At 55.4% G+C, this 137,318-nt stretch overlaps 2 protein-coding genes and 2 long non-coding RNA genes across 4 annotated transcripts in view; all 4 read left to right on the top strand.

Annotated features, from left to right (window-relative positions):
* The window catches only part of LOC135317071 (germ cell-less protein-like 1), a 5,456-nt gene extending 2,632 nt beyond the window's left edge, over positions 1–2,824 (top strand). Inside the window, exons 2-4 of the mRNA XM_064472645.1 lie at positions 1,125–1,221; positions 2,048–2,145; positions 2,638–2,824. Coding sequence (XP_064328715.1) covers positions 1,143–1,221; positions 2,048–2,145; positions 2,638–2,754 — 294 coding nt within the window. The 5' untranslated portion in view covers positions 1,125–1,142 and the 3' untranslated portion in view covers positions 2,755–2,824. The remainder of the gene's footprint in view (positions 1–1,124; positions 1,222–2,047; positions 2,146–2,637) is intronic.
* Positions 2,825–3,700: 876 nt separating this feature from the next.
* LOC135317073 (uncharacterized) lies at positions 3,701–9,471 on the top strand. The gene is made up of 4 exons (XR_010376192.1): positions 3,701–3,819; positions 4,052–4,142; positions 4,624–4,764; positions 9,367–9,471. It is a non-coding gene; the product is annotated as an uncharacterized LOC135317073 (long non-coding RNA).
* Positions 9,472–15,051: 5,580 nt separating this feature from the next.
* Positions 15,052–16,567, top strand: LOC135317072 (uncharacterized). The gene is made up of 2 exons (XR_010376191.1): positions 15,052–15,366; positions 16,077–16,567. It is a non-coding gene; the product is annotated as an uncharacterized LOC135317072 (long non-coding RNA).
* Positions 16,568–17,724: 1,157 nt separating this feature from the next.
* LOC135317009 (germ cell-less protein-like 1) lies at positions 17,725–106,523 on the top strand. The gene is made up of 15 exons (XM_064472522.1): positions 17,725–18,098; positions 18,226–18,468; positions 87,296–87,449; positions 91,080–91,176; positions 92,003–92,100; positions 92,593–92,705; positions 93,456–93,521; positions 93,690–93,774; positions 94,007–94,097; positions 94,579–94,719; positions 99,322–99,391; positions 103,878–103,953; positions 104,849–104,994; positions 105,235–105,322; positions 106,033–106,523. The coding sequence occupies exons 1-15, from the start codon at positions 17,725–17,727 to the stop codon at positions 106,159–106,161; spliced, it is 1,971 nt and encodes a 656-aa protein (XP_064328592.1). The 3' UTR covers positions 106,162–106,523.
* Positions 106,524–137,318: the final 30,795 nt, after the last annotated feature.

The following is a 137,318-nucleotide window of genomic DNA, read 5'->3' on the forward strand; positions in this document are numbered from 1 at the left end:
GCTCGCTGTCAATGAAATCACGACTCCTCTGCCTTGTTGAGCATCCTCTCTCAGGATGTATGTTTCTGTTTCCCTAGTCTCTCAAGCTACTGCATTTAGTTTGATAAATGACAGCAAGGTGCTGCTCTACCTGTGAGTGGCAGGTCTGAGAAATGGAGGGTTTCATTTTCTCTGATACTGGTTACTAAAATGATAAATTCTCCTGAAACTGAGGAGTTGGCCTACATGGCAAAGCTAAGGTAGCCTCCTGAGGATCGGCAAGATGACTGAGGTCCTGGTTTTAGAGTAGCGTATCGTATGTCATCGTAGTTAGGGGATATGCCAAAGGTATGGAAATATTTATGTAATGAAATAAAATCAGAATTGGATTTCATGTTATGTGCTGCCCTGAGTTGAAATGCTGAGTTAAGAGGTCAGGGCATACGGTGCTGTACAAATAGACTTTATTTTTTTGATCTCTCAGGTAAACTTCAGTGAGTGATAGCACCTCATAATGGGCACATCTGCTGCTGAGAAGGAAAATCATGAATCCTAGTAGAGCAGTATATTTCACTTCATTTGGACGGAAACCTATCAAATTCTAGTTTTATATGCCTTACACTTTATAAGAAAAGGTATATTTCCATAAGTGGTGTATGTGCATGTGGCCTTGGTATGAGACTTACAACCTTGTACATTAATTTGTATGTCTTGCATGCTTTTCTTCCCTCCAGCCCCCCAGTAGCTGAACAGGCATTCCGCGATGCCTGGAGGATTTGTTGTCCACCGGTAACATTAAGGACTTAATTCTTGGACTGGTTATATCCCCATTGGTGGTGTGGTTTGTAGGAAAAGAGTTTGTGTGGCTTTTGTGGCCCTTGAAAGCTCTTTCTTCACTCTGATTGCAGACACGTAGTCCAAACGTCCTAGACGCATTTTCCCTTTCAGAAATAGAGCAACTACAGTTAGTCCTTTCTTGAGTAGGTCAGAGTGGTTTGCATTGTGAAAAGTTCCCTTCATAAATTTTGTTCTGCATGAAGGTAAATATTAATGATTTTTTTTTGTTCCGTGTGCTGCTTTTGAGAGCTTTAATTTGCATTAAGTGTCTTACTTGAGTTCTTTTTCTCTCCTCTTCCCTCATGTAGTCAGGCTACTTTTCCAGTATGTTCAGTGGAGCTTGGAAAGAATCTAGCATGAACATCATAGAGTTGGAGATTCCTGACCCAAACATTGATACAGAAGGTAAGTGGGAACCTTTTATTTTAACATAACTTCTACCTTCAGCGTTCAAGCTGAACCTGACAGAAAATTAACTGGAAAAAAAAATTTTTTTAAGGATAATTTTCAAACGAGTAAATAAGAAACTTGAAAGAATGAGTTCTGTGCTCATTCAGTTCTGAGCTTAACTCGGGTCACCAGTAGAGTTGAATTAACTTTTGTACCTCTGAGCTGGGAAGCACAGCTGGAAAGCAACTGCTTGTACTGTTGTTTTGGCATTGGGGCTCTTGGGATCAATATGTGCAACTGTTGTGGAGATCCGAATGTTGGAGTGTGGATCACATCTTCATCTGTCTGGTCTTGAAAAGCTGCCGAGGGGGGGGCTCGCGGGGGACCGATGTGAGTTGGCAGAAAGCTTTGCTATGGTTCCAAGCACCGTGGAGTGAACTGTGAGTTTTGTTTTTCAGAAGAATTACAGAGAAATTTGTAGCATCGCAGCAGTATCTCAATGTTACACTAGTGATGAGTTGCAGAGGAGGAGCATGAGATTTCTCTTCTTTTTACCTAGTTTTACTGTCCTGCACGTGGCCCCGTGGCGTGCCTTGGTGGCTGTTTTAAGATGAATATCTTGTTTAAATGGTGCAAGGGGCTGTAGTTCATCGGTGACTGCCATGTTTTGTGTATTCTGTTTATGTGCGTGTGCTTGAGGTGGTAAATACCAGTTTTTTATCCTGAGCAAGCAGGAGTGAAGAGAATGTGTGAGTTGCAGTGGTTTGGTTATATTTAAGGATTCTTTTAGTTATCCGAGCTCGTATGTCCTGTCTTAGTTTGACACTTGTACTCTTTTCAGCTCTACAGGTGGCTTTTGGCTCGCTGTACAGAGATGATGTATTAATAAAACCCAGTCGAGTAGTTGCCCTTTTAGCAGCAGCCTGCATGCTGCAGCTTGTAAGTAATAAATGTGCAATATTTTTATGCTTTCTTTTCAGCTAAAGGTAACTGTTCGTAACATAGTCACGCACACGTATTGTTTCACCTGGAGAAATAAATAATCTTTTCGTACAAAGTGGGAAAAAGCCCCAAACGTAACACAGTGGTTCTATTTCAAAATAGCATGGCTTAGATTCAGTTGTAATGTTAAGCGCCATTTTGAGCATTATATCTAGAAGTAGGCTAAAATAAGTTTTAACAGCTCCTTTGTTCTACCCTGACAGTATTCATTAAGCTTTTCTTTCACGTGATATATCCTTAAGAAAAAGCTGTTTTTCTGAGGAACATTGATTGGTTTAAGTGTTCTGGATAGAGTAGCAGAGGTCACTGTAGCACGTGTGACTCTGGTAATTGTTCAGGCGTGAAAACTTGTATGAACTGCACAATCTTTGAAACCTCAGTTAGGAAATAAAAACTTTGAATATTTGTGGGTTTTTTTCTTCCCCGCAGGATGACTTAATCCAGCAATGTGGTGAAACAATGAAGGAAACCATTAATGCAGAAACTGTGTGTGGTTATTACAATTCAGCGGCAACATATGGGTTAGACTCTGTGAAGAAAAAGTAAGAATTACTTTCTCTGAGCTGCTTTGTACATTGCTAATTAGAAGTGTGAATTTATGAATGGTGAGATAATGTCCAGTTAGGTTGGTGGTTTTTTTGTTGTTTGGTTTTTAATTTTTTTTTTAAAGGTATCTGGCTTGGGCTCTGCTTGTTCTGTTTAGTTTTCAGGTTTCTACTATAACCAGTTACCTTAAATTTGGTGTAGATTCTGGTCGATTGATCGGCCTGTGCTGTGAATGAATTAATTACTAACGTACACTAGTAAAGACAATATATTTGGTCTTCAGCGTGACAGTGAAACAATACTTGCCATCATTGACTCTTTTATCTCAAAGCTGCTTTAATATTCAGTACTTGAGCTTGAGTTTATCTTAATTAGGAGGGGTAATTAGACATTTTGGAGCAGAATGCTGAGGTTAGTGCTAGCTGCTTCCTTCTGCTGAGAATTAGTGTGTTCTCAGGGCTTTTTGTGGCATTAACAGCACTAGGAATATAGCTTTCACTCTTCCCTGAGAGACACTAAATGCAACTTTAAGAGTTACAGAAAATTTTGGAAAGTGTTATGGTAAAGTTCATGTTTTTGAAAGAACTCCCCTTCATACTTCTATGCATTCATGTCTTGGGCACGTTAAAGCAGTATTTCAGAATCACGCGGTACATAACCAGGCTTTGTGAGCCTGAGCAACTGTGCTTGAATGTCGAGATATGTAAGAAAAAAAGGAAGGTACTAATTCCTTGCTTTTAATCTAGGTGCCTGGAATGGCTCTTGAATAACCTGATGCCTCACCAGAGTGTGGCGCTCTTCAAAGACCTCAGGTATTCAGGCGTCAGTTAACTGTCAGTGGTGAAGTACAGTTTCTTCCAAAGCGTGCAGCTCGCTCAACACGACTTTCTAGGCTATCGACGGTTGCTTGTTACCTAGCTTGCTTTCTTGGTTTTGTCTGTATGTCTCGCAGAATTCTTTGATGACTTGTCTTTTTTCAGCATAAACCTCATGAAACAGCTGATTAGTTCTTCTGACCTACTTGTAGTGCAAGTGGAAATGGATGTGTACACCGCTCTCAAAAAGGTACTTGGCGAAGGGTTGGGCTGGGGCTTTATGAAGTTGAACTCCAGAGTAGTAGCTGATTTGTAGCACAATGAGAATTTTAACCTCTTTGGTATTTCCTGGAAGCATCTAAGAGAGTATCAGAATCTTTGTAGGAATTAATGCATTATGAAAAAGCGCTGTTAATAACGCATGTATTACTGTTTTGAAGACTTCTTCAATTAACTCCCTAGAGTTTGTTTATTTTCCCTAGTGGATGTTCCTCCAGCTAGTGCCTACTTGGAATGGGTCTTTGAAACAACTCTTAACCGAAGCTGATGCGTGGTTTGCCAGGCGCAGGAGAGGTAGGATTAATTGGCATGGCCTTGGGTTGTGGAAGAGGCTGGTCAGAAGTAAAATACGATAGTCTTCCTCCACTTCCCAACTTTCTCCTCTTCTCTCTGGGAAGGCTGGCCTCTGCCAGCAGTCCCCGGGATCAGGGTCTCAGCACCGATAGCCTTTTCACTGTTTTGTCCACATGTTTCAAGTGAGCAGACATGGTCGCTAGTTTTGCTTCGTTGCTTCTGCTGCTGTTCAGTTAGGATAAGATTTTGTTGCCTTCTCGCTAGAAGGCACGTGTGTGTTTCCAAAGAGGAAAAGTTTGGTCTAACAGTTCTGCCAAAAGGGTTTGAGTGTAAGTAATTTCTTGGGTTTAGCTCCAAAAGATGGTTTGCTTTTCCATAAAAACTTTCTGTGCTTAATAAAGTAAACCTCAATGTCAAATACAAATACGCTCTGGAAAATATTTAGAAAACCAACTTGTAATACCAGTGCTCCGTCTTGCAGATTTTGAGGATGACGTTGCCTTCCTGGAATCGGAACAGGGGAATGCGTTCCTGTCGGTGTTCACACACTTGAGATTACAGTATATCATCAGTGACTTGGCGTCAGCCAGAATTATTGAGAGAGATTCCCTAATGCCCTCAGGTGAGCGAGTACTCAGCTGATCGAGTTCTGTGTGCCTTTCCTAGCCTGGCCTGTGATAGAGTCATTGGGAAGATCGAGGTGTATTTGCTGGTCTTATCACTTGCGTGTTTATCTCCAATGTCTGAATTGCGGCTGAAGATTCAGCAGAAGTTGAACATTAAATTTACATGCATGAAAGTCTTAAAAGACAGACACGTAGGTGTGTTAAGCGTTTGTTGATCAGTCAGTTTATCAAAATACTTTATAATCAGTACATGGTAGGTTATCTGTGTTTAAATGACCCCTGAGTCCCAGGCATGCAAAAAAACTGCTGAGAGAGCAAAATTTGCTGCGACTCAACTGTTTTGTAGCCATTATCTTTGTACAAAGAGCTGGGTAGTTTTTGCTGGGATTTGGAGTAATACCTGAAAATGAAAACCAAAAGCACAAGGTGCTGTGAACTCGTCTCCCCTCCTCAAAGACAAGCATTATTTACTGACAGGTATTTTGGGTATTTTTGGAGGAGATGGGATAATGACGTATTCTGCTCTTGTCCTTTTATTTGCATTTTGCATACATCCTCCTTCTAGGTCCTGGTGCTTTTTTGAAGCCCATAGAGTGAAATGCCATTTAATGTGTTATAGATCACTGCTATTAATGTTACAGTATCACTGAAAGATAAGAAGCCGCATTCTCATCTTTGCTTTGTTCTTTGCTTGGAAGCTGTGTAAACTTGGCTGCTGAGAGATGAGTGAAACTGGAGATGAGTAACCCCGTTGGGCTCTCACTGGAAAGTGTTTTTCCACCATCGTTCATATCTTTTATCATGTGAAACACCTGCCCCTCCTCCTTTTTCCTTTTTGTTTTTATTTAATATATTATTATTTATTTTTCCCCTCCCCAGAGTGAGTTGTGCTCATTGTAACAGTGTTTGGACTTCCCCTGCTCTGCCTCTGGATCTGCCTCCTGGTGTCCTACCTCCATATTTCACTCTGTTCGGTCTTTCCTTATTGTAGTTGAATCTTAGCATTGAATTTTGCATCTTGACTCTCTGACAGTTTTTTTCCCTAGCTCTCACGTACACAGCATTGATTCTTTTTTCTATATCTGTCCCCAGCACAACTATCCATCCGTCCGTGTCCCTGCGATGTCCGTTTAGCAATGTAATTGCCAAATGTGAATTAAGACTGCTTTTGTTGATCTGTTCATCACTCTTATTTGCAACTTCTTGACAACTGTGTTCTTGCCATCTGTCTGTACTTGTAGCCTTCGGGGTCGCTTTGGGCTCTTGCCATACATAACTCTTTAACCTGTCCTTGAGTTACACCGCTGCCTTCCTCTAAAATTAAAATTTTTTTTTCCATCTCACATTGGCTTTTCCTTCATGCTGCCATAGATGTCAACACAATAATGGTCCAATATCAGAGGAGACTTGTTGGGATATTTTTCTTGAAGCCTGCTAGCCTGGTCAAACTGTTAGATGCTTTTAAAACACTTGCCTTGCCATTAAGGTGATGTAGTGAGCGTTACTTTAGTTTGCCTTCCTTGTGCTGCCGTATCCTGTCTCTCCTAGAAATAATGCGTTTTTTTGTAGCTGAATTCAGCTTTTTGTAGCTGAATGTCTCAATAACGCTGAGCACCTCTTTCTCACACTTTGAAATGTTCAAAGAATGCCGCTATCAGAAGCTGAATTAGGACTTTCTGATAGGGGGTAGCTGTGGGGAGGGAGTAGGGTCCTTCCCTCCCTAGAAATCTGTCCCTCTCTTGAGTGAAAGTGAACTGTTACCACTGCTGAAATGCACTGGCTTTCCCTGCTCTCGCTTCTGGCTTTGATTAATACCTTCATAGACGGAGAAGAGACTGTCTTCCTCACTAGATCTGGCAAAGTCAAATACGAAGGAACTCGGTTATCCTGTGCTCACAACGTCTATTTGAAAGTGTCCTTCGAACAGCAGGTGGAGGCAGTGTGTCGTAGACCGCTGCGTCGAGCTGAGGTGGAGCTTGGGTGAATGGTCGGTTATGACCAGTAGATGGGGCAGGGTTTGACCTCGAGCAAGTGATAACAGTTTATACTATGCATAAATCCTAGAAGAACAGATCCGATCGTGGATAGGTGGTATTTTAGATGCTTAAGTGATGTATAAAGTCAGTATAATCCATCTGGCGATTAACATTGGTGCGGATGGTAATCATAGTGCAAAGGCATCTTCATTCTGTATTAAAAAATAAGGTAACTGTGGGTGAGTGACCCTTTAGATCCTTAATTGAAAGATGACAGAGGAGAACTATGGATTATTTTCATGTCAAGTGGCTGTGTCAGCATGTGAATAAGATGTTGCAAACCAGACATTTGCCAGTACTGTGCTTGGTTTCCTTCTCTTAACGTTGCTGTTTGTTATCGCTTACCAGAACTGCGACGGGCAGCCTTTTCTTAGTGTTCTTCAGCGGACAGATTTTGTGTCTGTGCTCAAACCCAGCAGCCTTCTGCCTACATACGTCAGAGGAAGAATGTTCTTACATTGTTACGAGATTAATTGCAACTTTGAGGCTGGTTTGCCTGTACTTATTGAAAAAGAATGTGCTCTACCACTGATAATGAATTTAAAAAAAAGGAAAAAAACCCCAAACTTGAATTCCAAGGGAACTGGGAGAGCAGGGAGGGAAGAGCAGCGTGATGTGGAGACCTCTACAGGTGTAATGAAGTGTAAGTGAAGAGGTTAATACTGGATGGCCCTTGTAATCTGTTGGTGGTGGTGTGTAGCCAAAAGCTGTGTTAAGATCAGGAACTTTTGCTCGTCCTTTAAAAGGAGGCTTGGATAAATATTGGTGGTGCCCTTTTGAACTGATGCTGCCAGCATCCAGTGTCTGAGGTGATTGCATCGTACCCAAGAGAGCCTTGAAACATGGAAATTGTTGGGCAGTTTGTATTGTGGTGTAAGCCTTTTAGATTATTCTAGATGAAATAGTTCTCAGGGAGGTATAAAGAAGGTGACCATGTTGAAGAGTTGAAAGAAATGGTGTAACACTTCCTGAGCAGTATTTTTCCTCTTAACCTTTACAGATTAACAGGTGAACTACAGTTGAAATATGGTGTATGACATAGGTTCATATACAAAAATAGCGAAGATGCTCTGTCTCCTGATTGTTTTTTTGTTTCTTTTTCCTCCTAGCACATCCATTCTCTGTTCCTCACCTGTGCACTTTTCCTTAAATCATTGTAATGCTTTCTGTTGCGCTCTGGTGAATTCCCATTGTGGTCCTATCGCAGCCTGAATCTTAACTCGGGAGTCAGTAGGGCAAGGGCTGGTTTTATGTTTTGAATCTGGGACTCTGAAGGCGATCTCAGCACTGTGATCTCACCCTTCTGTCACCCCCAGCAGCAACCAACCTGTTTTGTTTTCCTGCTAACGGTGGTTCTCGCCGCTCCTGCCATCCCAGTCCATTCCTCCCTAGAGTTTGTTCTCATCTGAGACCTTGCGGACTTGCCGCTGTTCATTAGCTTGACTGAAAAGAACTTATGTGCTGGGCTTTTGGCTGCTTCTGATCCCTTCTGTGTAACTGCCTTAGCAGCTGTTAGGTTTTGTTCTGCTGTATCTCTTGGTTGCAGCTGTTAAATTAATACAGCTGACAGAATCTTCGCAGAATCACAGAGTGGTGGGGGTTGGAAGAGCCCTCTGGAGCTCACCCCGTCCCACCCCTGCTTGAGCAGGCACACCCAGAGCAGGGGCACAGGACCGTGTCCAGGCGGGGGGTGAATGTCTCCAGGGAAGGGACCCCACAGCCTCCCTGGGCAGCCTGTGCCCCTGCTCTGGCACCCGCACAGGGAAGGGGTTTGTCCTCATGTTCAGGTGGAACCTCCCATGTTCCATCTTGTGCCTGTTGCCCCTTGGCCTGGCGTTGGGCACTATTGAAAAGAGCCTAGTCCCATCATCCTGACACCCGCCCTTTAAATACTTATAGGTATTTATGAAATCCCCCCTCAGTCTTCTCTTCTCCAGGCTGAACCAGCACAAGTGTGTCAGCCTTTCCTCACAAGGGAGATGCTCCAGCCCCCTGATCACCTCGGTAGCTCTCCGTACCATCTTCCTGGTGTTCTCAGAGGAAGACATGGCTTATGTTTATTGCTAGTAGGGGACAGCTTCTGTTCTGTTTGTTTTTACCATACCTGTGATAAGGCACTGTTTCCTTTATCTTTTGATTCTGTTTTCCTCTTGTTTAACTTGTGTAGAATTCTGTTGGGGATTCAGAGAGTGGCATCTTCTCCCAAGAGCTTGTTACCCAGCTCCTTGGCTGAACAGAACTTAGCGCACTGAGAAAACATGTTGAGTTGCATCACTTCTGGCAACCGTGGATGCTTGATAAGATGAAAATAGTCCTGAGTTACTCAGTGTTAGCAGTTGATTTTTATCTGAACTGCCTCTTCTGTACCTGCGGCCTGGAGCTGAATCACACACGCGCGTTATCAGGTGGTGGGTTTGCACAGGCCGTCCAGTTAATAAGTGTAACCTTATTATTGCAATGTGATTTTATTTCTATATTTCAAGTGCCTATGAACACCCCCATTCCCGGCTCCAAAGACGACACCAAGCTTATTTTTTTGTTCTTGTTGTTTTTCAATTTTAGAATGGCTGTCCTCTGTTTACAAACAGCAGTGGCTTGCCGTGCTCAGAGCAGAACAAGGCAATGATATTGGGTAGGTATATTACAGGCTTTCCTTTCTCTCTTTCTTAAACTAGAAAATTTCCTCTCATATAAATTCTGACAAGATTAACTTTTGGAGTTCCAGGTTGTATGGTTCTTAACAGCATCAGCCAATTGAAAACAGCAATGTGGTGGAATTTTTTGAATTCAATATAGTGACTTAGTTAAACATTCGAGAATGGGAAGGGTCACTCCATTACTTGCCTAGAAGAAGTGCACAAAGGAAAATTCAGTTATGCTCAAGTTAGAATGGTTCACAGAGGGATCGTGGATGCAGGGGATAAGCAGGACCCTCCCATTGAGTCACAAGGTTCAGAAGAGATGCCCTTGCTTTCTAAACTCCTTTCAGTGAGGAGCCTAGGTGCGGCTAGGTCCAATCTTAGTCTCAGACTTGGTCAATGGTTTATGTGAATAGGGATAATATATATATTCACACTGCACACAAACATACCCCCCGAGGTTAACCTGTGAGTAAAAATTATCTTTTTGTGAGTTTCATGAATTACTCACATTTATGTGCTGATATTCATCAGCGCACGGCCGGTGAACCTCGCAAAATCAGGCCTTTGAGTCCTCGCAAAAACATCAACAGAAGATCCCTCCATCCTTGCAAAACCTACCCTGAGAGGCGTCCCAGCCCACAGGAGATACAGGGTCACGTGGCCGGCTGCGGTGCAGGAGAGCTCAAAAGGTCTCCGTCTTGGATCACTATTTATAGGATTGAGATGATTGGCTTTGGTCAATATTTTACATTCTGGCCACAATTCTGGTACGCAGGTCAGGGGGCAGATGGCCCAGGTGTGGTCAGAGATTGCCTGAGGCCCAGGTCGTTGTGACCAAGATAACAACACAATAGGGCTCACCCTGGGATCTCAGAGGGGTGGGGGGGCTGCACCACCACAGCACTGCACCGCCCTTGAGGAAATGCCATGACGACTGCTATGTTTCTGTGCCCTTTCAGAGATGTACAGGTAGCTGTGCTTAGTGGAACACCCTGACTGGCGTCTGTGCGCATAACGTGTAGTTGGGTTTCTTCAGCCTGTGCCTCACAAGGATCGTCAGTGGTGGCTTGGGCAGCGAGGCATGGTGATTTAACAGATGTGACGTGTATGCGCGTGACCACAAACTGTTCCCTTCTGCTTGGTTTTGCCACATTGCATTGAGCCTGACTTGAACCAAAGGCCGTGCAGTCTGTGGCAGCGTTCAGCGGTAGAGTTACAGATCTCCCACCTGCCTTTTGAAGTGAAGAGTGAGTGTTCTCTTGATGTACTTCTGTGGCAGCGAGTGGTTCAGGATTTTCCACCCGGAGGTTTTGACTGGATCGTTAGTGAACGACCAACCACCAATAGACCTATTCTTAAGTACTCATAGCTCTGTCTTGAAACAGCTTACGCTTTAGCCCCAACACCCCGTGGCAGTGGCTTCCGTGGCTTAATTGTGTATTATATAGGAAATATTTCCTTAATCGCTTCCTTTTGGTGTTATGTAAGAGTGTTAAAAATGCCCAAAACTCTGACTTTGGCCTTAAGAGGATCTTTAAGAAGCGGTTCTCTCTGTCAATAGCAGTGCTCCAGAAAACGGAAGAGGTAAAGTACGTCATTATGAATGTCGTCATTTCAGCTCCTAAAGATTAATGTCGGGTGGTCATAGCTTGTTTCTGGGACTGTTGTTTGCTTGGGAAGACTTTTCTTGTAATGCAGTCATGGATGTATCTAACAGTAGGCGAATGTACAGTGCGCATTACCATCTAGCTCATATGGGACCCACAATTAGCATGAAAGCAAGTATTAACATAGTCATCCGAGTTCTTATTCAAGATAAGCCTTGGTATTTGCTTATTTTTGATGTCTTTTGGTAACTCACTGTAATGCAGGGAGAGTGTTTTAACTGTCAGCCGTTAGATACACCTGCTTCTGAAAAAGCAAGCTCTCATACAAAACTGAAGTGCAGATGATGGGGGTCATACCAGCTTTTAAAATGAGCAACTTGCATGTTCAACTCCAGGGCTGATGCTTTCAGTGACTCTTGGAAGGAGCAGAGTATTTTTCCATGTTTTTCTTGCTTGTCTAGTTTTCTTTAGTATGGGATTATTTTTTTTTTAAACACAGCTAGAAGTGAAAAATCTGAGGCAGAGAAAGTTTACTGAACAGTAGACATCCGCCCGAATCTCTTATTATGGCATTTATTGCCAAGGTCTTTCGCTGATGGAAATGGCCCACTTATTAGTGGGTGAGATGTAGTGTTTCTTCTCAATATGTTTTTGCTTCTAACTTTGGTAGTTTACAAGCTTAATGGTTCAAGGTGGCATCCAGGTTGCTGTTTGTTTTGTAGTCAATAATGGCCTGATTGTCCCTGAACAGGGTGTTCTCTGGAGTCATGTGGGAGGGAGATGGGGGGTGCACGCACATGCGTGCACGGAGGGCTTCCCTGGAGTCGTGTGCAGTTCAATTGTTCTGTCGCTAGTCCACAGCACGCAATCTCTGAGATGATGTTTGAAATCCTGAGACCACTTCTCTGTCTTCTACTGGCAAGCTGTACTGCCACCCTGCAGTGAGATGCCTGTGGTCCGTAACTCATGTCTTAGAAGGGAAGACATGAAACTGTTCCTTTGTATTAAAGCAAATATTTTGGATGTTGGACCAACCGGTAGCTGAAAGAAAAGAATTAGGGTTTTATAAGACCATGCTTTGATCCAGATCTGCTGCCCTTCCTCTCGCACTTACTGCCTGTATCAGTATCTTAACACGTTTTTTCCTTAGAGATAAGGATGCAAACTCAGTCAAGCCGAGTGAAATGTGAGGTCTGACTCCCAGTGAGCTGAAGTAAGGCTCTATTTTCATATCCCACCTGGAGCAGAGCGTAATTGCACCCGCTTATTCTAGGGCTGCCAGCATGGAAATTACATTGCTTTGAAACATGTGATGTGGTTTGCTCTTTTGATAACTTCAGAGAGGAGGAGAAAATGTTTCTCTCCTTGTTTATGTAGTTTGCATTTAAAAGGACTAAACATTTTCCTCACTCCAGAATTTGGGAATTTTTGAGTGTAATACTGGAGTTTGTGACTTTGAACTGTAGCTGCTCAAGGTTTACTTGTTGTGCTAAAGTGGATCGCTGCTTTTTTTAATTAAACATGTGTTCTGTGGCAGATGCGAGAGAGATCTTTCAAGTCCATGACTGGAGTCGTTTCTATTCTAATGGTCTCTTTGGTGGTGTTTAAGAAGGAAATAGGATAACTTGACTGTTCGCTAAGCACGTGGTAGGCCAGCGTAAGCGGTTACAGCTGGAAGTTTTGCATCTTCTGAGGCTGCTCGAGGAATTGCGAGGGGGGAATGTTACCGTCTCTCTGACATTATGTACTAATGTTTGTGAAAGTTGTCACTAATTAAACAGAAATGAACCTTTTATCACCATTACTGAATTTGGGTCAGCTACGTAAGCAGTTCAGCTAGAAGGTGTGTAGAAAGCATGTGGGAGGTTCTTGGATGAGTTTGGTTAGCATGATTAGCGTGTTTGCTTAACTTAATCATAAAATACTTAAGCGTCCAGGACTGGTTTTTACAGAAACGGGGCAAAAAGACCACAGACAGAGCTTGTTCGTAAAAGGCATAGCCACAAGCTCTTGCGGTGTTTGTACAGTAGGAAGAGAAGAGGTGCAGCGTTTCTTCTTGCTTGTGGAGCTTGAAGTGTGTTGTTTGGTAGTGCGGGTTCATAATTTAACGTGGGGGTGGTGGTGGGGGTTGCCTTTCATTGCGATTTATGCTACTCACTTCAAGCGTTTGTCCTCAGTGTAACTTGAAGACTTTCTGGCAATGGTTGCTTATTTGGTTAACGATGTCATCGTGTCTAAAGTTAAGTGAGTAACATACCTCTGGAAAACTGGGCCTGATTTTACTCATGCCGGCTCTGCAAGGTTTCTCTATGTGCCGAAGCGGCAGTGGAAACTGTTGGGTGAAACAAGTTCATATTGGTGTAGGATGCCAGAACCAAGAGCTCGTGGCACTTGGTGGTCGCTGGGGGTAAACTTTTTTCCAGCCGCTTGAGAAATCTTTGAGTGTCGCTCTGGGTGCCGCTTCATAGCGCTGCTATTTTGCAGAGTCCTGCAGCTGTTCCTCAGCAGCAGCACTCGTTGATGTTTGTGCCTAGTAAGTCGGGACTACCGTGTTTAAAATGGACTTGGTTCTTTTAGGAGGATTGGGGAATGCATGTCATTGCAACGGCTATTATATCCATACCTGGAAAGGTTCTCTGGTAAAAGTCCTACCTACCGAGGCTTATATTGCAGTTTTGTAGAGTAGTTGGATGTTCACGGGATGATTCGGGTTGGAAGGGGGACTGGCAGGTCATCTAGTCTAACCTGGGCACAGAGAAGGGTCAGCTGTGTGCTCAGACCGGTTTACTGGGGTCTGTTCAGCTCTTCCACGTTAAAGTACCGTACAAAGCTGTTTAAGTATCCTTAAAGATGCCCTTTTTTTTGTAGGCCTCAGGAAGTAAATAAAGAGGAACTGGAAGGAAACAGCATGAGGTGTGGTCGAAAACTTGCAGAGGGTGGCCATGTAAGTACGGCACGTGGCTACGTCTGTGCGCAGCTGACACGTCTTAGACGTGCTAGGTATTTTCAAAACACGTTGGTCTTAATTGTCAAACTGCATCAAAAAGAGGTAACGGAGATGCTACGTTAAAGAAATTATTTTATTCTCCCTAGAAGGATGAAAAGGCTTGCTGTCTTTGAGATGAATAAGGAGTTAGTGACTTAATTGTGCTCTGGCGCTGCAAGCAAGCCCGTGTTTGGAAAAACCTCTGTTGCATGAAAGGAGGGAATGTAGCCATGACTTATCATCGGAGACGTGTAAAATACATTCAGTTAAAATAAAGCTCTGATCACTGATGTCCCTTTCTTTTTAACTGGAAAAGGAAGCTTTCCAGATAAACTGTGTAACAGCCACAGCCAGAACCCCGCTGTGTTCCGTGTACGTCTGTGTGTCTTTAGGTAGCAGGTCCTGTGAGAGCACAGGAGACATGAATATTTTCTTCCCCACTGAAGTCACTTAACATGAGGCTGTTGTACTCCGAGGAGCACTTTAAGCACGAATGGGGTGTGTAGTTAAGTGCTGCTCAGACATACAGCAGCAGGTACCAGGATGCAGAACTATTTTAGATCCGCTTGTGTGAAATGTATTTCCGTATGTTTGGAAGGCAGCTGACTCGAAGCTTGTCTCGTGTACTCGTCTGCCTGCAAAGGCTGGCCGCTACAGTGAGTGGTTGCCTACCGGGGCGTCTTATGTCTCAAAGAGGTGTTGGCAAGGATCCTTGAATCCACCAGACATCTCTGTAGCCGAGAATCCCGGTCCCAAGTTTGAGCTGTTGGAGAAGCAGCACTTCTCATTTGTGTTGTGGCCAGTGCTCAGAGGGGCTGGTTTGTTTCTGTGTTTTTTAACTTGTGCTCTTCAGTACTGCTGGCGGTGGACTGGGTTCAACTTTGGCTTTGACCTTCTTGTCACTTATACAAATGGTTACATCATTTTCAAGCGGAATACGCTGGATCAGCCGTGCAGTGGATCAGTCAGTCTGCAGCCTCGGAGAAACATAGCTTTCAGGTAAATAATCACCAAGGAGGCAGAGCCTGTGGCGTGTGCTAAGATCTCCTACTGTAACTAAGTCTTTCCATCTGATGGATCCATTCTTTTGGATCCAAGTTTAACTCATCCCTTGCATTAAATTTTGTTGCCACCAGGTTAGTTATGTTTGAAAATGCCATTCTGTCTCCTTGGGACAAACTCTTTGTGCCGGAAAAACTACGTTATGGGAAACTAATTTAACTGTTGTTGTGTCCCTAGGTTACGTGTAACCTCTTTTGATAGCAGCGGGAAAGTTACTTTCAGTAGAACAACAGGATATCAGATTCTAACCTTTCAGAAGGACCAGGTATGTTTGGAGACTGCTTGCCTTCCCAGACTTCCAGCACTGGTGAGATTACCCATCTGAATAGTATGTCCATCAGGCTCCTGCTCATTTAGAGGCAAACTTGGAGCTTGTTTGAAGACTCTGTTGCGTTGTAAGCTGAAGAGTTAAAAGAATCCCTGCCTGTTGTTCAAGGGTGGTATTCATTGCTCTGTTAAACAAAGACCCAAAAGCCTCAGAGAGGAGTGGAGTTTATTAAGAGAATGTGCCCATTTCCACCCTCTGTGACAGCAGAATTCAGTAAGGAATGTGAAAGACTTGATCATCAAGTGTCTTAAGTGCTAATCAGCAGTGATATGTATGTGGTGGGTACATAGAGACTTTCTCCCTGCAAATGCAGAAAATCCCTCTTTATCTCCAATGTGCTTGAAGGTAAAGTTTGCTCAGCCGTTTCTCACGGTTCTGTTTCCTCTGATGCAGAAGGGTCGGCAGCCCTGGGGCAAGGGCTGTAAGCAATTTCAGAATAGCTTGTCAGTGTTAATATTACAAAACACCTGCTGAAGGTGAAGGTGAATTACTGTCTTGAGGTTTTTTATCTCTGCTTTTTGAATACATGTTAATTAAAATGTATAGAAGGACTGTTAGTACCAGTTTCGGTGCTTTTTGATGTCCTTCCCTGTAATGGCCTCACTTGCTACGCAAATGCTCAAATGTCCACTGTGTTTGCTTTACAGGAGCAGATAGTGATGAATTTGGACAGAAGCCTCCTGACCTTCCCGCTCTACATCTTCTGTAACTTTTTGTACACATCGCCAGAGAAGACGACCGACAGCGAGGCACTGCCAGATAACTCAGAAACCTGAGACCTCTTTATATATTATATATCTATATATTTTATATATATATATATGGCCTTAGTATACTCCTATGCATATCTGAAAAGATCATCAGAAATTGTGTAGGCCAAAACTAGTTATCCCATATGTTTTTTTAATTTCTGTTCTGCACCTGCAGACAGTAGCCATTCCGTGGTTAAGAAATGTTAGACTTTTTATTTTCCTGGGTGAAAACTGAGCCAAATGGGACAGGGGGAGTTTGTGTGAATGACATCTTACGAACTTTCCTGTCAGATTCTGAGCACGCATTGTAGGACGCGTGGTTTTTGTAGTGTCTTATTTGTTTGTGGGTTGGTTTTTTTTTTTAAATGACTGATCTGTAAATACCAGGTCCGCATTCTGTTTCTTTTGTGGTCAAGTGTAAGAGGTACACTGTATTCATTCTTTCTATATGTTTTAAAATACCCAGCTTTTCGGTAATGCCAGCTTTGGTGCTGGGTTGAGCCACCCCAGGGCTCCTGCGTTGTTCTGAGGGCTCAGCGCCTCCTGTTCAGGACCAGGTCCTGCTCTGCCCTTGCACCCCGCTGGCTCCCGGGGCCACCCACCGCCCCTGCTCACCTGGACAAGCCGTTGCTGCGTGCAGACGCAGCCCTGGCCCGCACACCCCCGCGCACGTGTGCCCTGGCTGCTGGGGAACCGCCACCCTGCAGTGCGACGGGCACGTGGGATACGGAGCAAGAGCTTGCACAAAACTCATCTTGAGAATCATTTTTTGCAGACATTAACGACTCGTTCCCGTGATCTGTGGGTGTCCTGGTCCTACGTTGCCCTCCCTCGCCCTCCCGGCTGTGGAGGGACTGTCAGTGCAAAGAAACAAATCCCTTCCCAGCTTTGGTCCTTGTTCCCAGGACAGGATCAGGGATTTGGAATGGGGCCGGTGGCGCAGGGGCCCTTGCTAAGGGATCGTGAAGGAGTGGCTCAGTGCAGGAGTGAGGGGAGCACAGAAACCCAAACACAGCATAGCTTCCCCCAGAATTTTCTGGGGTGGTTGGTTTTTCTCCCCCACCCCCCCCATTTTATTTGTCACTGACTGGGAGCAGCAATTGTGGCAAAGGGGAGTGGAGCACTACACTGTATGGAAAGTACAAAAATAAGGAAGCCTATATATAATTGCAGTCAGTTACTAAAAATTGCTTCCGGGGCAGAGATCGGTGCACCTCTGGTGCTCCTCATACATCTTGGGTGACGGAACATGGTCCTTCTCTCTACAAGGCCTTTGACTTCAAAAAGGGAAGAGGCAAATTCCTCTTGCAAGGATCAATAATTTGCTGCTTGTAGAGAGATAGGTACATCTATCCTAAAAAAAAAAAAAAAAAAGGTAACAATAAAGTCCTGTCTACAGACCAACGAGGAGCGAATTGCTAGGGAGGAAGATCAGTGTCCCCAGTGTAGCAGCTGACTCACTGGAAGGCTCTGCTCTCCTGCTCCCTGAGTGGCCAGAGAACGTGCCAGTACAAGACCAGGAGTTCAAAGAAAATGCGTCCTAATGGGAACAACCAAGCAAAACAAAAGCCATCCTAAATCCACAAAGCAGTACTTCTTACTGGAGGAAAGAGACAGGCTGAAGAACTCGGCTGGTGGGGTCCAAGGTGGCAGTGCTAATGCCATTGCATCCAACAGAGGAATAAGCCAGGCCAGCCAGAGCAGTGACAAAGGTGCCTTTTCTGCCTCACAAGATGACAAGCAGGAGACCAGCCACCTCAAGGGTGTGCATGGCCACAGTGGGTCCTCACACAGCACGGGGAATAAACAGGAGGGACTGGAGCTCTGCGTGCAGTCACAGGGCCATGATCTCATTGCAGTCACAGGCTTTTCAGGAAAGACAGGCCAGCAAGACGAGGTGGGGGAGCTGCTCTTTATGTGAAGGAGCAACTGGAATTTATCAAGCTGTGCCCAGAGGGTGGAGGAAGAATGAGTTGAGAGCTTATGGGGAAAAAATCCAAGGGCAGGGAAATATGGGTGACGCTGTTATGGGTGTTCGCTGTAGGCCACCTGATGAGAAAGAAGTCAATGAGTCCTTCTACAGCCAGCTAGAAGTACCCTCACAATTGCAGGCCCTGGTTCTCGTGGGTGACTTCAACCCCCGTGATATTTGCCTGAAAAGCAAGATGGCGAGGCACACACCATCCAGGAGGCTCCTGCAGAGCATTGAGGATAACTTTTTGACACAGGTGCTGGAGGAGCCAACAAGGCAAGATGTGCTGCTGGACCTTATACTAACAAACAGAAGGTCTAGTCAAGGCTGTGAGGGTTGAGGGTAGCCTTGGCTGCAGTGACCGTGAGATGGTGGAGTTCAGAATCCTGTGTGGTAGAAGCAGGGCAACAAGCAGGATTGCAACCTTGGACTTCAGGAGTGCTAACTTTTGGCCTCTTCAAAGACCTGTTTGGAGGAATCCCATGGGTTAGGGCTCTAGAAGGCAGGGGGGTCCAAAAGAGCTGGACAGTATTCAAGGACCACTTCCTCTAAGCTCAAGGTTGGTGCATCTGTGTGAGGAAAAAGTCAAACTGATACCTTAAAAGCTAAAAGATAGAAGGTTCCAGGTCTGGCAGATTGATTATATCACACTCCTACGGACCTGCCCAGGCAAGCGCCATGTGCTCACCATGGTGGAAGCACCCGCTGGCTGGAAGCATACCCCGTGCCCCACGCCACTGCCCGACACACTATCCTGGGCCTGGAAAAACAAGTCCTATGGCGACATGGCACCCCAGAGAGAATGGAGTCAGACAACAGGACTAATTTCTGAAACAACCCTATAGACACCTGGGCCAAAGAGCGCGGCATTGAGTGGGTATATCACACCCCCTGTCACGCACCAGCCTCTGGGAAAATCGAACGATTCACTGGGCTGTTAAAGACTACAGAGAGCAATGGGGGGGTGGGACGTTCAAACACTGGGATACACATTTAGCAAAAGCCACCTGGTTAGTCAGCACTGGGGGATCTGCCAATAGAGCTGTCCTTGCCCAGGCAGAACCCTTACGTACTGTGGAAGGGGACAGAGTCCCTGTAGTGCATGTGAAAAGTATCCTGGGGAAAACAGTCTGGGTTATTCCTGTCTTGGGTAAAGGCAAACCCATTCATGGGATTGCTTTTGCTCGAGGACCTGGGTGCACTTGGTGGGTGATGCGCAAGGATGGAGAAATCCGATATGTGCCTCAAGGGGATTTGATTTTGGGTGAAAACAGCCAATGAACTGAATGGTAGGGTGGTAATTGCTATATAATGTTGTATGTCATCTCTTCTGTGGTTGCTATATGCCATATCAATGGTATCATGGTAGGAATCTTCCAGTTCGTGGAGAATGAACTTTGATTGAACCAAGCCAAGTGCAGCAGTGATGGAACAAGAACTGACTTCGGCATGCAACAATCCAACACCACACACACCATCTCTCCTGCCCTGAAAGACTGATACGATAGATGGAGCCTGAAGTCACGGACTAAATGAACTGAATAGGCATTTTGTGGACACTTGTGGATATTTTACAGACATTTTACAGGGGTAGTCCATAGACTAGGGGAATGTTATCTGTGAATTATATCAAAGGATGGGAAGGAGTAGGGGGTGGTGAATGAGGCTGTACTGGATAGTGTGGGACCTGAGCATGATGTAAATGGTATGGAATCAGGCGTGGATATTGTCATGGTTTTGGCTGGGATGGAGTTTGTTTTCCTCACTGTAGCTGGCGTGCTGTGGTTTGGATTTAGTATAAGACTGATGTTGATGGCACACTGATGTTTTGGTTGTTGCTAAGTAATTGTGAATTTGGTGCTAAGTGTTGCCAGGTGGTGCTTGTACAGGTCAAGGATGTTTCCAGCTTCTCATGTTCTGCAGGGGGCGTGGGATGCTGGGGGGGGGCATTGCTGGGGGAGCTGACCTGAGTTACCCTGTGGATATTCTGTATCATATGATGAAATGCCAGGATATCAAGTTGGGGGGCCGGGCTAGGAGGGAGGCAATGGTGCCTTGGGGGCAGGGGGTGTTTGCTGGATGGTTACTTTACTTGATGTTGGTTTGGCTTATTTTTAACATTTCCCCTTCTGCTTTATTTCCTTTTTCTATATATAATTATTATTATGATTATTACTGATTGATTTTACTTATAAAATTCTTCGTATCTCAACACTTGGACTCTCTGCTGCACACCATGCAGGAGGGCAGCGAGGAGGAGGAGCGTGGAGCGAGCCCTTCTTCCCAGAGGAAGGGTGGCAGGGAGAGGCCCCGGAGCAGATCGCCGCAGTGGGGCAGGGATCTCCGCAGCTGGGTCGTGGACCCCACGGACTACGAGCACTCAGCAGGGAGGAGGAAGAGAACTAGCCCTGCGAGTGTTGACTGCGCTCCCAGGCACGGCGCAGCTCCAGGGCCCTTCAAGAGCAGCTGCCAGTCAGCTCGCGCAGCCAGCGCTGCTCAGGAGCAGAGCCTGCCAAAGCAGAGGGAGCAGAGAAGATGCTGTCAGCGGGGCAATGATATCCACAGCCCCCCTGTGGAGCACACGGGGCGCCGCCGCTCAGCACGCAAGAGGAAGAGGGAGAGAACAAGTCCTCCGCGTTGTGCCCGAGCCCCAAGAGGCGATGCAGCTCCCGAGGCCCTCCAACGCCGGCTCCAAGGGGGCTCCCGCAGCCAGGGCTGCTTGGGAGCAAACTCAGCGGAGCGCGGAGTGGGGAGCAGATCCCCACGGCACGGCTATGATCCCCACAGCCTGTTTGTGGTCACCATGGACTAGGAGCCCTTAGCAGGGGCAGGGAGAGGGAGAGGGGCAGGAGGAGGAGGGTCTCAGCAGTCCAGAGATGCAGGTGGGACAGGCACTCGGGGCGCTGCAGCGGTGGCGGGGGCAGATTGTGACCCTGGATGCGGGAGGAGCGCAGCATCTGACTCCCGCAATGCCGAAGAGGAGGAAGAATAATCCAGGAAGCAGCCAGACCGCCCCCAGCAGGGACCAAGCTGCACAAAGGGTGCCGGCAGCCCACCCTGTCTCTCCTCCCAGATCTGCCTCTGGCCAGGAAGGACTCAAAGAGAGCTTCCAGAGAGCTGGACGGCTCTGCCAGCTGGCACGCCTGCCCACAGGTCCCTCGAGGAAGAGCTCTAGCCTGCGTTCAGCTTTTGGGATCGCCTTGCAAAAAACAGCGCTCGCTGGGAGGCAACGGGCAGCAAAGCCAAATCCGGAATTAAAAACAGTCGTTGGCCTTGCAGGCGTGAGCTTACGGGGTGTTTTCTTGTCTGGAGGCTTTGGGGCAATTGGCGGAAATAGCCAGCGTGGGAGGTTTGTGGCGTGGGATTTTGAAAGCTGTGTGCTTGCGTGCGCCCGTCTTGCAGTCTCTTCTTTCTAAACACGGCGTTGGAGCCACTCGAATGGAAGTGGGCTGGATGAGCCGACAGCGAGCGGGACTGAAAGGGGCTGAACGGCCGGGCCCAGAGGGTGCCGCTCGGTGGCAGCAAGCCTAGCGCAAGGCCAGGACGTAGCGGTGTCTCCCGGGGGTCAGTAGTGGCTCTGGTCCTGCTTCACCCCTTCCTCCCCTAACGTTAGCTCTGGGTGATGGGGCAGAGCGCCTCCTCAGCAAGTTGGCAGGTGTCACCAGCCCGAGAGGAGCTGGCGATTCGGCCAGGGGGTCCTGCTGCCATCCCGAGGCCGAGCTCCGGCACCTGCTTCTGCTCCGCTTCCTTGGAGCCTTTAGTCCTGACAGCAAGGAATGGTGTTTCTTCCTTTCTTCTGCCCCGCCCGCCCCCACCCCGGCACCTTCAGAGGAAGAATGCTATAGAAAGTCAAAGAAGAAAGAACTCTGGCCCGGCCATCTTATGCCCAAGATGCCTTCGGCAAAAGGCGCCCCTCGGGGCACAGGCGCTCTTCAGCCACGTTCAGCCAAGCCAGCCCGCCTGCCGTGGCTCTTTGTGAAGGGTAGCGAATGCCGTGCTGCCCCAGCACACGAGCTGTGGCTGAAGCGTGTGAGTGAGGAGCGGGCACACCCTGCTCAGCCTCCAGCTGCCAGGGTGCCCTGCTTTCCTGGGTGGCACTGGGCGCTGCCAGCTCCGGAGCCCTGACCCTGCCCTGAGCTCAGCAGTGAGGTCCCTCTGCACCTAGGAGTGTGGGATGGCTGCCAGCTGGAGGAGCGGTGCTAGAGGAGGCTTGGAAGCAAAGCTGCCTTTGTCCTGCTCGGTGAGCTTGTGGCGTGAGCATTGAATGCGGCGCTTGGCTGCTGGCTGGTGCCAGGGAAAGGGCTCTGGAGCCTGCTAGTGCTGCTGTGGCAGGGCCCCAGCGTGCGCTGGAAGCAATGCTCCCCGGGCTCCGAGCAGGTCAAGGGGTGAATCCAGGTGCTAAGGCGCTGCCCACCAATGTTTTGGGGAGCTGGAGGGTGAGAGAGGCAGCCAAGGTCAATGCAGCGCAGTTGCTGAGGGCGTTTCTTTGGTAGCTCTCGTTCAGAGTCAGGCTGTGGCTGTAGCTGGTGGGGGGCAGCTCACACTCCTTGGAAAAGAAGCTGCGAGAGCCCGGGTGCTTTGCTACACCAGTGTCACGGACACAGTCCTGTAGCTGGGCAGAGCAGAAAGGAAAGCCTCAGCGAGCGCAGGTGGCAGGCAAAGGTGCGAGCAGGAGCGCTTCCAGGCCTGGCCAGCGCTTCGTCCGTCTGGCTGTGTGGCTCGGCGAAGAGGTGGGAGCTCTGCCGGCGGACAGACGGCGCTTGGGCAGCAGCGCGTGGGGAAGCCCGGGGGCTGCCAGCTGCTGGCTACAGGAGGTGCCCGGGCTGTGGCGGCTGCTGGCCGCAGCGCGTCCCCGTGCGTCCCCGTGTCACAAAGGGGCGGTGATGCGGCACCCGCCCGGCGCTTGTGAGCTCACCCGGCCAGGGCCTGTGATCCTGAGGAGCGGGCCAGCGAAGGCCAGTTGGGCTGAGCTGGCCTTCGGGACAACTCGGCTCCTGCCTTTGCTGCTCGCGCGGCTCCTTTTTTCCAAGCATTCCTCGTTTCCTGCCCACTTCTGCCCAGCTTCCCTCCTCTCTCAAAGGTAACCGTGACGTGACTTGCAGGGCAGATGGCAGAGTAGGTCGCTGTGGGATGAAAGGAGAGGCTGGTCTGTACCTTGCCAGCCCTAGGCTGAGCCATCGCACCTTTGTAGGCTGGCCACACGTGGGCTATGGGTAGCGCTGCTGTTTGGTCGTTGTTCTTTCTTTGCCGTATCCTAGGAGGGGCAAGTAGGGGGTGGGGGGGTGGCAGTGCAGCGTGAGGCGTTGGGCTCAGCCTAGAAGGACGAGAAGCCCACCCTGAGTGCTGCGGTAGGAAGGCTGGCAGAGGAGGAGCACGGCAGTGGGAGCTGCTCAAGCAGCAGCCCAAAGCCGGTCGCTCCTGCACGCAAGGTGGGAAAGCGTGGGCTAGAGAGGCGGCGGGCTGTGTTGCTAACGCTGGCCACAGGCCAGCAGCAGGTCCTCTTCAGAGAAGGTGCCGTGCATTGGAGCCTTTCCCAAGGGCCTTTGAAGGTGCTGTGGACTGGGGCCCTGGGACAGCGCTGGGAAAGGCGTCAGCCTGCAGCTCTGCCGCAGTTCCGAGCACCACCGAAAGAGATTTGAGGGCAGATACCGTTCTGTGGGTTTCGTGTGGCGCTTTTTTAAACCCTTTTGGTGATCTGCGGTTATTTCTTTGCAATCAGGCGGCAGGCTTGGCGCTGCTCTCTCTCTGGAGCGCCTCCCTACGTCCTTTGCCATCCGGAGCCTTCCCCTCTGTTCCCGAGAGGAGCGATGGCCGCAACGGGGAACGACTCCTGTGAGTAGCGGCTTCGCCAGCAGGCTCGGCCTTTGCCAATGCCAAAGGCAACGGGCGCGGCTGGGGCTCCATCCCTGCCTGCTGGTGCGCTGAGAGCCTAGGGCGAATCCTGGGGCGCTTTCCTGCTAGCAGCCAGGCTTACCCAGGTGTTCTCCATCAGAGACAGGAAAGCACCTTGTGTCACTCCTCTGCCGCTAGGCACAAGACACTGAAAGGTGTCCTTGCTGGCAGAAAGGTCTGACAGCAGCAGGGCTGCCTTCTCACCTCTTCCCCAATGTCGTTTCCCTGCAGTCCTTGTCGAGGGAATGGCTCCTCCACAAAGGGTCCTCTTTCCCCCGGAGAAGATTTGCCTGGCCTGGCAGCGCCGACAGGGAGCTGGAGCGGGACTCCACAACCTGGGCAATACGTGCTTCCTCAACTCCATCCTGCAGTGCCTGACCTACACACCCCCTCTGGCCAACTACCTGCTCTCTCGGGAGCACAGCCAGTCGTGTGAGTACTTTGATGAACAGCTCCTCGTTCGTTGGGCACTTGCCAAGGGTTCCCAGCACCTGGAATTCAGCTTAGGAGCAAAGCCGCCCTCCTTTCTCAACCTGCCGAGTTGGTCGTCTTTGAACACTCAAGCCCAGAAGCCGCTTGTCCTGTCCAGGTGTCTCTTTCCCCTTCAGAAAGGCGCCTCTTTGTAGCCCCGCGTCTTGGTCCCAGCTCCTGCAAGTTAAACCCTCTTTGCCTGTGGCACAGACAGGCTCTGTCAGCGAAGCAGCGTCCTTCTGAAGAGTGTCTTCTGCGCACTCGAATGTCCTGGGCTTGTTGGGACGTGGGGGCCTTGGGAGGGGTGGAGGCCGCTCCTGGGACTCCAAGGTCTGCGTGAGGTTTCCCGTTGCTATGGCTATTTTGCTAAGCGGAGAAGCTTGCTTCCCTCCCACCTCCCTCTTCAGGTCGTCAGCAAGGCGTCTGCGTGATGTGCAGGATGGAAGCGCACGTGAACAGCGTCTTGCGTTCCTCAGGCAGTGCCATCGAGCCCTGGGGTGTCGTCAGCGTTCTGACATGTAAGTCGTTTCAGGTGCTTTGCCATGTCTCCGTCTGTTCGCGGAGGAGAGAAGGACTAACTTCCTCTTTCTTAGGCATAGGAGAACATTTCCAGCTGGGCGTGCAGGAAGACGCCCACGAGTTCCTCCGCCTTGCTGTCGATGCCATGCAGAGCGCTTGCCTGAGCGGAAGCAGCGAGTAAGCACAAGCAAATTGCCTTTCCAATGCTCCCGAGCCCTTTGGACTCCTTGAGGTGCTCCCATCAAGGAGAACCTGCGCCCAGGGTTTTCAGGCCAAGTAAAACTCCTGGAGGAGGTGACTCTCTGCCCCTTACCGTTCCTTTCCAGCTTGGACACCTCTTCCCAATCGACTACCGTCGTCCATCAAATCTTTGGGGGCTCTCTGAGATCCAGAGGTACTGCTCCCCACCTGTTGTTCCCCTTGGGACTGGCTGTGCCCTTCTGCCTGCTGCCTGTGATAAACAGCTGTACGTCTGACTGGCGCAGTAGGTAGGAGGAGCATGAACGGGCACGGTCGACCTCCCCTATCGCTGAGCGTTGCGGTTTGCCTTCCAGTCACGTGCTTGAGCTGCAAGGCAGTTTCCAGTTCCTACGAGGCCTTCCTGGACGTTCCTTTGGACGTGAAAGTAAGAGGGCTTGTGGCTTGTGCTTCGGGGCATCCCAAGGCCCCTGTAGCTTTCCAGAATCAACGCGGTTGGCTTAAAAACGCCTCCTGTGACCCGAAGAGAGCTTGGTGGTGGGCGGGAAGCGGAATGGCCCGAGTCCCTCTGCGGAGGCCGTGGCAGCGGTCTGCCTGTGGGTGCTGGCTTGAAGGCGGGCGAGTGGGAATTGTCCTCTCTGCACCCTGGACGTCCTCTCAGCCTTCTTCCCTTTGCCCTCCCTCAGCAGCCGTCTGGCTCCTGGCCTGGCGGGTGGTATTGTTTTCCTTGGTGGTGACCCTGCACACCCTCGGTAGCTGAACTGTGCAGCGCCACAGAGAGGTGGCTCTCGGTAGCCTTGGGAATCCCTTGGGAAGGAGGGCGATGTTCAGCCCCAAAGGCTCGTCCCGTCTCCTTCCGGACGCTGCTTGCAGGCTGAGGGCGGGTCTCCTCAGCGTCGTCTAGCTAGGTTTTTGCGTAAACTCCTAGGAGGTGTTTGGGTGAGGGTGTTTCCCGCAGCTCAGTGCTCTCCTTTCTCACTCCTCCAGGCAGCCTCTTCTGTCACCGGTGCTCTGGAGGGCTTTGTCCGACCTGAGCGGCTGGAGGGCGAAAACTGCTATCGGTGTAGCCAGTAAGATGAACGCTAACGTCCTAATCGTACTAGATCCTGCGTGAAGGTGCTGCGTGTCGCCGAGCATAAGCCGTCGTTTCGTGTAGGCTGAACGCACAAGGAGACGACGCGGCTGGCTTTAGCGTGGCCTTACAGTGCTGAATAGTTTTAAAATAGCGCAAGGATGTGTGAGCCGGGAAGGGTTGTCTGGCCTTCCGGGGGGAAGAAAGGCTGCGTCGCAGGGTGCGTTTCAGCCCTCGCCTCTGTGCTTGCTTCCAAGGTGTGAGAGGATGGTCGCCGCCTCCAAGAGGTTTACAATCCATCGCGCGCCCATGGTTCTCACGGTGTGCCTGAAAAGGTTTGACGATTTCACCGGCGGGAAGATCAGCAAGGTGTGTACGCAGCTGGAGCGCAACTTCCTCTTCCTGGCGCAGGGGGTTTCCCAAAGCAGCGGGGCCTTTCGCCGGCTGTTGGCGTTGAGGTCTTTGCGGTCCCTTGCCAGGAGAGGAGAGTTCCCGCGGGAGGAGAAGCGCGTGCCCTGCTCCGGCAGAGCTGCTTTGGCCGAGAACAGTTTCCTGCCACCCAAACCACGCCACGTAGCTTTAGGGAGTGCCGAGTTGCCGTCAGCCCCAGAGATGTCTTTCTACGCCTCTAGCCCTTAGTCTTGGAAGGCTAGTTCACGTAGTATTTCAGGATGGCTTCTGAGCCCTCTTGCTCTCTCCGTAGGTTGTGGAGTACCCCGAGTACTTGGACCTTCGCCCGTACACGTCTCACGCAGCTGGGGAGCCCCTCCTCTACTCCTTATATGCTGTCGTGGTGCACCGCGGTCCCAGCTGTTATCACGGACACTATTTCTGCTACACAAAGGTAAAGAGGGACGTCCTGCCTAGCAAGGCAGGGCAAAATCTACCCTGCCGAAGACACGCTTTCACGGCAGTGTTACTGGCAGCCGAGGGTCTTGGCGAGAAGGTCTCCTTAGGGGCCGGGCTGGGTTGGTTTTGGCTTTCTCTTGGTTCTGCAGTTCTCTGCCTGGGTTGGTGGAGGCACCGTGCCGTTCATCTCCAGATACCGACGCCTTTCTTTGCAGGCCAGCAGCGGAGCATGGTATAAGATGGACGATGAGTCTGTGGATCGTTGTGGCATCGACACCGTGCTCAGGCAGCAAGCGTATCTGCTGTTTTACATCAGGTAATAAATAACAAGCGGTACTAAAACCTGTTTAGAATCGGTTTCCTCTCCTGGTTTGTGCTGATTTTCTTCTCATCCCCCCGAGCGTTTCTCTCACAGGAGAGCGAGTACAGGCCGCCCCATTCAGCGCTGTCAGAGCTGAGCTACCCCACGTCAGTGGTTATCTTTCCCTAGCGGGCTTTAGGCTGCTGCCCTGGTGCAAAGTGCTGCTTGCCTGCTCTGTGAAGCTGGCTGACGTAGGGAAGAGTACTTAAAGGGGGCCTACAGGCGAGGTGGGGAGGGACTCTTTATCAGGGAGTGTGGTGGTAGGAAGAGGGGCACCGGTTTGGAAGCGAGGGAGGGTAGGTTTTGGTTAGCTCTCTGTTAGGAAGAAATCCTTGAGGGTGAGGGTGGCGAGGCCCTGGCACAGGTTGCCCAGGGAAGCTGTAGGTGCCCTCTCCCGGGAGGTGTTGGAGGCCAGGCTGGACGGGGCTTTGAGCAACGTGGTCTGGTGGAAGGTGTCTGTGGCCAGGGCAGGGGAGGTGGAACGAGGTGATCTTTCAGGTCCCTTCCAGTCCAAACTGCCTGATGATTCTACGATCCTATGAAATGGAGGCCATAGGGGTTATAAAGACGAGGCCTTGCTCCGACAGGGGGATTGGGGAAGACCCCAGCTGAACTTGCCAGAATGCCATTTGTGGCCCTGGTTGCATCTTCCCTCTGTCGTAGAAACCGCTCCCACAAAAGGACTGAAGCCGAGAGGAGGCTGCAAGAAGAGCCCTAAACAGAGATGCCTCTCTTTGTTTTTATTCTCCAGGTGCTCTGATCGGAAACCTGGCGAAATGGCTGCTTCCTCACCGGCACCATCGTATGCCCCTTCCTTCCTCAGCCTGTGGGGGTCCAGCAGGAAGCAAGTGGGTTCTGTGGGAGCAGAGGGTGAGCCTCGACAGACCAAGGTAACCCCGGGGAGGTGGCTGAGGGCAGCACGTGGGCAGTGGGCTTCTTTCTGGCATCTTGGCATCGCTCTCTTTTCCCTGGCACGTGGCACCGCTGTTGACAGTTGCGACGCTGCTCCCTCTCAAAGCACCCCCCCTAGATCCGTCCCATTGGTGCGCCTTTGGCCCTTCCGCCTCTGCAGCCCTCCAGGAGAGGCTCTGGAAGGCCCTTAGCTGTCCCCTCAGGCACCTTCTGGGGCTTCCCGCGGCTCTGCTCCCTTGAGGAGGGAAGGGCAGGACCCTATCCCAGCTCTCCTTGCAGGACGTGGCAGCGGGCATGGAGGACTCTCCAGGGGACAGCGGCTCCTCCGCAAGAGCCAGCACCAGCCAGCCCACCTGGGCAGGTGCACGGGAGGCATCTGCAGGCTGGCTGGGCCCCATCTGGCCAGGCAGGCTCAGCATTGCCTCCTGCGTGGGCTTCTGCTGGCATCGCTTCTTCTGCAGCTTGACAAGGCTGGTGTCCAGAAGGAAAGCTGACTGCCTGGTCTGCTCTCCGCCCTCGGGCCGTCTGCTGCACACCATGCAGGAGGGCAGCAAGGAGGAGGAGCGTGGAGCGAGCCCTTCTTCCCAGAGGAAGGGTGGCAGGGAGAGGCCCCGGAGCAGATCGCCACAGTGGGGCAGGGATCTCCGCAGCTGGGTCGTGGACCCCACGGACTACGAGCACTCAGCAGGGAGGAGGAAGAGAACTAGCCCTGCGAGTGTTGACTGCGCTCCCAGGCACGGCGCAGCTCCAGGGCCCTCCAAGAGCAGCTGCCAGTCAGCTCGCGCAGCCAGTGCTGCTCAGGAGCAGAGCCTGCCAAAGCAGAGGGAGCAGAGAAGATGCTGTCAGCGGGGCAATGATATCCACAGCCCCCCTGTGGAGCACACGGGGCGCCGCCGCTCAGCACGCAAGAGGAAGAGGTAGAGAACAAGTCCTCTGCGTTGTGCCCGAGCCCCAAGAGGCGATGCAGCTCCCGAGGCCCTCCAACGCCAGCTCCAAGGGGGCTCCCGCAGCCAGGGCTGCTTGGGAGCAAACTCAGCGGAGCGCGGAGTGGGGAGCAGATCCCCACGGCACGGCTATGATCCCCACAGCCTGTTTGTGGTCACCATGGACTAGGAGCCCTTAGCAGGGGCAGGGAGAGGGAGAGGGGCAGGAGGAGGAGGGTCTCAGCAGTCGAGAGATGCAGGTGGGACAGGCACTCGGGGCGCTGCAGCGGTGGCGGGGGCAGATTGTGACCCTGGATGCGGGAGGAGCGCAGCATCTGACTCCCGCAATGCCGAAGAGGAGGAAGAATAATCCAGGAAGCAGCCAGACCGCCCCCAGCAGGGACCAAGCTGCACAAAGGGTGCCGGCAGCCCACCCTGTCTCTCCTCCCAGATCTGCCTCTGGCCAGGAAGGACTCAAAGAGAGCTTCCAGAGAGCTGGACGGCTCTGCCGGCTGGCACGCCTGCCCACAGGTCCCTCGAGGAAGAGCTCTAGCCTGCGTTCAGCTTTTGGGATCGCCTTGCAGAAAACAGCGCTCGCTGGGAGGCAACGGGCAGCAAAGCCAAATCCGGAATTAAAAACAGTCGTTGGCCTTGCAGGCGTGAGCTTACGGGGTGTTTTCTTCTCTGGAGGCTTTGGGGCAATTGGCGGAAATAGCCAGCGTGGGAGGTTTGTGGCGTGGGATTTTGAAAGCTGTGTGCTTGCGTGCGCCCATCTTGCAGTCTCTTCTTTCTAAACACGGCGTTGGAGCCACTCGAATGGAAGTGGGCTGGATGAGCCGACAGCGAGCGGGACTGAAAGGGGCTGAACGGCCGGGCCCAGAGGGTGCCGCTCGGTGGCAGCAAGCCCAGCGCAAGGCCAGGACGTAGCGGTGTCTCCCGGGGGTCAGTAGTGGCTCTGGTCCTGCTTCGCCCCTTCCTCCCCTAACGTTAGCTCTGGGTGATGGGGCAGAGCGCCTCGTCAGCAAGTTGGCAGGTGTCACCAGCCCGAGAGGAGCTGGCGATTCGGCCAGGGGGTCCTGCTGCCATCCCGAGGCCGAGCTCCGGCACCTGCTTCTGCTCCGCTTCCTTGGAGCCTTTAGTCCTGACAGCAAGGAATGGTGTTTCTTCCTTTCTTCTGCCCCGCCCGCCCCCACCCCGGCACCTTCAGAGGAAGAATGCTATAGAAAGTCAAAGCAGAAAGAACTCTGGCCCGGCCACCTTATGCCCAAGATGCCTTCGGCAAAAGGCGCCCCTCGGGGCACAGGCGCTCTTCAGCCACGTTCAGCCAAGCCAGCCCGCCTGCCGTGGCTCTTTGTGAAGGGTAACGAATGCCGTGCTGCCCCAGCACACGAGCTGTGGCTGAAGCGTGTGAGTGAGGAGCGGGCACACCCTGCTCAACCTCCAGCTGCCAGGGTGCCCTGCTTTCCTGGGTGGCACTGGGAGCTGCCAGCTCCGGAGCCCTGACCCTGCCCTGAGCTCAGCAGTGAGGTCACTCTGCACCTAGGAGTGTGGGATGGCTGCCAGCTGGAGGAGCGGTGCTAGAGGAGGCTTGGAAGCAAAGCTGCCTTTGTCCTGCTCGGTGAGCTTGTGGCGTGAGCATTGAATGCGGCGCTTGGCTGCTGGCTGGTGCCAGGGAAAGGGCTCTGGAGCCTGCTAGTGCTGCTGTGGCAGGGCCCCAGCGTGCGCTGGAAGCAATGCTCCCCGGGCTCCGAGCAGGTCAAGGGGTGAATCCAGGTGCTAAGGCGCTGCCCACCAATGTTTTGGGGAGCTGGAGGGTGAGAGAGGCAGCCAAGGTCAATGCAGCGCAGTTGCTGAGGGCGTTTCTTTGGTAGCTCTCGTTCAGAGTCAGGCTGTGGCTGTAGCTGGTGGGGGGCAGATCAAACTCCTTGGAAAAGAAGCTGCGAGAGACCGGGTGCTTTGCTACACCAGTGTCACGGACACAGTCCTGTAGCTGGGCAGAGCAGAAAGGAAAGCCTCAGCGAGCGCAGGTGGCAGGCAAAGGTGCGAGCAGGAGCGCTTCCAGGCCTGGCCAGCGCTTCGTCCGTCTGGCTGTGTGGCTCGGCGAAGAGGTGGGAGCTCTGCCGGCGGACAGACGGCGCTTGGGCAGCAGCGCGTGGGGAAGCCCGGGGGCTGCCAGCTGCTGGCTACAGGAGGTGCCCGGGCTGTGGCGGCTGCTGGCCGCAGCGCGTCCCCGTGCGTCCCCGTGTCACAAAGGGGCGGTGATGCGGCACCCGCCCGGCGCTTGTGAGCTCACCCGGCCAGGGCCTGTGATCCTGAGGAGCGGGCCAGCGAAGGCCAGTTGGGCTGAGCTGGCCTTCAGGACAACTCGGCTCCTGCCTTTGCTGCTCGCGCGGCTCCTTTTTTCCAAGCATTCCTCGTTTCCTGCCCACTTCTGCCCAGCTTCCCTCCTCTCTCAAAGGTAACCGTGACGTGACTTGCAGGGCAGATGGCAGAGTAGGTCGCTGTGGGATGAAAGGAGAGGCTGGTCTGTACCTTGCCAGCCCTGGGCTGAGCCATCGCACCTTTGTAGGCTGGCCACACGTGGGCTATGGGTAGCGCTGCTGTTTGGCAGTTGTTCTTTCTTTGCCGTATCCTAGGAGGGGCAAGTAGGGGGTGGGGGGGTGGCAGTGCAGCGTGAGGCGTTGGGCTCAGCCTAGAAGGACGAGAAGCCCACCCTGAGTGCTGCGGTAGGAAGGCTGGCAGAGGAGGAGCACGGCAGTGGGAGCTGCTCAAGCAGCAGCCCAAAGCCGGTCGCTCCTGCACGCAAGGTGGGAAGGCGTGGGCTAGAGAGGCGGCGGGCTGTGTTGCTAACGCTGGCCACAGGCCAGCAGCAGGTCCTCTTCAGAGAAGGTGCCGTGCATTGGAGCCTTTCCCAAGGGCCTTTGAAGGTGCTGTGGACTGGGGCCCTGGGACAGCGCTGGGAAAGGCGTCAGCCTGCAGCTCTGCCGCAGTTCCGAGCACCACCGAAAGAGATTTGAGGGCAGATACCGTTCTGTGGGTTTCGTGTGGCGCTTTTTTAAATCCTTTTGGTGAGCTGCGGTTATTTCTTTGCAATCAGGCGGCAGGCTCGGCGCTGCTCTCTCTCTGGAGCGCCTCCCGACGTCCTTTGCCATCCGGAGCCTTCCCCTCTGTTCCCGAGAGGAGCGATGGCCGCAACGGGGAACGACTCCTGTGAGTAGCGGCTTCGCCAGCAGGCTCGGCCTTTGCCAACGCCAAAGGCAACGGGCGCGGCTGGGGCTCCATCCCTGCCTGCTGGTGCGCTGAGAGCCTAGGGCGAATCCTGGGGCGCTTTCCTGCTAGCAGCCAGGCTTACCCAGGTGTTCTCCATCAGAGACAGGAAAGCACCTTGTGTCACTCCTCTGCCGCTAGGCACAAGACACTGAAGGGTGTCCTTGCTGGCAGAAAGGTCTGACAGCAGCAGGGCTGCCTTCTCACCTCTTCCCCAATGTCGTTTCCCTGCAGTCCTTGTCGAGGGAATGGCTCCTCCACAAAGGGTCCTCTTTCCCCCGGAGAAGATTTGCCTGGCCTGGCAGCGCCGACAGGGAGCTGGAGCGGGACTCCACAACCTGGGCAATACGTGCTTCCTCAACTCCATCCTGCAGTGCCTGACCTACACACCCCCTCTGGCCAACTACCTGCTCTCTCGGGAGCACAGCCAGTCGTGTGAGTACTTTGATGAACAGCTCCTCGTTCGCTGGGCACTTGCCAAGGGTTCCCAGCACCTGGAATTCAGCTTAGGAGCAAAGCCGCCCTCCTTTCTCAACCCGCCGAGTTGGTCGTCTTTGACCACTCAAGCCCAGAAGCCGCTTGTCCTGTCCAGGTGTCTCTTTCCCCTTCAGAAAGGCGCCTCTTTGTAGCCCCGCGTCTTGGTCCCAGCTCCTGCAAGTTAAACCCTCTTTGCCTGTGGCACAGACAGGCTCTGTCAGCGAAGCAGCGTCCTTCTGAAGAGTGTCTTCTGCGCACTCGAATGTCCTGGGCTTGTTGGGACGTGGGGGCCTTGGGAGGGGTGGAGGCCGCTCCTGGGACTCCAAGGTCTGCGTGAGGTTTCCCGTTGCTATGGCTATTTTGCTAAGCGGAGAAGCTTGCTTCCCTCCCGCCTCCCTCTTCAGGTCGTCAGCAAGGCGTCTGCGTGATGTGCAGGATGGAAGCGCACGTGAACAGCGTCTTGTGTTCCTCAGGCAGTGCCATCGAGCCCTGGGGTGTCGTCAGCGTTCTGACATGTAAGTCGTTTCAGGTGCTTTGCCATGTCTCCGTCTGTTCGCGGAGGAGAGGAGGACTAACTTCCTCTTTCTTAGGCATAGGAGAACATTTCCAGCTGGGCGTGCAGGAAGACGCCCACGAGTTCCTCCGCCTTGCTGTCGATGCCATGCAGAGCGCTTGCCTGAGCGGAAGCAGCGAGTAAGCACAAGCAAATTGCCTTTCCAATGCTCCCGAGCCCTTTGGACTCCTTGAGGTGCTCCCATCAAGGAGAACCTGCGCCCAGGGTTTTCAGGCCAAGTAAAACTCCTGGAGGAGGTGACTCTCTGCCCCTTACCGTTTCTTTCCAGCTTGGACATCTCTTCCCAATCGACTACCGTCGTCCATCAAATCTTTGGGGGCTCTCTGAGATCCAGAGGTACTGCTCCCCACCTGTTGTTCCCCTTGGGACTGGCTGTGCCCTTCTGCCTGCTGCCTGTGATAAACAGCTGTACGTCTGACTGGCGCAGTAGGTAGGAGGAGCATGAACGGGCACGGTCGACCTCCCCTATCGCTGAGCGTTTCGGTTTGCCTTCCAGTCACGTGCTTGAGCTGCAAGGCAGTTTCCAGTTCCTACGAGGCCTTCCTGGACGTTCCTTTGGACGTGAAAGTAAGAGGGCTTGTGGCTTGTGCTTCGGGGCATCCCAAGGCCCCTGTAGCTTTCCAGAATCAACGCGGTTGGCTTAACAACGCCTCCTGTGACCCGAAGAGAGCTTGGTGGTGGGCGGGAAGCGGAATGGCCCGAGTCCCTCTGGGGAGGCCGTGGCAGCGGTCTGCCTGTGGGTGCTGGCTTGAAGGCGGGCGAGTGGGAATTGTCCTCTCTGCACCCTGGACGTCCTCTCAGCCTTCTTCCCTTTGCCCTCCCTCAGCAGCCGTCTGGCTCCTGGCCTGGCGGGTGGTATTGTTTTCCTTGGTGGTGACCCTGCACACCCTCGGTAGCTGAACTGTGCAGCGCCACAGAGAGGTGGCTCTCGGTAGCCTTGGGAATCCCTTGGGAAGGAGGGCGATGTTCAGCCCCAAAGGCTCGTCCCGTCTCCTTCCGGACGCTGCTTGCAGGCTGAGGGCGGGTCTCCTCAGCGTCGTCTAGCTAGGTTTTTGCGTAAACTCCTAGGAGGTGTTTGGGTGAGGGTGTTTCCCGCAGCTCAGTGCTCTCCTTTCTCACTCCTCCAGGCAGCCTCTTCTGTCACCGGTGCTCTGGAGGGCTTTGTCCGACCTGAGCGGCTGGAGGGCGAAAACTGCTATCGGTGTAGCCAGTAAGATGAACGCTAACGTCCTAATCGTACTAGATCCTGCGTGAAGGTGCTGCGTGTCGCCGAGCATAAGCCGTCGTTTCGTGTAGGCTGAACGCACAAGGAGACGACGCGGCTGGCTTTAGCGTGGCCTTACAGTGCTGAATAGTTTTAAAATAGCGCAAGGATGTGTGAGACGGGAAGGGTTGTCTGGCCTTCCGGGGGGAAGAAAGGCTGCGTCGCAGGGTGCGTTTCAGCCCTCGCCTCTGTGCTTGCTTCCAAGGTGTGAGAGGATGGTCGCCGCCTCCAAGAGGTTTACAATCCATCGCGCGCCCATGGTTCTCACGGTGTGCCTGAAAAGGTTTGACGATTTCACCGGCGGGAAGATCAGCAAGGTGTGTACGCAGCTGGAGCGCAACCTCCTCTTCCTGGCGCAGGGGGTTTCCCAAAGCAGCGGGGCCTTTCGCCGGCTGTTGGCGTTGAGGTCTTTGCGTTCCCTTGCCAGGAGAGGAGAGTTCCCGCGGGAGGAGAAGCGCGTGCCCTGCTCCGGCAGAGCTGCTTTGGCCGAGAACAGTTTCCTGCCACCCAAACCACGCCCCGTAGCTTTAGGGAGCGCCGAGTTGCCGTCAGCCCCAGAGATGTCTTTCTACGCCTCTAGCCCTTAGTCTTGGAAGGCTAGTTCACGTAGTATTTCAGGATGGCTTCTGAGCCCTCTTGCTCTCTCCGTAGGTTGTGGAGTACCCCGAGTACTTGGACCTTCGCCCGTACACGTCTCACGCAGCTGGGGAGCCGCTCCTCTACTCCTTATATGCTGTCGTGGTGCACCGCGGTCCCAGCTGTTATCACGGACACTATTTCTGCTACACAAAGGTAAAGAGGGACGTCCTGCCTAGCAAGGCAGGGCAAAATCTACCCTGCCGAAGACACGCTTTCACGGCAGTGTTACTGGCAGCCGAGGGTCTTGGCGAGAAGGTCTCCTTAGGGGCTGGGCTGGGTTGGTTTTGGCTTTCTCTTGGTTCTGCAGTTCTCTGCCTGGGTTGGTGGAGGCACCGTGCCGTTCATCTCCAGATACCGACGCCTTTCTTTGCAGGCCAGCAGCGGAGCGTGGTATAAGATGGACGATGAGTCTGTGGATCGTTGTGGCATCGACACCGTGCTCAGGCAGCAAGCGTATCTGCTGTTTTACATCAGGTAATAAATAACAAGCGGTACTAAAACCTGTTTAGAATCGGTTTCCTCTCCTGGTTTGTGCTGATTTTCTTCTCATCCCCCCGAGCGTTTCTCTCACAGGAGAGCGAGTACAGGCCGCCCCATTCATCGCTGTCAGAGCTGAGCTACCCCACGTCAGTGGTTATCTTTCCCTAGCGGGCTTTAGGCTGCTGCCCTGGTGCAAAGTGCTGCTTGCCTGCTCTGTGAAGCTGGCTGACGTAGGGAAGAGTACTTAAAGGGGGCCTACAGGCGAGGTGGGGAGGGACTCTTTATCAGGGAGTGTGGTGGTAGGAAGAGGGGCACCGGTTTGAAAGCGAGGGAGGGTAGGTTTTGGTTAGCTCTCTGTTAGGAAGAAATCCTTGAGGGTGAGGGTGGCGAGGCCCTGGCACAGGTTGCCCAGGGAAGCTGTAGGTGCCCTCTCCCGGGAGGTGTTGGAGGCCAGGCTGGACGGGGCTTTGAGCAACGTGGTCTGGTGGAAGGTGTCTGTGGCCAGGGCAGGGGAGGTGGAACGAGGTGATCTGTCAGGTCCCTTCCAGTCCAAACTGCCTGATGATTCTACGATTCTATGACATGGAGGCCATAGGGGTTATAAAGACGAGGCCTTGCTCCGACAGGGGGATTGGGGAAGACCCCAGCTGAACTTGCCAGAATGCCATTTGTGGCCCTGGTTGCATCTTCCCTCTGTCGTAGAAACCGCTCCCACAAAAGGACTGAAGCCGAGAGGAGGCTGCAAGAAGAGCCCTAAACAGAGATGCCTCTCTTTGTTTTTATTCTCCAGGTGCTCTGATCGGAAACCTGGCGAAATGGCTGCTTCCTCACCGGCACCATCGTATGCCCCTTCCTTCCTCAGCCTGTGGGGGTCCAGCAGGAAGCAAGTGGGTTCTGTGGGAGCAGAGGGTGAGCCCCGACAGACCAAGGTAACCCCGGGGAGGTGGCTGAGGGCAGCACGTGGGCAGTGGGCTTCTTTCTGGCATCTTGGCATCGCTCTCTTTTCCCTGGCACGCGGCACCGCTGTTGACAGTTGCGACGCTGCTCCCTCTCAAAGCACCCCCCCTAGATCCGTCCCATTGGTGCGCCTTTGGCCCTTCCGCCTCTGCAGCCCTCCAGGAGAGGCTCTGGAAGGCCCTTCGCTGTCCCCTCAGGCACCTTCTGGGGCTTCCCGCGGCTCTGCTCCCTTGAGGAGGGAAGGGCAGGACCCTATCCCAGCTCTCCTTGCAGGACGTGGCAGCGGGCGTGGAGGACTCTCCAGGGGACAGCGGCTCCTCCGCAAGAGCCAGCAGCAGCCAGCCCACCTGGGCAGGTGCACGGGAGGCATCTGCAGGCTGGCTGGGCCCCGTCTGGCCAGGCAGGCTCAGCATTGCCTCCTGCGTGGGCTTCTGCTGGCATCGCTTCTTCTGCAGCTTGACAAGGCTGGTGTCCAGAAGGAAAGCTGACTGCCTGGTCTGCTCTCCGCCCTCGGGCCGTCTGCTGCACACCATGCAGGAGGGCAGCGAGGAGGAGGAGCGTGGAGCGAGCCCTTCTTCCCAGAGGAAGGGTGGCAGGGAGAGGCCCCGGAGCAGATCGCCGCAGTGGGGCAGGGATCTCCGCAGCTGGGTCGTGGACCCCACGGACTACGAGCACTCAGCAGGGAGGAGGAAGAGAACTAGCCCTGCGAGTGTTGACTGCGCTCCCAGGCACGGCGCAGCTCCAGGGCCCTCCAAGAGCAGCTGCCAGTCAGCTCGCGCAGCCAGTGCTGCTCAGGAGCAGAGCCTGCCAAAGCAGAGGGAGCAGAGAAGATGCTGTCAGCGGGGCAATGATATCCACAGCCCCCCTGTGGAGCACACGGGGCGCCGCCGCTCAGCACGCAAGAGGAAGAGGGAGAGAACAAGTCCTCCGCGTTGTGCCCGAGCCCCAAGAGGCGATGCAGCTCCCGAGGCCCTCCAACGCCGGCTCCAAGGGGGCTCCCGCAGCCAGGGCTGCTTGGGAGCAAACTCAGCGGAGCGCGGAGTGGGGAGCAGATCCCCACGGCACGCCTATGATCCCCACAGCCTGTTTGTGGTCACCATGGACTAGGAGCCCTTAGCAGGGGCAGGGAGAGGGAGAGGGGCAGGAGGAGGAGGGTCTCAGCAGTCGAGAGATGCAGGTGGGACAGGCACTCGGGGCGCTGCAGCGGTGGCGGGGGCAGATTGTGACCCTGGATGCGGGAGGAGCGCAGCATCTGACTCCCGCAATGCCGAAGAGGAGGAAGAATAATCCAGGAAGCAGCCAGACCGCCCCCAGCAGGGACCAAGCTGCACAAAGGGTGCCGGCAGCCCACCCTGTCTCTCCTCCCAGATCTGCCTCTGGCCAGGAAGGACTCAAAGAGAGCTTCCAGAGAGCTGGACGGCTCTGCCGGCTGGCACGCCTGCCCACAGGTCCCTCGAGGAAGAGCTCTAGCCTGCGTTCAGCTTTTGGGATCGCCTTGCAAAAAACAGCGCTCGCTGGGAGGCAACGGGCAGCAAAGCCAAATCCGGCATTAAAAACAGTCGTTGGCCTTGCAGGCGTGAGCTTACGGGGTGTTTTCTTCTCTGGAGGCTTTGGGGCAATTGGCGGAAATAGCCAGCGTGGGAGGTTTGTGGCGTGGGATTTTGAAAGCTGTGTGCTTGCGTGCGCCCATCTTGCAGTCTCTTCTTTCTAAACACGGCGTTGGAGCCACTCGAATGGAAGTGGGCTGGATGAGCCGACAGCGGGCGGGACTGAAAGGGGCTGAACGGCCGGGCCCAGAGGGTGCCGCTCGGTGGCAGCAAGCCCAGCGCAAGGCCAGGACGTAGCGGTGTCTCCCGGGGGTCAGTAGTGGCTCTGGTCCTGCTTCGCCCCTTCCTCCCCTAACGTTAGCTCTGGGTGATGGGGCAGAGCGCCTCGTCAGCAAGTTGGCAGGTGTCACCAGCCCGAGAGGAGCTGGCGATTCGGCCAGGGGGTCCTGCTGCCATCCCGAGGCCGAGCTCCGGCACCTGCTTCTGCTCAGCTTCCTTGGAGCCTTTAGTCCTGACAGCAAGGAATGGTGTTTCTTCCTTTCTTCTGCCCCGCCCGCCCCCACCCCGGCACCTTCAGAGGAAGAATGCTATAGAAAGTCAAAGAAGAAAGAACTCTGGCCCGGCCATCTTATGCCCAAGATGCCTTCGGCAAAAGGCGCCCCTCGGGGCACAGGCGCTCTTCAGCCACGTTCAGCCAAGCCAGCCCGCCTGCCGTGGCTCTTTGTGAAGGGTAGCGAATGCCGTGCTGCCCCAGCACACGAGCTGTGGCTGAAGCGTGTGAGTGAGGAGCGGGCACACCCTGCTCAGCCTCCAGCTGCCAGGGTGCCCTGCTTTCCTGGGTGGCACTGGGAGCTGCCAGCTCCGGAGCCCTGACCCTGCCCTGAGCTCAGCAGTGAGGTCACTCTGCACCTAGGAGTGTGGGATGGCTGCCAGCTGGAGGAGCGGTGCTAGAGGAGGCTTGGAAGCAAAGCTGCCTTTGTCCTGCTCGGTGAGCTTGTGGCGTGAGCATTGAATGCGGTGCTTGGCTGCTGGCTGGTGCCAGGGAAAGGGCTCTGGAGCCTGCTAGTGCTGCTGTGGCAGGGCCCCAGCGTGCGCTGGAAGCAATGCTCCCCGGGCTCCGAGCAGGTCAAGGGGTGAATCCAGGTGCTAAGGCGCTGCCCACCAATGTTTTGGGGAGCTGGAGGGTGAGAGAGGCAGCCAAGGTCAATGCAGCGCAGTTGCTGAGGGCGTTTCTTTGGTAGCTCTCGTTCAGAGTCAGGCTGTGGCTGTAGCTGGTGGGGGGCAGATCAAACTCCTTGGAAAAGAAGCTGCGAGAGCCCGGGTGCTTTGCTACACCAGTGTCACGGACACAGTCCTGTAGCTGGGCAGAGCAGAAAGGAAAGCCTCAGCGAGCGCAGGTGGCAGGCAAAGGTGCGAGCAGGAGCGCTTCCAGGCCTGGCCAGCGCTTCGTCCGTCTGGCTGTGTGGCTCGGCGAAGAGGTGGGAGCTCTGCCGGCGGACAGACGGCGCTTGGGCAGCAGCGCGTGGGGAAGCCCGGGGGCTGCCAGCTGCTGGCTACAGGAGGTGGCCGGGCTGTGGCGGCTGCTGGCCGCAGCGCGTCCCCGTGCGTCCCCGTGTCACAAAGGGGCGGTGATGCGGCACCCGCCCGGCGCTTGTGAGCTCACCCAGCCAGGGCCTGTGATCCTGAGGAGCGGGCCAGCGAAGGCCAGTTGGGCTGAGCTGGCCTTCGGGACAACTCGGCTCCTGCCTTTGCTGCTCGCGCGGCTCCTTTTTTCCAAGCATTCCTCGTTTCCTGCCCACTTCTGCCCAGCTTCCCTCCTCTCTCAAAGGTAACCGTGACGTGACTTGCAGGGCAGATGGCAGAGTAGGTCGCTGTGGGATGAAAGGAGAGGCTGGTCTGTACCTTGCCAGCCCTGGGCTGAGCCATCGCACCTTTGTAGGCTGGCCACACGTGGGCTATGGGTAGCGCTGCTGTTTGGCAGTTGTTCTTTCTTTGCCGTATCCTAGGAGGGGCAAGTAGGGGGTGGGGGGGTGGCAGTGCAGCGTGAGGCGTTGGGCTCAGCCTAGAAGGATGAGAAGCCCACCCTGAGTGCTGCGGTAGGAAGGCTGGCAGAGGAGGAGCACGGCAGTGGGAGCTGCTCAAGCAGCAGCCCAAAGCCGGTCGCTCCTGCACGCAAGGTGGGAAGGCGTGGGCTAGAGAGGCGGCGGGCTGTGTTGCTAACGCTGGCCACAGGCCAGCAGCAGGTCCTCTTCAGAGAAGGTGCCGTGCATTGGAGCCTTTCCCAAGGGCCTTTGAAGGTGCTGTGGACTGGGGCCCTGGGACAGCGCTGGGAAAGGCGTCAGCCTGCAGCTCTGCCGCAGTTCCGAGCACCACCGAAAGAGATTTGAGGGCAGATACCGTTCTGTGGGTTTCGTGTGGCGCTTTTTTAAATCCTTTTGGTGAGCTGCGGTTATTTCTTTGCAATCAGGCGGCAAGCTCGGCGCTGCTCTCTCTCTGGAGCGCCTACCGACGTCCTTTGCCATCCGGAGCCTTCCCCTCTGTTCCCGAGAGGAGCGATGGCCGCAACGGGGAACGACTCCTGTGAGTAGCGGCTTCGCCAGCAGGCTCGGCCTTTGCCAACGCCAAAGGCAACGGGCGCGGCTGGGGCTCCATCCCTGCCTGCTGGTGCGCTGAGAGCCTAGGGCGAATCCTGGGGCGCTTTCCTGCTAGCAGCCAGGCTTACCCAGGTGTTCTCCATCAGAGACAGGAAAGCACCTTGTGTCACTCCTCTGCCGCTAGGCACAAGACACTGAAGGGTGTCCTTGCTGGCAGAAAGGTCTGACAGCAGCAGGGCTGCCTTCTCACCTCTTCCCCAATGTCGTTTCCCTGCAGTCCTTGTCGAGGGAATGGCTCCTCCACAAAGGGTCCTCTTTCCCCCGGAGAAGATTTGCCTGGCCTGGCAGCGCCGACAGGGAGCTGGAGCGGGACTCCACAACCTGGGCAATACGTGCTTCCTCAACTCCATCCTGCAGTGCCTGACCTACACACCCCCTCTGGCCAACTACCTGCTCTCTCGGGAGCACAGCCAGTCGTGTGAGTACTTTGATGAACAGCTCCTCGTTCGCTGGGCACTTGCCAAGGGTTCCCAGCACCTGGAATTCAGCTTAGGAGCAAAGCCGCCCTCCTTTCTCAACCCGCCGAGTTGGTCGTCTTTGACCACTCAAGCCCAGAAGCCGCTTGTCCTGTCCAGGTGTCTCTTTCCCCTTCAGAAAGGCGCCTCTTTGTAGCCCCGCGTCTTGGTCCCAGCTCCTGCAAGTTAAACCCTCTTTGCCTGTGGCACAGACAGGCTCTGTCAGCGAAGCAGCGTCCTTCTGAAGAGTGTCTTCTGCGCACTCGAATGTCCTGGGCTTGTTGGGACGTGGGGGCCTTGGGAGGGGTGGAGGCCGCTCCTGGGACTCCAAGGTCTGCGTGAGGTTTCCCGTTGCTATGGCTATTTTGCTAAGCGGAGAAGCTTGCTTCCCTCCCGCCTCCCTCTTCAGGTCGTCAGCAAGGCGTCTGCGTGATGTGCAGGATGGAAGCGCACGTGAACAGCGTCTTGTGTTCCTCAGGCAGTGCCATCGAGCCCTGGGGTGTCGTCAGCGTTCTGACATGTAAGTCGTTTCAGGTGCTTTGCCATGTCTCCGTCTGTTCGCGGAGGAGAGGAGGACTAACTTCCTCTTTCTTAGGCATAGGAGAACATTTCCAGCTGGGCGTGCAGGAAGACGCCCACGAGTTCCTCCGCCTTGCTGTCGATGCCATGCAGAGCGCTTGCCTGAGCGGAAGCAGCGAGTAAGCACAAGCAAATTGCCTTTCCAATGCTCCCGAGCCCTTTGGACTCCTTGAGGTGCTCCCATCAAGGAGAACCTGCGCCCAGGGTTTTCAGGCCAAGTAAAACTCCTGGAGGAGGTGACTCTCTGCCCCTTACCGTTTCTTTCCAGCTTGGACATCTCTTCCCAATCGACTACCGTCGTCCATCAAATCTTTGGGGGCTGTCTGAGATCCAGAGGTACTGCTCCCCACCTGTTGTTCCCCTTGGGACTGGCTGTGCCCTTCTGCCTGCTGCCTGTGATAAACAGCTGTACGTCTGACTGGCGCAGTAGGTAGGAGGAGCATGAACGGGCACGGTCGACCTCCCCTATCGCTGAGCGTTTCGGTTTGCCTTCCAGTCACGTGCTTGAGCTGCAAGGCAGTTTCCAGTTCCTACGAGGCCTTCCTGGACGTTCCTTTGGACGTGAAAGTAAGAGGGCTTGTGGCTTGTGCTTCGGGGCATCCCAAGGCCCCTGTAGCTTTCCAGAATCAACGCGGTTGGCTTAACAACGCCTCCTGTGACCCGAAGAGAGCTTGGTGGTGGGCGGGAAGCGGAATGGCCCGAGTCCCTCTGGGGAGGCCGTGGCAGCGGTCTGCCTGTGGGTGCTGGCTTGAAGGCGGGCGAGTGGGAATTGTCCTCTCTGCACCCTGGACGTCCTCTCAGCCTTCTTCCCTTTGCCCTCCCTCAGCAGCCGTCTGGCTCCTGGCCTGGCGGGTGGTATTGTTTTCCTTGGTGGTGACCCTGCACACCCTCGGTAGCTGAACTGTGCAGCGCCACAGAGAGGTGGCTCTCGGTAGCCTTGGGAATCCCTTGGGAAGGAGGGCGATGTTCAGCCCCAAAGGCTCGTCCCGTCTCCTTCCGGACGCTGCTTGCAGGCTGAGGCCGGGTCTCCTCAGCGTCGTCTAGCTAGGTTTTTGCGTAAACTCCTAGGAGGTGTTTGGGTGAGGGTGTTTCCCGCAGCTCAGTGCTCTCCTTTCTCACTCCTCCAGGCAGCCTCTTCTGTCACCGGTGCTCTGGAGGGCTTTGTCCGACCTGAGCGGCTGGAGGGCGAAAACTGCTATCGGTGTAGCCAGTAAGATGAACGCTAACGTCCTAATCGTACTAGATCCTGCGTGAAGGTGCTGCGTGTCGCCGAGCATAAGCCGTCGTTTCGTGTAGGCTGAACGCACAAGGAGACGACGCGGCTGGCTTTAGCGTGGCCTTACAGTGCTGAATAGTTTTAAAATAGCGCAAGGATGTGTGAGACGGGAAGGGTTGTCTGGCCTTCCGGGGGGAAGAAAGGCTGCGTCGCAGGGTGCGTTTCAGCCCTCGCCTCTGTGCTTGCTTCCAAGGTGTGAGAGGATGGTCGCCGCCTCCAAGAGGTTTACAATCCATCGCGCGCCCATGGTTCTCACGGTGTGCCTGAAAAGGTTTGACGATTTCACCGGCGGGAAGATCAGCAAGGTATGTACGCAGCTGGAGCGCAACCTCCTCTTCCTGGCGCAGGGGGTTTCCCAAAGCAGCGGGGCCTTTCGCCGGCTGTTGGCGTTGAGGTCTTTGCGGTCCCTTGCCAGGAGAGGAGAGTTCCCGCGGGAGGAGAAGCGCGTGCCCTGCTCCGGCAGAGCTGCTTTGGCCGAGAACAGTTTCCTGCCACCCAAACCACGCCCCGTAGCTTTAGGGAGCGCCGAGTTGCCGTCAGCCCCAGAGATGTCTTTCTACGCCTCTAGCCCTTAGTCTTGGAAGGCTAGTTCACGTAGTATTTCAGGATGGCTTCTGAGCCCTCTTGCTCTCTCCGTAGGTTGTGGAGTACCCCGAGTACTTGGACCTTCGCCCGTACACGTCTCACGCAGCTGGGGAGCCGCTCCTCTACTCCTTATATGCTGTCGTGGTGCACCGCGGTCCCAGCTGTTATCACGGACACTATTTCTGCTACACAAAGGTAAAGAGGGACGTCCTGCCTAGCAAGGCAGGGCAAAATCTACCCTGCCGAAGACACGCTTTCACGGCAGTGTTACTGGCAGCCGAGGGTCTTGGCGAGAAGGTCTCCTTAGGGGCTGGGCTGGGTTGGTTTTGGCTTTCTCTTGGTTCTGCAGTTCTCTGCCTGGGTTGGTGGAGGCACCGTGCCGTTCATCTCCAGATACCGACGCCTTTCTTTGCAGGCCAGCAGCGGAGCGTGGTATAAGATGGACGATGAGTCTGTGGATCGTTGTGGCATCGACACCGTGCTCAGGCAGCAAGCGTATCTGCTGTTTTACATCAGGTAATAAATAACAAGCGGTACTAAAACCTGTTTAGAATCGGTTTCCTCTCCTGGTTTGTGCTGATTTTCTTCTCATCCCCCCGAGCGTTTCTCTCACAGGAGAGCGAGTACAGGCCGCCCCATTCATCGCTGTCAGAGCTGAGCTACCCCACGTCAGTGGTTATCTTTCCCTAGCGGGCTTTAGGCTGCTGCCCTGGTGCAAAGTGCTGCTTGCCTGCTCTGTGAAGCTGGCTGACGTAGGGAAGAGTACTTAAAGGGGGCCTACAGGCGAGGTGGGGAGGGACTCTTTATCAGGGAGTGTGGTGGTAGGAAGAGGGGCACCGGTTTGAAAGCGAGGGAGGGTAGGTTTTGGTTAGCTCTCTGTTAGGAAGAAATCCTTGAGGGTGAGGGTGGCGAGGCCCTGGCACAGGTTGCCCAGGGAAGCTGTAGGTGCCCTCTCCCGGGAGGTGTTGGAGGCCAGGCTGGACGGGGCTTTGAGCAACGTGGTCTGGTGGAAGGTGTCTGTGGCCAGGGCAGGGGAGGTGGAACGAGGTGATCTGTCAGGTCCCTTCCAGTCCAAACTGCCTGATGATTCTACGATTCTATGACATGGAGGCCATAGGGGTTATAAAGACGAGGCCTTGCTCCGACAGGGGGATTGGGGAAGACCCCAGCTGAACTTGCCAGAATGCCATTTGTGGCCCTGGTTGCATCTTCCCTCTGTCGTAGAAACCGCTCCCACAAAAGGACTGAAGCCGAGAGGAGGCTGCAAGAAGAGCCCTAAACAGAGATGCCTCTCTTTGTTTTTATTCTCCAGGTGCTCTGATCGGAAACCTGGCGAAATGGCTGCTTCCTCACCGGCACCATCGTATGCCCCTTCCTTCCTCAGCCTGTGGGGGTCCAGCAGGAAGCAAGTGGGTTCTGTGGGAGCAGAGGGTGAGCCCCGACAGACCAAGGTAACCCCGGGGAGGTGGCTGAGGGCAGCACGTGGGCAGTGGGCTTCTTTCTGGCATCTTGGCATCGCTCTCTTTTCCCTGGCACGCGGCACCGCTGTTGACAGTTGCGACGCTGCTCCCTCTCAAAGCACCCCCCCTAGATCCGTCCCATTGGTGCGCCTTTGGCCCTTCCGCCTCTGCAGCCCTCCAGGAGAGGCTCTGGAAGGCCCTTCGCTGTCCCCTCAGGCACCTTCTGGGGCTTCCCGCGGCTCTGCTCCCTTGAGGAGGGAAGGGCAGGACCCTATCCCAGCTCTCCTTGCAGGACGTGGCAGCGGGCGTGGAGGACTCTCCAGGGGACAGCGGCTCCTCCGCAAGAGCCAGCAGCAGCCAGCCCACCTGGGCAGGTGCACGGGAGGCATCTGCAGGCTGGCTGGGCCCCGTCTGGCCAGGCAGGCTCAGCATTGCCTCCTGCGTGGGCTTCTGCTGGCATCGCTTCTTCTGCAGCTTGACAAGGCTGGTGTCCAGAAGGAAAGCTGACTGCCTGGTCTGCTCTCCGCCCTCGGGCCGTCTGCTGCACACCATGCAGGAGGGCAGCGAGGAGGAGGAGCGTGGAGCGAGCCCTTCTTCCCAGAGGAAGGGTGGCAGGGAGAGGCCCCGGAGCAGATCGCCGCAGTGGGGCAGGGATCTCCGCAGCTGGGTCGTGGACCCCACGGACTACGAGCACTCAGCAGGGAGGAGGAAGAGAACTAGCCCTGCGAGTGTTGACTGCGCTCCCAGGCACGGCGCAGCTCCAGGGCCCTCCAAGAGCAGCTGCCAGTCAGCTCGCGCAGCCAGTGCTGCTCAGGAGCAGAGCCTGCCAAAGCAGAGGGAGCAGAGAAGATGCTGTCAGCGGGGCAATGATATCCACAGCCCCCCTGTGGAGCACACGGGGCGCCGCCGCTCAGCACGCAAGAGGAAGAGGGAGAGAACAAGTCCTCCGCGTTGTGCCCGAGCCCCAAGAGGCGATGCAGCTCCCGAGGCCCTCCAACGCCGGCTCCAAGGGGGCTCCCGCAGCCAGGGCTGCTTGGGAGCAAACTCAGCGGAGCGCGGAGTGGGGAGCAGATCCCCACGGCACGCCTATGATCCCCACAGCCTGTTTGTGGTCACCATGGACTAGGAGCCCTTAGCAGGGGCAGGGAGAGGGAGAGGGGCAGGAGGAGGAGGGTCTCAGCAGTCGAGAGATGCAGGTGGGACAGGCACTCGGGGCGCTGCAGCGGTGGCGGGGGCAGATTGTGACCCTGGATGCGGGAGGAGCGCAGCATCTGACTCCCGCAATGCCGAAGAGGAGGAAGAATAATCCAGGAAGCAGCCAGACCGCCCCCAGCAGGGACCAAGCTGCACAAAGGGTGCCGGCAGCCCACCCTGTCTCTCCTCCCAGATCTGCCTCTGGCCAGGAAGGACTCAAAGAGAGCTTCCAGAGAGCTGGACGGCTCTGCCGGCTGGCACGCCTGCCCACAGGTCCCTCGAGGAAGAGCTCTAGCCTGCGTTCAGCTTTTGGGATCGCCTTGCAAAAAACAGCGCTCGCTGGGAGGCAACGGGCAGCAAAGCCAAATCCGGCATTAAAAACAGTCGTTGGCCTTGCAGGCGTGAGCTTACGGGGTGTTTTCTTCTCTGGAGGCTTTGGGGCAATTGGCGGAAATAGCCAGCGTGGGAGGTTTGTGGCGTGGGATTTTGAAAGCTGTGTGCTTGCGTGCGCCCATCTTGCAGTCTCTTCTTTCTAAACACGGCGTTGGAGCCACTCGAATGGAAGTGGGCTGGATGAGCCGACAGCGGGCGGGACTGAAAGGGGCTGAACGGCCGGGCCCAGAGGGTGCCGCTCGGTGGCAGCAAGCCCAGCGCAAGGCCAGGACGTAGCGGTGTCTCCCGGGGGTCAGTAGTGGCTCTGGTCCTGCTTCGCCCCTTCCTCCCCTAACGTTAGCTCTGGGTGATGGGGCAGAGCGCCTCGTCAGCAAGTTGGCAGGTGTCACCAGCCCGAGAGGAGCTGGCGATTCGGCCAGGGGGTCCTGCTGCCATCCCGAGGCCGAGCTCCGGCACCTGCTTCTGCTCAGCTTCCTTGGAGCCTTTAGTCCTGACAGCAAGGAATGGTGTTTCTTCCTTTCTTCTGCCCCGCCCGCCCCCACCCCGGCACCTTCAGAGGAAGAATGCTATAGAAAGTCAAAGAAGAAAGAACTCTGGCCCGGCCATCTTATGCCCAAGATGCCTTCGGCAAAAGGCGCCCCTCGGGGCACAGGCGCTCTTCAGCCACGTTCAGCCAAGCCAGCCCGCCTGCCGTGGCTCTTTGTGAAGGGTAGCGAATGCCGTGCTGCCCCAGCACACGAGCTGTGGCTGAAGCGTGTGAGTGAGGAGCGGGCACACCCTGCTCAGCCTCCAGCTGCCAGGGTGCCCTGCTTTCCTGGGTGGCACTGGGAGCTGCCAGCTCCGGAGCCCTGACCCTGCCCTGAGCTCAGCAGTGAGGTCACTCTGCACCTAGGAGTGTGGGATGGCTGCCAGCTGGAGGAGCGGTGCTAGAGGAGGCTTGGAAGCAAAGCTGCCTTTGTCCTGCTCGGTGAGCTTGTGGCGTGAGCATTGAATGCGGTGCTTGGCTGCTGGCTGGTGCCAGGGAAAGGGCTCTGGAGCCTGCTAGTGCTGCTGTGGCAGGGCCCCAGCGTGCGCTGGAAGCAATGCTCCCCGGGCTCCGAGCAGGTCAAGGGGTGAATCCAGGTGCTAAGGCGCTGCCCACCAATGTTTTGGGGAGCTGGAGGGTGAGAGAGGCAGCCAAGGTCAATGCAGCGCAGTTGCTGAGGGCGTTTCTTTGGTAGCTCTCGTTCAGAGTCAGGCTGTGGCTGTAGCTGGTGGGGGGCAGATCAAACTCCTTGGAAAAGAAGCTGCGAGAGCCCGGGTGCTTTGCTACACCAGTGTCACGGACACAGTCCTGTAGCTGGGCAGAGCAGAAAGGAAAGCCTCAGCGAGCGCAGGTGGCAGGCAAAGGTGCGAGCAGGAGCGCTTCCAGGCCTGGCCAGCGCTTCGTCCGTCTGGCTGTGTGGCTCGGCGAAGAGGTGGGAGCTCTGCCGGCGGACAGACGGCGCTTGGGCAGCAGCGCGTGGGGAAGCCCGGGGGCTGCCAGCTGCTGGCTACAGGAGGTGGCCGGGCTGTGGCGGCTGCTGGCCGCAGCGCGTCCCCGTGCGTCCCCGTGTCACAAAGGGGCGGTGATGCGGCACCCGCCCGGCGCTTGTGAGCTCACCCAGCCAGGGCCTGTGATCCTGAGGAGCGGGCCAGCGAAGGCCAGTTGGGCTGAGCTGGCCTTCGGGACAACTCGGCTCCTGCCTTTGCTGCTCGCGCGGCTCCTTTTTTCCAAGCATTCCTCGTTTCCTGCCCACTTCTGCCCAGCTTCCCTCCTCTCTCAAAGGTAACCGTGACGTGACTTGCAGGGCAGATGGCAGAGTAGGTCGCTGTGGGATGAAAGGAGAGGCTGGTCTGTACCTTGCCAGCCCTGGGCTGAGCCATCGCACCTTTGTAGGCTGGCCACACGTGGGCTATGGGTAGCGCTGCTGTTTGGCAGTTGTTCTTTCTTTGCCGTATCCTAGGAGGGGCAAGTAGGGGGTGGGGGGGTGGCAGTGCAGCGTGAGGCGTTGGGCTCAGCCTAGAAGGACGAGAAGCCCACCCTGAGTGCTGCGGTAGGAAGGCTGGCAGAGGAGGAGCACGGCAGTGGGAGCTGCTCAAGCAGCAGCCCAAAGCCGGTCGCTCCTGCACGCAAGGTGGGAAGGCGTGGGCTAGAGAGGCGGCGGGCTGTGTTGCTAACGCTGGCCACAGGCCAGCAGCAGGTCCTCTTCAGAGAAGGTGCCGTGCATTGGAGCCTTTCCCAAGGGCCTTTGAAGGTGCTGTGGACTGGGGCCCTGGGACAGCGCTGGGAAAGGCGTCAGCCTGCAGCTCTGCCGCAGTTCCGAGCACCACCGAAAGAGATTTGAGGGCAGATACCGTTCTGTGGGTTTCGTGTGGCGCTTTTTTAAATCCTTTTGGTGAGCTGCGGTTATTTCTTTGCAATCAGGCGGCAGGCTTGGCGCTGCTCTCTCTCTGGAGCGCCTCCCGACGTCCTTTGCCATCCGGAGCCTTCCCCTCTGTTCCCGAGAGGAGCGATGGCCGCAACGGGGAACGACTCCTGTGAGTAGCGGCTTCGCCAGCAGGCTCGGCCTTTGCCAACGCCAAAGGCAACGGGCGCGGCTGGGGCTCCATCCCTGCCTGCTGGTGCGCTGAGAGCCTAGGGCGAATCCTGGGGCGCTTTCCTGCTAGCAGCCAGGCTTACCCAGGTGTTCTCCATCAGAGACAGGAAAGCACCTTGTGTCACTCCTCTGCCGCTAGGCACAAGACACTGAAGGGTGTCCTTGCTGGCAGAAAGGTCTGACAGCAGCAGGGCTGCCTTCTCACCTCTTCCCCAATGTCGTTTCCCTGCAGTCCTTGTCGAGGGAATGGCTCCTCCACAAAGGGTCCTCTTTCCCCCGGAGAAGATTTGCCTGGCCTGGCAGCGCCGACAGGGAGCTGGAGCGGGACTCCACAACCTGGGCAATACGTGCTTCCTCAACTCCATCCTGCAGTGCCTGACCTACACACCCCCTCTGGCCAACTACCTGCTCTCTCGGGAGCACAGCCAGTCGTGTGAGTACTTTGATGAACAGCTCCTCGTTCGCTGGGCACTTGCCAAGGGTTCCCAGCACCTGGAATTCAGCTTAGGAGCAAAGCCGCCCTCCTTTCTCAACCCGCCGAGTTGGTCGTCTTTGACCACTCAAGCCCAGAAGCCGCTTGTCCTGTCCAGGTGTCTCTTTCCCCTTCAGAAAGGCGCCTCTTTGTAGCCCCGCGTCTTGGTCCCAGCTCCTGCAAGTTAAACCCTCTTTGCCTGTGGCACAGACAGGCTCTGTCAGCGAAGCAGCGTCCTTCTGAAGAGTGTCTTCTGCGCACTCGAATGTCCTGGGCTTGTTGGGACGTGGGGGCCTTGGGAGGGGTGGAGGCCGCTCCTGGGACTCCAAGGTCTGCGTGAGGTTTCCCGTTGCTATGGCTATTTTGCTAAGCGGAGAAGCTTGCTTCCCTCCCGCCTCCCTCTTCAGGTCGTCAGCAAGGCGTCTGCGTGATGTGCAGGATGGAAGCGCACGTGAACAGCGTCTTGCGTTCCTCAGGCAGTGCCATCGAGCCCTGGGGTGTCGTCAGCGTTCTGACATGTAAGTCGTTTCAGGTGCTTTGCCATGTCTCCGTCTGTTCGCGGAGGAGAGGAGGACTAACTTCCTCTTTCTTAGGCATAGGAGAACATTTCCAGCTGGGCGTGCAGGAAGACGCCCACGAGTTCCTCCGCCTTGCTGTCGATGCCATGCAGAGCGCTTGCCTGAGCGGAAGCAGCGAGTAAGCACAAGCAAATTGCCTTTCCAATGCTCCCGAGCCCTTTGGACTCCTTGAGGTGCTCCCATCAAGGAGAACCTGCGCCCAGGGTTTTCAGGCCAAGTAAAACTCCTGGAGGAGGTGACTCTCTGCCCCTTACCGTTCCTTTCCAGCTTGGACATCTCTTCCCAATCGACTACCGTCGTCCATCAAATCTTTGGGGGCTGTCTGAGATCCAGAGGTACTGCTCCCCACCTGTTGTTCCCCTTGGGACTGGCTGTGCCCTTCTGCCTGCTGCCTGTGATAAACAGCTGTACGTCTGACTGGCGCAGTAGGTAGGAGGAGCATGAACGGGCACGGTCGACCTCCCCTATCGCTGAGCGTTTCGGTTTGCCTTCCAGTCACGTGCTTGAGCTGCAAGGCAGTTTCCAGTTCCTACGAGGCCTTCCTGGACGTTCCTTTGGACGTGAAAGTAAGAGGGCTTGTGGCTTGTGCTTCGGGGCATCCCAAGGCCCCTGTAGCTTTCCAGAATCAACGCGGTTGGCTTAACAACGCCTCCTGTGACCCGAAGAGAGCTTGGTGGTGGGCGGGAAGCGGAATGGCCCGAGTCCCTCTGGGGAGGCCGTGGCAGCGGTCTGCCTGTGGGTGCTGGCTTGAAGGCGGGCGAGTGGGAATTGTCCTCTCTGCACCCTGGACGTCCTCTCAGCCTTCTTCCCTTTGCCCTCCCTCAGCAGCCGTCTGGCTCCTGGCCTGGCGGGTGGTATTGTTTTCCTTGGTGGTGACCCTGCACACCCTCGGTAGCTGAACTGTGCAGCGCCACAGAGAGGTGGCTCTCGGTAGCCTTGGGAATCCCTTGGGAAGGAGGGCGATGTTCAGCCCCAAAGGCTCGTCCCGTCTCCTTCCGGACGCTGCTTGCAGGCTGAGGGCGGGTCTCCTCAGCGTCGTCTAGCTAGGTTTTTGCGTAAACTCCTAGGAGGTGTTTGGGTGAGGGTGTTTCCCGCAGCTCAGTGCTCTCCTTTCTCACTCCTCCAGGCAGCCTCTTCTGTCACCGGTGCTCTGGAGGGCTTTGTCCGACCTGAGCGGCTGGAGGGCGAAAACTGCTATCGGTGTAGCCAGTAAGATGAACGCTAACGTCCTAATCGTACTAGATCCTGCGTGAAGGTGCTGCGTGTCGCCGAGCATAAGCCGTCGTTTCGTGTAGGCTGAACGCACAAGGAGACGACGCGGCTGGCTTTAGCGTGGCCTTACAGTGCTGAATAGTTTTAAAATAGCGCAAGGATGTGTGAGCCGGGAAGGGTTGTCTGGCCTTCCGGGGGGAAGAAAGGCTGCGTCGCAGGGTGCGTTTCAGCCCTCGCCTCTGTGCTTGCTTCCAAGGTGTGAGAGGATGGTCGCCGCCTCCAAGAGGTTTACAATCCATTGCGCGCCCATGGTTCTCACGGTGTGCCTGAAAAGGTTTGACGATTTCACCGGCGGGAAGATCAGCAAGGTGTGTACGCAGCTGGAGCGCAACTTCCTCTTCCTGGCGCAGGGGGTTTCCCAAAGCAGCGGGGCCTTTCGCCGGCTGTTGGCGTTGAGGTCTTTGCGTTCCCTTGCCAGGAGAGGAGAGTTCCCGCGGGAGGAGAAGCGCGTGCCCTGCTCCGGCAGAGCTGCTTTGGCCGAGAACAGTTTCCTGCCACCCAAACCACGCCCCGTAGCTTTAGGGAGCGCCGAGTTGCCGTCAGCCCCAGAGATGTCTTTCTACACCTCTAGCCCTTAGTCTTGGAAGGCTAGTTCACGCAGTATTTCAGAATGGCTTCTGAGCCCTCTTGCTCTCTCCGTAGGTTGTGGAGTACCCCGAGTACTTGGACCTTCGCCCGTACACGTCTCACGCAGCTGGGGAGCCGCTCCTCTACTCCTTATATGCTGTCGTGGTGCACCGCGGTCGCAGCTGTTATCACGGACACTATTTCTGCTACACAAAGGTAAAGAGGGACGTCCTGCCTAGCAAGGCAGGGCAAAATCTACCCTGCCGAAGACACGCTTTCACGGCAGTGTTACTGGCAGCCGAGGGTCTTGGCGAGAAGGTCTCCTTAGGGGCTGGGCTGGGTTGGTTTTGGCTTTCTCTTGGTTCTGCAGTTCTCTGCCTGGGTTGGTGGAGGCACCGTGCCGTTCATCTCCAGATACCGACGCCTTTCTTTGCAGGCCAGCAGCGGAGCGTGGTATAAGATGGACGATGAGTCTGTGGATCGTTGTGGCATCGACACCGTGCTCAGGCAGCAAGCGTATCTGCTGTTTTACATCAGGTAATAAATAACAAGCGGTACTAAAACCTGTTTAGAATCGGTTTCCTCTCCTGGTTTGTGCTGATTTTCTTCTCATCCCCCCGAGCGTTTCTCTCACAGGAGAGCGAGTACAGGCCGCCCCATTCAGCGCTGTCAGAGCTGAGCTACCCCACGTCAGTGGTTATCTTTCCCTAGCGGGCTTTAGGCTGCTGCCCTGGTGCAAAGTGCTGCTTGCCTGCTCTGTGAAGCTGGCTGACGTAGGGAAGAGTACTTAAAGGGGGCCTACAGGCGAGGTGGGGAGGGACTCTTTATCAGGGAGTGTGGTGGTAGGAAGAGGGGCACCGGTTTGAAAGCGAGGGAGGGTAGGTTTTGGTTAGCTATCTGTTAGGAAGAAATCCTTGAGGGTGAGGGTGGCGAGGCCCTGGCACAGGTTGCCCAGGGAAGCTGTAGGTGCCCTCTCCCGGGAGGTGTTGGAGGCCAGGCTGGACGGGGCTTTGAGCAACGTGGTCTGGTGGAAGGTGTCTGTGCCCAGGGCAGGGGAGGTGGAACGAGGTGATCTGTCAGGTCCCTTCCAGTCCAAACTGCCTGATGATTCTACGATTCTATGACATGGAGGCCATAGGGGTTATAAAGACGAGGCCTTGCTCCGACAGGGGGATTGGGGAAGACCCCAGCTGAACTTGCCAGAATGCCATTTGCGGCCCTGGTCGCATCTTCCCTCTGTCGTAGAAACCGCTCCCACAAAAGGACTGAAGCCGAGAGGAGGCTGCAAGAAGAGCCCTAAACAGAGATGCCTCTCTTTGTTTTTATTCTCCAGGTGCTCTGATCGGAAACCTGGCGAAATGGCTGCTTCCTCACCGGCACCATCGTATGCCCCTTCCTTCCTCAGCCTGTGGGGGTCCAGCAGGAAGCAAGTGGGTTCTGTGGGAGCAGAGGGTGAGCCCCGACAGACCAAGGTAACCCCGGGGAGGTGGCTGAGGGCAGCACGTGGGCAGTGGGCTTCTTTCTGGCATCTTGGCATCGCTCTCTTTTCCCTGGCACGCGGCACCGCTGTTGACAGTTGCGACGCTGCTCCCTCTCAAAGCACCCCCCCTAGATCCGTCCCATTGGTGCGCCTTTGGCCCTTCCGCCTCTGCAGCCCTCCAGGAGAGGCTCTGGAAGGCCCTTCGCTGTCCCCTCAGGCACCTTCTGGGGCTTCCCGCGGCTCTGCTCCCTTGAGGAGGGAAGGGCAGGACCCTATCCCAGCTCTCCTTGCAGGACGTGGCAGCGGGCGTGGAGGACTCTCCAGGGGACAGCGGCTCCTCCGCAAGAGCCAGCAGCAGCCAGCCCACCTGGGCAGGTGCACGGGAGGCATCTGCAGGCTGGCTGGGCCCCGTCTGGCCAGGCAGGCTCAGCATTGCCTCCTGCGTGGGCTTCTGCTGGCATCGCTTCTTCTGCAGCTTGACAAGGCTGGTGTCCAGAAGGAAAGCTGACTGCCTGGTCTGCTCTCCGCCCTCGGGCCGTCTGCTGCACACCATGCAGGAGGGCAGCGAGGAGGAGGAGCGTGGAGCGAGCCCTTCTTCCCAGAGGAAGGGTGGCAGGGAGAGGCCCCGGAGCAGATCGCCGCAGTGGGGCAGGGATCTCCGCAGCTGGGTCGTGGACCCCACGGACTACGAGCACTCAGCAGGGAGGAGGAAGAGAACTAGCCCTGCGAGTGTTGACTGCGCTCCCAGGCACGGCGCAGCTCCAGGGCCCTCCAAGAGCAGCTGCCAGTCAGCTCGCGCAGCCAGTGCTGCTCAGGAGCAGAGCCTGCCAAAGCAGAGGGAGCAGAGAAGATGCTGTCAGCGGGGCAATGATATCCACAGCCCCCCTGTGGAGCACACGGGGCGCCGCCGCTCAGCACGCAAGAGGAAGAGGGAGAGAACAAGTCCTCCGCGTTGTGCCCGAGCCCCAAGAGGCGATGCAGCTCCCGAGGCCCTCCAACGCCGGCTCCAAGGGGGCTCCCGCAGCCAGGGCTGCTTGGGAGCAAACTCAGCGGAGCGCGGAGTGGGGAGCAGATCCCCACGGCACGCCTATGATCCCCACAGCCTGTTTGTGGTCACCATGGACTAGGAGCCCTTAGCAGGGGCAGGGAGAGGGAGAGGGGCAGGAGGAGGAGGGTCTCAGCAGTCGAGAGATGCAGGTGGGACAGGCACTCGGGGCGCTGCAGCGGTGGCGGGGGCAGATTGTGACCCTGGATGCGGGAGGAGCGCAGTATCTGACTGCCGCAATGCCGAAGAGGAGGAAGAATAATCCAGGAAGCAGCCAGACCGCCCCCAGCAGGGACCAAGCTGCACAAAGGGTGCCGGCAGCCCACCCTGTCTCTCCTCCCAGATCTGCCTCTGGCCAGGAAGGACTCAAAGAGAGCTTCCAGAGAGCTGGACGGCTCTGCCGGCTGGCACGCCTGCCCACAGGTCCCTCGAGGAAGAGCTCTAGCCTGCGTTCAGCTTTTGGGATCGCCTTGCAAAAAACAGCGCTCGCTGGGAGGCAACGGGCAGCAAAGCCAAATCCGGCATTAAAAACAGTCGTTGGCCTTGCAGGCGTGAGCTTACGGGGTGTTTTCTTCTCTGGAGGCTTTGGGGCAATTGGCGGAAATAGCCAGCGTGGGAGGTTTGTGGCGTGGGATTTTGAAAGCTGTGTGCTTGCGTGCGCCCATCTTGCAGTCTCTTCTTTCTAAACACGGCGTTGGAGCCACTCGAATGGAAGTGGGCTGGATGAGCCGACAGCGAGCGGGACTGAAAGGGGCTGAACGGCCGGGCCCAGAGGGTGCCGCTCGGTGGCAGCAAGCCCAGCGCAAGGCCAGGACGTAGCGGTGTCTCCCGGGGGTCAGTAGTGGCTCTGGTCCTGCTTCGCCCCTTCCTCACCTAACGTTAGCTCTGGGTGATGGGGCAGAGCGCCTCGTCAGCAAGTTGGCAGGTGTCACCAGCCCGAGAGGAGCTGGCGATTCGGCCAGGGGGTCCTGCTGCCATCCCGAGGCCGAGCTCCGGCACCTGCTTCTGCTCAGCTTCCTTGGAGCCTTTAGTCCTGACAGCAAGGAATGGTGTTTCTTCCTTTCTTCTGCCCCGCCCGCCCCCACCCCGGCACCTTCAGAGGAAGAATGCTATAGAAAGTCAAAGAAGAAAGAACTCTGGCCCGGCCATCTTATGCCCAAGATGCCTTCGGCAAAAGGCGCCCCTCGGGGCACAGGCGCTCTTCAGCCACGTTCAGCCAAGCCAGCCCGCCTGCCGTGGCTCTTTGTGAAGGGTAGCGAATGCCGTGCTGCCCCAGCACACGAGCTGTGGCTGAAGCGTGTGAGTGAGGAGCGGGCACACCCTGCTCAACCTCCAGCTGCCAGGGTGCCCTGCTTTCCTGGGTGGCACTGGGCGCTGCCAGCTCCGGAGCCCTGACCCTGTCCTGAGCTCAGCAGTGAGGTCCCTCTGCACCTAGGAGTGTGGGATGGCTGCCAGCTGGAGGAGCGGTGCTAGAGGAGGCTTGGAAGCAAAGCTGCCTTTGTCCTGCTCGGTGAGCTTGTGGCGTGAGCATTGAATGCGGCGCTTGGCTGCTGGCTGGTGCCAGGGAAAGTGTAGCTGTACGCTTCTACAGGAGAACTTATCTTGGGCCGCATACCTCCGGGACACAGGGCTCTACCCACCCTGGGGACAGTGATGCACAGACACCAATATGATGGATACAAAATGTCCGTTTATTTAGCTGCGTCACACGCTTATATAGCTCTCGCGGTTCCTGTTCCTGCCACTCCTATGGGGAGGAGTCTATCTTTCCGTCACAGCCCGTGATCTTCCAGTCGCCGATCCCTGTCTATTCCCCTACATCTCCCCCTCCCCATGCTACTAAAATTCTACAAAGCTACTTGCGTAAGCGGATACATATTGCGGTCAGGTCTATATTCATGTAACGCTCGCAGGCGCTCTTTGATTTGTCTTATAACGCAGCATAACAATGGTAGCCCACAAGTAACCATGATTACTACACACAACAAGATCCCCCCAATTATTACCATCCAGTTCCAGTTTATATCTCTCTTTTGCCGCCCTTTCCCAGTGTCGCTCTCGTTGCAATATTGCTTGTGATCGTGTCAAGGAGCTCATTTCCTTTCCCAATGGTACGGCTAGCATGAGGATCCATGTCAGCAGACCCTGCAAAGAGACAACTCAGAAAGGGATTATTCATTGTACATCCTTGCACAGTTCTGCTTTCACACACTTTGCAGGCACCCATTCTATGCGCCCTTCATTCTCAACCGCGGCGTAGCCCCTCCCCAGGCATCTCAGTTTCCATCCTCTCTCCCATTGCTCACTGCCTGGGAACCTTACTCGTACCTGCGGATAGCGCTCGCCTGCTTGAGCTTTGCCAAAGTGCTTCTCCACTGCTGTAACTTGCTCCTGCCCGCGTATAAAATGATTAAGCGAATATAATGCACGCATTAAAATAGTTTGCTGAGCTGCTATGGGTATAGTTCCCTTATACCCCTCCCCCTCCCCAAGCTGTATTATTTTTGCTTTCAAGGTGCGATGAGCGCGTTCTACTATTGCCTGCCCTGTGCTATTGTAAGCAATGCCGTGTTTTAATACAATATTCCAAGCTTTACACCATTCTTGGGTACTTCGAGCCCCTTTTCTCTAATTTCTCGCCATAAACTTCGCACCAGCTTGGCATCTATCGGCGTCCATTCCACTCCTCCTCCTGGAGCTAATCGGACAGGGAAGATCCCGGGCATCTCTATCCTTACTCCATCGAGGCTACAATCTCTAGCTATCAGCCGCCAGTTAGGTAACTCAACTGACTGTCGCTGGGGTGCACCCTTCGTTAAGAGTCCTGTCTGCCGCCGAGTTACTTCCCCTAGTGCGCGCATAGCCTGCTGCAGCTGCCGCAGCACGTCCTCCGCGGACCCCTCCGGAGCTGCAGCGCCCCGGACCTCCCCTTTTGGTGGTCCCTCTCCTCCCTCCTTCTGACTGGTCCTCCGAGTCCCTGCTGCCTTATGCCTCTTCTTTGCGCGCTGCAGGCAAGCTGCCCCGTCTTCCCAGTTGTGGGCATCGGTTTCTCCCCCAACTTCTGATTCGCTGCTACTCGAGGTTGTTCTATACCCTCCCTGTCCTCCCCTCCAGGCACCCCAATCCCCCTCCTCGTCCGACTCCCATCTCAAGGGTTGCCCCGGGAGCCAGTCTCGAGGGTCGGGCAGAGGGCGGTGCCGCTGCCGGCGCTGCTTCCGGCACTGGTCATCTTTCTCCTTCCGCTCCGTCACTCCCGCTGCGTCCGCTGCCACGTCACCCTCCCCGCGCGCCTGTGCCAAATCATCCCAGGGGTATGCGGGGGGGGGACACTATAAAGGCCCCGCTGGCTCAACAGGGAACACCGCCGCTTCCCGATCCACCTCCTTGGGAGCCTCAGACTGAGTCGCTGGCCAGGCTACTCCGTCCGAACTCTCCCCTTCTTTCCCATCCCCCGCGATGCTTGCCCCTGTCTGCATCCCCACTGCCCCTCCTGGGTCTCTTTCCGGGCTACTGTCGCCTGTAGCACCGTGCAGGCACCGCCGCGCCTGCCGCCACGTCTCCTGATCATCCCGAGCTTTCAATAGTAATCGGTGTATCTTTCCCCAGAGCTGTATGTACTGGGTTTTTCCCATCATAGCCCTTTCGGCTAACTCCTCTTTAATCCTCACCCACTTATCCTTATTAAATATGTCTGCGGGACTTCGTATGAGCCCCTGCGTAATCATCCATTGGATGGCCTTTGAGGTAGGCGCCTTCGATATCGAAGTACCATATTCCTTCCCCAATCCCTTCAGTACCTTTACGACTGATTCCATGGCGCGCCCGCCGACCTGCGGCTCCCCGTCCCGCCCCTGCGTGCCCCAAGCTATCTTTTCCCCCCGGCGAACTTGCCATGCCGCCCCGCCGATCACGTCGGGGTCACCACTTGTAGCTGTACGCTTCTACGGGAGACCTTATCTTGGGCCGCATACCTCCGGGACACAGGGCTCTACCCACCCTGGGGACAGTGATGCACAGACACCAATATGATGGATACAAAATGTCCGTTTATTTAGCTGCGTCACACGCTTATATAGCTCTCGCGGTTCCTGTTCCTGCCACTCCTATGGGGAGGAGTCTATCTTTCCGTCACAGCCCGTGATCTTCCAGTCGCCGATCCCTGTCTATTCCGCTACAGGAAAGGGCTCTGGGCCCTGCTAGTGCTGCTGTGGCAGGGCCCCAGCGTGCGCTGGAAGCAATGCTCCCCGGGCTCCGAGCAGGTCAAGGGGTGAATCCAGGTGCTAAGGCGCTGCCCACCAATGTTTTGGGGAGCTGGAGGGTGAGAGAGGCAGCCAAGGTCAATGCAGCGCAGTTGCTGAGGGCGTTTCTTTGGTAGCTCTCGTTCAGAGTCAGGCTGTGGCTGTACCTGGTGGGGGGCAGATCACACTCCTTGGAAAAGAAGCTGCGAGAGCCCGGGTGCTTTGCTACACCAGTGTCACGGACACAGTCCTGTAGCTGGGCAGAGCAGAAAGGAAAGCCTCAGCGAGCGCAGGTGGCAGGCAAAGGTGCGAGCAGGAGCGCTTCCAGGCCTGGCCAGCGCTTCGTCCGTCTGGCTGTGTGGCTCGGCGAAGAGGTGGGAGCTCTGCCGGCGGACAGACGGCGCTTGGGCAGCAGCGCGTGGGGAAGCCCGGGGGCTGCCAGCTGCTGGCTACAGGAGGTGGCCGGGCTGTGGCGGCTGCTGGCCGCAGCGCGTCCCCGTGCGTCCCCGTGTCACAAAGGGGCGGTGATGCGGCACCCGCCCGGCGCTTGTGAGCTCACCCGGCCAGGGCCTGTGATCCTGAGGAGCGGGCCAGCGAAGGCCAGTTGGGCTGAGCTGGCCTTCGGGACAACTCGGCTCCTGCCTTTGCTGCTCGCGCGGCTCCTTTTTTCCAAGCATTCCTCGTTTCCTGCCCACTTCTGCCCAGCTTCCCTCCTCTCTCAAAGGTAACCGTGACGTGACTTGCAGGGCAGATGGCAGAGTAGGTCGCTGTGGGATGAAAGGAGAGGCTGGTCTGTACCTTGCCAGCCCTAGGCTGAGCCATCGCACCTTTGTAGGCTGGCCACACGTGGGCTATGGGTAGCGCTGCTGTTTGGCAGTTGTTCTTTCTTTGCCGTATCCTAGGAGGGGCAAGTAGGGGGTGGGGGGGTGGCAGTGCAGCGTGAGGCGTTGGGCTCAGCCTAGAAGGACGAGAAGCCCACCCTGAGTGCTGCGGTAGGAAGGCTGGCAGAGGAGGAGCACGGCAGTGGGAGCTGCTCAAGTAGCAGCCCAAAGCCGGTCGCTCCTGCACGCAAGGTGGGAAAGCGTGGGCTAGAGAGGCGGCGGGCTGTGTTGCTAACGCTGGCCACAGGCCAGCAGCAGGTCCTCTTCAGAGAAGGTGCTGTGCATTGGAGCCTTTCCCAAGGGCCTTTGAAGGTGCTGTGGACTGGGGCCCTGGGACAGCGCTGGGAAAGGCGTCAGCCTGCAGCTCTGCCGCAGTTCCGAGCACCACCGAAAGAGATTTGAGGGCAGATACCGTTCTGTGGGTTTCGTGTGGCGCTTTTTTAAACCCTTTTGGTGATCTGCGGTTATTTCTTTGCAATCAGGCGGCAGGCTCGGCGCTGCTCTCTCTCTGGAGCGCCTCCCGACATCGTTTGCCATCCGGAGCCTTCCCCTCCGTTCCCGAGAGGAGCGATGGCCGCAACGGGGAACGACTCCTGTGAGTAGCGGCTTCGCCAGCAGGCTCGGCCTTTGCCAACGCCAAAGGCAACGGGCGCGGCTGGGGCTCCATCCCTGCCTGCTGGTGCGCTGAGAGCCTAGGGCGAATCCTGGGGCGCTTTCCTGCTAGCAGCCAGGCTTACCCAGGTGTTCTCCATTAGAGACAGGAAAGCACCTTGTGTCACTCCTCTGCCGCTAGGCACAAGACACTGAAGGGTGTCCTTGCTGGCAGAAAGGTCTGACAGCAGCAGGGCTGCCTTCTCACCTCTTCCCCAATGTCGTTTCCCTGCAGTCCTTGTCGAGGGAATGGCTCCTCCACAAAGGGTCCTCTTTCCCCCGGAGAAGATTTGCCTGGCCTGGCAGCGCCGACAGGGAGCTGGAGCGGGACTCCACAACCTGGGCAATACGTGCTTCCTCAACTCCATCCTGCAGTGCCTGACCTACACACCCCCTCTGGCCAACTACCTGCTCTCTCGGGAGCACAGCCAGTCGTGTGAGTACTTTGATGAACAGCTCCTCGTTCGTTGGGCACTTGCCAAGGGTTCCCAGCACCTGGAATTCAGCTTAGGAGCAAAGCCGCCCTCCTTTCTCAACCCGCCGAGTTGGTCGTCTTTGACCACTCAAGCCCAGAAGCCGCTTGTCCTGTCCAGGTGTCTCTTTCCCCTTCAGAAAGGCGCCTCTTTGTAGCCCCGCGTCTTGGTCCCAGCTCCTGCAAGTTAAACCCTCTTTGCCTGTGGCACAGACAGGCTCTGTCAGCGAAGCGTCCTTCTGAAGAGTGTCTTCTGCGCACTCGAATGTCCTGGGCTTGTTGGGACGTGGGGGCCTTGGGAGGGGTGGAGGCCGCTCCTGGGACTCCAAGGCCTGCGTGAGGTTTCCCGTTGCTATGGCTATTTTGCTAAGCGGAGAAGCTTGCTTCCCTCCCACCTCCCTCTTCAGGTCGTCAGCAAGGCGTCTGCGTGATGTGCAGGATGGAAGCGCACGTGAACAGCGTCTTGCGTTCCTCAGGCAGTGCCATCGAGCCCTGGGGTGTCGTCAGCGTTCTGACATGTAAGTCGTTTCAGGTGCTTTGCCATGTCTCCGTCTGTTCGCGGAGGAGAGAAGGACTAACTTCCTCTTTCTTAGGCATAGGAGAACATTTCCAGCTGGGCGTGCAGGAAGACGCCCACGAGTTCCTCCGCCTTGCTGTCGATGCCATGCAGAGCGCTTGCCTGAGCGGAAGCAGCGAGTAAGCACAAGCAAATTGCCTTTCCAATGCTCCCGAGCCCTTTGGACTCCTTGAGGTGCTCCCATCAAGGAGAACCTACGCCCAGGGTTTTCAGGCCAAGTAAAACTCCTGGAGGAGGTGACTCTCTGCCCCTTACCGTTTCTTTCCAGCTTGGACACCTTTTCCCAATCGACTACCGTCGTCCATCAAATCTTTGGGGGCTGTCTGAGATCCAGAGGTACTGCTCCCCACCTGTTGTTCCCCTTGGGACTGGCTGTGCCCTTCTGCCTGCTGCCTGTGATAAACAGCTGTACGTCTGACTGGCGCAGTAGGTAGGAGGAGCATGAACGGGCACGGTCGACCTCCCCTATCGCTGAGCGTTTCGGTTTGCCTTCCAGTCACGTGCTTGAGCTGCAAGGCAGTTTCCAGTTCCTACGAGGCCTTCCTGGACGTTCCTTTGGACGTGAAAGTAAGAGGGCTTGTCGCTTGTGCTTCGGGGCATCCCAAGGCCCCTGTAGCTTTCCAGAATCAACGCGGTTGGCTTAAAAACGCCTCCTGTGACCCGAAGAGAGCTTGGTGGTGGGCGGGAAGCGGAATGGCCCGAGTCCCTCTGGGGAGGCCGTGGCAGCGGTCTGCCTGTGGGTGCTGGCTTGAAGGCGGGCGAGTGGGAATTGTCCTCTCTGCACCCTGGACGTCCTCTCAGCCTTCTTCCCTTTGCCCTCCCGCAGCAGCCGTCTGGCTCCTGGCCTGGCGGGTGGTATTGTTTTCCTTGGTGGTGACCCTGCACACCCTCGGTAGCTGAACTGTGCAGCGCCACAGAGAGGTGGCTCTCGGTAGCCTTGGGAATCCCTTGGGAAGGAGGGCGATGTTCAGCCCCAAAGGCTCGTCCCGTCTCCTTCCGGACGCTGCTTGCAGGCTGAGGGCGGGTCTCCTCAGCGTCGTCTAGCTAGGTTTTTGCGTAAACTCCTAGGAGGTGTTTGGGTGAGGGTGTTTCCCGCAGCTCAGTGCTCTCCTTTCTCACTCCTCCAGGCAGCCTCTTCTGTCACCGGTGCTCTGGAGGGCTTTGTCCGACCTGAGCGGCTGGAGGGCGAAAACTGCTATCGGTGTAGCCAGTAAGATGAACGCTAACGTCCTAATCGTACTAGATCCTGCGTGAAGGTGCTGCGTGTCGCCGAGCATAAGCCGTCGTTTCGTGTAGGCTGAACGCACAAGGAGACGACGCGGCTGGCTTTAGCGTGGCCTTACAGTGCTGAATAGTTTTAAAATAGCGCAAGGATGTGTGAGACGGGAAGGGTTGTCTGGCCTTCCGGGGGGAAGAAAGGCTGCGTCGCAGGGTGCGTTTCAGCCCTCGCCTCTGTGCTTGCTTCCAAGGTGTGAGAGGATGGTCGCCGCCTCCAAGAGGTTTACAATCCATCGCGCGCCCATGGTTCTCACGGTGTGCCTGAAAAGGTTTGACGATTTCACCGGCGGGAAGATCAGCAAGGTGTGTACGCAGCTGGAGCGCAACCTCCTCTTCCTGGCGCAGGGGGTTTCCCAAAGCAGCGGGGCCTTTCGCCGGCTGTTGGCGTTGAGGTCTTTGCGTTCCCTTGCCAGGAGAGGAGAGTTCCCGCGGGAGGAGAAGCGCGTGCCCTGCTCCGGCAGAGCTGCTTTGGCCGAGAACAGTTTCCTGCCACCCAAACCACGCCCCGTAGCTTTAGGGAGCGCCGAGTTGCCGTCAGCCCCAGAGATGTCTTTCTACGCCTCTAGCCCTTAGTCTTGGAAGGCTAGTTCACGTAGTATTTCAGGATGGCTTCTGAGCCCTCTTGCTCTCTCCGTAGGTTGTGGAGTACCCCGAGTACTTGGACCTTCGCCCGTACACGTCTCACGCGGCTGGGGAGCCCCTCCTCTACTCCTTATATGCTGTCGTGGTGCACCGCGGTCACAGCTGTTATCACGGACACTATTTCTGCTACACAAAGGTAAAGAGGGACGTCCTGCCTAGCAAGGCAGGGCAAAATCTACCCTGCCGAAGACACGCTTTCACGGCAGTGTTACTGGCAGCCGAGGGTCTTGGCGAGAAGGTCTCCTTAGGGGCTGGGCTGGGTTGGTTTTGGCTTTCTCTTGGTTCTGCAGTTCTCTGCCTGGGTTGGTGGAGGCACCGTGCCGTTCATCTCCAGATACCGACGCCTTTCTTTGCAGGCCAGCAGCGGAGCGTGGTATAAGATGGACGATGAGTCTGTGGATCGTTGTGGCATCGACACCGTGCTCAGGCAGCAAGCGTATCTGCTGTTTTACATCAGGTAATAAATAACAAGCGGTACTAAAACCTGTTTAGAATCGGTTTCCTCTCCTGGTTTGTGCTGATTTTCTTCTCATCCCCCCGAGCGTTTCTCTCACAGGAGAGCGAGTACAGGCCGCCCCATTCAGCGCTGTCAGAGCTGAGCTACCCCACGTCAGTGGTTATCTTTCCCTAGCGGGCTTTAGGCTGCTGCCCTGGTGCAAAGTGCTGCTTGCCTGCTCTGTGAAGCTGGCTGACGTAGGGAAGAGTACTTAAAGGGGGCCTACAGGCGAGGTGGGGAGGGACTCTTTATCAGGGAGTGTGGTGGTAGGAAGAGGGGGTCCGGTTTGAAAGCGAGGGAGGGTAGGTTTTGGTTAGCTATCTGTTAGGAAGAAATCCTTGAGGGTGAGGGTGGCGAGGCCCTGGCACAGGTTGCCCAGGGAAGCTGTAGGTGCCCTCTCCCGGGAGGTGTTGGAGGCCAGGCTGGACGGGGCTTTGAGCAACGTGGTCTGGTGGAAGGTGTCTGTGGCCAGGGCAGGGGAGGTGGAACGAGGTGATCTTTCAGGTCCCTTCCAGTCCAAACTGCCTGATGATTCTACGATTCTATGAAATGGAGGCCATAGGGGTTATAAAGACGAGGCCTTGCTCCGACAGGGGGATTGGGGAAGACCCCAGCTGAACTTGCCAGAATGCCATTTGTGGCCCTGGTTGCATCTTCCCTCTGTCGTAGAAACCGCTCCCACAAAAGGACTGAAGCCGAGAGGAGGCTGCAAGAAGAGCCCTAAAGAGAGATGCCTCTCTTTGTTTTTATTCTCCAGGTGCTCTGATCGGAAACCTGGCGAAATGGCTGCTTCCTCACCGGCACCATCGTATGCCCCTTCCTTCCTCAGCCTGTGGGGGTCCAGCAGGAAGCAAGTGGGTTCTGTGGGAGCAGAGGGTGAGCCCCGACAGACCAAGGTAACCCCGGGGAGGTGGCTGAGGGCAGCACGTGGGCAGTGGGCTTCTTTCTGGCATCTTGGCATCGCTCTCTTTTCCCTGGCACGCGGCACCGCTGTTGACAGTTGCGACGCTGCTCCCTCTCAAAGCACCCCCCCTAGATCCGTCCCATTGGTGCGCCTTTGGCCCTTCCGCCTCTGCAGCCCTCCAGGAGAGGCTCTGGAAGGCCCTTAGCTGTCCCCTCAGGCACCTTCTGGGGCTTCCCGCGGCTCTGCTCCCTTGAGGAGGGAAGGGCAGGACCCTATCCCAGCTCTCCTTGCAGGACGTGGCAGCGGGCATGGAGGACTCTCCAGGGGACAGCGGCTCCTCCGCAAGAGCCAGCACCAGCCAGCCCACCTGGGCAGGTGCACGGGAGGCATCTGCAGGCTGGCTGGGCCCCATCTGGCCAGGCAGGCTCAGCATTGCCTCCTGCGTGGGCTTCTGCTGGCATCGCTTCTTCTGCAGCTTGACAAGGCTGGTGTCCAGAAGGAAAGCTGACTGCCTGGTCTGCTCTCCGCCCTCGGGCCGTCTGCTGCACACCATGCAGGAGGGCAGCAAGGAGGAGGAGCGTGGAGCGAGCCCTTCTTCCCAGAGGAAGGGTGGCAGGGAGAGGCCCCGGAGCAGATCGCCGCAGTGGGGCAGGGATCTCCGCAGCTGGGTCGTGGACCCCACGGACTACGAGCACTCAGCAGGGAGGAGGAAGAGAACTAGCCCTGCGAGTGTTGACTGCGCTCCCAGGCACGGCGCAGCTCCAGGGCCCTCCAAGAGCAGCTGCCAGTCAGCTCGCGCAGCCAGTGCTGCTCAGGAGCAGAGCCTGCCAAAGCAGAGGGAGCAGAGAAGATGCTGTCAGCGGGGCAATGATATCCACAGCCCCCCTGTGGAGCACACGGGGCGCCGCCGCTCAGCACGCAAGAGGAAGAGGGAGAGAACAAGTCCTCCGCGTTGTGCCCGAGCCCCAAGAGGCGATGCAGCTCCCGAGGCCCTCCAACGCCGGCTCCAAGGGGGCTCCCGCAGCCAGGGCTGCTTGGGAGCAAACTCAGCGGAGCGCGGAGTGGGGAGCAGATCCCCACGGCACGCCTATGATCCCCACAGCCTGTTTGTGGTCACCATGGACTAGGAGCCCTTAGCAGGGGCAGGGAGAGGGAGAGGGGCAGGAGGAGGAGGGTCTCAGCAGTCCAGAGATGCAGGTGGGACAGGCACTCGGGGCGCTGCAGCGGTGGCGGGGGCAGATTGTGACCCTGGATGCGGGAGGAGCGCAGCATCTGACTCCCGCAATGCCGAAGAGGAGGAAGAATAATCCAGGAAGCAGCGAGACCGCCCCCAGCAGGGACCAAGCTGCACAAAGGGTGCCGGCAGCCCACCCTGTCTCTCCTCCCAGATCTGCCTCTGGCCAGGAAGGACTCAAAGAGAGCTTCCAGAGAGCTGGACGGCTCTGCCGGCTGGCACGCCTGCCCACAGGTCCCTCGAGGAAGAGCTCTAGCCTGCGTTCAGCTTTTGGGATCGCCTTGCAAAAAACAGCGCTCGCTGGGAGGCAACGGGCAGCAAAGCCAAATCCGGAATTAAAAACAGTCGTTGGCCTTGCAGGCGTGAGCTTACGGGGTGTTTTCTTCTCTGGAGGCTTTGGGGCAATTGGCGGAAATAGCCAGCGTGGGAGGTTTGTGGCGTGGGATTTTGAAAGCTGTGTGCTTGCGTGCGCCCATCTTGCAGTCTCTTCTTTCTAAACACGGCGTTGGAGCCACTCGAATGGAAGTGGGCTGGATGAGCCGACAGCGAGCGGGACTGAAAGGGGCTGAACGGCCGGGCCCAGAGGGTGCCGCTCGGTGGCAGCAAGCCCAGCGCAAGGCCAGGACGTAGCGGTGTCTCCCGGGGGTCAGTAGTGGCTCTGGTCCTGCTTCGCCCCTTCCTCACCTAACGTTAGCTCTGGGTGATGGGGCAGAGCGCCTCCTCAGCAAGTTGGCAGGTGTCACCAGCCCGAGAGGAGCTGGCGATTCGGCCAGGGGGTCCTGCTGCCATCCCGAGGCCGAGCTCCGGCACCTGCTTCTGCTCAGCTTCCTTGGAGCCTTTAGTCCTGACAGCAAGGAATGGTGTTTCTTCCTTTCTTCTGCCCCGCCCGCCCCCACCCCGGCACCTTCAGAGGAAGAATGCTATAGAAAGTCAAAGAAGAAAGAACTCTGGCCCGGCCACCTTATGCCCAAGATGCCTTCGGCAAAAGGCGCCCCTCGGGGCACAGGCGCTCTTCAGCCACGTTCAGCCAAGCCAGCCCGCCTGCCGTGGCTCTTTGTGAAGGGTAGCGAATGCCGTGCTGCCCCAGCACACGAGCTGTGGCTGAAGCGTGTGAGTGAGGAGCGGGCACACCCTGCTCAACCTCCAGCTGCCAGGGTGCCCTGCTTTCCTGGGTGGCACTGGGCGCTGCCAGCTCCGGAGCCCTGACCCTGCCCTGAGCTCAGCAGTGAGGTCCCTCTGCACCTAGGAGTGTGGGATGGCTGCCAGCTGGAGGAGCGGTGCTAGAGGAGGCTTGGAAGCAAAGCTGCCTTTGTCCTGCTCGGTGAGCTTGTGGCGTGAGCATTGAATGCGGCGCTTGGCTGCTGGCTGGTGCCAGGGAAAGGGCTCTGGAGCCTGCTAGTGCTGCTGTGGCAGGGCCCCAGCGTGCGCTGGAAGCAATGCTCCCCGGGCTCCGAGCAGGTCAAGGGGTGAATCCAGGTGCTAAGGCGCTGCCCACCAATGTTTTGGGGAGCTGGAGGGTGAGAGAGGCAGCCAAGGTCAATGCAGCGCAGTTGCTGAGGGCGTTTCTTTGGTAGCTCTCGTTCAGAGTCAGGCTGTGGCTGTAGCTGGTGGGGGGCAGATCAAACTCCTTGGAAAAGAAGCTGCGAGAGCCCGGGTGCTTTGCTACACCAGTGTCACGGACACAGTCCTGTAGCTGGGCAGAGCAGAAAGGAAAGCCTCAGCGAGCGCAGGTGGCAGGCAAAGGTGCGAGCAGGAGCGCTTCCAGGCCTGGCCAGCGCTTCGTCCGTCTGGCTGTGTGGCTCGGCGAAGAGGTGGGAGCTCTGCCGGCGGACAGACGGCGCTTGGGCAGCAGCGCGTGGGGAAGCCCGGGGGCTGCCAGCTGCTGGCTACAGGAGGTGCCCGGGCTGTGGCGGCTGCTGGCCGCAGCGCGTCCCCGTGCGTCCCCGTGTCACAAAGGGGCGGTGATGCGGCACCCGCCCGGCGCTTGTGAGCTCACCCGGCCAGGGCCTGTGATCCTGAGGAGCGGGCCAGCGAAGGCCAGTTGGGCTGAGCTGGCCTTCGGGACAACTCGGCTCCTGCCTTTGCTGCTCGCGCGGCTCCTTTTTTCCAAGCATTCCTCGTTTCCTGCCCACTTCTGCCCAGCTTCCCTCCTCTCTCAAAGGTAACCGTGACGTGACTTGCAGGGCAGATGGCAGAGTAGGTCGCTGTGGGATGAAAGGAGAGGCTGGTCTGTACCTTGCCAGCCCTGGGCTGAGCCATCGCACCTTTGTAGGCTGGCCACACGTGGGCTATGGGTAGCGCTGCTGTTTGGCAGTTGTTCTTTCTTTGCCGTATCCTAGGAGGGGCAAGTAGGGGGTGGGGGGGTGGCAGTGCAGCGTGAGGCGTTGGGCTCAGCCTAGAAGGACGAGAAGCCCACCCTGAGTGCTGCGGTAGGAAGGCTGGCAGAGGAGGAGCACGGCAGCGGGAGCTGCTCAAGCAGCAGCCCAAAGCCGGTCGCTCCTGCACGCAAGGTGGGAAAGCGTGGGCTAGAGAGGCGGCGGGCTGTGTTGCTAACGCTGGCCACAGGCCAGCAGCAGGTCCTCTTCAGAGAAGGTGCCGTGCATTGGAGCCTTTCCCAAGGGCCTTTGACGGTGCTGTGGACTGGGGCCCTGGGACAGCGCTGGGAAAGGCGTCAGCCTGCAGCTCTGCCGCAGTTCCGAGCACCACCGAAAGAGATTTGAGGGCAGATACCGTTCTGTGGGTTTCGTGTGGCGCTTTTTTAAACCCTTTTGGTGATCTGCGGTTATTTCTTTGCAATCAGGCGGCAGGCTCGGCGCTGCTCTCTCTCTGGAGCGCCTCCCGACATCGTTTGCCATCCGGAGCCTTCCCCTCTGTTCCCGAGAGGAGCGATGGCCGCAACGGGGAACGACTCCTGTGAGTAGCGGCTTCGCCAGCAGGCTCGGCCTTTGCCAACGCCAAAGGCAACGGGCGCGGCTGGGGCTCCATCCCTGCCTGCTGGTGCGCTGAGAGCCTAGGGCGAATCCTGGGGCGCTTTCCTGCTAGCAGCCAGGCTTACCCAGGTGTTCTCCATTAGAGACAGGAAAGCACCTTGTGTCACTCCTCTGCCGCTAGGCACAAGACACTGAAGGGTGTCCTTGCCGGCAGAAAGGTCTGACAGCAGCAGGGCTGCCTTCTCACCTCTTCCCCAATGTCGTTTCCCTGCAGTCCTTGTCGAGGGAATGGCTCCTCCACAAAGGGTCCTCTTTCCCCCGGAGAAGATTTGCCTGGCCTGGCAGCGCCGACAGGGAGCTGGAGCGGGACTCCACAACCTGGGCAATACGTGCTTCCTCAACTCCATCCTGCAGTGCCTGACCTACACACCCCCTCTGGCCAACTACCTGCTCTCTCGGGAGCACAGCCAGTCGTGTGAGTACTTTGATGAACAGCTCCTCGTTCGTTGGGCACTTGCCAAGGGTTCCCAGCACCTGGAATTCAGCTTAGGAGCAAAGCCGCCCTCCTTTCTCAACCCGCCGAGTTGGTCGTCTTTGAACACTCAAGCCCAGAAGCCGCTTGTCCTGTCCAGGTGTCTCTTTCCCCTTCAGAAAGGCGCCTCTTTGTAGCCCCGCGTCTTGGTCCCAGCTCCTGCAAGTTAAACCCTCTTTGCCTGTGGCACAGACAGGCTCTGTCAGCGAAGCAGCGTCCTTCTGAAGAGTGTCTTCTGCGCACTCGAATGTCCTGGGCTTGTTGGGACGTGGGGGCCTTGGGAGGGGTGGAGGCCGCTCCTGGGACTCCAAGGCCTGCGTGAGGTTTCCCGTTGCTATGGCTATTTTGCTAAGCGGAGAAGCTTGCTTCCCTCCCACCTCCCTCTTCAGGTCGTCAGCAAGGCGTCTGCGTGATGTGCAGGATGGAAGCGCACGTGAACAGCGTCTTGCGTTCCTCAGGCAGTGCCATCGAGCCCTGGGGTGTCGTCAGCGTTCTGACATGTAAGTCGTTTCAGGTGCTTTGCCATGTCTCCGTCTGTTCGCGGAGGAGAGAAGGACTAACTTCCTCTTTCTTAGGCATAGGAGAACATTTCCAGCTGGGCGTGCAGGAAGACGCCCACGAGTTCCTCCGCCTTGCTGTCGATGCCATGCAGAGCGCTTGCCTGAGCGGAAGCAGCGAGTAAGCACAAGCAAATTGCCTTTCCAATGCTCCCGAGCCCTTTGGACTCCTTGAGGTGCTCCCATCAAGGAGAACCTACGCCCAGGGTTTTCAGGCCAAGTAAAACTCCTGGAGGAGGTGACTCTCTGCCCCTTACCGTTTCTTTCCAGCTTGGACACCTCTTCCCAATCGACTACCGTCGTCCATCAAATCTTTGGGGGCTCTCTGAGATCCAGAGGTACTGCTCCCCACCTGTTGTTCCCCTTGGGACTGGCTGTGCCCTTCTGCCTGCTGCCTGTGATAAACAGCTGTACGCCTGACTGGCGCAGTAGGTAGGAGGAGCATGAACGGGCACGGTCGACCTCCCCTATCGCTGAGCGTTTCGGTTTGCCTTCCAGTCACGTGCTTGAGCTGCAAGGCAGTTTCCAGTTCCTACGAGGCCTTCCTGGACGTTCCTTTGGACGTGAAAGTAAGAGGGCTTGTGGCTTGTGCTTCGGGGCATCCCAAGGCCCCTGTAGCTTTCCAGAATCAACGCGGTTGGCTTAACAACGCCTCCTGTGACCCGAAGAGAGCTTGGTGGTGGGCGGGAAGCGGAATGGCCCGAGTCCCTCTGGGGAGGCCATGGCAGCGGTCTGCCTGTGGGTGCTGGCTTGAAGGCGGGCGAGTGGGAATTGTCCTCTCTGCACCCTGGACGTCCTCTCAGCCTTCTTCCCTTTGCCCTCCCTCAGCAGCCGTCTGGCTCCTGGCCTGGCGGGTGGTATTGTTTTCCTTGGTGGTGACCCTGCACACCCTCGGTAGCTGAACTGTGCAGCGCCACAGAGAGGTGGCTCTCGGTAGCCTTGGGAATCCCTTGGGAAGGAGGGCGATGTTCAGCCCCAAAGGCTCGTCCCGTCTCCTTCCGGACGCTGCTTGCAGGCTGAGGGCGGGTCTCCTCAGCGTCGTCTAGCTAGGTTTTTGCGTAAACTCCTAGGAGGTGTTTGGGTGAGGGTGTTTCCCGCAGCTCAGTGCTCTCCTTTCTCACTCCTCCAGGCAGCCTCTTCTGTCACCGGTGCTCTGGAGGGCTTTGTCCGACCTGAGCGGCTGGAGGGCGAAAACTGCTATCGGTGTAGCCAGTAAGATGAACGCTAACGTCCTAATCGTACTAGATCCTGCGTGAAGGTGCTGCGTGTCGCCGAGCATAAGCCGTCGTTTCGTGTAGGCTGAACGCACAAGGAGACGACGCGGCTGGCTTTAGCGTGGCCTTACAGTGCTGAATAGTTTTAAAATAGCGCAAGGATGTGTGAGCCGGGAAGGGTTGTCTGGCCTTCCGGGGGGAAGAAAGGCTGCGTCGCAGGGTGCGTTTCAGCCCTCGCCTCTGTGCTTGCTTCCAAGGTGTGAGAGGATGGTCGCCGCCTCCAAGAGGTTTACAATCCATCGCGCGCCCATGGTTCTCACGGTGTGCCTGAAAAGGTTTGACGATTTCACCGGCGGGAAGATCAGCAAGGTGTGTACGCAGCTGGAGCGCAACCTCCTCTTCCTGGCGCAGGGGGTTTCCCAAAGCAGCGGGGCCTTTCGCCGGCTGTTGGCGTTGAGGTCTTTGCGTTCCCTTGCCAGGAGAGGAGAGTTCCCGCGGGAGGAGAAGCGCGTGCCCTGCTCCGGCAGAGCTGCTTTGGCCGAGAACAGTTTCCTGCCACCCAAACCACGCCCCGTAGCTTTAGGGAGCGCCGAGTTGCCGTCAGCCCCAGAGATGTCTTTCTACGCCTCTAGCCCTTAGTCTTGGAAGGCTAGTTCACGTAGTATTTCAGGATGGCTTCTGAGCCCTCTTGCTCTCTCCGTAGGTTGTGGAGTACCCCGAGTACTTGGACCTTCGCCCGTACACGTCTCACGCAGCTGGGGAGCCGCTCCTCTACTCTTTATATGCTGTCGTGGTGCACCGCGGTCACAGCTGTTATCATGGACACTATTTCTGCTACACAAAGGTAAAGAGGGACGTCCTGCCTAGCAAGGCAGGGCAAAATCTACCCTGCCGAAGACACGCTTTCACGGCAGTGTTACTGGCAGCCGAGGGTCTTGGCAAGAAGGTCTCCTTAGGGGCTGGGCTGGGTTGGTTTTGGCTTTCTCTTGGTTCTGCAGTTCTCTGCCTGGGTTGGTGGAGGCACCGTGCCGTTCATCTCCAGATACCGACGCCTTTCTTTGCAGGCCAGCAGCGGAGCGTGGTATAAGATGGACGATGAGTCTGTGGATCGTTGTGGCATCGACACCGTGCTCAGGCAGCAAGCGTATCTGCTGTTTTACATCAGGTAATAAATAACAAGCGGTACTAAAACCTGTTCAGAATCGGTTTCCTCTCCTGGTTTGTGCTGATTTTCTTCTCATCCCCCCGAGCGTTTCTCTCACAGGAGAGCGAGTACAGGCCGCCCCATTCAGCGCTGTCAGAGCTGAGCTACCCCACGTCAGTGGTTATCTTTCCCTAGCGGGCTTTAGGCTGCTGCCCTGGTGCAAAGTGCTGCTTGCCTGCTCTGTGAAGCTGGCTGACGTAGGGAAGAGTACTTAAAGGGGGCCTACAGGCGAGGTGGGGAGGGACTCTTTATCAGGGAGTGTGGTGGTAGGAAGAGGGGGACCGGTTTGAAAGCGAGGGAGGGTAGGTTTTGGTTAGCTCTCTGTTAGGCAGAAATCCTTGAGGGTGAGGGTGGCGAGGCCCTGGCACAGGTTGCCCAGGGAAGCTGTAGGTGCCCTCTCCCGGGAGGTGTTGGAGGCCAGGCTGGACGGGGCTTTGAGCAACGTGGTCTGGTGGAAGGTGTCTGTGCCCAGGGCAGGGGAGGTGGAACGAGGTGATCTGTCAGGTCCCTTCCAGTCCAAACTGCCTGATGATTCTACGATTCTATGAAATGGAGGCCATAGGGGTTATAAAGACGAGGCCTTGCTCCGACAGGGGGATTGGGGAAGACCCCAGCTGAACTTGCCAGAATGCCATTTGTGGCCCTGGTCGCATCTTCCCTCTGTCGTAGAAACCGCTCCCACAAAAGGACTGAAGCCGAGAGGAGGCTGCAAGAAGAGCCCTAAAGAGAGATGCCTCTCTTTGTTTTTATTCTCCAGGTGCTCCGATCCGAAACCTAGCGAAATGGCTGCTTCCTCACCGGCACCATCGTATGCCCCTTCCTTCCCCAGCCTGTGGGGGTCCAGCAGGAAGCAAGTGGGTTCTGTGGGAGCAGAGGGTGAGCCTCGACAGACCAAGGTAACCCCGGGGAGGTGGCTGAGGGCAGCACGTGGGCAGCGGGCTTCTTTCTGGCATCTTGGCATCGCTCTCTTTTCCCTGGCACGCGGCACCGCTGTTGACAGTTGCGACGCTGCTCCCTCTCAAAGCACCCCCCCTAGATCCGTCCCATTGGTGCGCCTTTGGCCCTTCCGCCTCTGCAGCCCTCCAGGAGAGGCTCTGGAAGGCCCTTAGCTGTCCCCTCAGGCACCTTCTGGGGCTTCCCGCGGCTCTGCTCCCTTGAGGAGGGAAGGGCAGGACCCTATCCCAGCTCTCCTTGCAGGACGTGGCAGCGGGCATGGAGGACTCTCCAGGGGACAGCGGCTCCTCCGCAAGAGCCAGCACCAGCCAGCCCACCTGGGCAGGTGCACGGGAGGCATCTGCAGGCTGGCTGGGCCCCATCTGGCCAGGCAGGCTCAGCATTGCCTCCTGCGTGGGCTTCTGCTGGCATCGCTTCTTCTGCAGCTTGACAAGGCTGGTGTCCAGAAGGAAAGCTGACTGCCTGGTCTGCTCTCCGCCCTCGGGCCGTCTGCTGCACACCATGCAGGAGGGCAGCGAGGAGGAGGAGCGTGGAGCGAGCCCTTCTTCCCAGAGGAAGGGTGGCAGGGAGAGGCCCCGGAGCAGATCGCCGCAGTGGGGCAGGGATCTCCGCAGCTGGGTCGTGGACCCCACGGACTACGAGCACTCAGCAGGGAGGAGGAAGAGAACTAGCCCTGCGAGTGTTGACTGCGCTCCCAGGCACGGCGCAGCTCCAGGGCCCTCCAAGAGCAGCTGCCAGTCAGCTCGCGCAGCCAGCGCTGCTCAGGAGCAGAGCCTGCCAAAGCAGAGGGAGCAGAGAAGATGCTGTCAGCGGGGCAATGATATCCACAGCCCCCCTGTGGAGCACACAGGGCACCGCCGCTCAGCACGCAAGAGGAAGAGGGAGAGAACAAGTCCTCCGCGTTGTGCCCGAGCCCCAAGAGGCGATGCAGCTCCCGAGGCCCTCCAACGCCGGCTCCAAGGGGGCTCCCGCAGCCAGGGCTGCTTGGGAGCAAACTCAGCGGAGCGCGGAGTGGGGAGCAGATCCCCACGGCACGCCTATGATCCCCACAGCCTGTTTGTGGTCACCATGGACTAGGAGCCCTTAGCAGGGGCAGGGAGAGGGAGAGGGGCAGGAGGAGGAGGGTCTCAGCAGTCGAGAGATGCAGGTGGGACAGGCACTCGGGGCGCTGCAGCGGTGGCGGGGGCAGATTGTGACCCTGGATGCGGGAGGAGCGCAGCATCTGACTCCCGCAATGCCGAAGAGGAGGAAGAATAATCCAGGAAGCAGCCAGACCGCCCCCAGCAGGGACCAAGCTGCACAAAGGGTGCCGGCAGCCCACCCTGTCTCTCCTCCCAGATCTGCCTCTGGCCAGGAAGGACTCAAAGAGAGCTTCCAGAGAGCTGGACGGCTCTGCCGGCTGGCACGCCTGCCCACAGGTCCCTCGAGGAAGAGCTCTAGCCTGCGTTCAGCTTTTGGGATCGCCTTGCAAAAAACAGCGCTCGCTGGGAGGCAATGGGCAGCAAAGCCAAATCCGGAATTAAAAACAGTCGTTGGCCTTGCAGGCGTGAGCTTACGGGGTGTTTTCTTCTCTGGAGGCTTTGGGGCAATTGGCGGAAATAGCCAGCGTGGGAGGTTTGTGGCGTGGGATTTTGAAAGCTGTGTGCTTGCGTGCGCCCATCTTGCAGTCTCTTCTTTCTAAACACGGCGTTGGAGCCACTCGAATGGAAGTGGGCTGGATGAGCCGACAGCGGGCGGGACTGAAAGGGGCTGAACGGCCGGGCCCAGAGGGTGCCGCTCGGTGGCAGCAAGCCCAGCGCAAGGCCAGGACGTAGCGGTATCTCCCGGGGGTCAGTAGTGGCTCTGGTCCTGCTTCGCCCCTTCCTCCCCTAATGTTAGCTCTGGGTGATGGGGCAGAGCGCCTCCTCAGCAAGTTGGCAGGTGTCACCAGCCCGAGAGGAGCTGGCGATTCGGCCAGGGGGTCCTGCTGCCATCCCGAGGCCGAGCTCCGGCACCTGCTTCTGCTCAGCTTCCTTGGAGCCTTTAGTCCTGACAGCAAGGAATGGTGTTTCTTCCTTTCTTCTGCCCCGCCCGCCCCCACCCCGGCACCTTCAGAGGAAGAATGCTATAGAAAGTCAAAGAAGAAAGAACTCTGGCCCGGCCACCTTATGCCCAAGATGCCTTCGGCAAAAGGCGCCCCTCGGGGCACAGGCGCTCTTCAGCCACGTTCAGCCAAGCCAGCCCGCCTGCCGTGGCTCTTTGTGAAGGGTAGCGAATGCCGTGCTGCCCCAGCACACGAGCTGTGGCTGAAGCGTGTGAGTGAGGAGCGGGCACACCCTGCTCAACCTCCAGCTGCCAGGGTGCCCTGCTTTCCTGGGTGGCACTGGGCGCTGCCAGCTCCGGAGCCCTGACCCTGCCCTGAGCTCAGCAGTGAGGTCCCTCTGCACCTAGGAGTGTGGGATGGCTGCCAGCTGGAGGAGCGGTGCTAGAGGAGGCTTGGAAGCAAAGCTGCCTTTGTCCTGCTCGGTGAGCTTGTGGCGTGAGCATTGAATGCGGCGCTTGGCTGCTGGCTGGTGCCAGGGAAAGGGCTCTGGAGCCTGCTAGTGCTGCTGTGGCAGGGCCCCAGCGTGCGCTGGAAGCAATGCTCCCCGGGCTCCGAGCAGGTCAAGGGGTGAATCCAGGTGCTAAGGCGCTGCCCACCAATGTTTTGGGGAGCTGGAGGGTGAGAGAGGCAGCCAAGGTCAATGCAGCGCAGTTGCTGAGGGCGTTTCTTTGGTAGCTCTCGTTCAGAGTCAGGCTGTGGCTGTAGCTGGTGGGGGGCAGATCAAACTCCTTGGAAAAGAAGCTGCGAGAGCCCGGGTGCTTTGCTACACCAGTGTCACGGACACAGTCCTGTAGCTGGGCAGAGCAGAAAGGAAAGCCTCAGCGAGCGCAGGTGGCAGGCAAAGGTGCGAGCAGGAGCGCTTCCAGGCCTGGCCAGCGCTTCGTCCGTCTGGCTGTGTGGCTCGGCGAAGAGGTGGGAGCTCTGCCGGCGGACAGACGGCGCTTGGGCAGCAGCGCGTGGGGAAGCCCGGGGGCTGCCAGCTGCTGGCTACAGGAGGTGCCCGGGCTGTGGCGGCTGCTGGCCGCAGCGCGTCCCCGTGCGTCCCCATGTCACAAAGGGGCGGTGATGCGGCACCCGCCCGGCGCTTGTGAGCTCACCCAGCCAGGGCCTGTGATCCTGAGGAGCGGGCCAGCGAAGGCCAGTTGGGCTGAGCTGGCCTTCGGGACAACTCGGCTCCTGCCTTTGCTGCTCGCGCGGCTCCTTTTTTCCAAGCATTCCTCGTTTCCTGCCCACTTCTGCCCAGCTTCCCTCCTCTCTCAAAGGTAACCGTGACGTGACTTGCAGGGCAGATGGCAGAGTAGGTCGCCGTGGGATGAAAGCAGAGGCTGGTCTGTACCTTGCCAGCCCTAGGCTGAGCCATCGCACCTTTGTAGGCTGGCCACACGTGGGCTATGGGTAGCGCTGCTGTTTGGCAGTTGTTCTTTCTTTGCCGTATCCTAGGAGGGGCAAGTAGGGGGTGGGGGGGTGGCAGTGCAGCGTGAGGCGTTGGGCTCAGCCTAGAAGGACGAGAAGCCCACCCTGAGTGCTGCGGTAGGAAGGCTGGCAGAGGAGGAGCACGGCAGCGGGAGCTGCTCAAGCAGCAGCCCAAAGCCGGTCGCTCCTGCACGCAAGGTGGGAAAGCGTGGGCTAGAGAGGCGGCGGGCTGTGTTGCTAACGCTGGCCACAGGCCAGCAGCAGCAGGTCCTCTTCAGAGAAGGTGCCGTGCATTGGAGCCTTTCCCAAGGGCCTTTGAAGGTGCTGTGGACTGGGGCCCTGGGACAGCGCTGGGAAAGGCGTCAGCCTGCAGCTCTGCCGCAGTTCCGAGCACCACCGAAAGAGATTTGAGGGCAGATACCGTTCTGTGGGTTTCGTGTGGCGCTTTTTTAAATCCTTTTGGTGAGCTGCGGTTATTTCTTTGCAATCAGGCGGCAGGCTCGGCGCTGCTCTCTCTCTGGAGCGCCTCCCGACATCCTTTGCCATCCGGAGCCTTCCCCTCTGTTCCCGAGAGGAGCGATGGCCGCAACGGGGAACGACTCCTGTGAGTAGCGGCTTCGCCAGCAGGCTCGGCCTTTGCCAACGCCAAAGGCAACGGGCGCGGCTGGGGCTCCATCCCTGCCTGCTGGTGCGCTGAGAGCCTAGGGCGAATCCTGGGGCGCTTTCCTGCTAGCAGCCAGGCTTACCCAGGTGTTCTCCATTAGAGACAGGAAAGCACCTTGTGTCACTCCTCTGCCGCTAGGCACAAGACACTGAAAGGTGTCCTTGCTGGCAGAAAGGTCTGACAGCAGCAGGGCTGCCTTCTCACCTCTTCCCCAATGTCGTTTCCCTGCAGTCCTTGTCGAGGGAATGGCTCCTCCACAAAGGGTCCTCTTTCCCCCGGAGAAGATTTGCCTGGCCTGGCAGCGCCGACAGGGAGCTGGAGCGGGACTCCACAACCTGGGCAATACGTGCTTCCTCAACTCCATCCTGCAGTGCCTGACCTACACACCCCCTCTGGCCAACTACCTGCTCTCTCGGGAGCACAGCCAGTCGTGTGAGTACTTTGATGAACAGCTCCTCGTTCGTTGGGCACTTGCCAAGGGTTCCCAGCACCTGGAATTCAGCTTAGGAGCAAAGCCGCCCTCCTTTCTCAACCCGCCGAGTTGGTCGTCTTTGACCACTCAAGCCCAGAAGCCGCTTGTCCTGTCCAGGTGTCTCTTTCCCCTTCAGAAAGGCGCCTCTTTGTAGCCCCGTGTCTTGGTCCCAGCTCCTGCAAGTTAAACCCTCTTTGCCTGTGGCACAGACAGGCTCTGTCAGCGAAGCAGCGTCCTTCTGAAGAGTGTCTTCTGCGCACTCGAATGTCCTGGGCTTGTTGGGACGTGGGGGCCTTGGGAGGGGTGGAGGCCGCTCCTGGGACTCCAAGGCCTGCGTGAGGTTTCCCGTTGCTATGGCTATTTTGCTAAGCGGAGAAGCTTGCTTCCCTCCCACCTCCCTCTTCAGGTCGTCAGCAAGGCGTCTGCGTGATGTGCAGGATGGAAGCGCACGTGAACAGCGTCTTGCGTTCCTCAGGCAGTGCCATCGAGCCCTGGGGTGTCGTCAGCGTTCTGACATGTAAGTCGTTTCAGGTGCTTTGCCATGTCTCCGTCTGTTCGCGGAGGAGAGAAGGACTAACTTCCTCTTTCTTAGGCATAGGAGAACATTTCCAGCTGGGCGTGCAGGAAGACGCCCACGAGTTCCTCCGCCTTGCTGTCGATGCCATGCAGAGCGCTTGCCTGAGCGGAAGCAGCGAGTAAGCACAAGCAAATTGCCTTTCCAATGCTCCCGAGCCCTTTGGACTCCTTGAGGTGCTCCCATCAAGGAGAACCTGCGCCCAGGGTTTTCAGGCCAAGTAAAACTCCTGGAGGAGGTGACTCTCTGCCCCTTACCGTTTCTTTCCAGCTTGGACACCTTTTCCCAATCGACTACCGTCGTCCATCAAATCTTTGGGGGCTCTCTGAGATCCAGAGGTACTGCTCCCCACCTGTTGTTCCCCTTGGGACTGGCTGTGCCCTTCTGCCTGCTGCCTGTGATAAACAGCTGTACGTCTGACTGGCGCAGTAGGTAGGAGGAGCATGAACGGGCACGGTCGACCTCCCCTATCGCTGAGCGTTTCGGTTTGCCTTCCAGTCACGTGCTTGAGCTGCAAGGCAGTTTCCAGTTCCTACGAGGCCTTCCTGGACGTTCCTTTGGACGTGAAAGTAAGAGGGCTTGTGGCTTGTGCTTCGGGGCATCCCAAGGCCCCTGTAGCTTTCCAGAATCAACGCGGTTGGCTTAAAAACGCCTCCTGTGACCCGAAGAGAGCTTGGTGGTGGGCGGGAAGCGGAATGGCCTGAGTCCCTCTGGGGAGGCCGTGGCAGCGGTCTGCCTGTGGGTGCTGGCTTGAAGGCGGGCGAGTGGGAATTGTCCTCTCTGCACCCTGGACGTCCTCTCAGCCTTCTTCCCTTTGCCCTCCCTCAGCAGCCGTCTGGCTCCTGGCCTGGCGGGTGGTATTGTTTTCCTTGGTGGTGACCCTGCACACCCTCGGTAGCTGAACTGTGCAGCGCCACAGAGAGGTGGCTCTCGGTAGCCTTGGGAATCCCTTGGGAAGGAGGGCAATGTTCAGCCCCAAAGGCTCGTCCCGTCTCCTTCCGGACGCTGCTTGCAGGCTGAGGGCGGGTCTCCTCAGCGTCGTCTAGCTAGGTTTTTGCGTAAACTCCTAGGAGGTGTTTGGGTGAGGGTGTTTCCCGCAGCTCAGTGCTCTCCTTTCTCACTCCTCCAGGCAGCCTCTTCTGTCACCGGTGCTCTGGAAGGCTTTGTCCGACCTGAGCGGCTGGAGGGCGAAAACTGCTATCGGTGTAGCCAGTAAGATGAACGCTAACGTCCTAATCGTACTAGATCCTGCGTGAAGGTGCTGCGTGTCGCCGAGCATAAGCCGTCGTTTCGTGTAGGCTGAACGCACAAGGAGACGACGCGGCTGGCTTTAGCGTGGCCTTACAGTGCTGAATAGTTTTAAAATAGCGCAAGGATGTGTGAGCCGGGAAGGGTTGTCTGGCCTTCCGGGGGGAAGAAAGGCTGCGTCGCAGGGTGCGTTTCAGCCCTCGCCTCTGTGCTTGCTTCCAAGGTGTGAGAGGATGGTCGCCGCCTCCAAGAGGTTTACAATCCATCGCGCGCCCATGGTTCTCACGGTGTGCCTGAAAAGGTTTGACGATTTCACCGGCGGGAAGATCAGCAAGGTGTGTACGCAGCTGGAGCGCAACCTCCTCTTCCTGGCGCAGGGGGTTTCCCAAAGCAGCGGGGCCTTTCGCCGGCTGTTGGCGTTGAGGTCTTTGCGTTCCCTTGCCAGGAGAGGAGAGTTCCCGCGGGAGGAGAAGCGCGTGCCCTGCTCCGGCAGAGCTGCTTTGGCCGAGAACAGTTTCCTGCCACCCAAACCACGCCCCGTAGCTTTAGGGAGCGCCGAGTTGCCGTCAGCCCCAGAGATGTCTTTCTACGCCTCTAGCCCTTAGTCTTGGAAGGCTAGTTCACGTAGTATTTCAGGATGGCTTCTGAGCCCTCTTGCTCTCTCCGTAGGTTGTGGAGTACCCCGAGTACTTGGACCTTCGCCCGTACACGTCTCACGCAGCTGGGGAGCCCCTCCTCTACTCCTTATATGCTGTCGTGGTGCACCGCGGTCCCAGCTGTTATCACGGACACTATTTCTGCTACACAAAGGTAAAGAGGGACGTCCTGCCTAGCAAGGCAGGGCAAAATCTACCCTGCCGAAGACACGCTTTCACGGCAGTGTTACTGGCAGCCGAGGGTCTTGGCGAGAAGGTCTCCTTAGGGGCTGGGCTGGGTTGGTTTTGGCTTTCTCTTGGTTCTGCAGTTCTCTGCCTGGGTTGGTGGAGGCACCGTGCCGTTCATCTCCAGACATCGACGCCTTTCTTTGCAGGCCAGCAGCGGAGCGTGGTATAAGATGGACGATGAGTCTGTGGATCGTTGTGGCATCGACACCGTGCTCAGGCAGCAAGCGTATCTGCTGTTTTACATCAGGTAATAAATAACAAGCGGTACTAAAACCTGTTCAGAATCGGTTTCCTCTCCTGGTTTGTGCTGATTTTCTTCTCATCCCCCCGAGCGTTTCTCTCACAGGAGAGCGAGTACAGGCCGCCCCATTCAGCGCTGTCAGAGCTGAGCTACCCCACGTCAGTGGTTATCTTTCCCTAGCGGGCTTTAGGCTGCTGCCCTGGTGCAAAGTGCTGCTTGCCTGCTCTGTGAAGCTGGCTGACGTAGGGAAGAGTACTTAAAGGGGGCCTACAGGCGAGGTGGGGAGGGACTCTTTATCAGGGAGTGTGGTGGTAGGAAGAGGGGGACCGGTTTGAAAGCGAGGGAGGGTAGGTTTTGGTTAGCTCTCTGTTAGGCAGAAATCCTTGAGGGTGAGGGTGGCGAGGCCCTGGCACAGGTTGCCCAGGGAAGCTGTAGGTGCCCTCTCCCGGGAGGTGTTGGAGGCCAGGCTGGACGGGGCTTTGAGCAACGTGGTCTGGTGGAAGGTGTCTGTGGCCAGGGCAGGGGAGGTGGAACGAGGTGATCTTTCAGGTCCCTTCCAGTCCAAACTGCCTGATGATTCTACGATTCTATGACATGGAGGCCATAGGGGTTATAAAGACGAGGCCTTGCTCCGACAGGGGGATTGGGGAAGACCCCAGCTGAACTTGCCAGAATGCCATTTGCGGCCCTGGTCGCATCTTCCCTCTGTCGTAGAAACCGCTCCCACAAAAGGACTGAAGCCGAGAGGAGGCTGCAAGAAGAGCCCTAAAGAGAGATGCCTCTCTTTGTTTTTATTCTCCAGGTGCTCTGATCGGAAACCTAGCGAAATGGCTGCTTCCTCACCGGCACCATCGTATGCCCCTTCCTTCCTCAGCCTGTGGGGGTCCAGCAGGAAGCAAGTGGGTTCTGTGGGAGCAGAGGGTGAGCCTCGACAGACCAAGGTAACCCCGGGGAGGTGGCTGAGGGCAGCACGTGGGCAGTGGGCTTCTTTCTGGCATCTTGGCATCGCTCTCTTTTCCCTGGCACGCGGCACCGCTGTTGACAGTTGCGACGCTGCTCCCTCTCAAAGCACCCCCCCTAGATCCGTCCCATTGGTGCGCCTTTGGCCCTTCCGCCTCTGCAGCCCTCCAGGAGAGGCTCTGGAAGGCCCTTAGCTGTCCCCTCAGGCACCTTCTGGGGCTTCCCGCGGCTCTGCTCCCTTGAGGAGGGAAGGGCAGGACCCTATCCCAGCTCTCCTTGCAGGACGTGGCAGCGGGCATGGAGGACTCTCCAGGGGACAGCGGCTCCTCCGCAAGAGCCAGCAGCAGCCAGCCCACCTGGGCAGGTGCACGGGAGGCATCTGCAGGCTGGCTGGGCCCCATCTGGCCAGGCAGGCTCAGCATTGCCTCCTGCGTGGGCTTCTGCTGGCATCGCTTCTTCTGCAGCTTGACAAGGCTGGTGTCCAGAAGGAAAGCTGACTGCCTGGTCTGCTCTCCGCCCTCGGGCCGTCTGCTGCACACCATGCAGGAGGGCAGCGAGGAGGAGGAGCGTGGAGCGAGCCCTTCTTCCCAGAGGAAGGGTGGCAGGGAGAGGCCCCGGAGCAGATCGCCGCAGTGGGGCAGGGATCTCCGCAGCTGGGTCGTGGACCCCACGGACTACGAGCACTCAGCAGGGAGGAGGAAGAGAACTAGCCCTGCGAGTGTTGACTGCGCTCCCAGGCACGGCGCAGCTCCAGGGCCCTCCAAGAGCAGCTGCCAGTCAGCTCGCGCAGCCAGTGCTGCTCAGGAGCAGAGCCTGCCAAAGCAGAGGGAGCAGAGAAGATGCTGTCAGCGGGGCAATGATATCCACAGCCCCCCTGTGGAGCACACGGGGCGCCGCCGCTCAGCACGCAAGAGGAAGAGGGAGAGAACAAGTCCTCCGCGTTGTGCCCGAGCCCCAAGAGGCGATGCAGCTCCCGAGGCCCTCCAACGCCGGCTCCAAGGGGGCTCCCGCAGCCAGGGCTGCTTGGGAGCAAACTCAGCGGAGCGCGGAGTGGGGAGCAGATCCCCACAGCACGGCTATGATCCCCACAGCCTGTTTGTGGTCACCATGGACTAGGAGCCCTTAGCAGGGGCAGGGAGAGGGAGAGGGGCAGGAGGAGGAGGGTCTCAGCAGTCGAGAGATGCAGGTGGGACAGGCACTCGGGGCGCTGCAGCGGTGGCGGGGGCAGATTGTGACCCTGGATGCGGGAGGAGAGCAGTATCTGACTCCCGCAATGCCGAAGAGGAGGAAGAATAATCCAGGAAGCAGCGAGACCGCCCCCAGCAGGGACCAAGCTGCACAAAGGGTGCCGGCAGCCCACCCTGTCTCTCCTCCCAGATCTGCCTCTGGCCAGGAAGGACTCAAAGAGAGCTTCCAGAGAGCTGGACGGCTCTGCCGGCTGGCACGCCTGCCCACAGGTCCCTTGAGGAAGAGCTCTAGCCTGCGTTCAGCTTTTGGGATCGCCTTGCAAAAAACAGCGCTCGCTGGGAGGCAACGGGCAGCAAAGCCAAATCCGGAATTAAAAACAGTCGTTGGCCTTGCAGGCGTGAGCTTACGGGGTGTTTTCTTGTCTGGAGGCTTTGGGGCAATTGGCGGAAATAGCCAGCGTGGGAGGTTTGTGGCGTGGGATTTTGAAAGCTGTGTGCTTGCGTGCGCCCGTCTTGCAGTCTCTTCTTTCTAAACACGGCGTTGGAGCCACTCGAATGGAAGTGGGCTGGATGAGCCGACAGCGGGCGGGACTGAAAGGGGCTGAACGGCCGGGCCCAGAGGGTGCCGCTCGGTGGCAGCAAGCCCAGCGCAAGGCCAGGACGTAGCGGTGTCTCCCGGGGGTCAGTAGTGGCTCTGGTCGTGCTTCGCCCCTTCCTCACCTAACGTTAGCTCTGGGTGATGGGGCAGAGCGCCTCGTCAGCAAGTTGGCAGGTGTCACCAGCCCGAGAGGAGCTGGCGATTCGGCCAGGGGGTCCTGCTGCCATCCTGGGGCACCTGGGCAGGCTGCAGAGCTGGGCTGACAGGGACCTCATGCAGTTCAGGAACGGGAAGTGCAAAGGCTGCTCGGTGCCGAGCACTGGCACAGGTTGCCCAGGGAGTTTGTGGAGTCTTCAGCCTTGGGGATGTTCCACAGCCCTTTGCACATGGGCACGACCAAGCGGCTGCAAGGTGCCCTCCCTGAGCAGCGGGGTGGGACCATCTAACTCCACCCTCCGGCGACCTCCCGGCCAGCCTCAAGGAGTCAGTGATTGTGTGACATGGATGCTGAGATCCATTGGATCCAGCCACCGACGCTGTCCCCCTGGGGAGGAGCCCAGGCAGCAGCAGGTGGTTCTCTGCCGGAGCTGCGGCCCCTGGGGCGCAGGTGGGAGCAGGAGAACAGCGTCTGGAGGACGGGATGGCAGAGACGAGGTGCTGTGGCCCACAGGAGTGTGTCTCTCTTTGCCTCTTGGTATAGGAAAAGCCTGAGAAGCACTTCTAAGTATACGTATCGAAATCTGTGAACGGGGAGAATAGTGATGCCAAGAGATTTGTAGGACGTAAGCGTAGCTGTGTCTTTGTGTTTGAAAAGTTTCCTTGCTTCTGTCTCTTGCGACTTAATTTTTTTTAGCCTCCTGGTCTTAACCCTGGTGTCCAGAGAACATGTTCCTCTTTGCTAAAGAAATGGCTGAGAGTCTCCTACGATGTTATTGCAGAGCAAGGAAAGCGCTTCCGGAGTGGATCTGTACAGCACTTGCTGACCCAGTCCAACTTTAGTGTTCGTTGGGACTCAGGGGTAGGAACCTGAAGGGAAGTTGCTGGTGCTGGGTCTCTGTATTTGTTGTGCATCCAAGGACGAAGGCTTCCTTGCTGCTTCCTCGCACAGAAGCTCTGAAAGGAATAAATCCTAGTGCGTCCCTACAAAAACAAGCAACTACCATTAGATGTTTCTTGCGTAGGTCAGAGTGGTTTTGCTTATGAAAAGTTCCCTTCATAAATTTTGTTCCGCATGAAGGTAAATATGAATGATTTTTCTTGTTCCGTGTGCTGCTTTTGAGAGTTTTAATTTGAATTAAGTGTCTTACTTGAGTTATTTGTGGGTTTTTAACTCCCCACAGGATGGCTTAATCCAGTAATGTGATGAAACAATGAGGAAACTGTGTGTGGTTATTACAATTCAGCAGGGGACATACGGGTTAGGCTCTGGGAAGAAACGGTAAGAATTCCTTTCTAATTAAAAGTGTGGATTTATAAGCAGTGAGATAATGCCCAGGTTAGGTTGGTGGTTTTCTGTTTGTGGTTTCTTTGGTTTGGTTTTTGGTTTTGTTATTTTTTTTTTTCTAAATGTATCTGGCTTGGGCTCTGCTTGTTCTGTTTAGTTTTTGGGTTTCTACTATAACCAGTTACCTTAAATTTGGTGTAGATTCTGGTCGATTGATCAGCCTGTGCTGTGAATGAATTAATTACTAACGTACACTAGTAAAGACAATATATTTGGTCTTCAGCGTGACAGTGAAACAATACTTGCCATCATTGACTCTTTTATCTCAAAGCTGCTTTAATATTCAGTACTTGAGCTTGAGTTTATCTTAATTAGGAGGGGTAATTAGACATTTTGGAGCAGAATGCTGAGGTTAGTGCTAGCTGCTTCCTTCTGCTGAGAATTAGTGTGTTCTCAGGGCTTTTTGTGGCATTAACAGCACTAGGAATATAGCTTTCACTCTTCCCTGAGAGACACTAAATGCAACTTTAAGAGTTACAGAAAATTTTGGAAAGTGTTATGGTAAAGTTCATGTTTTTGAAAGAACTCCCCTTCATACTTCTATGCATTCATGTCTTGGGCACGTTAAAGCAGTATTTCAGAATCACGCGGTACATAACCAGGCTTTGTGAGCCTGAGCAACTGTGCTTGAATGTCGAGATATGTAAGAAAAAAAGGAAGGTACTAATTCCTTGCTTTTAATCTAGGTGCCTGGAATGGCTCTTGAATAACCTGATGCCTCACCAGAGTGTGGCACTCTTCAAAGACCTCAGGTATTCAGGCGTCAGTTAACTGTCAGTGGTGAAGTACAGTTTCTTCCAAAGCGTGCCGCTCGCTCAACACGACTTTCTAGGCTATCGACGGTTGCTTGTTACCTAGCTTGCTTTCTTGGTTTTGTCTGTATGTCTCGCAGAATTCTTTGATGACTTGTCTGTTTTAAGCACAAACTCACGATCCCCTAATGCCCTGAGGTGAACGAGTACTCAGCCGATCGGGTTCTTGTGCGCCCTTCCCGGCCTGGCCTGCGCTGGAGTCATTGGGACGATCGGACCGCTCCGGGCGGCCTCCTGAGGGGGCGGTGGCGGCCGGGCCGTCAAGGGGAAGCGCGGCGGTGGCCGCCTCCGAGGGGGCTCCGGGCCGCGGACGCGGCTCTGTCAGGGGCGGGTGGCGGGAAGGGGCTGCGGGGCTGGCGGCGGTCGCGCTGGCCCTGAGGTGGCGCGGCGGGCAGGAGGGGCCGTGAGGGGCGGAGGGGCCCGGCGAGGCCGGGGGCGAGTGAGGGGCTGTGCGGGAAGGGCCCCGGTCTTCGGGGTCTTGTGCGGGAAAGGGAGGGGCGGAGGGGAAGGGCTGCCGCTGTGAGGTTGGTGGGGGGCCGGGGCCAGGGGGGAGTTTCTTGTCTGCTTCGGAAAGGTCCCAGCAGCAGCTGCTGCAGTGAACAAGAGAGGGGAGGTGAGCAACGGCGGGGGGGGAGGCTGGTCCCTCACGGGGAGGAAAAAAGCCCTTTCCGGTACCTGGTGCTGCCTCTGTAACAGACAAATTTGAAGGAGTGTGTCTCTGTTTGCCTTTTTGCATAGGAAACAGCTGAAAAGCACTTCTAAGTATATTTATCAGACTCTGTTTGTGAATGGGGAGAACAGCGATGTCAAAATTTGTGCTCTGGGAGAGGAGTGGAACTTGCATAAGATCTATTTGTGCCAGGTAAGCGGCTCCTTTCTTCCTCGCAAGAGAAACTGTATTTGTGATGAAAGAATGTCTGGTAAATGGTAAGTGTGACTCAAGACTTTTTTCTTTCCTTTTCTTCCCCTTACATTTCTGACTTATCACTCTCGCTGTGGATGCAAGCAGTTACACAACATGCCTTGTGCCTTTGATAGTAATGTTAGGAAGCGTAGCTGTAGCTTCGTGTTTGAAAAGTTTCTTTGTTTCTGTCCCTTGCAACTTAATTTTGTTTTAATCTCATCATCTTAACCTTGGCCCATCCTTTGTGAAAACAGTCCTGAAAACTGTCTTTTGGTGTCCGGAGGACAGGTTCTTGTTTGCTAAAGAAATGGCTGAGAGTCTCCTGCGATGTTAATATTATTGCAGAGCAAGGAAAGCGCTTCCGGAGTGGGTCTGTACAGCACTTGCTGACCCAGTCCAACTTTAGTGTTCATTGGGACTCAAGGGTAGGGAACTGAAGGGAAGTTGCTGGTGCTGGGTCTCTGTATTTGTTGTCTATCCAAGGATGAAGGCTTCCTTGCTGCTTCCTCGCACAGAAGCTCTGAAAAGAATAAATCCTAGTGCGTACCTACAAAAAAGATGCTGTTTCTTACAAGCGTTTTATTTTGGGCTCGTGTTAGGGTGAAATTCTTTGTATGACGTCTTGCGCTTTGGGAGTGAAGAGTGCTGTTATCTTTACTGTCTGTTCTCTTTTATTACTTTTCCTGTGACAGAAGTGGGGAGAAACCATGGCTTTGTCTTGAAACGTTTCATTCAGTTGTGCCGTTACCTTTAACGTGGGAGTCTAACCTGGAAAGCAATGTATTTGAAGCGAGAAGAGAAAGTAACATCAGGTACTACACCTGAAAATGTGTGCGCTTCTGTGTTAGCTGTAGTGAAACACAAAATGGTTTTATGTGTTACGAGGTGAAGATGGCACTGGGAGATGCTCAGCAGGTTGAATGCAGCTCCTCTGGTGTAAGAAGGGATGGTAGAAGTGAATTCTTGATTTTTGTTGTTGTAGTGTTAAAGCCATGTTTCCAGTATAGGTACAGCAATTGCTTGCATTGGCCACAGCAAGGGAAATCTCACAGAATCACAGGACGATAGGGGTTGGAAGGGACTTCTGGAGGTCATCCCGTCCAAACCCCTGCTTGAGCAGGCACCCCCAGAGCAGGGGGGGCACAGGACCGCGTCCAGACGGGGTGTGAATGTCTCCAGGGAAGGGACCCCACAGCCTCTCTGGGCAGCCTGTGCCCCTGCTCTGGCACCCACACTGGGAAGGGGTTTGTCCTCATGTTCAGGTGGAACCTCCCGTGTTCCAACTTGTGCCTGTTGCCCCTTGGCCTGTCATTGGGCACCACTGAAAAGAGCCTAGTCCCATCATCGTGACACCCACCCTTTAGATATTTATAAGCATTGATGAGATCCCCCCTCAGTCTTCTCTTCTCCAGGCTGACCAAACCCAGGTCTGTCAGCCTTTCCTCACAAGGGAGATGTTCCAGCTCCTTGGTAGCTCTCCTCTGGACTTGCTCAAGCAGTTCCCTGTCCTTCTTAAACTAGGGGGCCCAGATCTGGATGCAGCACTCCAGATGTGGCCTCACTGGGGCAGAGCAGAGGGGGACAATAACCTCCTTGCCCTGGCCATGCTCCTTTGAATGCAGCCCAGGACACTGTTGGCCTTCGTGGCCCCAAGGGCACGATGCTGGCTCAGGGTCACCTCGCTGCCCCACAGCACTGCCAGGGCCTTCCCAGCAGAGCCGCTCTCCAGCAGGTCCCCCCCAGCCTGTGCTGGTGCGGGGGGTTGTTTCTCCCCAGGGGCAGGACCTTGCGCTTGCTCTTGCTGAATTCCATGAGGTTCCCCTGGGTACAGCTCTCCAGCCTGTCTAGGTCATGTTTCATTGCTTTCTTGTAGGAAAAAGCCTTTTGCATGCATCAGAACCTTTTGAAGCGTGTAAAACGCAGGCAGAAAAGTCACTTGCATATAGCCCAAGGTTGATCATAGGCAGCCACCTCTGGATAGAGCAGTGGGTGTGTTTGACCAGGGGGACAGCTGGGAGACACAGCTTTAATTGTCTGCTTGCTTTTAACTTTGTAAAACTGAGGCAGGGTATAAGTGGGTTGGACAGTCAGACTTAACGTTGTGCAGCATAAACAGGGTGGGCACTTTGGTGGTTTGTCCTTAGGCTGTTGCTGGCGACAATGCTTTTAATCGTGGATGTGATTGTGCTGCTGCTCCGTCTCAAGTTCGTGAAGCTAGCCCTTCAAACTTAGTGTGGGTGCACGACTAAAATTGAATATTAAATAGCTTCTGTGGATGCTTTTGAACAGACTCTGAAAATTGCAGTTTTGGTCTGTAGAGGTGTCATTGTACAAGCGATGTTCTTGTGAGATGAAGTTTTGTGGTGAAGTTAACTGTTCTCCTAAGTCAGGTTTCTATTTCAATTTATGCTCTGTCGTTGGAGTGGTGTTTCTCAAGGTAAAATATTTGTGGGTGTTAAAAATAGCTCGCTGTCAATGAAATCACGACTCCTCTGCCTTGTTGAGCATCCTCTCTCAGGATGTATGTTTCTGTTTCCCTAGTCTCTCAAGCTACTGCATTTAGTTTGATAAATGACAGCAAGGTGCTGCTCTACCTGTGAGTGGCAGGTCTGAGAAATGGAGGGTTTCATTTTCTCTGATCCTGGTTACTAAAATGATAAATTCTCCTGAAACTGAGGAGTTGGCCTACATGGCAAAGCTAAGGTAGCCTCCTGAGGATCGGCAAGATGACTGAGGTCCTGGTTTTAGAGTAGCGTATCGTATGTCATCGTAGTTAGGGGATATGCCAAAGGTATGGAAATATTTATGTAATGAAATAAAATCAGAATTGGATTTCATGTTATGTGCTGCCCTGAGTTGAAATGCTGAGTTAAGAGGTCAGGGCATATGGTGCTGTACAAATAGACTTTATTTTTTTGATCTCTCAGGTAAACTTCAGTGAGTGATAGCACCTCATAATGGGCACATCTGCTGCTGAGAAGGAAAATCATGAATCCTAGTAGAGCAGTATATTTCACTTCATTTGGACGGAAACCTATCAAATTCTAGTTTTATATGCCTTACACTTTATAAGAAAAGGTATATTTCCATAAGTGGTGTATGTGCATGTGTCCTCGGTATGAGACTTACAACCTTGTACATTAATTTGTATGTCTTGCATGCTTTTCTTCCCTCCAGCCCCCCAGTAGCTGAACAGGCATTCCGCGATGCCTGGAGGATTTGTTGTCCACCGGTAACATTAAGGACTTAATTCTTGGACTGGTTATATCCCCATTGGTGGTGTGGTTTGTAGGAAAAGAGTTTGTGTGGCTTTTGTGGCCCTTGAAAGCTCTTTCTTCACTCTGATTGCAGACACGTAGTCCAAACGTCCTAGACGCATTTTCCCTTTCAGAAATAGAGCAACTACAGTTAGTCCTTTCTTGAGTAGGTCAGAGTGGTTTGCATTATGAAAAGTTCCCTTCATAAATTTTGTTCTGCATGAAGGTAAATATGAATGATTTTCTTTTGTTCCGTGTGCTGCTTTTGAGAGCTTTAATTTGCATTAAGTGTCTTACTTGAGTTCTTTTTCTCTCCTCTTCCCTCATGTAGTCAGGCTACTTTTCCAGTATGTTCAGTGGAGCTTGGAAAGAATCTAGCATGAACATCATAGAGTTGGAGATTCCTGACCCAAACATTGATACAGAAGGTAAGTGGGAACCTTTTATTTTAACATAACTTCTACCTTCAGCGTTCAAGCTGAACCTGACAGAAAATTAACTGGAAAAAAAAATTTTTTTAAGGATAATTTTCAAACGAGTAAATAAGAAACTTGAAAGAATGAGTTCTGTGCTCATTCAGTTCTGAGCTTAACTCGGGTCACCAGTAGAGTTGAATTAACTTTTGTACCTCTGAGCTGGGAAGCACAGCTGGAAAGCAACTGCTTGTACTGTTGTTTTGGCATTGGGGCTCTTGGGATCAATATGTGCAACTGTTGTGGAGATCCGAATGTTGGAGTGTGGATCACATCTTCATCTGTCTGGTCTTGAAAAGCTGCCGAGGGGGGGGCTCGCGGGGGACCGATGTGAGTTGGCAGAAAGCTTTGCTATGGTTCCAAGCACCGTGGAGTGAACTGTGAGTTTTGTTTTTCAGAAGAATTACAGAGAAATTTGTAGCATCGCAGCAGTATCTCAATGTTACACTAGTGATGAGTTGCAGAGGAGGAGCATGAGATTTCTCTTCTTTTTACCTAGTTTTACTGTCCTGCACGTGGCCCCGTGGCGTGCCTTGGTGGCTGTTTTAAGATGAATATCTTGTTTAAATGGTGCAAGGGGCTGTAGTTCATCGGTGACTGCCATGTTTTGTGTATTCTGTTTATGTGCGTGTGCTTGAGGTGGTAAATACCAGTTTTTTATCCTGAGCAAGCAGGAGTGAAGAGAATGTGTGAGTTGCAGTGGTTTGGTTATATTTAAGGATTCTTTTAGTTATCCGAGCTCGTATGTCCTGTCTTAGTTTGACACTTGTACTCTTTTCAGCTCTACAGGTGGCTTTTGGCTCGCTGTACAGAGATGATGTATTAATAAAACCCAGTCGAGTAGTTGCCCTTTTAGCAGCAGCCTGCATGCTGCAGCTTGTAAGTAATAAATGTGCAATATTTTTATGCTTTCTTTTCAGCTAAAGGTAACTGTTCGTAACATAGTCACGCACACGTATTGTTTCACCTGGAGAAATAAATAATCTTTTCGTACAAAGTGGGAAAAAGCCCCAAACGTAACACAGTGGTTCTATTTCAAAATAGCATGGCTTAGATTCAGTTGTAATGTTAAGCGCCATTTTGAGCATTATATCTAGAAGTAGGCTAAAATAAGTTTTAACAGCTCCTTTGTTCTACCCTGACAGTATTCATTAAGCTTTTCTTTCACGTGATATATCCTTAAGAAAAAGCTGTTTTTCTGAGGAACATTGATTGGTTTAAGTGTTCTGGATAGAGTAGCAGAGGTCACTGTAGCACGTGTGACTCTGGTAATTGTTCAGGCGTGAAAACTTGTATGAACTGCACAATCTTTGAAACCTCAGTTAGGAAATAAAAACTTTGAATATTTGTGGGTTTTTTTCTTCCCCGCAGGATGACTTAATCCAGCAATGTGGTGAAACAATGAAGGAAACCATTAATGCAGAAACTGTGTGTGGTTATTACAATTCAGCGGCAACATATGGGTTAGACTCTGTGAAGAAAAAGTAAGAATTACTTTCTCTGAGCTGCTTTGTACATTGCTAATTAGAAGTGTGAATTTATGAATGGTGAGATAATGTCCAGTTAGGTTGGTGGTTTTTTTGTTGTTTGGTTTTTAATTTTTTTTTTAAAGGCATCTGGCTTGGGCTCTGCTTGTTCTGTTTAGTTTTCAGGTTTCTACTATAACCAGTTACCTTAAATTTGGTGTAGATTCTGGTCGATTGATCGGCCTGTGCTGTGAATGAATTAATTACTAACGTACACTAGTAAAGACAATATATTTGGTCTTCAGCGTGACAGTGAAACAATACTTGCCATCATTGACTCTTTTATCTCAAAGCTGCTTTAATCTTCAGTACTTGAGCTTGAGTTTATCTTAATTAGGAGGGGTAATTAGACATTTTGGAGCAGAATGCTGAGGTTAGTGCTAGCTGCTTCCTTCTGCTGAGAATTAGTGTGTTCTCAGGGCTTTTTGTGGCATTAACAGCACTAGGAATATAGCTTTCACTCTTCCCTGAGAGACACTAAATGCAACTTTAAGAGTTACAGAAAATTTTGGAAAGTGTTATGGTAAAGTTCATGTTTTTGAAAGAACTCCCCTTCATACTTCTATGCATTCATGTCTTGGGCACGTTAAAGCAGTATTTCAGAATCACGCGGTACATAACCAGGCTTTGTGAGCCTGAGCAACTGTGCTTGAATGTCGAGATATGTAAGAAAAAAAGGAAGGTACTAATTCCTTGCTTTTAATCTAGGTGCCTGGAATGGCTCTTGAATAACCTGATGCCTCACCAGAGTGTGGCGCTCTTCAAAGACCTCAGGTATTCAGGCGTCAGTTAACTGTCAGTGGTGAAGTACAGTTTCTTCCAAAGCGTGCAGCTCGCTCAACACGACTTTCTAGGCTATTGACGGTTGCTTGTTACCTAGCTTGCTTTCTTGGTTTTGTCTGTATGTCTCGCAGAATTCTTTGATGACTTGTCTTTTTTCAGCATAAACCTCATGAAACAGCTGATTAGTTCTTCTGACCTACTTGTAGTGCAAGTGGAAATGGATGTGTACACCGCTCTCAAAAAGGTACTTGGCGAAGGGTTGGGCTGGGGCTTTATGAAGCTGAACTCCAGAGTAGTAGCTGATTTGTAGCACAATGAGAATTTTAACCTCTTTGGTATTTCCTGGAAGCATCTAAGAGAGTATCAGAATCTTTGTAGGAATTAATGCATTATGAAAAAGCGCTGTTAATAACGCATGTATTACTGTTTTGAAGACTTCTTCAATTAACTCCCTAGAGTTTGTTTATTTTCCCTAGTGGATGTTCCTCCAGCTAGTGCCTACTTGGAATGGGTCTTTGAAACAACTCTTAACCGAAGCTGATGCGTGGTTTGCCAGGCGCAGGAGAGGTAGGATTAATTGGCATGGCCTTGGGTTGTGGAAGAGGCTGGTCAGAAGTAAAATACGATAGTCTTCCTCCACTTCCCAACTTTCTCCTCTTCTCTCTGGGAAGGCTGGCCTCTGCCAGCAGTCCCCGGGATCAGGGTCTCAGCACCGATAGCCTTTTCACTGTTTTGTCCACATGTTTCAAGTGAGCAGACATGGTCGCTAGTTTTGCTTCGTTGCTTCTGCTGTTGTTCAGTTAGGATAAGATTTTGTTGCCTTCTCGCTAGAAGGCACGTGTGTGTTTCCAAAGAGGAAAAGTTTGGTCTAACAGTTCTGCCAAAAGGGTTTGAGTGTAAGTAATTTCTTGGGTTTAGCTCCAAAAGATGGTTTGCTTGTCCATAAAAACTTTCTGTGCTTAATAAAGTAAACCTCAATGTCAAATACAAATACGCTCTGGAAAATATTTAGAAAACCAACTTGTAATACCAGTGCTCCGTCTTGCAGATTTTGAGGATGACGTTGCCTTCCTGGAATCGGAACAGGGGAATGCGTTCCTGTCGGTGTTCACACACTTGAGATTACAGTATATCATCAGTGACTTGGCGTCAGCCAGAATTATTGAGAGAGATTCCCTAATGCCCTCAGGTGAGCGAGTACTCAGCTGATCGAGTTCTGTGTGCCTTTCCTAGCCTGGCCTGTGATAGAGTCATTGGGAAGATCGAGGTGTATTTGCTGGTCTTATCACTTGCGTGTTTATCTCCAATGTCTGAATTGCGGCTGAAGATTCAGCAGAAGTTGAACATTAAATTTACATGCATGAAAGTCTTAAAAGACAGACACGTAGGTGTGTTAAGCGTTTGTTGATCAGTCAGTTTATCAAAATACTTTATAATCAGTACATGGTAGGTTATCTGTGTTTAAATGACCCCTGAGTCCCAGGCATGCAAAAAAACTGCTGAGAGAGCAAAATTTGCTGCGACTCAACTGTTTTGTAGCCATTATCTTTGTACAAAGAGCTGGGTAGTTTTTGCTGGGATTTGGAGTAATACCTGAAAATGAAAACCAAAAGCACAAGGTGCTGTGAACTCGTCTCCCCTCCTCAAAGACAAGCATTATTTACTGACAGGTATTTCGGGTGTTTTTGGAGGAGATGGGATAATGACGTATTCTGCTCTTGTCCTTTTAATTGCATTTTGCATACATCCTCCTTCTAGGTCCTGGTGCTTTTTTGAAGCCCGTAGAGTGAAATGCCATTTAATGTGTTATAGATCACTGCTATTAATGTTACAGTATCACTGAAAGATAAGAAGCCGCATTCTCATCTTTGCTTTGTTCTTTGCTTGGAAGCTGTGTAAACTTGGCTGCTGAGAGATGAGTGAAACTGGAGATGAGTAACCCCGTTGGGCTCTCACTTGAAAGTGTTTTTCCACCATCGTTCATATCTTTTATCATGTGAAACACCTGCCCCTCCTCCTTTTTCCTTTTTGTTTTTATTTATATATTATTATTTATTTTTCCCCTCCCCAGAGTGAGTTGTGCTCATTGTAACAGTGTTTGGACTTCCCCTGCTCTGCCTCTGGATCTGGCTCCTGGTGTCCTACCTCCATATTTCACTCTGTTCGGTCTTTCCTTATTGTAGTTGAATCTTAGCATTGAATTTTGCATCTTGACTCTCTGACAGTTTTTTCCCTAGCTCTCATGTACACAGCATTGATTCTTTTTTCTATATCTGTCCCCAGCACAACTATCCATCCGTCCGTGTCCCTGCGATGTCCGTTTAGCAATGTAATTGCCAAATGTGAATTAAGACTGCTTTTATTGATCTGTTCATCACTCTTATTTGCAACTTCTTGACAACTGTGTTCTTGCCATCTGTCTGTAGCCTTCGGGGTCGCTTTGGGCTCTTGCCATACATAACTCTTTAACCTGTCCTTGAGTTACACCGCTGCCTTCCTCTAAAATTAAATTTTTTTTTCCATCTCACATTGGCTTTTTCCTTCATGCTGCCATAGATGTCAACACAATAATGGTCCAATATCAGAGGAGACTTGTCGGGATATTTTTCTTGAAGCCTGCTAGCCTGGTCAAACTGTTAGATGCTTTTAAAACACTTGCCTTGCCATTAAGGTGATGTAGTGAGCGTTACTTTAGTTTGCCTTCCTTGTGCTGCCGTATCCTGTCTCTGCTAGAAATAATGGGTTTTTTTTGTAGCTGAATTCAGCTTTTTGTAGCTGAATGTCTCAATAACGCTGAGCACCTCTTTCTCACACTTTGAAATGTTCAAAGAATGCCGCTATCAGAAGCTGAATTAGGACTTTCTGATAGGGGGTAGCTGTGGGGAGGGAGTAGGGTCCTTCCCTCCCTAGAAATCTGTCCCTCTCTTGAGTGAAAGTGAACCGTTACCACTGCTGAAATGCACTGGCTTTCCCTGCTCTCGCTTCTGGCTTCGATTAATACCTTCATAGACGGAGAAGAGACTGTCTTCCTCACTAGATCTGGCAAAGTCAAATACAAATGAACTCGGTTATCCTGTGCTCACAACGTCTATTTAAAAGTGTCCTTGGAACAGCAGGTGGAGGCAGTGTGTCGTAGACCGCTGCGTCGAGCTGAGGTGGAGCTTGGGTGAATGGTTTGGTCGGTTATGACCGGTAGATGGGGCAGGGTTTGACCTCGAGCAAGTGATAACAGTTTATACTATGCATAAATCCTAGAAGAACAGATCCGATCGTGGATAGGTGGTATTTTAGATGCTTAAGTGATGTATAAAGTCAGTATAATCCATCTGGCGATTAACATTGGTGCGGATGGTAATCATAGTGCAAAGGCATCTTCATTCTGTATTAAAAAATAAGGTAACTGTGGGTGAGTGACCCTTTAGATCCTTAATTGAAAGATGACAGAGGAGAACTATGGATTATTTTCATGTCAAGTGGCTGTGTCAGCATGTGAATAAGATGTTGCAAACCAGACATTTGCCAGTACTGTGCTTGGTTTCCTTCTCTTAACGTTGCTGTTTGTTATCGCTTACCAGAACTGCGACGGGCAGCCTTTTCTTAGTGTTCTTCAGCGGACAGATTTTGTGTCTGTGCTCAAACCCAGCAGCCTTCTGCCTACATACGTCAGAGGAAGAATGTTCTTACATTGTTACGAGATTAATTGCAACTTTGAGGCTGGTTTGCCTGTACTTATTGAAAAAGAATGTGCTCTACCACTGATAATGAATTTAAAAAAAAGGAAAAAAACCCCAAACTTGAATTCCAAGGGAACTGGGAGAGCAGGGAGGGAAGAGCAGCGTGATGTGGAGACCTCTACAGGTGTAATGAAGTGTAAGTGAAGAGGTTAATACTGGATGGCCCTTGTAATCTGTTGGTGGTGGTGTGTAGCCAAAAGCTGTGTTAAGATCAGGAACTTTTGCTCGTCCTTTAAAAGGAGGCTTGGATAAATATTGGTGGTGCCCTTTTGAACTGATGCTGCCAGCATCCAGTGTCTGAGGTGATTGCATCGTACCCAAGAGAGCCTTGAAACATGGAAATTGCTGGGCAGTTTGTATTGTGGTGTAAGCCTTTTAGATTATTCTAGATGAAATAGTTCTCAGGGAGGTATAAAGAAGGCGACCATGTTGAAGAGTTGAAAGAAATGGTGTAACACTCCCTGAGCAGTATTTTTCCTCTTAACCTTTACAGATTAACAGGTGAACTACAGTTGAAATATGGTGTATGACATAGGTTCATATACAAAAATAGCGAAGATGCTCTGTCTCCTGATTGTGTTTTTGTTTTTTTCCTCCTAGCACATCCATTCTCTGTTCCTCACCTGTGCACTTTTCCTTAAATCATTGTAATGCTTTCTGTTGCGCTCTGGTGAATTCCCATTTTGGTCCTATCGCAGCCTGAATCTTAACTCGGGAGTCAGTAGGGCAAGGGCTGGTTTTATGTTTTGAATCTGGGACTCTGAAGGCGATCTCAGCACTGTGATCTCACCCTTCTGTCACCCCCAGCAGCAACCAACCTGTTTTGTTTTCCTGCTAACGGTGGTTCTCGCCGCTCCTGCCATCCCAGTCCATTTCTCCCTAGAGTTTGTTCTCATCTGAGACCTTGCGGACTTGCCGCTGTTCATTAGCTTGACTGAAAAGAACTTACGTGCTGGGCTTTTGGCTGCTTCTGATCCCTTCTGCATAACTGCCTTAGCAGCTGTTAGGTTTTGTTCTGCTGTATCTCTTGGTTGCAGCTGTTAAATTAATACAGCTGACAGAATCTTCGCAGAATCACAGAGTGGTGGGGGTTGGAAGGGCCCTCTGGAGCTCACCCCGTCCCACCCCCTGCTTGAGCAGGCACCCCCAGAGCAGGGGGGGCACAGGACCGCGTCCAGGCGGGGGGTGAATGTCTCCAGGGAAGGGACCCCACAGCCTCTCTGGGCAGCCTGTGCCCCTGCTCTGGCACCCGCAAAGGGAAGGGGTTTGTCCTCATGTTCAGGTGGAACCTCCCATGTTCCAGCTTGTGCCCGTGGCCCCTTGGCCTGGCGTTGGGCACTATTGAAAAGAGCCTAGTCCCATCATCCTGACACCCGCCCTTTAAATACTTATAGGTATTTATGAAATCCCCCCTCAGTCTTCTCTTCTCCAGGCTGAACCAGCACAAGTGTGTCAGCCTTTCCTCACAAGGGAGATGCTCCAGCCCCCTGATCACCTCGGTAGCTCTCCGTACCATCTTCCTGGTGTTCTCAGAGGAAGACATGGCTTATGTTTATTGCTAGTAGGGGACAGCTTCTGTTCTGTTTGTTTTTACCATACCTGTGATAAGGCACTGTTTCCTTTATCTTTTGATTCTGTTTTCCTCTTGTTTAACTTGTGTAGAATTCTGTTGGGGATTCAGAGAGTGGCATCTTCTCCCAAGAGCTTGTTACCCAGCTCCTTGGCTGAACAGAACTTAGCGCACTGAGAAAACATGTTGAGTTGCATCACTTCTGGCAACCGTGGATGCTTGATAAGATGAAAATAGTCCTGAGTTACTCAGTGTTAGCAGCTGATTTTTATCTGAACTGCCTCTTCTGTACCTGCGGCCTGGAGCTGAATCACACACGCGCGTTATCAGGTGGTGGGTTTGCACAGGCCGTCCAGTTAATAAGTGTAACCTTATTATTGCAATGTGATTTTATTTCTATATTTCAAGTGCCTATGAACACCCCCATTCCCAGCTCCAAAGACGACACCAAGCTTATTTTTTTGTTCTTGTTGTTTTTCAATTTTAGAATGGCTGTCCTCTGTTTACAAACAGCAGTGGCTTGCCGTGCTCAGAGCAGAACAAGGCAATGATATTGGGTAGGTATATTACAGGCTTTCCTTTCTCTCTTTCTTAAACTAGAAAATTTCCTCTCATATAAATTCTGACAAGATGAACTTTTGGAGTTCCAGGTTGTATGGTTCTTAACAGCATCAGCCAATTGAAAACAGCAATGTGGTGGACTTTTTTGAATTCAATATAGTGACTTAGTTAAACATTCGAGAATGGGAAGGGTCACTCCATTACTTGCCTAGAAGAAGTGCACAAAGGAAAATTCAGTTATGCTCAAGTTAGAATGGTTCACAGAGGGATCGTGGATGCAGGGGATAAGCAGGACCCTCCCATTGAGTCACAAGGTTCAGAAGAGATGCCCTTGCTTTCTAAACTCCTTTCAGTGAGGAGCCTAGGTGCGGCTAGGTCCAATCTTAGTCTCAGGCTTGGTCAATGGTTTATGTGAATAGGGATAATATATATATTCACACTGCACACAAACATACCCCCCGAGGTTAACCTGTGAGTAAAAATTATCTTTTTGTGAGTTTCATGAATTACTCACATTTATGTGCTGATATTCATCAGCGCACGGCCGGTGAACCTCGCAAAATCAGGCCTTTGAGTCCTCGCAAAAACGTCAACAGAAGATCCCTCCATCCTTGCAAAACCTACCCTGAGAGGCGTCCCAGCCCACAGGAGATACAGGGTCACGTGGCCGGCTGCGGTGCAGGAGAGCTCAAAAGGTCTCCGTCTTGGATCACTATTTATAGGATTGAGATGATTGGCTTTGGTCAATATTTTACATTCTGGCCACAATTCTGGTACGCAGGTCAGGGGGCAGATGGCCCAGGTGTGGTCAGAGATTGCCTGAGGCCCAGGTCGTTGTGACCAAGATAACAACACAATAGGGCTCACCCTGGGATCTCAGAGGGGTGGGGGGGCTGCACCACCACAGCACTGCACCGCCCTTGAGGAAATGCCATGACGACTGCTATGTTTCTGTGCCCTTTCAGAGATGTACAGGTAGCTGTGCTTAGTGGAACACCCTGACTGGCGTCTGTGCGCATAACGTGTAGTTGGGTTTCTTCAGCCTGTGCCTCACAAGGATCGTCAGTGGTGGCTTGGGCAGCGAGGCATGGTGATTTAACAGATGTGACATGTATGCGCGTGACCACAAACTGTTCCCTTCTGCTTGGTTTTGCCACATTGCATTGAGCCTGACTTGAACCAAAGGCCGTGCAGTCTGTGGCAGCGTTCAGCGGTAGAGTTACAGATCTCCCACCTGCCTTTTGAAGTGAAGAGTGAGTGTTCTCTTGATGTACTTCTGTGGCAGCGAGTGGTTCAGGATTTTCCACCCGGAGGTTTTGACTGGATCGTTAGTGAACGACCAACCACCAATAGACCTATTCTTAAGTACTCATAGCTCTGTCTTGAAACAGCTTACGCTTTAGCCCCAACACCCCGTGGCAGTGGCTTCCGTGGCTTAATTGTGTATTATATAGGAAATATTTCCTTAATCGCTTCCTTTTGGTGTTATGTAAGAGTGTTAAAAATGCCCAAAACTCTGACTTTGGCCTTAAGAGGATCTTTAAGAAGCGGTTCTCTCTGTCAATAGCAGTGCTCCAGAAAACGGAAGAGGTAAAGTACGTCATTATGAATGTCGTCATTTCAGCTCCTAAAGATTAATGTCGGGTGGTCATAGCTTGTTTCTGGGACTGTTGTTTGCTTGGGAAGACTTTTCTTGTAATGCAGTCATGGATGTATCTAACAGTAGGCGAATGTACAGTGCGCATTACCATCTAGCTCATATGGGACCCACAATTAGCATGAAAGCAAGTATTAACATAGTCATCCGAGTTCTTATTCAAGATAAGCCTTGGTATTTGCTTATTTTTGATGTCTTTTGGTAACTCACTGTAATGCAGGGAGAGTGTTTTAACTGTCAGCCGTTAGATACACCTGCTTCTGAAAAAGCAAGCTCTCATACAAAACTGAAGTGCAGATGATGGGGGTCATACCAGCTTTTAAAATGAGCAACTTGCATGTTCAACTCCAGGGCTGATGCTTTCAGTGACTCTTGGAAGGAGCAGAGTATTTTTCCATGTTTTTCTTGCTTGTCTAGTTTTCTTTAGTATGGGATTTTTTTTTTTTTAAACACAGCTAGAAGTGAAAAATCTGAGGCAGAGAAAGTTTACTGAACAGTAGACATCCGCCCGAATCTCTTATTATGGCATTTATTGCCAAGGTCTTTCGCTGATGGCAATGGCCCACTTATTAGTGGGTGAGATGTAGTGTTTCTTCTCAATATGTTTTTGCTTCTAACTTTGGTAGTTTACAAGCTTAATGGTTCAAGGTGGCATCCAGGTTGCTGTTTGTTTTGTAGTCAATAATGGCCTGATTGTCCCTGAACAGGGTGTTCTCTGGAGTCATGTGGGAGGGAGATGGGGGGTGCACGCACATGCGTGCACGGAGGGCTTCCCTGGAGTCGTGTGCAGTTCAATTGTTCTGTCGCTAGTCCACAGCACGCAATCTCTGAGATGATGTTTGAAATCCTGAGACCACTTCTCTGTCTTCTACTGGCAAGCTGTACTGCCACCCTGCAGTGAGATGCCTGTGGTCCGTAAGTCATGTCTTAGAAGGGAAGACATGAAACTGTTCCTTTGTATTAAAGCAAATATTTTGGATGTTGGACCAACCGGTAGCTGAAAGAAAAGAATTAGGGTTTTATAAGACCATCCTTTGATCCAGATCTGCTGCCCTTCCTCTCGCACTTACTGCCTGTATCAGTATCTTAACACGTTTTTTCCTTAGAGATAAGGATGCAAACTCAGTCAAGCCGAGTGAAATGTGAGGTCTGACTCCCAGTGAGCTGAAGTAAGGCTCTATTTTCATATCCCACCTGGAGCAGAGCGTAATTGCACCCGCTTATTCTAGGGCTGCCAGCATGGAAATTACATTGCTTTGAAACATGTGATGTGGTTTGCTCTTTTGATAACTTCAGAGAGGAGGAGAAAATGTTTCTCTCCTGGTTTATGTAGTTTGCATTTAAAAGGACTAAACATTTTCCTCACTCCAGAATTTGGGAATTTTTGAGTGTAATACTGGAGTTTGTGACTTTGAACTGTAGCTGCTCAAGGTTTACTTGTTGTGCTAAAGTGGATCGCTGCTTTTTTTAATTAAACATGTGTTCTGTGGCAGATGCGAGAGAGATCTTTCAAGTCCATGACTGGAGTCGTTTCTATTCTAATGGTCTCTTTGGTGGTGTTTAAGAAGGAAATAGGATAACTTGACTGTTCGCTAAGCACGTGGTAGGCCAGCGTAAGCGGTTACAGCTGGAAGTTTTGCATCTTCTGAGGCTGCTCGAGGAATTGCGAGGGGGGAATGTTACCGTCTCTCTGACATTATGTACTAATGTTTGTGAAAGTTGTCACTAATTAAACAGAAATGAACCTTTTATCACCATTACTGAATTTGGGTCAGCTACGTAAGCAGTTCAGCTAGAAGGTGTGTAGAAAGCACGTGGGAGGTTCTTGGATGAGTTTGGTTAGCATGATTAGCGTGTTTGCTTAACTTAATCATAAAATACTTAAGTGTCCAGGACTGGTTTTTACAGAAACGGGGCAAAAAGACCACAGACAGAGCTTGTTCGTAAAAGGCATAGCCACAAGCTCTTGCGGTGTTTGTACAGTAGGAAGAGAAGAGGTGCAGCGTTTCTTCTTGCTTGTGGAGCTTGAAGTGTGTTGTTTGGTAGTGCGGGTTCATAATTTAACGTGGGGGTGGTGGTGGGGGTTGCCTTTCATTGCGATTTATGCTACTCACTTCAAGCATTTGTCCTCAGTGTAACTTGAAGACTTTCTGGCAATGGTTGCTTATTTGGTTAACGATGTCATCGTGTCTAAAGTTAAGTGAGTAACATACCTCTGGAAAACTGGGCCTGATTTTACTCATGCCGGCTCTGCAAGGTTTCTCTATGTGCCGAAGCGGCAGTGGAAACTGTTGGGTGAAACAAGTTCATATTGGTGTAGGATGCCAGAACCAAGAGCTCGTGGCACTTGGTGGTCGCTGGGGGTAAACTTTTTTCCAGCCGCTTGAGAAATCTTTGAGTGTCGCTCTGGGTGCCGCTTCATAGCGCTGCTATTTTGCAGAGTCCTGCAGCTGTTCCTCAGCAGCAGCACTCGTTGATGTTTGTGCCTAGTAAGTCGGGACTACCGTGTTTAAAATGGACTTGGTTCTTTTAGGAGGATTGGGGAATGCATGTCATTGCAACGGCTATTATATCCATACCTGGAAAGGTTCTCTGGTAAAAGTCCTACCTACCGAGGCTTATATTGCAGTTTTGTAGAGTAGTCGGATGTTCACGGGATGATTCGGGTTGGAAGGGACCCTGGCAGGTCATCTAGTCTAACCTGGGCACAGAGAAGGGTCAGCTGTGTGCTCAGACCGGTTTACTGGGGTCTGTTCAGCTCTTCCACGTTAAAGTACCGTACAAAGCTGTTTAAGTATCCTTAAAGATGCCCTTTTTTTTTGTAGGCCTCAGGAAGTAAATAAAGAGGAACTGGAAGGAAACAGCATGAGGTGTGGTCGAAAACTTGCAGAGGGTGGCCATGTAAGTACGGCACGTGGCTACGTCTGTGCGCAGCTGACACGTCTTAGACGTGCTAGGTATTTTCAAAACACGTTGGTCTTAATTGTCAAACTGCATCAAAAAGAGGTAACGGAGATGCTACGTTAAAGAAATTATTTTATTCTCCCTAGAAGGATGAAAAGGCTTGCTGTCTTTGAGATGAATAAGGAGTTAGTGACTTAATTGTGCTCTGGCACTGCAAGCAAGCCCGTGTTTGGAAAAACCTCTGTTGCATGAAAGGAGGGAATGTAGCCATGACTTATCATCGGAGACGTGTAAAATACATTCAGTTAAAATAAAGCTCTGATCACTGATGTCCCTTTCTTTTTAACTGGAAAAGGAAGCTTTCCAGATAAACTGTGTAACAGCCACAGCCAGAACCCCGCTGTGTTCCGTGTACGTCTGTGTGTCTTTAGGTAGCAGGTCCTGTGAGAGCACAGGAGACATGAATATTTTCTTCCCCACTGAAGTCACTTAACATGAGGCTGTTGTACTCCGAGGAGCACTTTAAGCACGAATGGGGTGTGTAGTTAAGTGCTGCTCAGACATACAGCAGCAGGTACCAGGATGCAGAACTATTTTAGATCCGCTTGTGTGAAATGTATTTCCGTATGTTTGGAAGGCAGCTGACTCGAAGCTTGTCTCGTGTACTCGTCTGCCTGCAAAGGCTGGCCGCTACAGTGAGTGGTTGCCTACCAGGGCGTCTTATGTCTCAAAGAGGTGTTGGCAAGGATCCTTGAATCCACCAGACATCTCTGTAGCCGAGAATCCCGGTCCCAAGTTTGAGCTGTTGGAGAAGCGGCACTTCTCATTTGTGTTGTGGCCAGTGCTCAGAGGGGCTGGTTTGTTTCTGTGTTTTTTAACTTGTGCTCTTCAGTACTGCTGGCGGTGGACTGGGTTCAACTTTGGCTTTGACCTTCTTGTCACTTATACAAATGGTTACATCATTTTCAAGCGGAATACGCTGGATCAGCCATGCAGTGGATCAGTCAGTCTGCAGCCTCGGAGAAACATAGCCTTCAGGTAAATAATCACCAAGGAGGCAGAGCCTGTGGCGTGTGCTAAGATCTCCTACTGTAACTAAGTCTTTCCATCTGATGGATCCATTCTTTTGGATCCAAGTTTAACTCATCCCTTGCATTAAATTTTGTTGCCACCAGGTTAGTTATGTTTGAAAATGCCATTCTGTCTCCTTGGGACAAACTCTTTGTGCCGGAAAAACTACGTTATGGGAAACTAATTTAACTGTTGCTGTGTCCCTAGGTTACGTGTAACCTCTTTTGATAGCAGCGGGAAAGTTACTTTCAGTAGAACAACAGGATATCAGATTCTAACCTTTCAGAAGGACCAGGTATGTTTGGAGACTGCTTGCCTTCCCAGACTTCCAGCACTGGTGAGATTACCCATCTGAATAGTATGTCCATCAGGCTCCTGCTCATTTAGAGGCAAACTTGGAGCTTGTTTGAAGACTCTGTTGCGTTGTAAGCTGAAGAGTTAAAAGAATCCCTGCCTGTTGTTCAAGGGTGGTATTCATTGCTCTGTTAAACAAAGACCCAAAAGCCTCAGAGAGGAGTGGAGTTTATTAAGAGAATGTGCCCATTTCCACCCTCTGTGACAGCAGAATTCAGTAAGGAATGTGAAAGACTTGATCATCAAGTGTCTTAAGTGCTAATCAGCAGTGATATGTATGTGGTGGGTACATAGAGACTTTCTCCCTGCAAATGCAGAAAATCCCTCTTTATCTCCAATGTGCTTGAAGGTAAAGTTTGCTCAGCCGTTTCTCACGGTTCTGTTTCCTCTGATGCAGAAGGGTCGGCAGCCCTGGGGCAAGGGCTGTAAGCAATTTCAGAATAGCTTGTCAGTGTTAATATTACAAAACACCTGCTGAAGGTGAAGGTGAATTACTGTCTTGAGGTTTTTTATCTCTGCTTTTTGAATACATGTTAATTAAAATGTATAGAAGGACTGTTAGTACCAGTTTCGGTGCTTTTTGATGTCCTTCCCTGTAATGGCCTCACTTGCTACGCAAATGCTCAAATGTCCACTGTGTTTGCTTTACAGGAGCAGATAGTGATGAATTTGGACAGAAGCCTCCTGACCTTCCCGCTCTACATCTTCTGTAACTTTTTGTACACATCGCCAGAGAAGACGACCGACAGCGAGGCACTGCCAGATAACTCAGAAACCTGAGACCTCTTTATATATTATATATCTATATATTTTATATATATATATATGGCCTTAGTATACTCCTATGCATATCTGAAAAGATCATCAGAAATTGTGTAGGCCAAAACTAGTTATCCCATATGTTTTTTTAATTTCTGTTCTGCACCTGCAGACAGTAGCCATTCCGTGGTTAAGAAATGTTAGACTTTTTATTTTCCTGGGTGAAAACTGAGCCAAATGGGACAGGGGGAGTTTGTGTGAATGACATCTTACGAACTTTCCTGTCAGATTCTGAGCACGCATTGTAGGACGCGTGGTTTTTGTAGTGTCTTATTTGTTTGTGGGTTGGTTTTTTTTTTTAAATGACTGATCTGTAAATACCAGGTCCGCATTCTGTTTCTTTTGTGGTCAAGTGTAAGAGGTACACTGTATTCATTCTTTCTATATGTTTTAAAATACCCAGCTTTTCGGTAATGCCAGCTTTGGTGCTGGGTTGAGCCACCCCAGGGCTCCTGCGTTGTTCTGAGGGCTCAGCGCCTCCTGTTCAGGACCAGGTCCTGCTCTGCCCTTGCACCCCGCTGGCTCCCGGGGCCACCCACCGCCCCTGCTCACCTGGACAAGCCGTTGCTGCGTGCAGACGCAGCCCTGGCCCGCACACCCCCGCGCACGTGTGCCCTGGCTGCTGGGGAACCGCCACCCTGCAGTGCGACGGGCACGTGGGATACGGAGCAAGAGCTTGCACAAAACTCATCTTGAGAATCATTTTTTGCAGACATTAACGACTCGTTCCCGTGATCTGTGGGTGTCCTATTCCTACGTTGCCCTCCCTCGCCCTCCCGGCTGTGGAGGGACTGTCAGTGCAAAGAAACAAATCCCTTCCCAGCTTTGGTCCTTGTTCCCAGGACAGGATCAGGGATTTGGAATGGGGCCGGTGGCGCAGGGGCCCTTGCTAAGGGATCGTGAAGGAGTGGCTCAGTGCAGGAGTGAGGGGAGCACAGAAACCCAAACACAGCATAGCTTCCCCCAGAATTTTCTGGGGTGGTTGGTTTTTCTCCCCCACCCCCCCCATTTTATTTGTCACTGACTGGGAGCAGCAATTGTGGCAAAGGGGAGTGGAGCACTACACTGTATGGAAAGTACAAAAATAAGGAAGCCTATATATAATTGCAGTCAGTTACTAAAAATTGCTTCCGGGGCAGAGATCGGTGCACCTCTGGTGCTCCTCATACATCTTGGGTGACGGAACATGGTCCTTCTCTCTACAAGGCCTTTGACTTCAAAAAGGGAAGAGGCAAATTCCTCTTGCAAGGATCAATAATTTGCTGCTTGTAGAGAGATAGGTACATCTATCCTAAAAAAAAAAAAAAAAAAGGTAACAATAAAGTCCTGTCTACAGACCAACGAGGAGCGAATTGCTAGGGAGGAAGATCAGTGTCTCCAGTGTAGCAGCTGACTCACTGGAAGGCTCTGCTCTCCTGCTCCCTGAGTGGCCAGAGAACGTGCCAGTACAAGACCAGGAGTTCAAAGAAAATGCGTCCTAATGGGAACAACCAAGCAAAACAAAAGCCATCCTAAATCCACAAAGCAGTACTTCTTACTGGAGGAAAGAGACAGGCTGAAGAACTCGGCTGGTGGGGTCCAAGGTGGCAGTGCTAATGCCATTGCATCCAACAGAGGAATAAGCCAGGCCAGCCAGAGCAGTGACAAAGGTGCCTTTTCTGCCTCACAAGATGACAAGCAGGAGACCAGCCACCTCAAGGGTGTGCATGGCCACAGTGGGTCCTCACACAGCACGGGGAATAAACAGGAGGGACTGGAGCTCTGCGTGCAGTCACAGGGCCATGATCTCATTGCAGTCACAGGCTTTTCAGGAAAGACAGGCCAGCAAGACGAGGTGGGGGAGCTGCTCTTTATGTGAAGGAGCAACTGGAATTTATCAAGCTGTGCCCAGAGGGTGGAGGAAGAATGAGTTGAGAGCTTATGGGGAAAAAATCCAAGGGCAGGGAAATATGGGTGACGCTGTTATGGGTGTTCGCTGTAGGCCACCTGATGAGAAAGAAGTCAATGAGTCCTTCTACAGCCAGCTAGAAGTACCCTCACAATTGCGGGCCCTGGTTCTCGTGGGTGACTTCAACCCCCGTGATATTTGCCTGAAAAGCAAGATGGCGAGGCACACACCATCCAGGAGGCTCCTGCAGAGCATTGAGGATAACTTTTTGACACAGGTGCTGGAGGAGCCAACAAGGCAAGATGTGCTGCTGGACCTTATACTAACAAACAGAAGGTCTAGTCAAGGCTGTGAGGGTTGAGGGTAGCCTTGGCTGCAGTGACCGTGAGATGGTGGAGTTCAGAATCCTGTGTGGTAGAAGCAGGGCAACAAGCAGGATTACAACCTTGGACTTCAGGAGTGCTAACTTTTGGCCTCTTCAAAGACCTGTTTGGAGGAATCCCATGGGTTAGGGCTCTAGAAGGCAGGGGGGTCCAAAAGAGCTGGACAGTATTCAAGGACCACTTCCTCTAAGCTCAAGGTTGGTGCATCTGTGTGAGGAAAAAGTCAAACTGATACCTTAAAAGCTAAAAGATAGAAGGTTCCAGGTCTGGCAGATTGATTATATCACACTCCTACGGACCTGCCCAGGCAAGCGCCATGTGCTCACCATGGTGGAAGCACCCGCTGGCTGGAAGCATACCCCGTGCCCCACGCCACTGCCCGACACACTATCCTGGGCCTGGAAAAACAAGTCCTATGGCGACATGGCACCCCAGAGAGAATGGAGTCAGACAACAGGACTAATTTCTGAAACAACCCTATAGACACCTGGGCCAAAGAGCGCGGCATTGAGTGGGTATATCACACCCCCTGTCACGCACCAGCCTCTGGGAAAATCGAACGATTCACTGGGCTGTTAAAGACTACAGAGAGCAATGGGGGGGTGGGACGTTCAAACACTGGGATACACATTTAGCAAAAGCCACCTGGTTAGTCAGCACTGGGGGATCTGCCAATAGAGCTGTCCTTGCCCAGGCAGAACCCTTACGTACTGTGGAAGGGGACAGAGTCCCTGTAGTGCGTGTGAAAAGTATCCTGGGGAAAACAGTCTGGGTTATTCCTGTCTTGGGTAAAGGCAAACCCATTCATGGGATTGCTTTTGCTCGAGGACCTGGGTGCACTTGGTGGGTGATGCGCAAGGATGGAGAAATCCGATATGTGCCTCAAGGGGATTTGATTTTGGGTGAAAACAGCCAATGAACTGAATGGTAGGGTGCTAATTGCTATATAATGTTGTATGTCATCTCTTCTGTGGTTGCTATATGCCATATCAATGGTATCACGGTAGGAATCTTCCAGTTCGTGGAGAATGAACTTTGATTGAACCAAGCCAAGTGCAGCAGTGATGGAACAAGAACTGACTTCGGCATGCAACAATCCAACACCACACACACCATCTCTCCTGCCCTGAAAGACTGATACGATAGATGGAGCCTGAAGTCACGGACTAAATGAACTGAATAGGCATTTTGTGGACACTTGTGGATATTTTACAGACATTTTACAGGGGTAGTCCATAGACTAGGGGAATGTTATCTGTGAATTATATCAAAGGATGGGAAGGAGTAGGGGGTGGTGAATGAGGCTGTACTGGATAGTGTGGGACCTGAGCATGATGTAAATGGTATGGAATCAGGCGTGGATATTGTCATGGTTTTGGCTGGGATGGAGTTTGTTTTCCTCACTGTAGCTGGCGTGCTGTGGTTTGGATTTAGTATAAGACTGATGTTGATGGCACACTGATGTTTTGGTTGTTGCTAAGTAATTGTGAATTTGGTGCTAAGTGTTGCCAGGTGGTGCTTGTACAGGTCAAGGATGTTTCCAGCTTCTCATGTTCTGCAGGGGGCGTGGGATGCTGGGGGGGGGCATTGCTGGGGGAGCTGACCTGAGTTACCCTGTGGATATTCTGTATCATATGATGAAATGCCAGGATATCAAGTTGGGGGGCCGGGCTAGGAGGGAGGCAATGGTGCCTTGGGGGCAGGGGGTGTTTGCTGGATGGTTACTTTACTTGATGTTGGTTTGGCTTATTTTTAACATTTCCCCTTCTGCTTTATTTCCTTTTTCTATATATAATTATTATTATGATTATTACTGATTGATTTTACTTATAAAATTCTTCGTATCTCAACACTTGGACTCTCTGCTGCACACCATGCAGGAGGGCAGCGAGGAGGAGGAGCGTGGAGCGAGCCCTTCTTCCCAGAGGAAGGGTGGCAGGGAGAGGCCCCGGAGCAGATCGCCGCAGTGGGGCAGGGATCTCCGCAGCTGGGTCGTGGACCCCACGGACTACGAGCACTCAGCAGGGAGGAGGAAGAGAACTAGCCCTGCGAGTGTTGACTGCGCTCCCAGGCACGGCGCAGCTCCAGGGCCCTCCAAGAGCAGCTGCCAGTCAGCTCGCGCAGCCAGCGCTGCTCAGGAGCAAAGCCTGCCAAAGCAGAGAGAGCAGAGAAGATGCTGTCAGCAGGGCAATGATATCCACAGCCCCCCTGTGGAGCACACGGGGCGCCGCCGCTCAGCACGCAAGAGGAAGAGGTAGAGAACAAGTCCTCCGCGTTGTGCCCGAGCCCCAAGAGGCGATGCAGCTCCCGAGGCCCTCCAACGCCGGCTCCAAGGGGGCTCCCGCAGCCAGGGCTGCTTGGGAGCAAACTCAGCGGAGCGCGGAATGGGGAGCAGATCCCCACGGCACGGCTATGATCCCCACAGCCTGTTTGTGGTCACCATGGACTAGGAGCCCTTAGCAGGGGCAGGGAGAGGGAGAGGGGCAGGAGGAGGAGGGTCTCAGCAGTCCAGAGATGCAGGTGGGACAGGCACTGGGGGCGCTGCAGCGGTGGCGGGGGCAGATTGTGACCCTGGATGTGGGAGGAGCGCAGCATCTGACTCCCGCAATGCCGAAGAGGAGGAAGAATAATCCAGGAAGCAGCCAGACCGCCCCCAGCAGGGACCAAGCTGCACAAAGGGCGCCGGCAGCCCACCCTGTCTCTCCTCCCAGATCTGCCTCTGGCCAGGAAGGACTCAAAGAGAGCTTCCAGAGAGCTGGACGGCTCTGCCGGCTGGCACGCCTGCCCACAGGTCCCTCGAGGAAGAGCTCTAGCCTGCGTTCAGCTTTTGGGATCGCCTTGCAAAAAACAGCGCTCGCTGGGAGGCAACGGGCAGCAAAGCCAAATCCGGAATTAAAAACAGTCGTTGGCCTTGCAGGCGTGAGCTTACGGGGTGTTTTCTTCTCTGGAGGCTTTGGGGCAATTGGCGGAAATAGCCAGCGTGGGAGGTTTGTGGCGTGGGATTTTGAAAGCTGTGTGCTTGCGTGCGCCCGTCTTGCAGTCTCTTCTTTCTAAACACGGCGTTGGAGCCACTGGAATGGAAGTGGGCTGGATGAGCCGACAGCGAGCGGGACTGAAAGGGGCTGAACGGCCGGGCCCAGAGGGTGCCGCTCGGTGGCAGCAAGCCTAGCGCAAGGCCAGGACGTAGCGGTGTCTCCCGGGGGTCAGTAGTGGCTCTGGTCCTGCTTCGCCCCTTCCTCCCCTAACGTTAGCTCTGGGTGATGGGGCAGAGCGCCTCCTCAGCAAGTTGGCAGGTGTCACCAGCCCGAGAGGAGCTGGCGATTCGGCCAGGGGGTCCTGCTGCCATCCCGAGGCCGAGCTCCGGCACCTGCTTCTGCTCAGCTTCCTTGGAGCCTTTAGTCCTGACAGCAAGGAATGGTGTTTCTTCCTTTCTTCTGCCCCGCCCGCCCCCACCCCGGCACCTTCAGAGGAAGAATGCTATAGAAAGTCAAAGAAGAAAGAACTCTGGCCCGGCCATCTTATGCCCAAGATGCCTTCGGCAAAAGGCGCCCCTCGGGGCACAGGCGTTCTTCAGCCACGTTCAGCCAAGCCAGCCCGCCTGCCGTGGCTCTTTGTGAAGGGTAACGAATGCCGTGCTGCCCCAGCACACGAGCTGTGGCTGAAGCGTGTGAGTGAGGAGCGGGCACACCCTGCTCAGCCTCCAGCTGCCAGGGTGCCCTGCTTTCCTGGGTGGCACTGGGCGCTGCCAGCTCCGGAGCCCTGACCCTGCCCTGAGCTCAGCAGTGAGGTCACTCTGCACCTAGGAGTGTGGGATGGCTGCCAGCTGGAGGAGCGGTGCTAGAGGAGGCTTGGAAGCAAAGCTGCCTTTGTCCTGCTCGGTGAGCTTGTGGCGTGAACATTGAATGCGGCGCTTGGCTGCTGGCTGGTGCCAGGGAAAGGGCTCTGGAGCCTGCTAGTGCTGCTGTGGCAGGGCCCCAGCGTGCGCTGGAAGCAATGCTCCCCGGGCTCCGAGCAGGTCAAGGGGTGAATCCAGGTGCTAAGGCGCTGCCCACCAATGTTTTGGGGAGCTGGAGGGTGAGAGAGGCAGCCAAGGTCAATGCAGCGCAGTTGCTGAGGGCGTTTCTTTGGTAGCTCTCGTTCAGAGTCAGGCTGTGGCTGTAGCTGGTGGGGGGCAGATCAAACTCCTTGGAAAAGAAGCTGCGAGAGACCGGGTGCTTTGCTACACCAGTGTCACGGACACAGTCCTGTAGCTGGGCAGAGCAGAAAGGAAAGCCTCAGCGAGCGCAGGTGGCAGGCAAAGGTGCGAGCAGGAGCGCTTCCAGGCCTGGCCAGCGCTTCGTCCGTCTGGCTGTGTGGCTCAGCGAAGAGGTGGGAGCTCTGCCGGCGGACAGACGGCGCTTGGGCAGCAGCGCGTGGGGAAGCCCGGGGGCTGCCAGCTGCTGGCTACAGGAGGTGCCCGGGCTGTGGCGGCTGCTGGCCGCAGCGCGTCCCCGTGCGTCCCCGTGTCACAAAGGGGCGGTGATGCGGCACCCGCCCGGCGCTTGTGAGCTCACCCGGCCAGGGCCTGTGATCCTGAGGAGCGGGCCAGCGAAGGCCAGTTGGGCTGAGCTGGCCTTCGGGACAACTCGGCTCCTGCCTTTGCTGCTCGCGCGGCTCCTTTTTTCCAAGCATTCCTCGTTTCCTGCCCACTTCTGCCCAGCTTCCCTCCTCTCTCAAAGGTAACCGTGACGTGACTTGCAGGGCAGATGGCAGAGTAGGTCGCTGTGGGATGAAAGGAGAGGCTGGTCTGTACCTTGCCAGCCCTAGGCTGAGCCATCGCACCTTTGTAGGCTGGCCACACGTGGGCTATGGGTAGCGCTGCTGTTTGGTCGTTGTTCTTTCTTTGCCGTATCCTAGGAGGGGCAAGTAGGGGGTGGGGGGGTGGCAGTGCAGCGTGAGGCGTTGGGCTCAGCCTAGAAGGACGAGAAGCCCACCCTGAGTGCTGCGGTAGGAAGGCTGGCAGAGGAGGAGCACGGCAGCGGGAGCTGCTCAAGCAGCAGCCCAAAGCCGGTCGCTCCTGCACGCAAGGTGGGAAAGCGTGGGCTAGAGAGGCGGCGGGCTGTGTTGCTAACGCTGGCCACAGGCCAGCAGCAGGTCCTCTTCAGAGAAGGTGCCGTGCATTGGAGCCTTTCCCAAGGGCCTTTGAAGGTGCTGTGGACTGGGGCCCTGGGACAGCGCTGGGAAAGGCGTCAGCCTGCAGCTCTGCCGCAGTTCCGAGCACCACCGAAAGAGATTTGAGGGCAGATACCGTTCTGTGGGTTTCGTGTGGCGCTTTTTTAAACCCTTTTGGTGATCTGCGGTTATTTCTTTGCAATCAGGCGGCAGGCTCGGCGCTGCTCTCTCTCTGGAGCGCCTCCCGACGTCCTTTGCCATCCGGAGCCTTCCCCTCTGTTCCCGAGAGGAGCGATGGCCGCAACGGGGAACGACTCCTGTGAGTAGCGGCTTCGCCAGCAGGCTCGGCCTTTGCCAATGCCAAAGGCAACGGGCGCGGCTGGGGCTCCATCCCTGCCTGCTGGTGCGCTGAGAGCCTAGGGCGAATCCTGGGGCGCTTTCCTGCTAGCAGCCAGGCTTACCCAGGTGTTCTCCATCAGAGACAGGAAAGCACCTTGTGTCACTCCTCTGCTGCTAGGCACAAGACACTGAAGGGTGTCCTTGCTGGCAGAAAGGTCTGACAGCAGCAGGGCTACCTTCTCACCTCTTCCCCAATGTCATTTCCCTGCAGTCCTTGTCGAGGGAATGGCTCCTCCACAAAGGGTCCTCTTTCCCCCGGAGAAGATTTGCCTGGCCTGGCAGCGCCGACAGGGAGCTGGAGCGGGACTGCACAACCTGGGCAATACGTGCTTCCTCAACTCCATCCTGCAGTGCCTGACCTACACACCCCCTCTGGCCAACTACCTGCTCTCTCGGGAGCACAGCCAGTCGTGTGAGTACTTTGATGAACAGCTCCTCGTTCGTTGGGCACTTGCCAAGGGTTCCCAGCACCTGGAATTCAGCTTAGGAGCAAAGCCGCCCTCCTTTCTCAACCCGCCGAGTTGGTCGTCTTTGACCACTCAAGCCCAGAAGCCGCTTGTCCTGTCCAGGTGTCTCTTTCCCCTTCAGAAAGGCGCCTCTTTGTAGCCCCGCGTCTTGGTCCCAGCTCCTGCAAGTTAAACCCTCTTTGCCTGTGGCACAGACAGGCTCTGTCAGCGAAGCAGCGTCCTTCTGAAGAGTGTCTTCTGTGCACTCGAATGTCCTGGGCTTGTTGGGACGTGGGGGCCTTGGGAGGGGTGGAGGCCGCTCCTGGGACTCCAAGGTCTGCGTGAGGTTTCCCGTTGCTATGGCTATTTTGCTAAGCGGAGAAGCTTGCTTCCCTCCCACCTCCCTCTTCAGGTCGTCAGCAAGGCGTCTGCGTGATGTGCAGGATGGAAGCGCACGTGAACAGCGTCTTGCGTTCCTCAGGCAGTGCCATCGAGCCCTGGGGTGTCGTCAGCGTTCTGACATGTAAGTCGTTTCAGGTGCTTTGCCATGTCTCCGTCTGTTCGCGGAGGAGAGAAGGACTAACTTCCTCTTTCTTAGGCATAGGAGAACATTTCCAGCTGGGCGTGCAGGAAGACGCCCACGAGTTCCTCCGCCTTGCTGTCGATGCCATGCAGAGCGCTTGCCTGAGTGGAAGCAGCGAGTAAGCACAAGCAAATTACCTTTCCAATGCTCCCGAGCCCTTTGGACTCCTTGAGGTGCTCCCATCAAGGAGAACCTACGCCCAGGGTTTTCAGGCCAAGTAAAACTCCTGGAGGAGGTGACTCTCTGCCCCTTACCGTTCCTTTCCAGCTTGGACACCTCTTCCCAATCGACTACCGTCGTCCATCAAATCTTTGGGGGCTCTCTGAGATCCAGAGGTACTGCTCCCCACCTGTTGTTCCCCTTGGGACTGGCTGTGCCCTTCTGCCTGCTGCCTGTGATAAACAGCTGTACGTCTGACTGGCGCAGTAGGTAGGAGGAGCATGAACGGGCACGGTCGACCTCCCCTATCGCTGAGCGTTGCGGTTTGCCTTCCAGTCACGTGCTTGAGCTGCAAGGCAGTTTCCAGTTCCTACGAGGCCTTCCTGGACGTTCCTTTGGACGTGAAAGTAAGAGGGCTTGTGGCTTGTGCTTCGGGGCATCCCAAGGCCCCTGTAGCTTTCCAGAATCAACGCGGTTGGCTTAACAACGCCTCCTGTGACCCGAAGAGAGCTTGGTGGTGGGCGGGAAGCGGAATGGCCCGAGTCCCTCTGGGGAGGCCGTGGCAGCGGTCTGCCTGTGGGTGCTGGCTTGAAGGCGGGCGAGTGGGAATTGTCCTCTCTGCACCCTGGACGTCCTCTCAGCCTTCTTCCCTTTGCCCTCCCTCAGCAGCCGTCTGGCTCCTGGCCTGGCGGGTGGTATTGTTTTCCTTGGTGGTGACCCTGCACACCCTCGGTAGCTGAACTGTGCAGCGCCACAGAGAGGTGGCTCTCGGTAGCCTTGGGAATCCCTTGGGAAGGAGGGCGATGTTCAGCCCCAAAGGCTCGTCCCGTCTCCTTCCGGACGCTGCTTGCAGGCTGAGGGCGGGTCTCCTCAGCGTCGTCTAGCTAGGTTTTTGCGTAAACTCCTAGGAGGTGTTTGGGTGAGGGTGTTTCCCGCAGCTCAGTGCTCTCCTTTCTCACTCCTCCAGGCAGCCTCTTCTGTCACCGGTGCTCTGGAGGGCTTTGTCCAACCTGAGCGGCTGGAGGGCGAAAACTGCTATCGGTGTAGCCAGTAAGATGAACGCTAACGTCCTAATCGTACTAGATCCTGCGTGAAGGTGCTGCGTGTCGCCGAGCATAAGCCGTTGTTTCGTGTAGGCTGAACGCACAAGGAGACGACGCGGCTGGCTTTAGCGTGGCCTTACAGTGCTGAATAGTTTTAAAATAGCGCAAGGATGTGTGAGACGGGAAGGGTTGTCTGGCCTTCCGGGGGGAAGAAAGGCTGCGTCGCAGGGTGCGTTTCAGCCCTCGCCTCTGTGCTTGCTTCCAAGGTGTGAGAGGATGGTCGCCGCCTCCAAGAGGTTTACAATCCATTGCGCGCCCATGGTTCTCACGGTGTGCCTGAAAAGGTTTGACGATTTCACCGGCGGGAAGATCAGCAAGGTGTGTACGCAGCTGGAGCGCAACCTCCTCTTCCTGGCGCAGGGGGTTTCCCAAAGCAGCGGGGCCTTTCGCCGGCTGTTGGCGTTGAGGTCTTTGCGTTCCCTTGCCAGGAGAGGAGAGTTCCCGCGGGAGGAGAAGCGCGTGCCCTGCTCCGGCAGAGCTGCTTTGGCCGAGAACAGTTTCCTGCCACCCAAACCACGCCCCGTAGCTTTAGGGAGCGCCGAGTTGCCGTCAGCCCCAGAGATGTCTTTCTACGCCTCTAGCCCTTAGTCTTGGAAGGCTAGTTCACGTAGTATTTCAGGATGGCTTCTGAGCCCTCTTGCTCTCTCCGTAGGTTGTGGAGTACCCCGAGTACTTGGACCTTCGCCCGTACATGTCTCACGCAGCTGGGGAGCCCCTCCTCTACTCCTTATATGCTGTCGTGGTGCACCGCGGTCCCAGCTGTTATCACGGACACTATTTCTGCTACACAAAGGTAAAGAGGGACGTCCTGCCTAGCAAGGCAGGGCAAAATCTACCCTGCCGAAGACACGCTTTCACGGCAGTGTTACTGGCAGCCGAGGGTCTTGGCGAGAAGGTCTCCTTAGGGGCTGGGCTGGGTTGGTTTTGGCTTTCTCTTGGTTCTGCAGTTCTCTGCCTGGGTTGGTGGAGGCACCGTGCCGTTCATCTCCAGACATCGACGCCTTTCTTTGCAGGCCAGCAGCGGAGCGTGGTATAAGATGGATGATGAGTCTGTGGATCGTTGTGGCATCGACACCGTGCTCAGGCAGCAAGCGTATCTGCTGTTTTACATCAGGTAATAAATAACAAGCGGTACTAAAACCTGTTTAGAATCGGTTTCCTCTCCTGGTTTGTGCTGATTTTCTTCTCATCCCCCCGAGCGTTTCTCTCACAGGAGAGCGAGTACAGGCCGCCCCATTCAGCGCTGTCAGAGCTGAGCTACCCCACGTCAGTGGTTATCTTTCCCTAGCGGGCTTTAGGCTGCTGCCCTGGTGCAAAGTGCTGCTTGCCTGCTCTGTGAAGCTGGCTGACGTAGGGAAGAGTACTTAAAGGGGGCCTACAGGCGAGGTGGGGAGGGACTCTTTATCGGGGAGTGTGGTGGTAGGAAGAGGGGGACCGGTTTGAAAGCGAAGGAGGGTAGGTTTTGGTTAGCTATCTGTTAGGAAGAAATCCTTGAGGGTGAGGGTGGCGAGGCCCTGGCACAGGTTGCCCAGGGAAGCTGTAGGTGCCCTCTCCCGGGAGGTGTTGGAGGCCAGGCTGGACGGGGCTTTGAGCAACGTGGTCTGGTGGAAGGTGTCTGTGGCCAGGGCAGGGGAGGTGGAACGAGGTGATCTTTCAGGTCCCTTCCAGTCCAAACTGCCTGATGATTCTACGATTCTATGAAATGGAGGCCATAGGGGTTATAAAGACGAGGCCTTGCTCCGACAGGGGGATTGGGGAAGACCCCAGCTGAACTTGCCAGAATGCCATTTGTGGCCCTGGTTGCATCTTCCCTCTGTCGTAGAAACCGCTCCCACAAAAGGACTGAAGCCGAGAGGAGGCTGCAAGAAGAGCCCTAAAGAGAGATGCCTCTCTTTGTTTTTATTCTCCAGGTGCTCTGATCGGAAACCTAGCGAAATGGCTGCTTCCTCACCGGCACCATCGTATGCCCCTTCCTTCCTCAGCCTGTGGGGGTCCAGCAGGAAGCAAGTGGGTTCTGTGGGAGCAGAGGGTGAGCCTCGACAGACCAAGGTAACCCCGGGGAGGTGGCTGAGGGCAGCACGTGGGCAGTGGGCTTCTTTCTGGCATCTTGGCATCGCTCTCTTTTCCCTGGCACGCGGCACCGCTGTTGACAGTTGCGACGCTGCTCCCTCTCAAAGCACCCCCCCTAGATCCGTCCCATTGGTGCGCCTTTGGCCCTTCCGCCTCTGCAGCCCTCCAGGAGAGGCTCTGGAAGGCCCTTAGCTGTCCCCTCAGGCACCTTCTGGGGCTTCCCGCGGCTCTGCTCCCTTGAGGAGGGAAGGGCAGGACCCTATCCCAGCTCTCCTTGCAGGACGTGGCAGCGGGCATGGAGGACTCTCCAGGGGACAGCGGCTCCTCCGCAAGAGCCAGCACCAGCCAGCCCACCTGGGCAGGTGCACGGGAGGCATCTGCAGGCTGGCTGGGCCCCATCTGGCCAGGCAGGCTCAGCATTGCCTCCTGCGTGGGCTTCTGCTGGCATCGCTTCTTCTGCAGCTTGACAAGGCTGGTGTCCAGAAGGAAAGCTGACTGCCTGGTCTGCTCTCCGCCCTCGGGCCGTCTGCTGCACACCATGCAGGAGGGCAGCGAGGAGGAGGAGCGTGGAGCGAGCCCTTCTTCCCAGAGGAAGGGTGGCAGGGAGAGGCCCCGGAGCAGATCGCCGCAGTGGGGCAGGGATCTCCGCAGCTGGGTCGTGGACCCCACGGACTACGAGCACTCAGCAGGGAGGAGGAAGAGAACTAGCCCTGCGAGTGTTGACTGCGCTCCCAGGCACGGCGCAGCTCCAGGGCCCTCCAAGAGCAGCTGCCAGTCAGCTCCCGCAGCCAGCGCTGTTCAGGAGCAGAGCCTGCCAAAGCAGAGGGAGCAGAGAAGATGCTGTCAGCGGGGCAATGATATCCACAGCCCCCCTGTGGAGCACACGGGGCACCGCCGCTCAGCACGCAAGAGGAAGAGGGAGAGAACAAGTCCTCCGCGTTGTGCCCGAGCCCCAAGAGGCGATGCAGCTCCCGAGGCCCTCCAACGCCGGCTCCAAGGGGGCTCCCGCAGCCAGGGCTGCTTGGGAGCAAACTCAGCGGAGCGCGGAGTGGGGAGCAGATCCCCACGGCACGGCTATGATCCCCACAGCCTGTTTGTGGTCACCATGGACTAGGAGCCCTTAGCAGGGGCAGGGAGAGGGAGAGGGGCAGGAGGAGGAGGGTCTCAGCAGTCGAGAGATGCAGGTGGGACAGGCACTCGGGGCGCTGCAGCGGTGGCGGGGGCAGATTGTGACCCTGGATGCGGGAGGAGCGCAGCATCTGACTCCCGCAATGCCGAAGAGGAGGAAGAATAATCCAGGAAGCAGCGAGACCGCCCCCAGCAGGGACCAAGCTGCACAAAGGGCGCCGGCAGCCCACCCTGTCTCTCCTCCCAGATCTGCCTCTGGCCAGGAAGGACTCAAAGAGAGCTTCCAGAGAGCTGGACGGCTCTGCCGGCTGGCACGCCTGCCCACAGGTCCCTCGAGGAAGAGCTCTAGCCTGCGTTCAGCTTTTGGGATCGCCTTGCAAAAAACAGCGCTCGCTGGGAGGCAACGGGCAGCAAAGCCAAATCCGGAATTAAAAACAGTCGTTGGCCTTGCAGGCGTGAGCTTACGGGGTGTTTTCTTCTCTGGAGGCTTTGGGGCAATTGGCGGGAATAGCCAGCGTGGGAGGTTTGTGGCGTGGGATTTTGAAAGCTGTGTGCTTGCGTGCGCCCATCTTGCAGTCTCTTCTTTCTAAACACGGCGTTGGAGCCACTCGAATGGAAGTGGGCTGGATGAGCCGACAGCGAGCGGGACTGAAAGGGGCTGAACGGCCGGGCCCAGAGGGTGCCGCTCGGTGGCAGCAAGCCCAGCGCAAGGCCAGGACGTAGCGGTGTCTCCCGGGGGTCAGTAGTGGCTCTGGTCCTGCTTCGCCCCTTCCTCCCCTAACGTTAGCTCTGGGTGATGGGGCAGAGCGCCTCCTCAGCAAGTTGGCAGGTGTCACCAGCCCGAGAGGAGCTGGCGATTCGGCCAGGGGGTCCTGCTGCCATCCTGAGGCCGAGCTCCGGCACCTGCTTCTGCTCAGCTTCCTTGGAGCCTTTAGTCCTGACAGCAAGGAATGGTGTTTCTTCCTTTCTTCTGCCCCGCCCGCCCCCACCCCGGCACCTTCAGAGGAAGAATGCTATAGAAAGTCAAAGAAGAAAGAACTCTGGCCCGGCCATCTTATGCCCAAGATGCCTTCGGCAAAAGGCGCCCCTCGGGGCACAGGCGCTCTTCAGCCACGTTCAGCCAAGCCAGCCCGCCTGCCGTGGCTCTTTGTGAAGGGTAGCGAATGCCGTGCTGCCCCAGCACACGAGCTGTGGCTGAAGCGTGTGAGTGAGGAGCGGGCACACCCTGCTCAACCTCCAGCTGCCAGGGTGCCCTGCTTTCCTGGGTGGCACTGGGCGCTGCCAGCTCCGGAGCCCTGACCCTGCCCTGAGCTCAGCAGTGAGGTCCCTCTGCACCTAGGAGTGTGGGATGGCTGCCAGCTGGAGGAGCGGTGCTAGAGGAGGCTTGGAAGCAAAGCTGCCTTTGTCCTGCTCGGTGAGCTTGTGGCGTGAGCATTGAATGCGGCGCTTGGCTGCTGGCTGGTGCCAGGGAAAGGGCTCTGGAGCCTGCTAGTGCTGCTGTGGCAGGGCCCCAGCGTGCGCTGGAAGCAATGCTCCCCGGGCTCCGAGCAGGTCAAGGGGTGAATCCAGGTGCTAAGGCGCTGCCCACCAATGTTTTGGGGAGCTGGAGGGTGAGAGAGGCAGCCAAGGTCAATGCAGCGCAGTTGCTGAGGGCGTTTCTTTGGTAGCTCTCGTTCAGAGTCAGGCTGTGGCTGTAGCTGGTGGGGGGCAGATCAAACTCCTTGGAAAAGAAGCTGCGAGAGCCCGGGTGCTTTGCTACACCAGTGTCACGGACACAGTCCTGTAGCTGGGCAGAGCAGAAAGGAAAGCCTCAGCGAGCGCAGGTGGCAGGCAAAGGTGCGAGCAGGAGCGCTTCCAGGCCTGGCCAGCGCTTCGTCCGTCTGGCTGTGTGGCTCGGCGAAGAGGTGGGAGCTCTGCCGGCGGACAGACGGCGCTTGGGCAGCAGCGCGTGGGGAAGCCCGGGGGCTGCCAGCTGCTGGCTACAGGAGGTGCCCGGGCTGTGGCGGCTGCTGGCCGCAGCGCGTCCCCGTGCGTCCCCGTGTCACAAAGGGGCGGTGATGCGGCACCCGCCCGGCGCTTGTGAGCTCACCCGGCCAGGGCCTGTGATCCTGAGGAGCGGGCCAGCGAAGGCCAGTTGGGCTGAGCTGGCCTTCGGGACAACTCGGCTCCTGCCTTTGCTGCTCGCGCGGCTCCTTTTTTCCAAGCATTCCTCGTTTCCTGCCCACTTCTGCCCAGCTTCCCTCCTCTCTCAAAGGTAACCGTGACGTGACTTGCAGGGCAGATGGCAGAGTAGGTCGCTGTGGGATGAAAGGAGAGGCTGGTCTGTACCTTGCCAGCCCTAGGCTGAGCCATCGCACCTTTGTAGGCTGGCCACACGTGGGCTATGGGTAGCGCTGCTGTTTGGCCGTTGTTCTTTCTTTGCCGTATCCTAGGAGGGGCAAGTAGGGGGTGGGGGGGTGGCAGTGCAGCATGAGGTGTTGGGCTCAGCCTAGAAGGACGAGAAGCCCACCCTGAGTGCTGCGGTAGGAAGGCTGGCAGAGGAGGAGCACGGCAGCGGGAGCTGCTCAAGTAGCAGCCCAAAGCCGGTCGCTCCTGCACGCAAGGTGGGAAAGCGTGGGCTAGAGAGGCGGCGGGCTGTGTTGCTAACGCTGGCCACAGGCCAGCAGCAGGTCCTCTTCAGAGAAGGTGCCGTGCATTGGAGCCTTTCCCAAGGGCCTTTGAAGGTGCTGTGGACTGGGGCCCTGGGACAGCGCTGGGAAAGGCGTCAGCCTGCAGCTCTGCCGCAGTTCCGAGCACCACCGAAAGAGATTTGAGGGCAGATACCGTTCTGTGGGTTTCGTGTGGCGCTTTTTTAAACCCTTTTGGTGATCTGCGGTTATTTCTTTGCAATCAGGCGGCAGGCTCGGCGCTGCTCTCTCTCTGGAGCGCCTCCCGACGTCCTTTGCCATCCGGAGCCTTCCCCTCTGTTCCCGAGAGGAGCGATGGCCGCAACGGGGAACGACTCCTGTGAGTAGCGGCTTCGCCAGCAGGCTCGGCCTTTGCCAATGCCAAAGGCAACGGGCGCGGCTGGGGCTCCATCCCTGCCTGCTGGTGCGCTGAGAGCCTAGGGCGAATCCTGGGGCGCTTTCCTGCTAGCAGCCAGGCTTACCCAGGTGTTCTCCATCAGAGACAGGAAAGCACCTTGTGTCACTCCTCTGCCGCTAGGCACAAGACACTGAAAGGTGTCCTTGCCGGCAGAAAGGTCTGACAGCAGCAGGGCTGCCTTCTCACCTCTTCCCCAATGTCGTTTCCCTGCAGTCCTTGTCGAGGGAATGGCTCCTCCACAAAGGGTCCTCTTTCCCCCGGAGAAGATTTGCCTGGCCTGGCAGTGCCGACAGGGAGCTGGAGCGGGACTCCACAACCTGGGCAATACGTGCTTCCTCAACTCCATCCTGCAGTGCCTGACCTACACACCCCCTCTGGCCAACTACCTGCTCTCTCGGGAGCACAGCCAGTCGTGTGAGTACTTTGATGAACAGCTCCTCGTTCGTTGGGCACTTGCCAAGGGTTCCCAGCACCTGGAATTCAGCTTAGGAGCAAAGCCGCCCTCCTTTCTCAACCCGCCGAGTTGGTCGTCTTTGACCACTCAAGCCCAGAAGCCGCTTGTCCTGTCCAGGTGTCTCTTTCCCCTTCAGAAAGGCGCCTCTTTGTAGCCCCGCGTCTTGGTCCCAGCTCCTGCAAGTTAAACCCTCTTTGCCTGTGGCACAGACAGGCTCTGTCAGCGAAGCAGCGTCCTTCTGAAGAGTGTCTTCTGCGCACTCGAATGTCCTGGGCTTGTTGGGACGTGGGGGCCTTGGGAGGGGTGGAGGCCGCTCCTGGGACTCCAAGGCCTGCGTGAGGTTTCCCGTTGCTATGGCTATTTTGCTAAGCGGAGAAGCTTGCTTCCCTCCCACCTCCCTCTTCAGGTCGTCAGCAAGGCATCTGCGTGATGTGCAGGATGGAAGCGCACGTGAACAGCGCCTTGCGTTCCTCAGGCAGTGCCATCGAGCCCTGGGGTGTCGTCAGCGTTCTGACATGTAAGTCGTTTCAGGTGCTTTGCCATGTCTCCGTCTGTTCGCGGAGGAGAGAAGGACTAACTTCCTCTTTCTTAGGCATAGGAGAACATTTCCAGCTGGGCGTGCAGGAAGACGCCCACGAGTTCCTCCGCCTTGCTGTCGATGCCATGCAGAGCGCTTGCCTGAGCGGAAGCAGCGAGTAAGCACAAGCAAATTGCCTTTCCAATGCTCCCGAGCCCTTTGGACTCCTTGAGGTGCTCCCATCAAGGAGAACCTACGCCCAGGGTTTTCAGGCCAAGTAAAACTCCTGGAGGAGGTGACTCTCTGCCCCTTACCGTTCCTTTCCAGCTTGGACACCTCTTCCCAATCGACTACCGTCGTCCATCAAATCTTTGGGGGCTGTCTGAGATCCAGAGGTACTGCTCCCCACCTGTTGTTCCCCTTGGGACTGGCTGTGCCCTTCTGCCTGCTGCCTGTGATAAACAGCTGTACGTCTGACTGGCGCAGTAGGTAGGAGGAGCATGAACGGGCACGGTCGACCTCCCCTATCGCTGAGCGTTTCGGTTTGCCTTCCAGTCACGTGCTTGAGCTGCAAGGCAGTTTCCAGTTCCTACGAGGCCTTCCTGGACGTTCCTTTGGACGTGAAAGTAAGAGGGCTTGTCGCTTGTGCTTCGGGGCATCCCAAGGCCCCTGTAGCTTTCCAGAATCAACGCGGTTGGCTTAACAACGCCTCCTGTGACCCGAAGAGAGCTTGGTGGTGGGCGGGAAGCGGAATGGCCCGAGTCCCTCTGGGGAGGCCGTGGCAGCGGTCTGCCTGTGGGTGCTGGCTTGAAGGCGGGCGAGTGGGAATTGTCCTCTCTGCACCCTGGACGTCCTCTCAGCCTTCTTCCCTTTGCCCTCCCTCAGCAGCCGTCTGGCTCCTGGCCTGGCGGGTGGTATTGTTTTCCTTGGTGGTGACCCTGCACACCCTCGGTAGCTGAACTGTGCAGCGCCACAGAGAGGTGGCTCTTGGTAGCCTTGGGAATCCCTTGGGAAGGAGGGCGATGTTCAGCCCCAAAGGCTCGTCCCGTCTCCTTCCGGACGCTGCTTGCAGGCTGAGGGCGGGTCTCCTCAGCGTCGTCTAGCTAGGTTTTTGCGTAAACTCCTAGGAGGTGTTTGGGTGAGGGTGTTTCCCGCAGCTCAGTGCTCTCCTTTCTCACTCCTCCAGGCAGCCTCTTCTGTCACCGGTGCTCTGGAGGGCTTTGTCCGACCTGAGCGGCTGGAGGGCGAAAACTGCTATCGGTGTAGCCAGTAAGATGAACGCTAACGTCCTAATCGTACTAGATCCTGCGTGAAGGTGCTGCGTGTTGCCGAGCATAAGCCGTCGTTTCGTGTAGGCTGAACGCACAAGGAGACGACGCGGCTGGCTTTAGCGTGGCCTTACAGTGCTGAATAGTTTTAAAATAGCGCAAGGATGTGTGAGCCGGGAAGGGTTGTCTGGCCTTCCGGGGGGAAGAAAGGCTGCGTCGCAGGGTGCGTTTCAGCCCTCGCCTCTGTGCTTGCTTCCAAGGTGTGAGAGGATGGTCGCCGCCTCCAAGAGGTTTACAATCCATCGCGCGCCCATGGTTCTCACGGTGTGCCTGAAAAGGTTTGACGATTTCACCGGCGGGAAGATCAGCAAGGTGTGTACGCAGCTGGAGCGCAACCTCCTCTTCCTGGCGCAGGGGGTTTCCCAAAGCAGCGGGGCCTTTCGCCGGCTGTTGGCGTTGAGGTCTTTGCGTTCCCTTGCCAGGAGAGGAGAGTTCCCGCGGGAGGAGAAGCGCGTGCCCTGCTCCGGCAGAGCTGCTTTGGCCGAGAACAGTTTCCTGCCACCCAAACCACGCCACGTAGCTTTAGGGAGCGCCGAGTTGCCGTCAGCCCCAGAAATGTCTTTCTACGCCTCTAGCCCTTAGTCTTGGAAGGCTAGTTCACGTAGTATTTCAGGATGGCTTCTGAGCCCTCTTGCTCTCTCCGTAGGTTGTGGAGTACCCCGAGTACTTGGACCTTCGCCCGTACACGTCTCACGCAGCTGGGGAGCCCCTCCTCTACTCCTTATATGCTGTCGTGGTGCACCGCGGTCCCAGCTGTTATCACGGACACTATTTCTGCTACACAAAGGTAAAGAGGGACGTCCTGCCTAGCAAGGCAGGGCAAAATCTACCCTGCCGAAGACACGCTTTCACGGCAGTGTTACTGGCAGCCAAGGGTCTTGGCGAGAAGGTCTCCTTAGGGGCTGGGCTGGGTTGGTTTTGGCTTTCTCTTGGTTCTGCAGTTCTCTGCCTGGGTTGGTGGAGGCACCGTGCCGTTCATCTCCAGACATCGACGCCTTTCTTTGCAGGCCAGCAGCGGAGCGTGGTATAAGATGGACGATGAGTCTGTGGATCGTTGTGGCATCGACACCGTGCTCAGGCAGCAAGCGTATCTGCTGTTTTACATCAGGTAATAAATAACAAGCGGTACTAAAACCTGTTTAGAATCGGTTTCCTCTCCTGGTTTGTGCTGATTTTCTTCTCATCCCCCCGAGCGTTTCTCTCACAGGAGAGCGAGTACAGGCCGCCCCATTCAGCGCTGTCAGAGCTGAGCTACCCCACGTCAGTGGTTATCTTTCCCTAGCGGGCTTTAGGCTGCTGCCCTGGTGCAAAGTGCTGCTTGCCTGCTCTGTGAAGCTGGCTGACGTAGGGAAGAGTACTTAAAGGGGGCCTACAGGCGAGGTGGGGAGGGACTCTTTATCAGGGAGTGTGGTGGTAGGAAGAGGGGGACCGGTTTGAAAGCGAGGGAGGGTAGGTTTTGGTTAGCTCTCTGTTAGGAAGAAATCCTTGAGGGTGAGGGTGGCGAGGCCCTGGCACAGGTTGCCCAGGGAAGCTGTAGGTGCCCTCTCCCGGGAGGTGTTGGAGGCCAGGCTGGACGGGGCTTTGAGCAACGTGGTCTGGTGGAAGGTGTCTGTGGCCAGGGCAGGGGAGGTGGAACGAGGTGATCTGTCAGGTCCCTTCCAGTCCAAACTGCCTGATGATTCTACGATTCTATGAAATGGAGGCCATAGGGGTTATAAAGACGAGGCCTTGCTCCGACAGGGGGATTGGGGAAGACCCCAGCTGAACTTGCCAGAATGCCATTTGTGGCCCTGGTTGCATCTTCCCTCTGTCGTAGAAACCGCTCCCACAAAAGGACTGAAGCCGAGAGGAGGCTGCAAGAAGAGCCCTAAAGAGAGATGCCTCTCTTTGTTTTTATTCTCCAGGTGCTCTGATCGGAAACCTAGCGAAATGGCTGCTTCCTCACCGGCACCATCGTATGCCCCTTCCTTCCCCAGCCTGTGGGGGTCCAGCAGGAAGCAAGTGGGTTCTGTGGGAGCAGAGGGTGAGCCTCGACAGACCAAGGTAACCCCGGGGAGGTGGCTGAGGGCAGCACGTGGGCAGTGGGCTTCTTTCTGGCATCTTGGCATCGCTCTCTTTTCCCTGGCACGCGGCACCGCTGTTGACAGTTGCGACGCTGCTCCCTCTCAAAGCACCCCCCCTAGATCCGTCCCATTGGTGCGCCTTTGGCCCTTCCGCCTCTGCAGCCCTCCAGGAGAGGCTCTGGAAGGCCCTTAGCTGTCCCCTCAGGCACCTTCTGGGGCTTCCCGCGGCTCTGCTCCCTTGAGGAGGGAAGGGCAGGACCCTATCCCAGCTCTCCTTGCAGGACGTGGCAGCGGGCGTGGAGGACTCTCCAGGGGACAGCGGCTCCTCCGCAAGAGCCAGCAGCAGCCAGCCCACCTGGGCAGGTGCACGGGAGGCATCTGCAGGCTGGCTGGGCCCCGTCTGGCCAGGCAGGCTCAGCATTGCCTCCTGCGTGGGCTTCTGCTGGCATCGCTTCTTCTGCAGCTTGACAAGGCTGGTGTCCAGAAGGAAAGCTGACTGCCTGGTCTGCTCTCCGCCCTCGGGCCGTCTGCTGCACACCATGCAGGAGGGCAGCGAGGAGGAGGAGCGTGGAGCGAGCCCTTCTTCCCAGAGGAAGGGTGGCAGGGAGAGGCCCCGGAGCAGATCGCCGCAGTGGGGCAGGGATCTCCGCAGCTGGGTCGTGGACCCCACGGACTACGAGCACTCAGCAGGGAGGAGGAAGAGAACTAGCCCTGCGAGTGTTGACTGCGCTCCCAGGCACGGCGCAGCTCCAGGGCCCTCCAAGAGCAGCTGCCAGTCAGCTCGCGCAGCCAGTGCTGCTCAGGAGCAGAGCCTGCCAAAGCAGAGGGAGCAGAGAAGATGCTGTCAGCGGGGCAATGATATCCACAGCCCCCCTGTGGAGCACACGGGGCGCCGCCGCTCAGCACGCAAGAGGAAGAGGGAGAGAACAAGTCCTCCGCGTTGTGCCCGAGCCCCAAGAGGCGATGCAGCTCCCGAGGCCCTCCAACGCCGGCTCCGAGGGGGCTCCCGCAGCCAGGGCTGCTTGGGAGCAAACTCAGCGGAGCGCGGAGTGGGGAGCAGATCCCCACGGCACGGCTATGATCCCCACAGCCTGTTTGTGGTCACCATGGACTAGGAGCCCTTAGCAGGGGCAGGGAGAGGGAGAGGGGCAGGAGGAGGAGGGTCTCAGCAGTCCAGAGGTGCAGGTGGGACAGGCACTCGGGGCGCTGCAGCGGTGGCGGGGGCAGATTGTGACCCTGGATGCGGGAGGAGCGCAGCATCTGACTCCCGCAATGCCGAAGAGGAGGAAGAATAATCCAGGAAGCAGCGAGACCGCCCCCAGCAGGGACCAAGCTGCACAAAGGGTGCCGGCAGCCCACCCTGTCTCTCCTCCCAGATCTGCCTCTGGCCAGGAAGGACTCAAAGAGAGCTTCCAGAGAGCTGGACGGCTCTGCCGGCTGGCACGCCTGCCCACAGGTCCCTCGAGGAAGAGCTCTAGCCTGCGTTCAGCTTTTGGGATCGCCTTGCAAAAAACAGCGCTCGCTGGGAGGCAACGGGCAGCAAAGCCAAATCCGGCATTAAAAACAGTCGTTGGCCTTGCAGGCGTGAGCTTACGGGGTGTTTTCTTCTCTGGAGGCTTTGGGGCAATTGGCGGAAATAGCCAGCGTGGGAGGTTTGTGGCGTGGGATTTTGAAAGCTGTGTGCTTGCGTGCGCCCATCTTGCAGTCTCTTCTTTCTAAACACGGCGTTGGAGCCACTCGAATGGAAGTGGGCTGGATGAGCCGACAGCGAGCGGGACTGAAAGGGGCTGAACGGCCGGGCCCAGAGGGTGCCGCTCGGTGGCAGCAAGCCTAGCGCAAGGCCAGGACATAGCGGTGTCTCCCGGGGGTCAGTAGTGGCTCTGGTCCTGCTTCGCCCCTTCCTCACCTAACGTTAGCTCTGGGTGATGGGGCAGAGCGCCTCGTCAGCAAGTTGGCAGGTGTCACCAGCCCGAGAGGAGCTGGCGATTCGGCCAGGGGGTCCTGCTGCCATCCCGAGGCCGAGCTCCGGCACCTGCTTCTGCTCAGCTTCCTTGGAGCCTTTAGTCCTGACAGCAAGGAATGGTGTTTCTTCCTTTCTTCTGCCCCGCCTGCCCCCACCCCGGCACCTTCAGAGGAAGAATGCTATAGAAAGTCAAAGAAGAAAGAACTCTGGCCCGGCCACCTTATGCCCAAGATGCCTTCGGCAAAAGGCGCCCCTCGGGGCACAGGCGCTCTTCAGCCACGTTCAGCCAAGCCAGCCCGCCTGCCGTGGCTCTTTGTGAAGGGTAGCGAATGCCGTGCTGCCCCAGCACACGAGCTGTGGCTGAAGCGTGTGAGTGAGGAGCGGGCACACCCTGCTCAGCCTCCAGCTGCCAGGGTGCCCTGCTTTCCTGGGTGGCACTGGGCGCTGCCAGCTCCGGAGCCCTGACCCTGTCCTGAGCTCAGCAGTGAGGTCACTCTGCACCTAGGAGTGTGGGATGGCTGCCAGCTGGAGGAGCGGTGCTAGAGGAGGCTTGGAAGCAAAGCTGCCTTTGTCCTGCTCGGTGAGCTTGTGGCGTGAGCATTGAATGCGGCGCTTGGCTGCTGGCTGGTCCCAGGGAAAGTGTAGCTGTACGCTTCTACAGGAGAACTTATCTTGGGCCGCATACCTCCGGGACACAGGGCTCTACCCACCCTGGGGACAGTGATGCACAGACATCAATATGATGGATACAAAATGTCCGTTTATTTAGCTGCGTCACACGCTTATATAGCTCTCGCGGTTCCTGTTCCTGCCACTCCTATGGGGAGGAGTCTATCTTTCCGTCACAGCCCGTCATCTTCCAGTCGCCGATCCCTGTCTATTCCCCTACAGGAAAGGGCTCTGGGCCCTGCTAGTGCTGCTGTGGCAGGGCCCCAGCGTGCGCTGGAAGCAATGCTCCCCGGGCTCCGAGCAGGTCAAGGGGTGAATCCAGGTGCTAAGGCGCTGCCCACCAATGTTTTGGGGAGCTGGAGGGTGAGAGAGGCAGCCAAGGTCAATGCAGCGCAGTTGCTGAGGGCGTTTCTTTGGTAGCTCTCGTTCAGAGTCAGGCTGTGGCTGTAGCTGGTGGGGGGCAGATCAAACTGCTTGGAAAAGAACCTGCGAGAGACCGGGTGCTTTGCTACACCAGTGTCACGGACACAGTCCTGTAGCTGGGCAGAGCAGAAAGGAAAGCCTCAGCGAGCGCAGGTGGCAGGCAAAGGTGCGAGCAGGAGCGCTTCCAGGCCTGGCCAGCGCTTCGTCCGTCTGGCTGTGTGGCTCGGCGAAGAGGTGGGAGCTCTGCCGGCGGACAGACGGCGCTTGGGCAGCAGCGCATGGGGAAGCCCGGGGGCTGCCAGCTGCTGGCTACAGGAGGTGCCCGGGCTGTGGCGGCTGCTGGCCGCAGCGCGTCCCCGTGTCACAAAGGGGCGGTGATGCGGCACCCGCCCGGCGCTTGTGAGCTCACCCGGCCAGGGCCTGTGATCCTGAGGAGCGGGCCAGCGAAGGCCAGTTGGGCTGAGCTGGCCTTCGGGACAACTCGGCTCCTGCCTTTGCTGCTCGCGCGGCTCCTTTTTTCCAAGCATTCCTCGTTTCCTGCCCACTTCTGCCCAGCTTCCCTCCTCTCTCAAAGGTAACCGTGACGTGACTTGCAGGGCAGATGGCAGAGTAGGTCGCTGTGGGATGAAAGGAGAGGCTGGTCTGTACCTTGCCAGCCCTAGGCTGAGCCATCGCACCTTTGTAGGCTGGCCACACGTGGGCTATGGGTAGCGCTGCTGTTTGGCCGTTGTTCTTTCTTTGCCGTATCCTAGGAGGGGCAAGTAGGGGGTGGGGGGGTGGCAGTGCAGCGTGAGGCGTTGGGCTCAGCCTAGAAGGACGAGAAGCCCACCCTGAGTGCTGCGGTAGGAAGGCTGGCAGAGGAGGAGCACGGCAGCAGGAGCTGCTCAAGTAGCAGCCCAAAGCCGGTCGCTCCTGCACGCAAGGTGGGAAAGCGTGGGCTAGAGAGGCGGCGGGCTGTGTTGCTAACGCTGGCCACAGGCCAGCAGCAGGTCCTCTTCAGAGAAGGTGCCGTGCATTGGAGCCTTTCCCAAGGGCCTTTGACGGTGCTGTGGACTGGGGCCCTGGGACAGCGCTGGGAAAGGCGTCAGCCTGCAGCTCTGCCGCAGTTCCGAGCACCACCGAAAGAGATTTGAGGGCAGATACCGTTCTGTGGGTTTCGTGTGGCGCTTTTTTAAATCCTTTTGGTGAGCTGCGGTTATTTCTTTGCAATCAGGCGGCAGGCTCGGCGCTGCTCTCTCTCTGGAGCGCCTCCCGACATCGTTTGCCATCCGGAGCCTTCCCCTCTGTTCCCGAGAGGAGCGATGGCCGCAACGGGGAACGACTCCTGTGAGTAGCGGCTTCGCCAGCAGGCTCGGCCTTTGCCAACGCCAAAGGCAACGGGCGCGGCTGGGGCTCCATCCCTGCCTGCTGGTGCGCTGAGAGCCTAGGGCGAATCCTGGGGTGCTTTCCTGCTAGCAGCCAGGCTTACCCAGGTGTTCTCCATCAGAGACAGGAAAGCACCTTGTGTCACTCCTCTGCCGCTAGGCACAAGACACTGAAAGGTGTCCTTGCTGGCAGAAAGGTCTGACAGCAGCAGGGCTGCCTTCTCACCTCTTCCCCAATGTCGTTTCCCTGCAGTCCTTGTCGAGGGAATGGCTCCTCCACAAAGGGTCCTCTTTCCCCCGGAGAAGATTTGCCTGGCCTGGCAGCGCCGACAGGGAGCTGGAGCGGGACTCCACAACCTGGGCAATACGTGCTTCCTCAACTCCATCCTGCAGTGCCTGACCTACACACCCCCTCTGGCCAACTACCTGCTCTCTCGGGAGCACAGCCAGTCGTGTGAGTACTTTGATGAACAGCTCCTCGTTCGTTGGGCACTTGCCAAGGGTTCCCAGCACCTGGAATTCAGCTTAGGAGCAAAGCCGCCCTCCTTTCTCAACCCGCCGAGTTGGTCGTCTTTGAACACTCAAGCCCAGAAGCCGCTTGTCCTGTCCAGGTGTCTCTTTCCCCTTCAGAAAGGCGCCTCTTTGTAGCCCCGCGTCTTGGTCCCAGCTCCTGCAAGTTAAACCCTCTTTGCCTGTGGCACAGACAGGCTCTGTCAGCGAAGCAGCGTCCTTCTGAAGAGTGTCTTCTGCGCACTCGAATGTCCTGGGCTTGTTGGGACGTGGGGGCCTTGGGAGGGGTGGAGGCCGCTCCTGGGACTCCAAGGCCTGCGTGAGGTTTCCCGTTGCTATGGCTATTTTGCTAAGCGGAGAAGCTTGCTTCCCTCCCACCTCCCTCTTCAGGTCGTCAGCAAGGCGTCTGCGTGATGTGCAGGATGGAAGCGCACGTGAACAGCGTCTTGCGTTCCTCAGGCAGTGCCATCGAGCCCTGGGGTGTCGTCAGCGTTCTGACATGTAAGTCGTTTCAGGTGCTTTGCCATGTCTCCGTCTGTTCGCGGAGGAGAGAAGGACTAACTTCCTCTTTCTTAGGCATAGGAGAACATTTCCAGCTGGGCGTGCAGGAAGACGCCCACGAGTTCCTCCGCCTTGCTGTCGATGCCATGCAGAGCGCTTGCCTGAGCGGAAGCAGCGAGTAAGCACAAGCAAATTGCCTTTCCAATGCTCCCGAGCCCTTTGGACTCCTTGAGGTGCTCCCATCAAGGAGAACCTACGCCCAGGGTTTTCAGGCCAAGTAAAACTCCTGGAGGAGGTGACTCTCTGCCCCTTACCGTTTCTTTCCAGCTTGGACACCTCTTCCCAATCGACTACCGTCGTCCATCAAATCTTTGGGGGCTCTCTGAGATCCAGAGGTACTGCTCCCCACCTGTTGTTCCCCTTGGGACTGGCTGTGCCCTTCTGCCTGCTGCCTGTGATAAACAGCTGTACGCCTGACTGGCGCAGTAGGTAGGAGGAGCATGAACGGGCACGGTCGACCTCCCCTATCGCTGAGCGTTTCGGTTTGCCTTCCAGTCACGTGCTTGAGCTGCAAGGCAGTTTCCAGTTCCTACGAGGCCTTCCTGGACGTTCCTTTGGACGTGAAAGTAAGAGGGCTTGTGGCTTGTGCTTCGGGGCATCCCAAGGCCCCTGTAGCTTTCCAGAATCAACGCGGTTGGCTTAACAACGCCTCCTGTGACCCGAAGAGAGCTTGGTGGTGGGCGGGAAGCGGAATGGCCCGAGTCCCTCTGGGGAGGCCGTGTCAGCGGTCTGCCTGTGGGTGCTGGCTTGAAGGCGGGCGAGTGGGAATTGTCCTCTCTGCACCCTGGACGTCCTCTCAGCCTTCTTCCCTTTGCCCTCCCTCAGCAGCCGTCTGGCTCCTGGCCTGGCGGGTGGTATTGTTTTCCTTGGTGGTGACCCTGCACACCCTCGGTAGCTGAACTGTGCAGCGCCACAGAGAGGTGGCTCTCGGTAGCCTTGGGAATCCCTTGGGAAGGAGGGCGATGTTCAGCCCCAAAGGCTCGTCCCGTCTCCTTCCGGACGCTGCTTGCAGGCTGAGGGCGGGTCTCCTCAGCGTCGTCTAGCTAGGTTTTTGCGTAAACTCCTAGGAGGTGTTTGGGTGAGGGTGTTTCCCGCAGCTCAGTGCTCTCCTTTCTCACTCCTCCAGGCAGCCTCTTCTGTCACCGGTGCTCTGGAGGGCTTTGTCCGACCTGAGCGGCTGGAGGGCGAAAACTGCTATCGGTGTAGCCAGTAAGATGAACGCTAACGTCCTAGTCGTACTAGATCCTGCGTGAAGGTGCTGCGTGTCGCCGAGCATAAGCCGTCGTTTCGTGTAGGCTTAACGCACAAGGAGACAACGCGGCTGGCTTTAGCGTGGCCTTACAGTGCTGAATAGTTTTAAAATAGCGCAAGGATGTGTGAGCCGGGAAGGGTTGTCTGGCCTTCCGGGGGGAAGAAAGGCTGCGTCGCAGGGTGCGTTTCAGCCCTCGCCTCTGTGCTTGCTTCCAAGGTGTGAGAGGATGGTCGCCGCCTCCAAGAGGTTTACAATCCATCGCGCGCCCATGGTTCTCACGGTGTGCCTGAAAAGGTTTGACGATTTCACCGGCGGGAAGATCAGCAAGGTGTGTACGCAGCTGGAGCGCAACTTCCTCTTCCTGGCGCAGGGGGTTTCCCAAAGCAGCGGGGCCTTTCGCCGGCTGTTGGCGTTGAGGTCTTTGCGGTCCCTTGCCAGGAGAGGAGAGTTCCCGCGGGAGGAGAAGCGCGTGCCCTGCTCCGGCAGAGCTGCTTTGGCCGAGAACAGTTTCCTGCCACCCAAACCACGCCACGTAGCTTTAGGGAGCGCCGAGTTGCCGTCAGCCCCAGAGATGTCTTTCTACGCCTCTAGCCCTTAGTCTTGGAAGGCTAGTTCACGTAGTATTTCAGGATGGCTTCTGAGCCCTCTTGCTCTCTCCGTAGGTTGTGGAGTACCCCGAGTACTTGGACCTTCGCCCGTACACGTCTCACGCAGCTGGGGAGCCCCTCCTCTACTCCTTATATGCTGTCGTGGTGCACCGCGGTCCCAGCTGTTATCACGGACACTATTTCTGCTACACAAAGGTAAAGAGGGACGTCCTGCCTAGCAAGGCAGGGCAAAATCTACCCTGCCGAAGACACGCTTTCACGGCAGTGTTACTGGCAGCCGAGGGTCTTGGCGAGAAGGTCTCCTTAGGGGCTGGGCTGGGTTGGTTTTGGCTTTCTCTTGGTTCTGCAGTTCTCTGCCTGGGTTGGTGGAGGCACCGTGCCGTTCATCTCCAGATACCGACGCCTTTCTTTGCAGGCCAGCAGCGGAGCGTGGTATAAGATGGACGATGAGTCTGTGGATCGTTGTGGCATCGACACCGTGCTCAGGCAGCAAGCGTATCTGCTGTTTTACATCAGGTAATAAATAACAAGCGGTACTAAAACCTGTTTAGAATCGGTTTCCTCTCCTGGTTTGTGCTGATTTTCTTCTCATCCCCCTGAGCGTTTCTCTCACAGGAGAGCGAGTACAGGCCGCCCCATTCAGCGCTGTCAGAGCTGAGCTACCCCACGTCAGTGGTTATCTTTCCCTAGCGGGCTTTAGGCTGCTGCCCTGGTGCAAAGTGCTGCTTGCCTGCTCTGTGAAGCTGGCTGACGTAGGGAAGAGTACTTAAAGGGGGCCTACAGGCGAGGTGGGGAGGGACTCTTTATCAGGGAGTGTGGTGGTAGGAAGAGGGGCACCGGTTTGAAAGCGAAGGAGGGTAGGTTTTGGTTAGCTCTCTGTTAGGAAGAAATCCTTGAGGGTGAGGGTGGCGAGGCCCTGGCACAGGTTGCCCAGGGAAGCTGTAGGTGCCCTCTCCCGGGAGGTGTTGGAGGCCAGGCTGGACGGGGCTTTGAGCAACGTGGTCTGGTGGAAGGTGTCTGTGGCCAGGGCAGGGGAGGTGGAACGAGGTGATCTGTCAGGTCCCTTCCAGTCCAAACTGCCTGATGATTCTACGATTCTATGAAATGGAGGCCATAGGGGTTATAAAGATGAGGCCTTGCTCCGACAGGGGGATTGGGGAAGACCCCAGCTGAACTTGCCAGAATGCCATTTGCGGCCCTGGTCGCATCTTCCCTCTGTCGTAGAAACCGCTCCCACAAAAGGACTGAAGCCGAGAGGAGGCTGCAAGAAGAGCCCTAAAGAGAGATGCCTTTCTTTGTTTTTATTCTCCAGGTGCTCTGATCCGAAACCTAGCGAAATGGCTGCTTCCTCACCGGCACCATCGTATGCCCCTTCCTTCCCCAGCCTGTGGGGGTCCAGCAGGAAGCAAGTGGGTTCTGTGGGAGCAGAGGGTGAGCCTCGACAGACCAAGGTAACCCCGGGGAGGTGGCTGAGGGCAGCACGTGGGCAGTGGGCTTCTTTCTGGCATCTTGGCATCGCTCTCTTTTCCCTGGCACGCGGCACCGCTGTTGACAGTTGCGACGCTGCTCCCTCTCAAAGCACCCCCCCTAGATCCGTCCCATTGGTGCGCCTTTGGCCCTTCCGCCTCTGCAGCCCTCCAGGAGAGGCTCTGGAAGGCCCTTAGCTGTCCCCTCAGGCACCTTCTGGGGCTTCCCGCGGCTCTGCTCCCTTGAGGAGGGAAGGGCAGGACCCTATCCCAGCTCTCCTTGCAGGACGTGGCAGCGGGCATGGAGGACTCTCCAGGGGACAGCGGCTCCTCCGCAAGAGCCAGCACCAGCCAGCCCACCTGGGCAGGTGCACGGGAGGCATCTGCAGGCTGGCTGGGCCCCGTCTGGCCAGGCAGGCTCAGCATTGCCTCCTGCGTGGGCTTCTGCTGGCATCGCTTCTTCTGCAGCTTGACAAGGCTGGTGTCCAGAAGGAAAGCTGACTGCCTGGTCTGCTCTCCGCCCTCGGGCCGTCTGCTGCACACCATGCAGGAGGGCAGCGAGGAGGAGGAGCGTGGAGCGAGCCCTTCTTCCCAGAGGAAGGGTGGCAGGGAGAGGCCCCGGAGCAGATCGCCGCAGTGGGGCAGGGATCTCCGCAGCTGGGTCGTGGACCCCACGGACTACGAGCACTCAGCAGGGAGGAGGAAGAGAACTAGCCCTGCGAGTGTTGACTGCGCTCCCAGGCACGGCGCAGCTCCAGGGCCCTCCAAGAGCAGCTGCCAGTCAGCTCCCGCAGCCAGTGCTGCTCAGGAGCAGAGCCTGCCAAAGCAGAGGGAGCAGAGAAGATGCTGTCAGCGGGGCAATGATATCCACAGCCCCCCTGTGGAGCACACGGGGCGCCGCCGCTCAGCACGCAAGAGGAAGAGGGAGAGAACAAGTCCTCCGCGTTGTGCCCGAGCCCCAAGAGGCGATGCAGCTCCCGAGGCCCTCCAACGCCGGCTCCGAGGGGGCTCCCGCAGCCAGGGCTGCTTGGGAGCAAACTCAGCGGAGCGCGGAGTGGGGAGCAGATCCCCACGGCACGGCTATGATCCCCACAGCCTGTTTGTGGTCACCATGGACTAGGAGCCCTTAGCAGGGGCAGGGAGAGGGAGAGGGGCAGGAGGAGGAGGGTCTCAGCAGTCCAGAGGTGCAGGTGGGACAGGCACTCGGGGCGCTGCAGCGGTGGCGGGGGCAGATTGTGACCCTGGATGCGGGAGGAGCGCAGCATCTGACTCCCGCAATGCCGAAGAGGAGGAAGAATAATCCAGGAAGCAGCGAGACCGCCCCCAGCAGGGACCAAGCTGCACAAAGGGCGCCGGCAGCCCACCCTGTCTCTCCTCCCAGATCTGCCTCTGGCCAGGAAGGACTCAAAGAGAGCTTCCAGAGAGCTGGACGGCTCTGCCGGCTGGCACGCCTGCCCACAGGTCCCTCGAGGAAGAGCTCTAGCCTGCGTTCAGCTTTTGGGATCGCCTTGCAAAAAACAGCGCTCGCTGGGAGGCAACGGGCAGC

This window comes from Phalacrocorax carbo, chromosome 24 (genome assembly GCF_963921805.1).
Source record: "Phalacrocorax carbo chromosome 24, bPhaCar2.1, whole genome shotgun sequence".
NCBI lineage: Eukaryota > Metazoa > Chordata > Aves > Suliformes > Phalacrocoracidae > Phalacrocorax > Phalacrocorax carbo.

Bases quoted from the DNA above. Each gene is read 5' to 3' on its own strand.
- LOC135317009 (XM_064472522.1), top strand. From the start codon at position 17,725: ATGGGAACAACCAAGCAAAACAAAAGCCATCCTAAATCCACAAAGCAG. The intron at 87,450-91,079 runs GTAAGCGGCTCC...TCCCTCATGTAG, and splicing joins ATAAGATCTATTTGTGCCAG to TCAGGCTACTTTTCCAGTAT. The intron at 92,706-93,455 runs GTAAGAATTACT...CTTTTAATCTAG, and splicing joins TTAGACTCTGTGAAGAAAAA to GTGCCTGGAATGGCTCTTGA.